The sequence below is a fragment of the Mytilus edulis genome, chromosome 4 (assembly GCF_963676685.1).
Source record: "Mytilus edulis chromosome 4, xbMytEdul2.2, whole genome shotgun sequence".
Classification (NCBI taxonomy): Eukaryota; Metazoa; Mollusca; class Bivalvia; order Mytilida; family Mytilidae; genus Mytilus; species Mytilus edulis.
Window position 1 is genome coordinate 14,052,855 of NC_092347.1, and position 103,151 is coordinate 14,156,005.

Below are 103,151 nucleotides of genomic sequence, written 5' to 3' on the forward strand. Positions count from 1 at the left end.
CATTTTTTAAAAGGGGCAGGCCACAAGCGCTTGCGATTCATTACATAGAAAATTATTAATTGGCGATCCTCGTGTATATTATACGTCATTCAAGATCATGATCAAAAGTTAAAAAAAACAGTATCACTGTTGGATGCTTCATATATTACACATGCTATTTTATGTTTGAAAAAACAATTTTACCCAATACAGGATCTTATGTAAATTTCATTTAAGGCTCGTAGTGAGATTTGAAATAAACCTTTCGCCAAATTTCCATAAAATAGACTCCCAAAGGTTAACACACATGGTCAGAACACTTACATATACTTCATCATTGAAAGTAATGTTAATTTAAGTTTAACTATTTTGAAATTGCTTATAATCGTTCATCATGATATTTATTATTTCAGAGTCGACAGGTAATAGGTGATAATAATACACTTATTATCACTTATTACTGTATCAGTATGATAATTTCATCTCTTTCAATGTTGAAACGGTGCTTTAACATTTATTAATTATTGTTTTACTTCCGCTGTTATGCAAAAACAAAAACTATCAATACCTATGTGAAGATAGGCGAAAGTACGAAATCAACTTTCAAACCCAAAAGTCGAAAATAAACTGACAATGTCATGGCTAAAAAAAGGAAAATAAGACAAACGATAGTGCAAAATACAAAAAAAAACCACACAAAAAAGTAAGACTGAGCGACACGAAAAAGCACATTGAATAATTTGAAGTCCAGTACTGTTGTTGACAAATTAATGGACAAGTCGTAATATAAAAAATACCGACTCCTCAGGAACAGATGATACAAATGTAGTCTTCTTTGTCGGACTTATGCAAATATTTTTAATTTTATTGGAATTTTGTCCATTCATATACATTTTTGTAATTGTATTATAAGTCTCTGGGCTCATGAAAACGTAAACAAACAATAATTGCTATTATGATAGGTTATTTTTAGAAACGGTGGTCGGTAATTCATTGTTTAATTGACACAAAAAAAAACCATATATTTACTTAAGACCAAGCTATAAAATTGAGAAAGGAAATGGTGAATATGTCAAAGCGACAACCACCCGACCATAGAGCAAACAACAGCCGAAGGCAACCAATGGGTCTTCAATGTAGCGAGAATTCCCGCACCCGTAGGTGTCCTTCAGCTGGCCCCTAAAATATGCATAATAGTACAGTGATAATGGACGTCATACTAAACTCCGAATTATACACAAGAAACTAAAATTTAAAATCATACAAGACTAACAAAGGCCAGAGGCTCCTGACTTGGGACAGGCGCAAAATTGCGGCGGGGTTAAACATGTTTATGAGATCTCAACCCTCCCCCTATACCTCTAGCCAATGTAGAAAAGTAAAACAATAACAATACGCACATTAAAATTCAGTTCAAGAGAAGTCCGAGTCTGATGTCAAAAGATGTAACAAAAGAAAATAAATAAAATGACAATAATACATAAATAACAACAGACTACTAGCAGTTAACTGACATGCCAGCTCCAGACCTCAATTAAACTGATTGAAAGATTATGTCTTCATCATATGAATATCAGGTACAATCCCTCCCGTTATGTTTGTAATAAATTTTTCTTATGTTTATGAAAGGTGATAACAAAAACACTGCATTCCACCTAAAATCACTTTTCAATAGACGTTTAAGATTCGTCCGGGTACACTCGCGAGTAATCGAGTATCATGACCGAGTATCCGAGTCCATGATTATTTCAGATCTTTTGACATCCCTAATAAATAGCAAACTTGTATTTCAATGATGCAAATAAAGCATCAAAATTAAAAAGCCTACTAAACGCAGTGACGCTGATTTTGGCTTTTAACAGGCACTTGACCATGTAGCAGGGTGAAACTATTTTTAATATTGAGATCTCATTTATCTATCTTATAATATCGACCCTTGGAATAAAACAAATCATATATAATAGCGTACAACAATAAACAGCTGCGCCATGAGCGCATTATACGCCCGACGTCTTGTGTGGAAGTTTTATGCAATAATCATAAATAGTTTCTGAGAAAGTTTAAAGCAATAACCATAATATTGTTTTTGAGACATGGCGGGACATGTGAAACCCCTACCCTGGTTTTTTTTAACAAAAAACTAAATATCACTAAAATAAAATTTTGAATCAAAACCAAAAAAGTATACAGATCTTTAGATTAATATAACAAAGAATTGTGTAAAGTTTTAGGCAATAATCAAGAATAGTTTTTGAGATACGGTGCGACATGTGAAAAAACACACCCCTTTTTTAGTTACAAAGTGTCGTAACTCAAAAAGTTTAAATCATATTTTCACCAAAAAGTATACAGATCACTTGACCATCATAGGAAACAACTATATTAAGTTTCATGAAATTTGGATAAGTCGTTCTCAAGTAACGGTGCGACATGTTTACGCCGGACAGACAGACGAACAGACAGACGGACGGACGGACACCGGACATTTGTATACCATAATACATCCCGTCAAAATTTTGACGGGCGTATAAAAACCAGCATTTTCAAATGCCGTCTTTGACAGTTGTAGTCTAAGTATTGATTGTTAAAAACCACAGAAATGGGTGTAAAGGAACACTGAGAACATATTACTGCACGTATACTTTTAAAGATTGATTTTCATTTATTGCTTCAACTTTTTTCGTGTTTAGTATTTACAGAATTTTACAGTGTATCAAACGTATACTAAGTAATAAAGGAGTATTTACTGAAGTATCTATTATTGGTATTAATAAGATTATCCAACAAAAACTAGACTCTAATTAATGATAATTTGTATTTTGAAAACTACAATTATACATTTATGAAATTACAATGTTAAGTAATTATAAATGTTTTCTAGAGAATAAAGTTATACTATGTGACTAAATCATACATAACAGCCTGTCCGTCAAATCTGCTGCACACTATTAACTGTTTAGTTTTCTTATGAAAATATAGTCCAGTGGGTCCAAATAATTTGTCTTTTTCTTGGAGAAGGAAGACGCAGTTTTTACCATCTGGTGATATGGCAATTAAATTGTCTGTGTCATATCCAACAGAATAGACATTACCACAAATGTCAGTGCAAATTGATAATGGACCAGTGAAATCTTTATGGCGAAACTTCCAAATACAATTACCGTATAGATCAGAACACGTGACTGTACTGGAATCATATTCAGAATAATAAAGTTTGTCCTGGCTGGTATGAATGTTGCAGATTTTTTCAACATTCATTGGCACTGTTTGTAGAATTTTTCCATAGATATCAAGAGTTTGAATTCCTTGGTCTAAAACTGAAACGACAAATTTGTTGTCACAAAAGCAAAGCCCATAACAAAAGTTTTTTGTAACGATTTTTCCAGCCATTTTGTTCTTGGATAAGTCAAACATGAAAATGGCTTTCTCCCTTGGTACCGTTACTGCTACCTTATTACTTTCGTGGTTGACTAAATCGTATGGTTCCGATCTCATTTCTATATTTCTTTTATGAGAACCATCCGCATTGAACCAAACCAATCTTCTGTTTTCTGAATCGTCCGTGAAAAGTATTTCTTTGTTCTCAAGGATAACGCAGTTTCTAAGAAATTTCAGCTGCGGGTCACGTGGTGTTACAATAGGTGTTCTAGAAAGTAACCGGATGTTTGCCAGAGGACTCCTATTGGCATCAGAACATTCGTCTTGGATGTCTTTTTTCAACTTTGACATGGTAGACTGGTACCTTATAACATCAATATCAGCTAAGCTGGTTATGGCAGTAAGAGTAGAAAATATATTAGAATTGAAAGATACGTGGATATCAATTTCTTCTAAATCGGCATCTGATAAATCAGAGACAAAACTTTCCTGTTCTTTTGCAAAATCTGACTCTAACTTTTGCGTGAGTAAAAATGTTTGTAAGTCGGAGGCATATTCGCGTATGCATGTGATATTTTGAGCAATAGATTCAATATTCCGTTTTCTTGCTTCAATTTTACTTAAAAAGTTTTCAGTATCCATGGAACATTTTGAATAAATTACAGAGATGTCATTCAAAACTTTATCCTGAAGATTGTCAAGATAGCCATTAATTTTTTCTCGAAGATTTGTAATTTCAGTTTCAATGTTTGACTTTTCATCTCCGATAGACTCCAGGTTATCTTCCTTCTTTCTGATAATTTCTTCTATGTTCCCCAACACGTGCGCTATTCCATGCTCAATATCCCAAAGCTTTGTTGAAAACTTCGAATTTCTTGATACATACGAAATAGGTAACATCCGTAAACACTTTTTATGATCTGCAATGCATTTACTGCAAAGAGGAATTTCATGAATATCGCAGTACATGTCAAAGGTGAGTCCGTGATCAGGACAAGTTTGTCTCATAGAAAACAATACAGACGGTACTCGTTGTAAATCTTTCACGACAACTTTGTGTTTTCTGGAAGCAGCAGAAGCCTTGTGGTGGTGTAAACAGCTCTCACATAATCCTTCGCCACATGCAGGGCACCATACGACAGATTTTCGTCTGATATTCTTAAACGCACAAGGACCACATGGGACATGAGTGGCATGATCCATTTGTTAAAATGATATCAAAACAATAACCGAAACATCTGCAGCCAAATATTTTCAAATAAGAATACGTTGGAGTTAATTTTTCATGTGATATTTTGAATACGTGGTCAAGTGATGAGGTTCTATAACACCTAACACAATAGAATATATCCTTCCTCATTTTTGAAAATTCTAAAATTATAATAAATTGGTTTATTTCCTTATTGTCTATTCCTGTAAATGTAGTGACCTTCAGTCTTTTGGGTACTTTAATGTTCATATTTGGGGACAATAACTCACGGTTCTGTCTTATTAAAACATGAATGATAACATTTTGTCCATTCAACAAATTTGCTTGTGTATTAAAATTACCCAATCAATACACGTGACTGTCGTGAGTTTTCTTTAAAAAAAAATGGCTCACATTTTATTCTTTTGAACTAGATATCTGTTTAAAAAAATATTGGGATTTCCATTTATATTCCATGCAATACATGTAATTGGAGTGCCACATTTTATTTAATAAACGAAATATTTTACTTAAGCATATATGCTTAATAACAAAATGCAATCTTAACGGACTCCTATTTCGCTTAAAATTTGGGATTTTTAAAATTTAGATTATCGTTATAATGAACAACAAGCTGACAAAACATGCATAAACAAAAACACACGGAATGGCATATCACAAAATGAATATAATATCGAAACACAATTATGAATGAATGATCTTTATTCTCATAAACCAAATACATAGTTTCAGGGTAGATATTACAATAAGAAGATATTACAATAATATATATTACATATATATATCTTTATAAATTAAAGATTGTATAGTTTCAGATCAAACATAATGATCATTTAATCATCAACGGTAAATAAGGTAACATACATACATGTATGTATATCTTTTTTTCGGACGTTTTTTTTTTTTTTGGGGGGGGGGGGGTTTAATAGAGCCATAGTTATTTTTAAAAGTTGGTGATAGTTCTTGATTGGGCAACCTGCATGTGACCCTAGTACTTGTAATATAAATTTTCAATGCATTTTAACCAAACAAAAATGTTATTATCAACAATATTTTAAAAAAAATTCTGACAAGAGGTCTTCGAGAAATCGCTTAAAGTTCAAACATGCATAATGTTTTAAATACCACGCGTTGTTCTGCATTATAAATATAAAGATTTATTTGGGCCGTTTTCAAATGGCTGTATTCCGGGACCTTTTAAAGATGATCATGTATGCAGTATTAGGTTCGCACTGCTCATCGTGGTTGTTCTTCTCGCCTAAGCCGCTTGACTAAATAGTTAATGATTTTCATGACTTGTCACTTTCTGTGCGAAGTTTGCAGTGTGAATACTTTTACGGAAACTCTCCGGAATTGTTTCTACACTTTACAATTACGGGTTAAAAAAGGGCACGTTGTTTATTTACTTCCTAACGAAACAGCTTGAACAAAAATCGCAAACATGTTGTTTTTGAGTGCTTGTTGGTTAATTGCGATGCTTGCCATCATTTTTGGGTACATTTTGGTGTTATCAAAATCTATCCTTATTCCAACACTTTATCTATTTGGAAAAGGCCGAGGATTAACAGGTTATGGACTACACCAAGACGAACATTCATTTTATCTTGTACCAAAAAGGTAAGTCCAGTTAGTTATTTTCGGCGATTTATACCCGTCCGGCAGATTTTTTTTTAACTTATATATTTCAGCTTGCTCTTGACAGTTGTATATTCATTATTTCACAACATCTACACGAGGGGGGGGGGGGGGGGGGGGGTGCCTACTATTAAACTAAAATCGAAGGGACATCACTTTTAATTAGTGCTGAGACTATAGTAGTCTCAGATTAGTGATGTATATGTACATGTATCTAATATATTTGTACATGTAGATTAAGATTATTTTTAAATTGAATTGATCTGGAAATATAGTTTAAATTTGTTTACAATATGATTTTGTGTAAACTACTTGATGAATATAATGTCATGAATGTAAACCAAGAACAAGTACAAAAACTGTAAATAACATTAAAACTGTACATATTCAACTGTCAAATACACATATCTCGATACTTTTGTATATAAATGAAAAAATAAGGAGATGTGGTAGGATTTCAAATGAGACAACATCCACCAGAGACCAAATGACCTAGAAGATTAGCATTTATAGTTCATCATTCTGCCTTCAACAATTGAAAACCCCTTACGTAGCAAGCTAGAAAAGCCCAAGAATGACAAATGTAAAACAAAGGAGAAAAATTAATGGCTTGATTTATGTGCAAAACAATAAAAGAAAAACAAATATTTTTTTTTCAGGTGGTTCAGTCATTTTTACTTTTGTGGGATAGTATGTAACAGTTTAGTGATGTTGGCAACAATAAACACATATCTGTATAGTGGGACCTGGCCATTAGCTATTAAATATATCATGGACATGTTAGGACATTCTGAATCAGGTAATATATCTCATGTATAAAAGTTACAATAGTGGTACTGCCAGTGGTTCAAATTATCCTGGAAATCTAACAAGTTTGAGAAATGTCATGATTATTTGTTAAACTTTTAGACTAATTTCTTTTTAATTTTCCAATAAAACCAGTCTATCTGGAGAACTATAGGCAAGTAGCCTATGAGCTGATCTGAATATTGGACTGAATCTGACAAATTGTTTTCAATCTTAAGTACACTATATTAGTCCTTATTCCTATTTACCAAAATTCTTTTTTTCCAAGTTAAAAAAAACAAACTTGTGTTAAGTATTTCAATTATAAATTGTTTTCAATAATAGAGAATATTACTTAACATAGATGTTGAAACTTGGATGCATGCGAATGAGACAGGAACACAATGACATATATATCTAAAAGACATCTGAAGGTCAACATACATACAGTCTTCACTATTATACTGTATGTTGATAGTTGGCATCAGGAACCATTTTTGGTTTAAAAATACATCACATCAAAAAATATTTAGGAAAAAAAAACAAAAAAACACACAAATAGTAATATAAATAATACATGTAATGGTTGCTAATATTATTATTTCTCTGAGCTTAACTTTAAAAAGTAGTGTTTTTCTCACTTGCACAATTACCCTGAAAAGTTGATAATGACTAAAGACTAAAATAAAAGAATATGACATTACTTTATTAAATCATGTTGACTTTGCTTAAAATTAAAAAAAAAATACATTCTATTCTGAACCGCCAATGCCACATGTTTGCCTAAACAGCTTGCTGAGAGTATTGATTTACAAAATAATTCAATTGAAAAGTTATTTAAGCTTTTTCAGAAAACTAAAACCACTAAAACAATTGAAGATAGTCATACATTTATATCCTGTTGGACATTCATTTTTCAAAGTTATTTTTGTGCGTAACCAATCCTATGGTTTCCGGTACACTGAGTGTTAAGAGGAAGTTGTTACCTAATTTTTGTTTTATTCAATGGTGTGGGACTTTAATACTTGAAGTAAAGTGTTTTCTTCTTGCATTTGTTATCACTTGAGATATAGTATATTTAGCCCACAATAATCGTAGATTTGCTCATATAGATATAGGAAGATGTGGTGCGAGTGCCAATGAGACAACTCTCCATCCAAATAACAATTTTAAAAAAAGTAAACCATTATAGGTCAATGTACGGCCTTCAACACGGAGCCTTGGCTCACACCGAACAACAAGCTATAAAGGGCCTCAAAATTACTAGTGTAAAACCATTCAAACGGGGGAAAAAACGAGAAACGAGAAACACGTATAAATTACATAAACAAACGACAACTACTGTACATCAGATTCCTGACTTAGGACAGGTGCAAATATTTGCAGCGGGATTAAACGTTTTAATGGATCCAAACCTTCTCCCTTTTCTGAAACAATAGCATAACATCACAACATAGAAAAATACATATGCCAATTATTTTAATTTACGAAATTATGTTTATTAATGAATGATTTTTGCAATTCAACTGTGATTCAGTTTACCAAAAATGCTAACCCAAATTGTTACGAACAACAAGTTAACGTGGATTTCAATATTGATTTGAATACAGTGTTGTGTATATAGGACAAATGATATAACTATCAACTTTTGATGTTACTTCAAAACAAAATTCTCACTTTTTGATGTACAATATGGTCGAATGATTTGGTTGTGTCAATTTTTATGGACTTGTCCTTTTCAAATTAAGCTTGGAATTCGGTAATTTTTTGTGGTCTAAATGCTCTTATTATACTATAATAGGAACAATATAACTCAAAGGTAAAACATAAAGAACAATATAGCTATACAATAATCAAGGACCAACATAAACAACATCAAACCGTCTTGCATTCACTTTGTCTGATGAAATTGGAAGATTTATAAACATCATTCTAATATGCATGATATGACGTGCTTCTTTCGCTTTGTGAACAAACCAATGCTCTTAATCCAATACAATTTGTTTGCACATGCGTATATTGACTACTGCAGAATGATGAATTTTATCAAATTGGCATGCATTTTATATATTTCATTAACATAAAACACTTCCAAACTCTTAAATGATGCACATGTTGTTACTAAATCATTTATTATGATATTAATGTGTTGCATTTCGAAATTGACATATTTGACCTAGATACGATAACCGTTCATGATGGCTGTTCAAACTCCTCCCTCTGAAAAAATACAGTGCCAGTTGTTTGCTTCTTTACAAATAAAAATGGGAGGTTCATGGAAGAGCCTACATGCATTATATTCGTGTTATTTTAGCCCTCACTATCGCTCGGGCAAAAAAAAATCACGAATATAATGCCTACCCATGTAAAAACTACAATAAAGTATAGCTTGCATCAATTATTTCTTAATTTAATACTGCTTGAGCATATGAGTTCAATTGAAATGATTATAGTCGAGTTTTTAAGAAAAGAGCTTATTACATACTTATTTTTACTTAGTCTGTATAAAGTAACCGAACGGATTGTCATAGGTCATCACGAACATGGTCCAAACAGATAGAAAATCAAGCTTTTAAAACTATTGCTTTGTTTTTCGCATTGCCGATAAATATTTCTTTGAATCTTTACAGGTCAGATTTCTCCATTATCAGTGCTATTAGCAGTTACCATGATAGAGATACAAGTAATCAGAAGGTTTATAGAATGTGTCTATGTCAGCAGTTATTCACGCAGTACGATGAGCTTGGTTATATACATTGTTGGTTTAATGTTCTATGCTTTTGTTGGCATTTCTGTATTGTGCCAGGCACCAGAAACTAAGATAAAGCTTGGTAAGTGTCACTGGGATACAAACAATCATATTAAAAGAGGGACGAAAGAAACCAAAGGGACAGTCAAACTCATAAATCTAAAACAAACTGACAACGCCATGGCTAAAAATGAAAAAGACAAACAGAAAAAAACAATAGTAAACATGACACAACATAGAAAACTAAAGAATAAACAACACGAACCCCACCAAAAACTAGGGGTGATCTCAGATGCTCCGGAAGGGTAAGCAGATCCTGCTCCACATGTGGCACCCGTCGTGTTGCTTATGTGATTACAAATCCGGTAAATAGTCTAATTCGGTAGGTCACATTCATGAAAGGGAAGGGGGTTGTAGCTACGAATTATTAAATGTCATGGAACTTTATTAGAACCATATATTAAGAAACAATGAAGAGCATGAGTAAACCTTTAGCACAATTACAGTATTTTTTGTCTCGTCTCTTATGAGAATTAGGCTTGGGGTTTTTCAGATCGTTGGCGTCATCAATTGTTAATAGCTTTCATTTAGACCTCAAAGGAGATTAATGCGAAAAATATATCTTTGTGGGAAGTTTAATATGGTGTTGGGAAAGAAACTGTCATGACGCTGTAGGTTCGCTTAAGTTGTCTTAGCTCAAATTCCATGTTTATGATTTCTTATTTTGACAAACTATTTCTATATTTTAGATACTTTACCTGTACAGTGGTTTGACACCTTAGCTGTTGCCATATTTATTTGGGCAAGTTATAAACAGAATAGAATCAATAAGATATTTGCCAAATTGAGACAGGACAAAAGTGGTATGTATGAATTTTATTAAGTTATATGAGAAAGTAATAAGAATAAAAAAAATATTTCCGGTTGTAAAACGAATGTTTTTTAATTAAAACTGGAGAGAACACAAACTAAAATGGCTTAAGCAAAACAGGTACACTGTGGAAGTTGGAACAGCATGACTGTTAAGGTTGGGAAAATAGTAGAATTACCAAAACTCTGAACTCCGCGGAAATTTCAAAACGGGAGTCCCTAATCAAATGGCAAAATCAAAAGATAAAACACATCAAACGAATGGACAACAACTGTCATATTCCTGACTTGGTACAGGCATTATCTTATATAGAAATTTGTGGACATCAACCCTCTCAAAGATGAGTGGCTACAGCATTAGCTTCAGTCCTTTTACATAATTTATAAACTTGATATTTAGACAAATATATTATTTGAATCATGCCAATGTAGAACCATTGTTTACTTGGAACATGGTGCTATCAAGAAACTAATAGTCCCTCAATGGTGACGCAAATCCAGTGGTACATTTTTGATCTAGGTGCCAGCTGAAGCCCGCCACCGTTTTTTTTAACTGTGCTGAAGATCCTTTAGTTGCCTTCCGCTGTTTTCTGCTCTTTGATCGGGTTTTTGTCTCTTTGACACATTCCCCACTTCCATTCTCAATTTTATGTAGTAAAATGCATCTAGAACTATGTACATGCATTCCGCATCTGTTTTAAGAATAATTTTCATGACGTACGTTCGAGAGCAAATATGAAAAAAAAATAAAATATAAAATATTGGAGAGCACACCATAGAATAGCAGAACAGACAGGTAACTTTAGGTTTACCACAATTACATAAATTGATGACCTAAAAATTTGCAAAAAACGTTTTTCAATACAATTTTAATATGTCATTGTAGAATAGCTTATATCATAACGGAAAAACACAAGTTGAAACATAGGAATTTTAAAAAGATAACAGGAAATTTATTATTGGTATTGTCACTGATACAATATATTTTCAAATGTGAATAACTCTATAACTATGCATTGCGTTTTATTGTTTGAAATGTAGATATGATTTTTGTGTCTGAATCTTTTAATTTAGAAAAAATAAGTTAACAAATCATTTAAACAAAAATATGTAACAAACTATTTGTTAAAATATAGAGCTATGTGGGAACATTAAAAACAAACGTACTTTTATATGTGAACTGGATGTGCTTTGTATATAAAGTTCCAGTAGGTAACGTGCTGAATTTTGCTTCATGTTATGCATCTTGATTAAAAGTTTGTTCACTTAATGCTCATTGAAGTATTTGGTAGACAAACGAAAATAACTTAAGATTTTGTTATGCAGATTTTAAAAATGATGACCATGAAACTCACAAGGATATTTTTCTTATGGCGGGACTATTTTTCAGTTGGTTCGGTATGCATGTGATTTGTAGTGAAATCTAAGATTTGAATTAACTGATTTTTTTTTATAAATAAAACACTTTTATAGCAGAGATAAAGATATCATAAATTGTTCAAACTGACTTTAAATTCAACAGAAATATAGAGCAATAAATTGTGCAAGTATGATGCTAGGTTTCCATCTTAATAAAAGTGGTGTTTTGCATCCATCCTTGATATGGACGGATGAATTGATTAGAGCTTAACGTCTAGTGGTAATTGTTACATACAAATCAGGATTATTACAAGATGTTGTGATATGGATATGAAGCATGATTCCTGGTAGATGAAACCGAGTCGGATTTTGAACGTGTTACATTACAAGGTAAATAGTTCACAAAACACTTGGCTCCGATCCGACCAATCTTTGGTATTACTCCCAAATCCAACATGCGCAGATGAGGAGCTGCAAATGAAAATTGTGAAGTATTTGTTTTGACCTTGCGAGAACAAATCCTAACCCCTTGCACTCGAACTACCACTGAACAATGAAACATGAAAAAGCAATTAGTCTCATAATATAAAGTGTTGTTGATGTAAATTAGAATAGACTGTAAATTTCTTCATTTACAATTGTTTATATTGATGTAATATAAATTTTTCAGGCCATGTGGAAGACCGTGCCCATCACATACCTCATGGAGATTTATTCAGACTGGTTTCATGTCCACATTACCTCTTAGAAATCATCATCTACACCTCCCTGAACATATTGTTCCTTGGTCAACACGAGATATTACTATACGCGTGGGCATTTGTTGTATGCAATCAAGTCATTTCTGCTATCATCACACATTCATGGTACAAGGAACACTTCCCAAGTTATCCACCAGAAAGAAAAGCATTAATTCCGTACATTTTTTAATTTTTCTTTTTCTCACTTAGTGATTTTGTGTTCTTTACAATATTAGTGTTATCAAATTTTGCCTGGATAAAGAACTTTTCCTCATAGTATTACATGCTCCACAATCATGGTATCTATGATGAGTTTATAATGTAAATATTTGTTTTCCTTTTTCCATTTGATATTTGAAGTTTGATTATGCATGTTGTATTATAACTAAATTTTATTGTTTAATGTGTTATGTCGAAAACATAATTAAACTGTTAAAGTTATTGTATTTCTTATTTAGTATGTTTTTTTCTATATATTTAGAAATAGATTCTCATTATGTATGATACAGGGGATATTTTTATTTCTGTTGTTTCGTTTTGATAATTTTGAACAATTATTTGATTAATTTTGCCTGGGGGATTTTCAACCTTACTAGGTTTAGCGCAAATGCAAAATTATGTGAATATCGACAACAGGTATCGTTTCAGACCTACCAAATTCATATAAAAATTTCCATTTACTAGCAATCGATTAAATAATTTTGAAAATACACGTCATTTGAGTTAAGTTGCCAAAATATTTTACAAATTGGATTTGTATAATATGAAGCCATTGGTAAAAATATGCTCGAATATGTTTCACATTATAAATGTTTGAAAGTTGCACAATGAATATTTCGATATATGTAGTGGTTTAATAAATTTGCTTCCCATGGAACATATTTTACAGACATATTTCAATACATTAATAAGGTCAGTATATTTCCTTATAGTACATATAGATTACGTCAATATGATAAGTTTTCTTTTATTCATTCATACACTTTTCCTCTGTAAACATGATACATGTTTCTCCTGAAAAAAGAAAATACAAACAAGTTTACAAAAATCTTTTTTATAATGAGGATTTTACTAATTGAATTGATTCCACATAAAAGTATTATTTGGCTTTTTCAATTAAAACACTCATTTCACCCATTAAAAAATAATCAGTAATAGTATAACAGTTAAATCACAGTAATCAATACACTTGAATCATGGCCTTTTTACAGAACTTTCATTTATTTTCTCAATTGCAGTAAAACAAGAAGTTTTCTTTTTTAATTGTTACATAAGAAGTACGAAACATAAAGTGTTTGGTGTGTAATGTTCATGTTGTTCAATCTACTCTTTTCTGTGAAGAATTAGGTAGACTTTTATTTGACTATGTTATTTTTTTCTCTTGACTTACCTCAGATACCTTTTATTCTGTTTATAAAGCATTTAAATAAAAAAGATCTTGACAATTTGAACCTCTGTATTTTGGTCCTTGCATATACGATCTCTAGATTTAATGGTCTTGGTTTGAAAACTTAACTGATTGAAACGATAATCACAAGAAATACAATTTAGCTAAAATCGAACATGTTGATTTACCAGTAACCACCAGATAAAAAAAAAACAAAAAAAAAACATTGAACGAAAAGTAAACATACAACTGCTGTTCGTGGTATTTTAAAATTCGAACAAAAATGCATGCACCCGTAATATCGCGAATATAAAATCAATATGCGACAAAATTTACACCCTGAAATCTACCTCGAAAACTGGAAGACACATATACATGTATATCTCTTGAATAACCTCATCATAGACTATATATCAGGATTGAAATTTTGTGTTTGCGTCAAACGCGCGTTTCGTCGATATAAGACCGATCAGTGACGCTCGAATCTAAAAAATATCTTATAAAGCCAAATAAAGTACGAAGTTGAAGAGCAATGAGGACCAAAATTTCCTAAAAGTTTCTCGAAAGTTTTTTCCAAATACAGCTAAAGTAATCAATTCATGATGCAGAAATCCCTTAGTATTTCAAAAATTCGAAGTTTTGTAAACAGTTAGTTTATAATTATGACTATATAATATCAATGATAATTCATGTCAACAAAGAAGTTTAGACTACTGGGATGGTTATCAACTCCACAGCTGATCTCCCTGTATATTATTTTCCTATAAACAGATCTTCAATTTCATAGAAATTTCGGATAAATGGAGTTATTTGTTTTAGAGGAAATAACTTATCCAGAAAATTTTCTTCGTGAAACATTGTAAAAATGAAAACAACACTTCATTAATTTATTGTGTCCTTCCGTTTCCTTTCACAAAAAAAAAACAAACTTAAGCGAATAACTAACTTTATTCGTTTTTTTTCAAAAAAAAACGTTTTTGGTGGTCAAACGACATTGTTGGCAATACAATCGTCTGCGAAAAAAAAAACTTACGTAGTCTCAAATAAAAAAAAAATTTAAGCTAGAATTTAATCCTTTAAATGTAACCGATTACACGTATATATCATTGCAGTTACATTAACTATGTTATGAAAACTTACCTGCATTTTGCACAGTCGCTGTAAGACAAAACATTAGTCGTAGCCAAATTTAATTCCAAGCAATCAATTACATTGAAGTATAATAAAACGGTTATTTTTCACCGATATTTTTAACAACAAAGAAATAAATATGCAATCCAATTAAAAGAAAAATAAGTAACCTCCCATCTGATCAAGTCGAAAACAGCTACAAGTAAGGATAGATATAAGAAGATGTGGTTCGAATGTCAAGTCAAAATTTATAAAAGTAAACCATTATAGGTCAAAGTACGGTCTTCAACACGGAGCCTTGGCTCACACTGAACAGCAAGCTATAAAGGGCCCCAAAAATTACTAGTGCAAAACCTTTAAAAACCAACGGTCTAATCTTTATTTAAAACGAAAAACGAGAAACACTTATGAACCACATAAACAGACGACAACCACTGAACATTAGATTAGATTCCTGACTTAGGACAGGTGCAAACAATTGCAGCATATATGTGGTGGTGTTTAACGACCTTGACTGGCCTTTCAGCCCTCGCACGGTCGGCTCGGTGCCCGAAGACGATTGTTGAGCATTAAAATATTTTGTGCCGTGGGTCAGGAACGGGTAGCAAAGGACGCCGAATGGAGGCCGCCATCTTGGTTTTGGTGAGTTGATTTTACTTTTTGACTATTTTTGTTGTTTTCTTTACTTCACAACGGCTGCTTTCAGGGCCAGTTTGGTCAGCTTGGCAGCCCGCTAGCCTCGATGATGGAGTACTGGTAGATGAATCGTGGACGTAGTTCTAAAGATGACAGGAAGCGTTATCAGGACCCAAGCCGTGAGGCAGGAAAATGAAGGTCGTATCACCCAACAGCCTAGGATACAGCCCTCGGACGTTAATCGGCATGACACTCCCCATAATAGACAATGGTTTTGGAGGCATGTTAACGCGGGTACGCCAACTACTACGTCTCTCTGTACGGCATGGATTGGTTTCTGTCATCTTAGTAGTATGTCGTTGACCATCTAGCAATAAACCCTCATCGAAGATAGCGGGTAAAGGAGAGCTGACCCAGCACGTCCGTTCAGCTGTAAGGACTGAGACGTGACTGAGATACAATTTTTTGATGAATGTGAATTGCAGCATAGTTGAGATAGATTCATCGTATACCGCCATCTTGAAATGTTCAAAATTGGTCTAGTTTTTTGCCCAAATCTACAAATTGGGAGACAGATTTGCAATTTAATGGTTAGACTGTTTATTTATATAAAGAAAACTGGGATTCATTGCATTACTCAAAATATTTAAACAAATATCATTTATTTTTGTTTTTTTTAATCATTTTTTCAAATGAGACATTTAAGGGGAGATAACTCCTTTAGTAAAATATTTATACTTGACTCATTGGGAATTTTTTTTATTTAACTTGTAGCAAGAAAACAAGTTCGGTGACAACATTTTTTCTTTTTATTTTCTTAAAACATACAATAAAACCTATCTTCTCACAATTTATTTCAAAATTCTATTTCATAGAATTTTTTGTTTGCACTCAAATGTGTTTTTTCATGAACAATCTAACCAAATTTAGGCAATTTTTAACGACTCATAGCTTTAAAAATAGCACGGTGACCCATACTTTTTATTATATTTTTTGAAAAAGCATAGGAAAATCTTCATTTTGGCAAATTATAAGAAAATTCAGTCTCAAAAAGTCTATACTTATGATCTACCTTAAACGTTTTAATGGTACAAAACCTTCACCCTTATCTGAAACAATAGTGTAATATCACAACATAAAAAGACACACTCTAAAATATCAATTGAAATGGCTCAACTCAATCAAAAGACATATTAAAACGAGTGAACATACACTGAACAAATAAATTTGATCTATGATACAATGTAAATACAAAATCAAAAGAGCATTAATTATGATAAGAAATTTTTGGTGTGTTTATATAAAAACATTAAATGTAACAATTATGTTGCACTAGATGCGCACTCCGACAATTTTGTCTATTCAGTGATTCTCGGGGCCCAGATGATAAATATTTGAAAGTCCTAAACCTAAAACAGTCTTCGAAGAGCTCTTAAAACAAAAAACAAAACAAAAAAGTAAACACAAATCCGAGCCACGACAAAAGGTTCCTCCCCAAAACTTACCAAACCGTAAAGGTTAAAATTATGAAGACAAATAAAATAAACTCTATAACACACAATGATAAACAACATCAGTACTACCTAAAATCTATACTTCAATAACATTATCCCGTTGAGTAAAAGCCAGTATTGGTATCTTCAACGTCATCAGACAGATACAGATACAGATACAGATTTGTTTTTTTTTTGGAAAGTTGATAATGAATTTCTTGGACTCTTCTGATGAACTTTGTAGAAAGAGGACAATACGTTCTTCGATATAATTCTGATTCAATAACCTTCTTTCTGATCAAAAACTGGTTACGTTTTATAAAGTCTGAGTATCAGATTATAAATACCAAATGAGTTGGGAAATGTATATTCCATATGCGTATGTTAATAAATTAGATTACCTTGACAAAATGTGAATTGATTATTTGCTTTTCGTAGATTATTTTAATTGGCAAATATTGTAAAGTCATCTTTTTTTTATCGTTGAAGAAATTGTTTCTGTTTCATGATACCTTTCGATTATTTTTTGTTTTAAAGGGGCACTAGCTACGATATATAAAAAAAAATGAAGTATGATTTTTTTTAGATCAATCATTAATCAAATTGGAATAATGAAATAATAATTTGCTTTTAGCAATCAATTTCCTTTAATTTTGTTGAAATAAGCGATTAAACATAATTTTTGACTGATTCACTTGCAAGTGAAAACGTCATCATCATTCTAACCGGTATTCATGTGAACTTCAAGTTAACCCCTAGCTAGAGATTGACAACGCATGCATTGTACGTGTACTGGTTATTTAAAGAAAAAGAATGTCAACAATGAAAGTGAAACTACGGTTAATCATTTGATTACTAATTCGATGCACATAAAATCATTCTTTTATGGTTAAAAACAATGAGAAACATCTATTTTTAATCTATAAAATAAAATCAAACAGACCTATAAAAATCCAATTGCACGTGTTGGTTTAATCTATTCGTATCTTTATTTTTGTTTACATCGCTTATATGGTCATCTGAGGTCAAATCGATAGTTAATTAGATGGCGTCTGGCCTAAAATACACACGAAACGAACCTATATATTATCTACCCCATGCTCTGTAAACTGTTTATTTTAGACTTTTGATAGTTTGGGTAAATGTTTTACATTGTTATAAACCAAATATGAGAATTTGAGTCAAATCGGTTACAATGAATTTGACAGCTAGTGCCCCTTTAAGGATTTTTTTGTCGTTAGATTCCAGTCGCATTGTTATGTACTGAAAATCATGTATTCATATGTAATAAAACAAGTATACTTACAAGAATAGGCTAAAAAAGAAAACAGTTAATAGAAAATGATATAGCGTATAATATACATTTATTCTCTTCCATAAGCATATGTCGCAAATTAATCAAAATTAGTGTATTCAGGGAGCTCCTAATAAAATTACGGTATTCAAGGAGCTCCTAATAAAATATATCAGGACCTCCATAATTCGTATTTGTGACATCCATAAATCGTTGAGGACCTCCTTGCTAATTTCAGAACAACCATAATTTGATTGCATGATATCCTAAAACAGGTCAGCCATATTGTTTAACGCCATTTATAGTTTTGCATTGTAATGGCATATGTTTTGTTATACACATGTACATGGTTGTTTTTGTTATACACATGTACATGGTTGTTTTTACTCGTTGTTTTATATCAGGTTCGAATGGTTTTTTTTATTACTAAATATTCTTAAGAGAGTTGCATAGACTGTGTGGAAATAAAATGATACTTCACATATTTCTTGCGTAAAAAAAGCGCTGTGTTGGATTTATCTTCATCGTAATCACTAAAACCCCAAAATATGTAAGCAAGAAATGTATAATTACGAAGAAACATAAAGAGCTATTATGTCTCACAGACGACATTAATGAATAACCAAATTCAACCAGGGTAAACTCTCCCTTGGAAAGTTCAAAGATAAGTTTCTATGTAATTTCTTGATTAGTCAACGGGAATTTTAGAAAACTATGTTATAAATCAAATCAGTACCGAAGCACCGACTACTGAACTAATGATATCTCTTAGATGAACAGTCCTAAAGCATTGCATTTGGTATCAACCAGCAGTAAGGTTTTGTGTTTCCTTCAGTAGACAATATTCATAGGTCTTAATTGAAACTGCAGAAGAGAGGCTGAAGATACAAAAGCGATATTCTCATAAATCGAATATATATAAATAAGATGTTACAACTGAATTCCCTTTGAAATGACGATTTTAAAACAGACTAAATTTTCTACACGATTTTGTTGAGTAAGCCTTAGTTTGTAACCCGGATTTGTTTTCTCCCAATCGATTTATGGCTTTTGAATAGCGGTATACTACTGTTGCCTGTATCTTGTACTTTCTTAAGTTACCCATTCCATATACTTACTTATTGTTGTAAATTCTGAAAAATAAAAAGAAAGCGATTTTTTTATAATTGTAAATTTCTTGTTTATAAAATTGAAATATTTCTGTTGCATCATAAAGCTATTTTTCACAAATAATTCAAGCGTCCCAATCTTTTTATCTCTAACGTATTCATCGAAGAATACTCCAGAATCTTATGTTGAGCGCAACTAGTCTTTTACGTTATACTGCACTTTCAAATTATCAATACTTTTTTTATCTCAACATTAAGGAAAAAATCTGCATGAAAAGATTGGCATGAAATAAGCGAGAAAATCATTTTATGATTGAAAATACATTCACAAGACAATGCATTAGCTTCTAACACGATCAATGTAAAAACATATTAAGAAAACAAAAATTACAATTATGCGTTGGTGACAAAGAGAATCATACTACATACAAAAAAAAATATGTTCAAAAAATATAAAGATAATAAAAAAAAAATGCTAGTAAAAGAATTCATTACTGTTTGTTTGTTCACCCATTGCTGTTAATATAAAAGATTTTTATGGGACTTTCTTACAAGTGAGAGATTTATTTTCTATAAAACCAGGTTAAATCCACCATTTTCTGCATAATTTTCTAATCCCTGTACCAAGTCAGGAATATGATAGTTGCTTTCCATTCGTTTGAGTTGCTGATTTTGTCATTTGAAAAGGGACTTTCCAATTTGAATTTTCTTTGGAGTGCAATATTTTTGTAATTTTATTTTTATAGTTTTATTCTTCACTCATCTCATTAAATTGTACTACTGACTACTGTAATATATTCTTTCCAAGTAATCTGACCACAATTATCTAACATATAACATTCGAATTTTTCGACATACTAAGGATTTTCTTATTCCAGGCATAGATTACCTTAGCCTACCTTAGCCGTCGTTGGCACAACTTTTTGGAATTTTGGGTCCTAAATGCTCTTTAACTTGTACTTGTTTTGCTTTATAATAATTTTGATATGAGCGTCACTGATGATTCTTATGTAGACGAAATGCGCGTCTGGCGTACTAAATTATAAGCTTGGTAACTTTGGTAACTATATACACTTAACTCACCTGCTGGTGCTGAAAAGATGAGTAAAAGATGAACTATGATTTTCACAATGTATAAAACATTTGGTAACTGCTTTTAATTTTATTTAATTTCTCGATGAACAAATAGTCTACGTTATCTAAATTTCCATTTCTCAATAACGGAAAAATGACATTTCAATATGTTTTAGATGAGATAATTCATAAATGCTAATGGTTTATAAATCTGGTAATGTATTAAGTGTTAGAATATTGTTACACATGAAAAACGCACGAGTATTCAATACAATGAATAACCTTGTTAAAAGGAACCTCTTACCGAATCCTCTTTTTTTTTGTCAGGTTCATATATTGCTCAATCTTTACTTTTCGGTTTTTCGCTTTCTGTCTTTTTTTATATGCACGTCATTGTTAATTTCTATGACTTGTGATTTTTGTTTGTCCCTTACAATTATTCTTTGAAGAACAGTATCCTGTTGGGTTCTGAATTGTTCATCCTTTTTACTACAAGTAGGTCAAAAATTTATAATCATTGTCACATTTCTTCGATATCACTGTACTTACTCATTTAGTTGGTCTGTACTGCAATAGAAAAATAATTTTATTAATTTATATTAAAATACAGAAATCTCTTTAATTGAATAAAAAGAGTTGTTTCGATGATGTATCGATTCGAGGTGTTTTAATTAACAATAGCAAAGAGAGATGCATGTCTTCCCACTTTTAGCAAAATTTTACAGTTGATTCTAAAACAAGACTTATTATCATTTGTTTTTGTTTTGACTTTGCACAATAAAATGAGGGAAGATGAAATTGTTATGATAGATATACTGGTATGACTTACCCACATCTACAACACTGCCATCTGTGTTTCGGAGTAGAATATCTGAAATACATACTTATATTGATTCTATATGTTTGTTAGAGCTATTTTCCTAATACTTGTAGCTTAAAAGTTAAAGTGGATTGCTTGCATTGTTTGTATAAATTTTTGCATTGTAATTAAGAATTTCATGCAATCAGTAAATAAGTGGGTTTTCAGCTTGTATACAGTATACCCTGCATTATACTTTTAAACATCAAATAATAAGCATGTTATTTAAGTTTGAAGTAAACGGTTAATTTGGCTTGCACTTTTATCATAACGTGCATAGCTTAAAAAAATAAGAAAAACATATAGTATGAATATACTGCTATATATTATTATACGTCTTCTATCATTATTAAAATAAAAGTTGTTTCTCATTAAATGTGATGGTACGCGGACACATTACAGTTGAAACAACTTCAGTACTTGAATCTGTAGAAGTTTCACTTAGTTTTCTAAAATAACATACGTGGATCAGATAGAGTTCTTCAGTATCAAGCTACATTCATGTATACACAAAATCATTTCTTTTCTATATTATATGTGCCATTTTCCTAAACAGTTTGTTGCCATTTGCTATACAGCTATGTATGTACTTACATGTTAGCAGGTGGTATCATTTTTGGTAACCTGTTGGATCTGGGATCCATGTCGCTAAACAAAAAAAATCAAATAACCCATTTAATCTTCAATGAGATCACACAGGTAACATTTCCCTTAAGGTTTCTGACCCATTCTGTAGCCATTTTTGTACGAACTTTTCAAACTTCAATAGTATCAAAACTACAGATATAATGAATAATAGAGATAGTCTATTTTGTACATATACTAAGGGGAAACTTGATGCAAAGCATTATTATTTACTGTTTCATTTAATAGAAAAAGAGGACTTTATGGCAAATAAACCAAGATTTTTATAGAAAATCCACAGCCTTTAATACAGAGATTTTTCTTATAAAATTTGAAACATAGATTACTCACTTGCTTTTCTATGATGTGCTAGTGTTTATTTTTTACACAAACTTCTAAGCAACCTGTAAATTCTAAAACAGCTCGTGCTGAGTCACTAAATTCGAGCGCACCCTACAAGATCTAAAAGGTGTACTTGATTTGGTCTATATTTATGTTTTAACCAATAACTACATTAATAAACTTTTTTTAAAGGAAATCAATGCTAGCACTGCATGTAATAATTATATATCTATCAGTCACCAAATTGACAAATATGAGAGAACAAGGATAAAAGCTGTGGATTTTCTATAAAATTTCTATGTTTAGCATTGAATCAACACAAGGGTACATAATCCTTAGCTTGGAAGCAACTTAAAATTGACTGAATCTTTAAACAAAATATTTGAATATGATCAGATTAAGAAATTGCATATTAAGTTTTTTTTTTCGGTTCTTTAGAACCTGTTTAAAAGGGCTACGACTGACTCTTACAATAATTGATGTCAATAAAGAGCTCGAATGTACCTGTTTAAGTAAAGAGAGATGAAGGTATGAATAAAAAAAAAACGTTTCATTTGAAGAAGTAGACGACAGTGACTGGTTAATGAACATACGCTGTGACTTAGGAAGCAGTTCCGAAATTTAATTAAAAAAAGCCACAAAAACTTATAGTCTAAATTGAAGTATTACTGTTTAAATAAGATCGTAAAAGGCATTTTAGACACAATTGGTATAAAAAAATCTGCCTCGTAATTAAGTAAAATGTGTTTAATCTATTTTAAAATATTTTATATAATACTCACGCGGTAATGATTTATTTCGAGTGTCATGTGGACAGTCACACTTCGATTTTTTAATATGCGTTTTATTGGCTGATTGGCAATTGGCAATCTACATGTATTTTAAACAAATAGTTAATGGGCCAATACTGATTGTCAAAACTTGTTTCCCATTACAACACTGCAGACGTACGAGTTTGTATTTCATGTGATGATGAACATTTTTGACATGATTTGTCCGCACTTGCTAGGCAGATGCATCAACAGGATGAAAATAAAGAGCACGTGCGGTGGACTAATTTAATAGGATTGCATTGCTAGATTAAAAATGTAAAGTATTACCTTTAAGTGCTTTTCTCATGAAATACTTAATCATTGAAACTATTACCTTTCAATATGCACTTAAAAATGATACCCAGTTTTTAAAACAACTTAATTAAATCTGGATATGAAAGTTAATTTGAATAAGTAATTATTAACTGATGTCATTAATATAGTTTTGAATATTTAGAATAATTATTGACAAACAAAAATGAAATAACATTGAAAGAAATAAAGAGCTTTTTTCTACTTACATAAAACTAAAGGCTCCAAACAGTGCTTCAACATCGCCTTCCGTAACTTTTGGTGGGTGGTACTTGATACTGGGAACGTTTGGCACGGACGGATAGTGAAAATTTGTTGCATCTTTGGAAAGTTTTTTTAACTGCAAGATCAAGGCTCCGTCGTTCTTTGATTTGGTTAAATCCTGGTGACGTTGTTGTAATAACTTCCCCTTTACTACTGCATCGTTCAAGGTATCGTTTACATCTGAATATTTATTTTTCCTTCGACCAGCTCTTTCTTTAACATTGTTTACCATCAATGCTACTTGTCTGTCCACCAGTTCCTTAATCAATTGACCGTGTCGTTCAATTGCTCTGTTCACTTCATTTATTTCCGAGTCAAAGGTTGACAGATTAAGACTCATTTCGCTCGAGTTTCTGACAGCGCCAGCAATTCTAGGAGTTAACACATTCGCCAAAGCGTTTTCTCTCATGGTAGCTGTCTCTTCGATGTCTGACAGCTTGTGACCTTTATGTTCCCTTACTACACAAATCTTACAAACTGGTACATCACACCGATCACAGATAAATATAAAATCCTCCTCGCTGTGGTCGTTACACATGCTTGTTACTTCCAAGATAGAATAGGCCGTTTTCTCACTTCGGTACTTTTTGCTTTCTTCATTCGTTTTGTTTGTTGTTACGATTTCGTGACTTTTGTTAGGATCCTTAACTCTTTCTGTTTCAGTGAGTTCAAAGATTCGTTTGTCTTTTTCTGTATCACTTATAACATCTGGTATGCTGTTAGTATTTGCTGTTGGTTTAATCTTTGCTGAAGAAGGTTTATTTGTTTCTTTCTTATCGTCAGGTTTGTCTGGTACATTTTTGCTGGTTTCATTTTCTGAAGGTTGTTCAAATGTTTCGTTCGTCTCCTCTTTCGGTTTCTCAGCCTTGCTGCTTGATTCCGATTTAGTTGACACTGTATCGGTTTTAACGACAGTGTCTGTTTTGTTGTCCGTCGTGGCCGGTGTTGCATCTTTCTTTTTACCATCCCAGTCTGTTTTGTCTGTATTTTTTTCAGGGTCTCCGTAATTATGTGGAAGATTTTCTATATCAAGGTCGGCCATTTGCACTGCTGGTTTGATCAGAGTGTCAGCTTTTCTTTGATTTTGTGAATGGTTTTCTGTCCGTCTTTTTTCCTTTACTGGTTCAACGTTGTGAAATAAATGAGTTGGAAACTTGCCTACAGTTAAGTGAGTTAGTTTACAGTTCAGACAAAAATATCTGTCACAGTCAACACAGTGTTTGTCCCCAATAGAATCTGAACATTCTTCGCAGACAGAAGCCATTGAAGGCTAAACATTTCAATTGAAGTCAAATGATCCACTGTGTTATTACAGAACATACACAGTGCACTTCGCAAGTTGAGATCGTTAAAATCTTAATGGGGTCGTGTCAAAGAGGTTGTTATGCCCCACCTACGATAGTAAAGAGGCATTATGTTTTCTGGTCTGTGGCTCCGTTCGTCCGTCCGTCCGTCCGTCTGTGGTTCCGTTCGTCCGTCCAGGTTAAAGTTTTTGGTCAAGGTAGTTTTTGATGAAGCTGAAGTCCAATCAACTTGAAACTTAGTACACTTGTTGCTTATGAGATGATCTTTCTAATTTTTAAGCCAAATTAGACTTTTGACCCCAATTTCACGGTCCACTGAACATAGAAAATGAAAGTGGGAGTTTCAGGTTAAAGTTTTTGGTCAAGGTAGTTTTTGATGAAGCTGAAGTCCAATCAACTTGAAACTTAGTACACTGTTGCTTATGATATGATCTTTCTAATTTTAATGGCAAATTAGATAATTACCCAATTTCACGGTCCATGGAACATGGAAAAGGATAGTGCGAGTCGGGCATTTGTGTACTTTGGACACATACTTGTTTTAAATCTGTTTTAGTAAATTCTATCTAAAAAAGTTAATGTTTTAATATAACAAGCATTCAAAACATAATCAGACTTTAGGCTAGAGAGTTGATGCGTTGCCATTCAAATTTTAAACTGATAGGGGGAAATAAAAAAAAATCAAACAAATAATTATGCCAGGATATTTTATGGTGTTTTCCCCCCAGAACTCCGTATCAATGGTGCAGTATTTAAAATTATTATACTATTGACCTATGTTCCGTAATTACATTCCTTCATCTTTGCTTACAACAGAACAATTGTACGTTATAACTGGTTTTAACTGTAATAAAATGGACTAGAGCGAAAACCGATATTCAATTTTTAATGCAACAAATGTTTAAAGATCACACATGAAAGCAAATTACATGCTTAATGACAAAACTATAAACCGAATGGTTATTAACAAAGAAATACTTGATTAAAATCAGCAAAAACAATAACGAAATTTTACGTATCAATTTTTGGTGTTGTTAATATTCATAATGTATTGTACTTCTAGTCATTGTTCCTATATATATATATAGTGTTTTGATTATAAAAAGCTATGTTCTAAATTAAGAATCTAGTTAAAGTGGGAAACCGATATTCGAACTACATAAACTGTATAAACTTTGTACTAATAGAGTTCCGTTGATATGATGACTACCGGACAGGTGCTACATGTCGAGCAGGACTGCGTACAACATAGCTTTTTTTTTATAGTTACATGTTGGTCTCTTGTGGAGAGTACTCTCAACATTATTTCCCCATTCAAACCCTTTTATATTGAGCATCAAACCAACTCTCTGTTGGATTTCATCTATAATACTAAAATTACGAGGTCCAATTTGTCAGCCGTCATCACGTAAAAACGACGAATCAAAGAATTCAACTTTATATATAACTAATATAGTACAAAGGTGTAGATTAAAAATTACACCACTCCAGGCCCTTTTGTTTTCCACGTAATTAATATTGCCAATAATTAAGAAGTTCCGGGTCGAGTCCGATACCGACACCAATAGTATATTCACCTGTTACCGATTACCTTATCTGTACGTTCCGCATCTGACAGGCGCACCACCAAACGGTGTATTCAGGATCAATATGCTATACAGTATTACACAGGTCATAATCACAGGGTTGACACTACTTAATTGTCAAATTGTTACCTATTGTAGTATTTTAATCAGTTAGACTTTCTAAGATAACACTACGAATACTAAAAATCTAGACTAAAAGAAGGCGTATAGGTACAGTTTTCAATTTGTTAGCGGGCATGACGTAAAACAGCGAATCAAAGAATTCAATATTTATAACTAATATAGGACAATGCTGTTGATTAAAAAATACTCCATTCCAGGACCTTTTGTTTTCCAAATAATTAATATTATCAATAATTGATAAGTTCCAGTTCGACGGGTTCAAACAGAAAGATTTGAAAGCAGAGAAAACTGTGTATCTTATAATCAGCATGACTTTATCAGATGACAATACTAATACTAAAATAAATCTTGCGCATAGTTATATACTTTAATTCAGTCGCGGACCCGCATTATACGGGTGTGTTCTAGTTTCATAGAAAAACATACAATTAAAGCATATACTATTAGAAGGCATCCTATACAGAATCAACTTAAGATTATGATTTTCATTATTTTTTCTCCTTTGACCTTTGAACACAACCACCACACAGCATTTTTTGTCAATATTCCAATTTGTAATAAATAAATTTTCGTTACTTACTAATATGTAACTACATGTGTACCAGTCAAATATAACATAATCGGAAAGGGTAAAACGACTAATTTATTCAAATAACTAATGCTTCCTGTCCATCGCAACCTTGTTTCGCAGAAGAAAACATGGACAAATTTATAAAATGACAATTTTCGAGAAAAAAAACAGTGAAAAATTACACTTGCAGATATCATGATTTTTATCTGTATCTTCCATGAACTATTGGTGTTTTTTGTTTGTTTGTTATCAGACTGTGTTGAAAGATTTACAGCCTGAGTGTTAATGTTACTATATGTGGGTCCAAAAGGAGGACTGTGTGTGAATTTAAAGGGGAAAGAACTATTTTGCAAATTTGTTTTATTCTGGTCAAAATGGGAATAAACATGGAACCCGCTACAATAATCCTAAGCATTTGTTTATCTACGGCGATATAAAAAATATAAAACATTGCCTTCAGCAAAATAAAGTCTTGCATGTGAAGGTTTTGTGTTATTCATTTTTTTTTTAAATTACTGAAACTAGAATTGATGAGACGTAGAGTGGGGTTCTCATTTTTGCCATAATTTTCCATGGTTTCTGCAGTTTATTGTCCAGTTTATGTTCAGGTCTTTATGTTCTCGAAGTATACTGATATTTCTTTATGGAGATAATATCAAAAGCAAAATCTTCTTAGCTTGAGAACGTGTCTTTTGGAAAAAATATCATCTGAAAAGTTTGATCAATTAAAGGCTATTTGAAATTTCCTGATGTTTTGTCACATCTATTTAAAACCAAATAACTATAGCTTTAAACAATATTTATCAAATCAATTTCATTATAGATGAATAACAGACATTTTAAAGGTGTAAAAACTGAAATTTGGGCAATCAGTCAAAGAATTACTAAGAAATACTTCTTTGAAATCGTGTTTTTCATTCAGGAAATTGGCCGAAAATCGTTGTCCGTTTTTCGGTCCTTTGCGGTAAGAGTCAAAATTTTGTCTAAGTTTAAGAAATAATCATATTTGTTATAAAATTATAATTTACCGGCATATTTCTTCCATTTAAGCCATCCTTTGAAGTTTTTACACCTCAAAATCATAAAACGGCGAAATTGTGTCCCCGACGAATATGGGCGCCCCAATAATAACACAGTTGAAAAGAATCAAAACTGCAACAATATAATGACGCTATATGATTGTAATAGGTTAAACAGTTGAATAGAGACAAACAGTTACAATACATTAGTTGTGACAAAAAAAATCAGATTCAAAATAAAATGTTGTTCATTACTCTTCTGACTCTTCTGTCTTCGAATGTAGGACAGAAAGTCACAGGACAAAAAGTCACAGACAAAAAGTCACGGACAAAAAGTCACAATCTATTTTTTCTGATTATTTTCTTTGAATAAAAAAACGCTTATTTCTACAAAAATATTTTGGCATTTTTCTTGAACTATAGCATATTAACCAACTTTGTAAACAAATGTTTTCAAGAAAATATTAAAGATGACCAATAATTGTTAAAAAAAACAAAAATGTCAAAGTGGCATGGCACTTAAAGGGCTTCATGGTGCGAAGAAATATGATTAAAATTAAATAAATGTTCATATTTCAACTGTAATGACACATTTCCTAGACTTAAATATGAATATATGTATTGAAAAGTAAAGATTTCTAGATATTTCTCTTATGTATTCAAACAATTGTGCAAAAAATATTTGTGACTTTTTGTCCTGTGACTTTTTGTCCTACCAAATTTGTGACTTTATGTCCTGTGACTTTTTGTCCGTTTACCAATTCTTCTACCCTACCTGAAAATAAGGAGAGCAAATCGAATGCACACTGATTTTAAACCAGATGACGATGATATATGGATAACGTCCAGCAGCAAATTAATATGCATATTCCGAGTACAAGAAAATGTTAATGTAATATAGATGTACTTGGTTGACTTCACTGTTTGGCAGTGTTCTTTTCAAGGAGGAAACGGTTATTTTTTTTCTTCAATTATTTTTTTTTAAAAGAGAGAAATTCAACTTGATTAACAAAAAATTATTGAACATCATATGTGCTATTAAATATCACCTGAGTCCTCATTATCTACAACTATCTAATTAAAAAAATGTGTACAGAAAATTTCTTATTTGATTAGTGTCGGGGTCGGGTATAAACTATAATTTTAGCTTCTTCTTTATTCCGAAATATATATTTACCAGGGCGCCATTTTCGGATGAAGAAAATTATGACACTTTGCAAATTTTCATTATTTGTCATGAGTCTCAGGTCCCTTTTTAATCTATTAATTGTGTAACATTCATGAGACGATAGACCATAGTATCGTCTGTTGGTACAAATGTACGGCCATGCACTGATGATGTGACCCTACATGTTTTAGAAATGTAAACAAATTTAATATGAGGCAGGCATTACCTGTAAATGGGGACGAAGTTTGTATGAATTATTTTTTTGTAACTTAAATATTTATTAAAAAAAAAGAAACGGAAATACCGTAACGTTTCCGATTTTGGTTCTGTTGTTAGGGATTTTAGTTGTGACGTTATTTAAATTATGACGTCATATGCAATGTAAACAAAGAAACGCTATCATCAGGTAACGTTTTTTCATATCAAGGAATTATTAAAAATGAAATTGGTATTGCGCGTTCCTTCCTATTTTATACTAGACTGATAAATATATATTTTACTCAAAGTTTCATACAAACGAGACCGGAAAAAGAAAGTACATTGTACATTTCTGCGCATGTCCGGGATTTCAAAACATGACATAAAAAAAATTGAACGATTTTGAGTTCATTAGTACAATGAAAAATTCGGGAAATTTTCCCAAATTTTTTTTTTATTGAATTTTCTACTGTTATTGGGGACTTCGTCCCCATATTAGTCTTCTGTTTCTGTATATTAGTATCCGCGTCGCCAGGTAAACTAAATTTGCGACAGTAAAACTACCGATGGATGTCCTTAAAGCTTCAAATACAATACAGTTATCTCTATTCTAATGCAAAACAAGTTCATAATTAAATTTCAATAATTATTTTAGTGTAAAATCTTCATTAAAGAAAATTCCGTGAAAATATGTTATCTTCTTTGGTCCCTATACCAGATGACGTCATAGGTATGCTTCCGGCGTCAAACATAAACTCTGGGCGTTTGCTGGCTTTTGTGCCGCTTCAGAATGTAATAAAATTTGATATAAAGAAGATTTGTAGCTACAACAAGTGAGTTTTGTGGCTTATTATTGTAGAAATTACATGTCAATACATTCAGCAATTCAAAATGTCGGCTTCCTTAGTTACAGACAAGGAGATAGAGAATTTTACGCTAACTGTCATCCAATCAGAACCATTGATACAAAGTAATTGCATTAGAATAGTATATTCTAATGCAATTATTTTGCAACAATTGTTCTAATTGGATAACAGCAAGCGTAAAATTCCCTATCTCCGTGTATGTAACTAAGGAAGCCGACATTTTGATTTTCGGAATGTATTGACATGTTATTTCTACAATAATAAACAAAAAACTCACTTGGTGCGCCTAAAAATCTTCTTTTTATCAAATTTTATTACATTCTGAAGCGGCACAGAAGCCAGAAAACGCCCGGTGTTTATGTTTGACGCCGGAAGCATACCTATGACGTCACCTAGTGTAGGGACCAAAGAACATAACATCTTTTCGCGTAATTTTCTTTAATGAACATTTTACATCGAAATAATGATTGAAATTTAATTATAAACTTGTTTTGCATTAGAATAGAGATAACTGTATTGTATTTGAAGCTTTGCGGACGTCAATCGGGAGTTTTACTGTCGCAAATACCCGTTTACCTGTCTCTGCTCCGCGTCGCCAGGTAAACTAAATTTGCGACAGTAAAACTACTGATAGCCGTCCTTAAAGCTTCAAATACAATACAGTTATCTCTTAATTACACTTTACTTAGTCCAAATATATGACGTCTTGCAAGGATGATGGTTTTACAGAAAAAAAAATAGAGAATAATACATGGCAAAATCCGTATCATCCCGAGATACCAATATCAGCCAGAGACATGGACCCCCTTTTTGGGAAAAAAATTGGTTGCTTATATAGAGGGGGGATAGGACCTTTATCGGGACTCCGAAATCTGGCGTTTTTAAGCCCGGGATTTCGGGATCCGGGAATTTCTTTATTCGAATTTCGGGACTTCGGGATTTTGTTTTTTTAATGCCCGGGATTTCGGGATCAGGACCCCTCCTATCCCCCCTCATATAGGGATCACGGAAGCGTGACTGGATCGGGCCCCCTCTTCCGCAATCAGTTGGCACCCACTTATATAAATTTCTGGATCCACCACTGGAGACCTTTAGGCCCGAGGTATAATATTGGTCGAGGGTGATACGGCATGTGATACAGATTTTGCCATATTTTATACGCTTTATCATATATTTCAACAGGAGAGTATACATGAACTGTTTTCTGATCCCTAGCACCTGGGTTACCTTCATTTCTTCTTATGTCTTGTTTTAAAAGCTTTGAAAGAACTGCTCAATTACTCATCCGAAGCACATGGGTTACCTTACAAATTGCATGCTGTTGTTTTTTCATTGAGTATTCTGTATTCTGTAGGTGTCACTGTTGACACTGGATTGTCTCCCTTGTAATTATTCAAGTCTCGCGTGTATATATATCTTTCACTCTGGTAAACAACTCACTTGTACTTTAAAATATATACTACATGTCTTAGGTGGCAACTGTTCTTAACATATTTTTACAAAAATTAAAAAATATATATACATTTATTAATTAACATGAAAATTTAAAGGAAAAAAAAATAAAATCTAACATTACATTAATCAAACCGGCGCGACTCGCAAATCAAGTCACCCAACAATCGCATTAGTGTTTCATTAGAGACCGAGACATTTTCGTTTTTTTCTATTGACAATAAAAGTTCCAAATCAATATGCAACGATCCTGTGTTAGTACATTGAGTTCTTGTTTATAGTTGCATTTCTTGTGTCAGAAATATGAAATCTCAACGTTTGTGACGTCACACTCAAAACAATGACGTCATTCAATAAATTGTGTCACGAACGAATGACCGTTCATTTGGGACCAATTTTTAGGGGGGAAAAAAAGATAAAAAATAAAAAGCTTACATAAATTAAAACGGAGTTTATGTAAAAATGAAAAAAAAAATGAGTAGGGGTGTGATAAAGGATATGATAAAGGGTGCGCATCAAAGTTGTGCAGTATGGGTTAAACAGCAGGCTATTTATCAAATATTCAAAACTACTATATTTACAACTAAATATATGATAAATAGCCTTACAAGACGTCATTATTTTTTGGAGTACACGATACCATGTTCACAGTTCTGTAAGCTAGTTCTGCCAACTTTTCGTGACTCAAATGCGTGAGATTTGGTCAAAGTTGAAAAGATCAACGAGAAAAAACAATAGATCTAAGGAAAATGCCACCAAAAAAGCATGAACATGCGTGAGTCTCATTGGAAATGCGCGAGACTTGGCAGTCCTGGTAAGCCCCTTTTATGGCCAACCTAGGGGGAATTATAGTTATCTCGTACCATTGTTAACTCGTACCAATGTCAACTTGTACCAGAACCTCTACCATGACTACTAAAAACAAACTTACCACTACTAACTCGTACCATGACAATATTATATTGACAAGAATAACACCAATGCCAGTTCAAAGATGTTATGTATGATACCGCCTATCTTCTTTAATTAGTTAACAATGTCAAATGGTAATGCCAACATTAAAAATATCTTTGTTTCCCCTCCCCTACTGAGGTTATCAGGGTATGGGTAGGTACATGTAGGTATGCAAATTATTTTATTTTATTTCTTGATATAATTTTTCTATATTGAATTCAACAGGTAAGATAAGTCAAGAAAAGTGGGTTATTCCCTGTATTCAGTGTACACCCCAGTTTTGGTGTTAAAACAGTATATAGGGACCTCCTTTTTCCTATTCATTTTATGGTATGAAATCTACAAAAGCACACATTCTTTATGTGATAACAATGTTTAATGAAAGCAAGTGTTTAATTGGTTAAAAATCAAGCTTATTTTAAGTCTAATTTGATGCATAACTCACAACAAAACAATTCCTGTGTTCACCAATTCATCATACCTTGATCACCAATAGGCTATTTTCCAATTCCGGTAATTGACCCTGAAATTAGAGTCTGAGATCCCTCTGTCTGTTGTCTCCCTTGTGAGGGACATTAATTTCCATTTATAATGGAGAGCTAGCAGAACGAGCAAATTTACCTGTGCGTAATGTGAGTAATATTTAAGGTTTTCAAATCTTTTAATAACATTAATTTGCTGTTAATCTAAATACCTTTGACATCAGAATTTTTTTTTATGAAAAATAAGTTAAACCCCCGATACATCACTTTCAATTCATCATACTTTGCATGGGTAAAAGCCAATTTTGTCCGGTATGGAACCAGTCTACGATTGACAAAAGGAAGTAATTTGTTTAAAAAGTGTGTAATAACATAATCAAATCTGTAATTGGCAAATAGACTATTAAGAGATGACAAAAAGATATGTTAATGACTTGGAAATTAAAATTTAATGAATAAAAATTTTGAATAGAAGTGAACATAATTCAGTAATGTTCAGTTACACCTGGATCATGCAGCATGGTCAATTAATTCCTAAACAAAAGATTTGTATGTTTTTCGAGTTCTAGAGAAAAAAAAAGGCTTCACTTGTATGTTTTGTTGTTCCTAGGATACTTTTAGTATTTACGAAATCAACTGATGGAGTTATGACTTAAAACGTGCCCTTTTGTAAATGTCATGCCATAAATTGAAAAATAAAAACACATTTAAACGTCTTGTTTACACCAGAAATCAGGGAGGTTCCCTGAAAGCAGGGAATTCATGTATCCAACATTTTCTGACTTGTGCTCAACCTGTTCGAAGTCAAAGACAAAGTAGATTGATTTCAAAGCACGATTCAGACCATTTTTACTCAAAGATGTTATCCTTTAAACAGGAACAGAGGTAAAAGACAAAGCCAATCAAGTGGGTTGAAAGATTCTTCAGATTTTTTATTTTCAAATATCCAATCGTGTGGCAAGGCATTATGTTTGTTTTCCTTGATTCCGAATCATATAGACCCTTCAATGCAAAAATGCCTTGATTTAAAACGCTTTTTGAATACAGCATCGGAAAGGTATGACAAAAAACCAACACACGCTTACTACAACATCGGAAAGATATCACCAAAAACCAACATAGCAAAAAAAAAAATTTTGGACAAGAATGGCCAATAAAATTTTTCGAGTCGCAGCGATTTTACCGGGTCGGTCGTGGGAGGGGAAACAAACAATGTTTTATTTTTGGCCTAACTGATTCTCATGTGATCAATCAAATCCCTGAATTTCAGTCATTTTCATGTTCATGGAAAATTATGAACAGACTGGTTGTTGTCGTATATACATACTAATATACAAGGTTACCTGAATAGTTCACTTGTTACATTCTGCTGATGTACCCTGCCAAAAAGAGGCATTTGTTCAATGTTGTTACAAATAACAAAACAAATTTCATTTTTCAGATTTGATAATGTCAGGGAAAATAGTTAATTGGAATGAACTGAGATTAATAATTATTATACCCCCGCTTTAAAAAAGGGGGGGTATACTGTTTTACCTCTGTCTGTCCGTCCGTCAGTCCGTCCGTCAGTCAGTCCGTCCGTCCGTCCCATGAAACTTTCGTCACATTTTTCTCAGGAACTACACATCCACCCTTTCTGTAATTTGGTATCAACATTTATATATGTCAGCCATACCGTGTGATGCGTTTTCAGATTCATCACTTGACAAATTCCTGTTTACCGAACACTTGTCTGATTTTACACATGATAGCCAAGTTGAAAATTTTCGTCACATTTTTCTCAGGAACTACAATACAAGGATTTCTGAAATTTGGTTTCAGGATTTATATAAGTCAGCTATACCGTGTGATGCGTTTTCAGATTCATCACTCGACAACTTCCTGTTTACCGAACACTTGTCTGATTTTACACATGATAGCCAAGTTGAAAATTTTCGTCACATTTTTCTCAGGAACTACAATACAAGGATTTCTGAAATTTGGTTTCAGGATTTATATAAGTCAGCTATACCGTGTGATGTGTTTTCAGATTCATCACTCGACAACTTCCTGTTTACCGAACACATGTCTGATTTTACACATGATAGCCAAGTTGAAAATTTTCGTCACATTTTTCTCAGGAACTACAATACAAGGATTTCTGAAATTTGGTTTCAGGATTTTTATAAGTCAGCTATACCGTGTGATGCGTTTTCAGATTCATCACTCGACAACTTCCTGTTTACCGAACACTGCATATTTTTACACTATTAATATTATCCACTTGCGGCGGGGGTATCATCAGTGAGCAGTAGCTCACAGTTTCACTTGTTTTTACAGCTTTGCAGATGTTTGACTTTCTAGGAAGTACATGTAAAAAAAATGCAGAGACTTCTCTTGCTAATATGCACTATAGTAATTATCATGATTAATTATACTCTGATATGTAGTTTTTTAAATTAAATTATTATTTCAGATAATTACCATGACAACTAAGAAGTCAAAGACTTGCTCTGTACATACAGATATAGGGAAGATACCAGTCATTACACAGACAAACAAAACTTACATAACAGATAAAGTCAAATTAGAGAATGGTAAAAATATAAAAGAACTTTTATTTATCATGATATACAATTTTAGTTAAAGGTTCTGTTTATATTTTAATTGTGTTCTTCCATATTTATCAAACATTTTGAAGTAATTTTCCATATTTAAAAAAAAAAAAAATCCAAATATAGTTTTATCATGAACATAAACATCACACACTTTTTTATATTACAGAATTGGGAAAAGGAAATCCCAATTGGTTTGTTGAAGCATCTCGTAATCCAAAAGAGAAAGATTCATCAGCGACACCTATCTCACTAAAGTATTTGCAAGGTAAATATTTACCTGTTTAGGTTTATCTGCAGTGGCGGATCCAGAAATTTTCATAAGTGGGGGCCCACTGACTGACCTAAGAGGGGGGCCCGCTCCAGTCACGCTTCAATGATTCCCTATATAGGCAACCAAATTTTTTCCCTAAAAGGAGAGGCCCGGGCCCCCTGGCCCCCCCCCTAAATCCGCCTCTGATCTGGTTTCTGAAGTTCTCTACAGCAAGAGATAATCTTCTAACAATATTTTAGTTATTTTTCTCTAATTTTTGTGCTATTTTCACATTTCCTAAGCGGTGTGAGAAAAATATTTCGCCAGTGAAAAATCTGTTCTCAGCAAATGATAGATCGAAATTTGGTTATGACATTTGATTTTCTTGATATCTTCTGAACAACTGAACATTGTTTTGAAAGTATTTCATTGGTTTTAACCTTTTTGCATCTTTGAAAAGTAATTGGATAGGTTATTGAAAACAGATTTAGGCATTTGAAATGTAACCACTTATGCCATGTGATCAAAAAAGAGTTTGGACAAATTGAGTTAAAGACCATACAGTGACTTCTAAGCTCAGTTGTCTTCATAATCATCTTTGTGTTTGAATATGAATTTAAAAGTGATATCTGATCCGTAGAACAAATGTATGCAAATGCTTTCATTTGATTTGGTTTTGATCAACTAAAGTAAAAAAAAAAATATAAAGAAAACTTTGAAGTGAGTTATTTCCACTAAGAACCGTGCTTGAAATATGTTTCTCCTGAAGGATTACCAGTTTCTGCTCCACCTTGACACCTGTTTTGTTATGCCTGGTTTTTTTTTTAATCTGTTGACAGTTGACAAACATGGGTAATTTTAATTTGATACTATTCATTTTTTTCTACTAAGCTATTAATTTCTATGTGCTTTTATTCTTACATTACAATGATACAATTTAATAATAAAAAGACAAGCATATAAAATGAAAATTATCTTTTAATCTATATATGATCAGATGATATATTTTCAAGCATGTTCTACAGAATTTCAACTGTAAATCTTCACAATGTTGATGGAAAAGTCCGTGGTGGATTCAGCTTTGTGCTTTTTTTCAGAAAAACCTAGTCATTTTAGTAATGTTAATATATTCAAAATTGATATAAGGAATAAAGCATGCTCTTACTATTTGCTGTCATCTTTTCTCTACTAGATTCCTATAATGAAGACAGTCCTGTTTATATTTCTTCACATCTATTAGAATCTCAGTTTTCTGCTACCAGTCCATTAACAGGGTGGATGCCTCCTTCACTTGGAATAAGGTTTGTTATACATGTATTATAATCCACATATATGGAAACATGTAAAGAACCCATAGCAATGGTTAAGATTCTTGAAAAATTTGGAAATAAGAATATCTGAATGGACTATTTTTTGTTGATCTGCAACATTTTTGTTGAGGAATTGAGACATAATGATTAATTATTATTTTGTTGTAGGGTTCAGTGTTCTCCCTGATCCGGATTTTTGGATAGCGCTGTGGTAAGCGCGTAATTTTCTACAATTCTCAGTAACTTAATTGCAGCGTGCGGTTTGTTTGTAATTGATTTGTTATGTGTTTTTATTATATTATGCTATTGATGTTTTCTCTTGTAATGATGTCCTCATCATGCTCATGGAAGTTACCCCTTTGTTTGTTAATGTTATTGTCTGGATATCGAAGAAGAAGAGTCTTTTTTTCTCCAAAAATTCATATATTAAATCCTCATATTATCTGTGTATAAAACCGAAGGAGAAGTCTTTTTCCATGATGATGATGGGTCTATACCAGACTGACTATGTGAAGATTTAGTAGCACTAACAGGCAATGTTGCAGAACATGTATGACCAACAATAAAGTCATTGTCAGCTTCTGTGTTTGGTTTTTGTCGAGCCTGCAACTTTTGTTGCAGAAAGCTCGACATAGGGATAGTGATCCAGCGGCGGCGGTGTTAGCTAACTTTTTAAAAGCTTTATATTTTAGAAGGTGGAAGACCTGGATGCTTCATACTTTGTATATAGATGCCTGATGTTACGAAGTTTCCTTCAGTCACATGTCCTATGTCCTTGACCTCATTTTCATGGTTCAGTGACCACTTGAAAAAAAAGTTCAGATTTTTTGTAATGTTGAATTCTCTCTTATTATAAGTAATAGGATAACTATATTTGATATGTGCGTACCTTGCAAGGTCCTCATGTCTGTCAGACAGTTTTCACTTGACCTCAACCTCATTTCATGGATCAGTGAACAAGGTTAAGTTTTGGTGGTCAAGTCCGTATCTCAGATACTATAAGCAATAGGGCTTGTATATTCGGTGTATGGAAGGACTGTAAGGTGTACATGTCCAACTGGCAGGTGTCATCTGACCTTGACCTCATTTTCATGGTTCAGTGGTTATAGTTAAATTTTTGTGTTTTGGTCTGTTTTTTTCATACTATATGCAATAGGTCTACTGTATTTGTTGTATGGAATGATTGTAAGGTGTACATGTCTAGCGGGCAGATGTCATGTGACCTTGACCTCATTTTCATGGTTCAGTGGTTATAGTTAAATTTTTGTGTTTTGGTCTGTTTTTTTCATACTATATGCAATAGGTCTACTATATTTGTTGTATGGAATGATTGTAAGTCATGTGACCTTGACCTCATTTTCATGGTTCAGTGGTCAAAGTTAAGTTTTTGAGTGGTCTATTTATCTAATACTATATGCCATAGGTCAACTATATTTGGTGTATGGAAATATTTTATGATCTTTATGTCAGTAGCGCAGGTTTCTTTTGACCATGACCTCATTTTCACGGTTCATTGCACAGTGTTAATTTTTTGTGTTTTGGTCTATTTTTCTTAAACTATTAGTAATAGGTTGACTATATATGTTGTATAGAAGCATTGTTAGCTGTACATGTCTGCCTGGCATGGTTCATCTGACCTTGACCTCATTTTCATGGTTCATTGGTCTTTGTTTAGTTATCTTGGTTAATGTTAAGTTTATGAGACAGTTGTAATAAAGCTTTATACTTAGGACTATCAACATAATATCAGAGACATATATAGCAAATGATTAGTATAGAAGGCGAGACATTTCAGCGTGTGCACTCTTGTGTAACCCATTGTAGCAGTACATGTAGGACCAACAATAAAGTCATTGTCAGTTTCTGTGTTTGGTTTTGTAACCTATTGTAGCAGTGTACTGTTAACCTTATGATGTTTGACAGGAATTGACATTTCTTAGCATAATGATTTCTCATTTTTCTTACCTTAACGTTTTATAATATTTAAATGGATTCATCCAAGCTGGACATGGACAAAGTGAAATTTCTCAAGTCGTATCAGCTTGGGGTTTGTTTTTCTAATCATTTCTTCTCAATTGTTTTCAAATGGTAGAATTGCTGACTTAACAATTATAAGTTCGAATAGGTGATAATTAGTACTTCAAAGACTTGCTCATTGGTGGGGTTCGTATGGATGTAATCCAAATAATTATGACGTCTGGCAAGGCTATTTTAATTATTTTCTGGGACCCTTTCGTAGACTAGTATGGATAGTAAACACGGCAAATAATTTGTAACAAAACCCCTGTGTTTGATCGTTTTTAAAATCATCGTTTGTTCAAAGTTCGTAAAACAAGTTTGTGAGTGTCGTCAGGAAATGTGGTCAATTCATTTCATCTCATTTCCTTCATATATGCCTCTATATATTCTTTTAATTAAAAAAAATAGATGTCAATGTTGAAATCTTTGTTTATTTTTATCTTTCAAAGTCGCCATTTTGTAAAATTGTCAGTGCAATAGGACAGCGGGAAATTGTGATAGCGCTGAAAAGCAGAGCGCTAAAACGGCCTGGGGAGAACACTGGCCCGGTTTTTCAACATTTACATAGTTCAGTCTGTAGTTAAAGTTTTTTGAGACATCAAAAACTTTGTCAAACATATATATATGGATTTATATGAAATTTGGACAAGATATTTTATGACCAAAAGGTAGCATGGCTAAATATTAAACTTTTGCTAAATTTATTTTAACTTTTTTTTCATGAGAAGATTAAATAATTTATCAGTTTATTTAATTATACAAGTACATCTTACTAAAAGACAGTTATATTTTATATGATTAAGTCCTTAATGTCTTCTTGACTACAAGAAATAGAACAGATATTAAAACCTGTGCTAATCTTGCCATGAGCATTAAGCTCCTTCAATTTGAGAACAGTTCACCTTTGTATGTATTACAAGGAACCTCTTTATATATTTTGAATTGACCTATTTTGACATTGTTCTTTTCAAATTTAGTTTTTTTCCCCTGCTTTTGTAATTTTTTCCCTCAATCAAAATTATGTTTTTATTGTTTTTGTTTTAAGACATTATTTGAATGGTTCATTCTTATTATAACTTATGGAACTTTTTTTTATTTGTGTTCATACTTTAAGCCCTGTGAATGGTACAGCCCAACAATATGTAGGCTCTCAGTTTGATTTAGTAAAGAGTCTTGGTGTAAACGATTCAACTCTCAGCTGGACTAGTTCATTAGCTACACCTAATCATGCTGACTTGGAGGACAGAGGTATCTTGATAGATATGATATTTCTATAATTTTAAAGTCTGATTTTGTTTGTTAATTCATACTATAAATCTATTTTAAATGAAAATTTGTAAAGTTGTGAGTTTTGAATTTGTTGTTCTATACTTGACATCATTCAACTTATACCAATGATAAAAGGAAATGAAGACCAAGAGCCATTGCCAATGTAAGAATATCAAATAACACACTGAAAAGTTAACCAACAATTTACAATATTGTCTTTAACATTTGACGATCATCAAAACCATGAAGAATTTACTTTTAGTCTAGACCTATTTAAAAAATTGCTGATTATAATAATACAATCTTTGTAAAGCTTGGAATAAAACTTTTTGTCAGAGGTTACCACTGAGTTGCATCAATTATTCATTTATTACACATAATGATATCTGCTAAAACTGCCTCAAGAACTATGATTAGCTAAAAAAAGAACATTTTTTTTTAGCAAACTTGACTACAAGTTGAAATACTCATTTATCATGAACATATGAGTATTTCAGTATAACAATCAATTCTAATCAAAATATTTTTATGAAAAGAGAAACTGGTCTTTTGATTATTAGTAAAATATGACATTTTCGTTATCTAAATAAGAACCTTGAAATGGAAAGACTGATTACCCTTTCTTACAGTCAAATATTATCATACTTATTTTCAGAAAGCCAGACTCCAGCTCAAGCCAAACGGAAGGTAGTTAGCTTTTACAACCCTATGAAATTACTAAAAGAAGCATTCAATACTTATAATTACATTTTTTTCGCTATGATCATGAAAATCAATTTTTATTATTTATTTCTTTACGGCATGATCTGTGCACTTTTTTGTGATAGTATGTGTCATCATGAATGTCAAACTTCATTGGGATATGAAGGTGAATTTTAGTCTGACGCACAAGCGCTGTTATCCAATCCAAATAACGAATTCTTCTGAAACATACATGTAATGTAATTATAAACTAGTATCAGTACCCAATCTTTTCCATTGTATCTCAAACAATAAAACAAATAATGATGCAGTTAAAAACCTCGATGAAAAGTTTAATAGTTGTACATTTACTAAAGATTGCATATGGATTTCTGATATTTAATGGTGAGATAAGAAATAAATAAAATTGTTGATCATGCTTTTGTTTTGTCTTAGTCAAGTTAAAATTGAATTTGGAATTTCATTTGTCAGCAACCTTTTATAAGTATTTTATTTTCATGTATTTCTATTTTACCATTGTACAAATACATGCAAACACTTAATCTTTAATTTTTCCATTTCAGTGTTTTTCACGCATGTTATTTTCTCCTGGAAACAATATGACAAGTGAAACCATGGAAGTATGTACTCTAAAGGAATCTCCAGTAACTAAAGTCGCCTCTAAATTATTACAGGATAACAATGAGTCAAATCATTCTACTGACATAATCGTTAATTCCTACATTAGTAGTCAAGAAAAGAACAAAGGAAAGATAGATACACCTGACCTAACTGATGCTCTGTCTGACTTCTTTGATCCTCCATCTAAAGCTGCAGGTAGGAGGAGGAGTGCACCATCATATAGGAGGAATTCTATTAAAACTAAACCTCCAAACTCTTTAAGTTCAATATCCTTTACTCAGGGTGATTCAGACAAGAATAATATCATTGAAGATCTTTTTAGCAGTAAAGATCAACATTTAAATGAATGTAAAATTGAATTTCCATCAAAACCCAATGTAGCAACTGATGAAAAGGGCAATCAAATTATTGAAAAATTTGATCACTGTGAAAGTGTCAAACAAGAATGTGCTGATTCAGTAAAACTTGACTCTTATTCAAAATCATCACATTCTAATGAAATGTCTCTAGAAAATTTAGAGAAGATTGCAATCCAGAATGAACAAGAATGTTTACATGAAAATGCAGAAAATATAATTGAAAATGAAGAATTTAGTCAGGCAGATATGTTTTGTTCTACACCATATGATGTCGATAGGACTTATAAGTCAATTCTATCAACTGTAAAAAAGAAAACACCTGCATCCAAAAAACGTGTCCGGTTTGATAAAGATTTGGATGAAAACTTTATAATCAGTAATGAATTAGACACTAATACAAGTCCTTCAGTTGGAAATTCTGGAAGGAAAATTAGAAAGACTACTGATAAAATTTCGGTTGATGTCACTTTTGAAATGGAAACTGATAATTCTAAAATGGAAAATAATGCTAAGGGATGTGATAAAGAAACTGATGATTTGTTCTCTCAAGTTTCTCCATCAGCTTTACAAGAAATGTGTTCAGTTTCATCAGATAAATTTGAAGAATCCCCTTGTACAGGAAAGCCTTCTGCATTGATTGACAATCTTATCAAATCTGACACAAATAATCAGACAACATCTATACCAGTATCTCCTGTTGCACAAATAAATAAGATTGTTCCTGTCTTAGATATTACAATACAGCCTAGAAACGATGTTTTAGAAACTGAGAATTTGAATTGTACAACAACCTCTCCTGAAAAAACTGTATCTGTTGAAACTAATTCTAATATTAAGACTGATAGCTTATTAAGGAAACCTGGTAAAATGAAAAGATTTTTCTATCCGACTAATTCTCAAATCAATACCTCATGTCCAAAGTCTGTTTACGGTTTCAAACAACAACTAAAGGAGACCGCTGACAATAACACAAAAGATAAAGGTCAGGATACTACAATTAAATCATCAGGAAATACTAAAATTGACAGTGGGACAGAGAGGACACCAACAACCCACATAGAAACGGTGAAGACTAGTCCAGCAACAAACACCCCAACTGTGGCATCTGGTAATACTGATTCAAGAAGCAGATCTTTAGGTTCAGGTATATGTACTGTATGCTTTATAATGCCTCGTTCACACGTGTATTATATTCAAATTGAATTCGAATGCAAATCAAATTGAATTCGCTAATTGCGTTCACACACTCTTCTTTTTTAATTCTAATTGATTCGAATTGGCTAATTCGAATTAACTAATTCGCAATAGAAATACGAATTAAAAGTTAACGTCATTAGGACAGTAGAGCGAATTTGACGCGCATTGCAATTCAAAATTAGAGTTGACGTTAGGACGTTAAACGTTTCGAATGCGAATTAAACTAATTTGAATTAGTTAATGCAAATCTAATTCGAATTACGTTTGAATTCAGCATTATATAATGGTTCGCACACATTTATCATGGTTATGTTGTTTTATTCAGCTTTTCTTAACCATGAAATTAGCAGCAAACAATACAAATGTGATATGTGTACTTTGATAACTTTACTGATTCAGTTTTGAATTTTAATGTTTAAGATTTGATTGGATATACCAAATTTTATAATACATTATATTGACAAAAGATGAGGATATGAATACCTTATATTTAACTTTTTTTATACCCCCGCTTTAAAAATACCCCCGCTTTAAAAAAGGGGGGGTATACTGTTTTACCTCTGTCTGTCAGTCCGTCCGTCCGTCCGTCAGTCAGTCCGTCCCATGAAACTTTCGTCACATTTTTCTCAGGAACTACACATCCACCCTTTCTGTAATTTGGTATCAACATTTATATATGTCAGCCATACCGTGTGATGCGTTTTCAGATTCATCACTTGACAACTTCCTGTTTACCGAACACTTGTCTGATTTTACACATGATAGCCAAGTTGAAAATTTTCGTCACATTTTTCTCAGGAACTACAATACAAGGATTTCTGAAATTTGGTTTCAGGATTTATATAAGTCAGCTATACCGTGTGATGCGTTTTCAGATTCATCACTCGACAACTTCCTGTTTACCCAACACTTGTATGATTTTACACATGATAGCCAAGTTGAAAATTTTCGTCACATTTTTCTCAGGAACTACAATACAAGGATTTCTGAAATTTGGTTTCAGGATTTATATAAGTCAGGTATACCGTGTGATGGGTTTTCAGATTCATCACTCGACAACATCCTGTTTACCGAACACTTGTATGATTTTACACATGATAACCAAGTTAAAAATTTTCGTCACATTTTTCTCAGGAACTACAATACAAGGATTTCTGAAATTTGGTTTCAGGATTTTTATAAGTCAGCTATACCGTGTGATGCGTTTTCAGATTCATCACTCGACAACTTCCTGTTTACCGAACACTTCCATATTTTTACACTATTAATATTATCCACTTGCGGCAGGGGTATCATCAGTGAGCAGTAGCTCGCAGTTTCACTTGTTTAATCTGTTTTTGTACTTTTTTTTAATCTGTTTTTGTAGGTTTTAAAAGATACAGTGATTTGGTTGAAGTTCCAGCAAAATCCAGTGCAGAGGTTTGATATAGTCTATATGTTGTTACTCAAATATACACATTATGTAAAATGATAGATTGATGGGCCATTGTTGTTTAGTTATGTAAAACATGTGAAAGAGAAATGATAAACATGATGAATATACATGGTAGCCTTTTTTCATGACGTCACAATGGGAATTTGAAAGGAAAGCAAGAAAATTGTACGCCATAATTAGATTTTGACCAACGGCAAACCGAGATCAAACAAACCATACAATTTTACATTGATTAAATAAAAATTATCAACAGGTCTTTAAAAGTATAAATCGAGTAAGAATGAAAGATAAAGAGATGTCCTATTTACCAACCTGACTTCTTTTCATATTATGATCACTGTAACGTAACGGTACCCAAATTGCAACGAGTACCCAAATTGCACCTATTTAGCAAAAATAGCAGCGGACATCTTACAAGATTTCCTAGAGACTACACAATTTGTATTTTTATGATTTGATACTATGCTCATCTTTCAACATAGGAAAAAATATTTAGATATGCACAAAACGTTCACAGTATTTATCAATAGATGAAGTGTTTACTGAAAAAGCAAAATGTACTGAAACGTCGCCATGCGACGTCATCAAAACGTCATCTTTTTAAAATGATCAAATACAATATGTTACAAGTACCAATTTAAAAAAAAAATGAAGAGTAAGCATGGATTTATATCCGATTGTTCAAAATATTTGAGGAAATTAAACAAAAGCTCTGTTATTCGACTTTTGACGATGCAAATTTAAGCATAGATGCAATTTGGGTACTCCTCATTTCAGAATCATTGATGGTTTGGAGGTCAGTTTAGACCAATTTTTCTATGATTCCATATGGATTAAAAATCGAATAGGTATACCTTTATAATAAAGAAGGATAGGGCTACAAAATAAACACAGAATGGACATTATTGTCTTTATCATAAAAAAAACGTAGGTGAAAAAACTGTCAAAATAGGTGCAATTTGGGTACCGTCACGTTACACAGATAATTGCAAGCATTTGCACACACAATATTTAAAATGTAGATGAATGTTTCAAATAAATGTTTTGAATAAGAATATGACATGTATTTAATTTACCTTGTTTACAATTTATGAACATAAAAGTCAACAAATACTTTTAAGCAAGATTTAATTGATTAGATTCATTATCTTTTATACAAGTGTAAATAGAGCACTAGTATAAAATTAAATCTTCTACTGGATATATACATGTATAAGAAGATGTGGTATGAGTGCCAATGAGACAACTCTCCATCCAAGTCATAATTTGTAAAAGTTAACCATTATAAGTCAAAGTATGGTCTTCAACAGAGAGCCTTGGCTCACACCGAACAGCAAGCTACAAAGGGCCTTAAAAAATGACTTGCGTAAAACCATTCAAACGGGAAACCAACGGTCTAAATCTATATATAAAACAAGAAATATTTATGAACCACATCAATAAGAGAACCACTGGATCTGACTTAATACAGGTGCAAACAAATGCATTGAGTTTAAACGTTTAAATGGGTACCAACCTTCACCCTTACCTGAAAAAATAGTGTAACATCACAAAATAGAAAGACACATGTATAGAATTCATATTTGTATTAAAGAAGGATCACATTCAATATCTCTCTTGATCTTTTCAGAAAATAAACACATCGACTTCAGACATGTACACAAGAGCTTCAAGGACAACTAAGGACATGTCTAGTACACCAACATCTACCAAGAGAGATTCCACAGAAATCAAACGTAAAAGACTTAGTCTGAATCAGCAGGACTCTAATGAAAATTCTTCATCCAAAAAAACTGCCAAAGAATTATCCTCCCCAAAGTTTCCCTACGAAAAAACTGTCAAAGAATTAACCTCCCAAAAGTTTCCATTTGAAAAAACTGCAAGTCCAATTAGGTCAACTTCAGCAAGTGTAATAACAATAGATATCCCTAATCCTGTCAGTGACATGTTTGAAGATGATCTACCTGATGATTCATTTGCAAAGGAAATAAGTATGGATGGTACATTGGAAAAACTCTCTGGTAACTCAGATTACAAACAAACCGTGTTTGGTACATCTGAAAATGTATCGACTAATATAAGCAAATTAGGAAAGTCTGAAAATTTGGAAAAGGTACTTAAAGAAGGTATGCTAACAATTACACCAAATGCTTTGAAGAATAATTTCAAGGAACAGTACAAACAAAATGAAGAAATAATCAGAAAAGATACAACCAATAACATGAGTGAAAAACAGTCAGTAAATGTCAGGGGTGAAATGTTTCAAGGATTTCATACTGCAGCAGGAGGCAAAATTAACATTACAGAAAGCAAGTTATCTGAAGCTGAGAAACTCATGGTGGTAGATAGCTCTGATTTTATGGCTGAATTTACTGATGATTTCATAGTAGATCGTAAGTTAAAAGTTAAAAACAGAACAGAATTTGAACAAGTGAAACTCCAAGGAGAGACTTCAGTGGCATCTGGTATTGAAACTAAAGTACTTGATGTGAAAATAGAGCATGTATGCAATAATGTCAACCAAAACTCAGATTTCAATAAAAACAGTGAAGTTTTATTCAGGGGTGATAGAAATCTTGTAAAGAAACTTAATTCTTCTCATGCTATAGATGGTAAAAATAGTGTTTTAGGGGAACATTTACAGCCTTTAGATAAGCAATTTACTGCAAGTTCAGAAAAAAATATCAACAAGGGCAAGATACTTTCAGTAAGTTCAAATCTGGAAATAAGAACTGAATTACAAACAAGCCATGGTTTAAGTGGAGGTTTCTCAACAGCTTCTGGAACAGGAATTAAATGTTCAACTGCAAACCTTTCAAAGGCACAGAAATTATTTGATGAAAAAGAAAATGTAGATATAAGTAAAGATTCATCTTCTAAACTTAAATATAATGGATTTGAATCAGCATCGGGAAAACAATTACCTATGTCACTGTCTAGTTTGTCTAAAGCAGAGAAGTTAATGGAAGACATGATCAGTGACAATGAGGATAAGGCAAGTGTTTCTAACATCAGCCCTGTCAATAGAAGTAGAGGGTTCTCAACTGCTGGAGGAAAGACTTTCAAAATCTCTCCATCTAGTTTGTCAAAAGATAAAGCTTTAACCTCAGACCCAGAAAATAATCAATGTGAAATAGAAGGGAATATGCCTGAACAATTAAATCAAACAAAAAATGACGAATTTCAATGCCATGGATTTTCTACAGCCTCTGGAAAACAGTTTAATATTTCAGCGTTAAGTTTGTCCAAAGCACAGAGTTTAATGAAGGAGTCTCAGGACCAAGAACAATCAGATATAAGTGAAAATGATAAAGTTGCTATGCCAGAATTTGCCTCTGCCTCGGGAAAAAGTCTCAATTTATCCAAATCTAGTCTATTAAAAGCACAAAACTTTATGAATGAGAAAGAACTTCAGATTGTTACTCCTGAATCAACATTAAAGGCAAATACCAAAACAGGGCTATGTAATGGCCTTCTGAGTGGATTTTCTTCCGCATCTGGGAAAGGTTTAAATATTTCTTCAGCCAGCATTTCTAAAGCTACATGTCTGATGAAAGAAATAAATGGTGAACAGGAACATTTAGGATCTGATATAAAATCAAAGAAGGAAGACTTTGAAGAATTTTTCAGTAGTATACTCAAACAAAATGGATCAAATGATTTGCTTACTGATGCAGCTGCGAACACAAATTTACTTGTTGAAAGTGATTTGGAAAAAGAACTAGAAAATATGCTGACAAACAAACAAAATAAAAAGGAAAATATTCAAGTTCAACCAACAAAATCGTCAAGGTTTCCACCTGGTTCTAATGTTCCCAAGGGATTCAGACCTTTCAAACCTCCAAAAATTATAAGCAAGCCAAAAGTTGTCCATCGCAGCAAACCTGTGCCAATCCATTGCACATCTGAAGTAGATAGTGCAAAAGATGTAATGATTAAAGCTGACATGGGTGAGCCTTTGAAACTAGAACCTGAGAGTGAAGACAATTACTGTGGTCATACTTCTGATCTGATTAAACAAAACAACAATAATAATATAGACAGTACTTACTTGGACGAGGTGTTCTCAGAAGAAATGTTGGCATCTCAAAAATTCAGTCCAGAATCTGGTCGTCCATTGAAAAAATGTGGACGTAAAAGGTTGACCTCCTCTGTTACTAGTGATGATTTAGAACTGATCGAAGCTGAAAAAAGTATGGAGCTAACAAAATATACAAAGTTAGAACACCTTCAGAAAAATGAATCAAAGAATGTCACATTTACTTTAGGAACAGGTGGAGACAATAAAAGTACTAAAATAGAAAATTCAGAATATGAACTGGATATTGATTTTAAGGGAGATAACTCTCAATTTGCCCTTGAAGAAGTTATGGATCCTGGAAATGAATTCACACAAGTTTTAGTTGATACTGATAACAGAGATGATGAAGTGTTACTGAATTGTGAAGTTTCTAATCAAGCGTTAATTCAAGAAAAGAGAATAAAAGCTGAAAATTTAGTGCAACCTATGAAAAGTAATTCAAATATTGCAACTGATTCTACTTTGGATTGTATTCCACAAGCTTCAGCTTTGGTGAATGAAGAGACTGAAATGAATGTTGACTCTGATATAACATTTAATTTTAAAAATCAAAATCCCTTTCAAAGTGCATCAGGGCCGACTGTGTTTGTGTCAGAGAAAGCATTACAGCATGCTAGACAAACAACAAATGAGGAGGACACAAAGAACATTGAAGGTTTAGGAGAATCTTTTCATCATCCAAGAAAGTCCATGGAATCAACTATTTCTAATCCTTTCCAAAGTGCTTCAGGAAAAACTGTTTTAGTCTCTCAAAAAGCTCTTGTGCATGCAAGGAAAACTTTAGATGACGAAAACATTGATTTGTTTCAAAGTGTTGAAGTTTCAGAAAAAGCTCTCCAGCATGCTAGGAAAACACTGGATAATTCAAGTTCATTTCAAAATGCATCAGGCAAAGGCATCTCTGTTTCACCAAAATCTCTTCAACATGCTAGACAAACACTTATAGATGATGATTCTAATCCTTTACAGAGTGCTTCAGGAAAGATTGTTCAAATTTCAGAGGCACCTCTTAAACATGCTAGAGGAACATTTAATAAAGAAGTTTTTACCCCAAAAGACAATGAATTGAGGAAAGAAACATTGAAAGAGGCAAGTGGCAATCCTTTTCAGAGTGCTTCAGGGAAAAATGTACTCGTTTCAGAAAAAGCTCTACTTCATGCCAGAAAAACACTGCATGAAGAAACAACCAACCCATTTCAAAGTGCTTCAGGAAAGAATGTTGAAATTTCAAAGAAAGCTCTACAGCAAGCAAGAATAACACTGAATGATGAAATGACCAACCCTTTTCAAAGTGTTTCTGGCAAAAATGTTGAAATTTCAAAGAAAGCTCTACATCAAGCAAGGAAAACACTAAATAATGAAATGACCAACCCATTTCAAAGTACTTCAGGAAAGAGTGTTGAAATTTCAGAAAAAGCTCTACAGCAAGCCAGGAAAACACTAAATGAAGAAATGACCAACCCTTTTCAAAGTGCTTCTGGCAAGAATGTTGAAATTTCAGAGAAATCTCTCCAGCAAGCAAGGAAAACACTAAATGAAGAAAACAAAGACCAGTCAATAAAAAATGTTACTAATTCTGAAAAAAATCTTCAGCAAACTAGGAATACATTGAACAATGAAACAAATAACCCTTTTCAGAGTGCCTCAGGAAAAGGGGTTTCCATTTCTGAAAAATCTCTACAGCAAGCAAAGAAAACATTAAATGATCAAACTCTAAATCCATTTCAAAGTGCTTCTGGGAATAGTATGATTATATCAGAACAGTCTCTCAACCATGCCAGGAAAACTCTGTGCGATGAATCAATTAATACGCCTAAATGTGTGTCTGGAAATACTGAAATGAATTCAGAAAAGGCCATACAACAAGATAGGAAATCATCTGGACCAAATCATTCAGTGCAGTGTGTTCCTGTTTCCAAAAGGGTTTTGCCATTTTCTGATGACCATTATAACAAGAACATGTCACCTTCACTACAAGCAAGCAGATCAGCAGTAGAAAATACAAAGAGAAAGAGAAGTGATTTTGATGATGATTTTGATATTCCCTTAGAGATGTTAGAACAGATGGAGAAGTTGGGTAAAAGACAAAGGACAGATGTACAAGATGGTAAGGAATATGTGTGTAACATAACATTGGATTGAAAAATAAACTTTTGATACTAATATACTGTGGACTCATTTACTTTCGATGGTACCAACTTTCGTGGTTGAAGGAAAATTACCTTTTTCGTGTATCACGATATTTAATTTCGTGGTTTTGGCTAAGTCTGCATACAATCCTTTGAAAATTTGTAATTCGTTCAACATTTAAATTCATGGTTATCCTGTACCCACAAAATCCACGAAAATTTGTATCCAACCAAAATTAATGAATTCATAGTATAAGAGTGCTTCAACTAGCTATAGACAATGCTAGACACAAACATAATAAACAAAGATTTCAAAATGCCTACTTTGGTTGCTGTAGTTTAACGGGTTGTGTTACGTTTTGTTAATATTCAATAATAACACTAAATAACATAAATGTACATCACAATAATGTAATGTCATAAAGACAGATGCCTCACAGCAAAAGAGTATGATAAACGTTAGCGTAATATTAACAGTTACTATGTCTGATTAAATACACATTAGTTACTATTTTTAAACAGATATTACAAAACAATTATATGACATTACATAATTCATTTTAAGGTTGTATCATTTACTAGAAGATGTGGATGATGGGACATAGTTTTTATCTGTTCTTATGTAAATGTATATTACAGTTTTTTTTAACATTACCTTTTAGGGAGAAGAAAACAGTCTTTGTCTGCAGGTCCTGAAGGTAAGAGTTTTAACAAATTTTACAAAAATATTGAAAATAACAAAATTTATATTCTCAAAAGATATGCACATTTCATTGTGTTTAATGAATCTAACACTATTATAAATCCATGACAAAAGTATGGTCGTTATTCGGAATAAAAATTTGCATCCAAAGAAATAAACTGAGAAACATATTTTTAATTTCCCAATAATTTCATGGACATGTTAAAAGTAAAAAATAAAAATGTTACTACAGATAAAAAAAGGAAATAAAAAATAATAAGTTAAATATAGCCTCCTAAATACTGCTTTTGAAAAATGATGATTTGATTTGAGATTTATCTTCTATGCACCTTTGTATTGTACCATACCCCATATTGTTACAACTACGTGTCTGAATTACCACAAAAGGTTCAATTGTTTAATTGTTATTTAGAAAACTAATTCTGTAAAGTATGGTCACTGTTGATCTTGTGACATTTGGAGGTATTACTGCCAGAGCGGTTTCTGATTTATCTGCCATGCATTTTGAATTTAAGTTCAGAAATCTGCGATTTTTGGAAGGAATTTTACATCATTTAATTGTAGATTACAGTAAAGACAGACAAGTTCCTGGGTTTTCACCAAAGCCATTAAAGAGTCAGTCTGTACACACAAATCAGAGGTATTTATATGACATTATGTGTCAATACAAGTGTGAATTAAAATGTCCCTCCAGGATTTATCAGAATTCTGCTAATGTACTAGACATACCCATAACATGTAGGTCCTTCCTTATCTTTCAGTATCATATACCATGTATATTAAAATATTACAGAACAATCATATTAGTTAACACTGACATGAGGCAATCTTTTTGTAAAGTTTTACAAAATGTAAAGACTTGTTAAATATATTTTATCTTTTAAATTCACATAACCATACAGAAATACCCCGTATTTATAATGGTTAAAAAAATAATTAAATGATTTGAAAGATCTGTAAGTCTTTTGTGCTTTGATTAATTTTGAATATGTACTTACAATAGACTGTTAATATTTGTCAAAATATGTTCCACAATTTCACTATATCTTTTTCAAAGAGATATAAAAATCTGTCCCTATAGTCATGTTCTAATGGGAATATGAAGCTATTATATTCAATGTGAGTACAATTTGTATTTCAATATGTGCAAAAATCATTTTTTTTCTTCAGGACCAGAATACAGGAATACCTCTCTAGTGATACCAGTATTGACACTAATGTAATCCCCAAGTCTACATTTAAAACACCATACAAGCCATCATCAGCACCCACAGAAGATATAACAACTGTATACAGTAATAAGGTTAAAGTAGCAGCTCCAGTTTTTGTACCCAAGACTACTAATATCCAAGGTTTGTATAGTTTTATTACCCTAAATAATGTGTGGTCCCAAGCTCTGAACAGACTTGTTATGGCAAGGAATATCAAGAATAGTATTTATATTTATCTTTTTCTTCTATGGGAGTGTTTAACAACCTTTATTAGCTATAAAGTGGGTGTTTCTGTTTATATAAATACTGTAGTAGACATTTATTGAAAATATAGTTTCATAGAAATGCAATTTATACATGATTAACAAAGCATTTTCTATTCCATGTGTATTTTGTCAGAATTTTCTGTTGGACAAGTATTTTTGTACTCTTTTAGAAAATAGATTTTTATCTCCCATATATGGGCATTATGTTTTTCGATCTGTGCATCCGTGCATCTGTCCGTCTGTCCTGGTTCAGGTTAAAAAAATTTGGTCAAGGTAGTTTTTGATGAATTTGAAGTCCAATCAACATGAAACTTAGTACACATGTTTCCTATGATTATTCTATCTAACTTTAATGCAAAATTAGAGATTTGATCCTAATTTCACGGTCCACTGAACATAGAAAACGATAAAGTGAGTGGGGCATTTGTGTACTATGAACACATTATTGTTGATACTTATGATTATTCTTTGTTGACAAAGTCTTCAGTTCTTTTTAACATGAAATATTTTTGTTACAGGAAAGAATATAACTGATCAACAGAAAAGAATACCTTTACAACCAAAGATGTCAAATAATATAAAGGTTGAAAACCAATTGGGTATAAGAAAAGACATTTCTGGTCAGGGATTAAAATCAAAGGGTTTAAATCAGACTTCTGCAATGAATGAAATCAGCAAAGACACAGTACAGATGATAGAGAATGCCAGGAAACAACAACAAGATAAGATCAAAGAGAGGTCGAAGACAAAGGTCATCCCAGTAGAAGGAAGGTTGTACCAGATGAAACAGTCACATAAAAGATTTAAACTGAAAGATGTTATCTCACTTAGTAGCAATATTAACCAGGTATGATTTTAGAAAATTTAAATGAGCTGTCAATATAAATTGAAACGAAAACAGCTTTCAAAGTTCAGAATATGTATTTTTTATGCCCCGTCTACGATAGTAGTAGGGGCATTATGTTTTCTGGTCTGTGCGTCCGTTCGTCCGTCTGTTCGTTCGTCTGTTCGTTCGTCCGTTCGTCCGTCTGTCCCATGTCAGGTTAAAGTTTTTGGTCGAGGTAGTTTATGATGAAGTTATAGTTGCATCCATTTGTAACTTTACATACATAGTCATTATAATAGGGAATTTCTAAAAAGTACCTCAAATTTAGGTTTTGGTCCTCATTTCATGGTTCATTGAACATGAAAATGAGATTGTGTGAAACAGCTCTTTGCCAGGTTAAAGTTTTTGGCTTCAGGTTAAAGTTTTTGGTCAAGGTAGTTTTTGATGAAGTTGAAGTCCAATCAACTTGAAACTTAGTATACATGTGCCCTATGATATGATCTTTCTAATTTAAATGCCAAATTAGAGTTTTGACCCCAATTTTACGGTTCACTGAACATAGAAAATGATAGTGCAAATTTCAGGTTAAAGTTTTTGGCTTCAGGTTAAAGTTTTTGGTCAAGGTAGTTTTTGATGAAGTTGAAGTCCAATCAACTTGAAACTTAGTATACATGTGCCCTATGATATGATCTTTCTAATTTAAATGCCAAATTAGAGTTTTGACCCCAATTTTACGGTTCACTGAACATAGAAAATGATAGTGCAAATTTCAGGTTAAAGTTTTTGGCTTCAGGTTAAAGTTTTTGGTCAAGGTAGTTTTTGATGAAGTTGAAGTCCAATCAACTTGAAACTTAGTATACATGTGCCCTATGATATGATCTTTCTAATTTAAATGCCAAATTAGAGTTTTGACCCCAATTTTACGGTTCACTGAACATAGAAAATGATAGTGCAAATTTCAGGTTAAATTTTTTGGCTTCAGGTTAAAGTTTTTGGTCAAGGTAGTTTTTGATGAAGTTGAAGTCCAATCAACTTGAAACTTAGTATACATGTGCCCTATGATATGATCTTTCTAATTTAAATGCCAAATTAGAGTTTTGACCCCAATTTTACGGTTCACTGAACATAGAAAATGATAGTGCAAATTTCAGGTTAAAGTTTTTGGCTTCAGGTTAAAGTTTTTGGTCAAGGTAGTTTTTGATGAAGTTGAAGTCCAATCAACTTGAAACTTAGTATACATGTGCCCTATGATATGATCTTTCTAATTTAAATGCCAAATTAGAGTTTTGACCCCAATTTTACGGTTCACTGAACATAGAAAATGATAGTGCAAATTTCAGGTTAAAGTTTTTGGTCAAGGTAGTTTTTGATAAAGTAGAAGTCCAATCAACTTGAAACTTAGTATACATGTTCCCTTTGATAAGATCATTCTAATTTTAATGCCAAATTAGAGAATTTATTCCAATTTCACAGTCCTTTAAACATAGAAAATGATAGTGCGAGTGGGGCATCCGTGTACTGTGGACACATTCTTGTTTCTCTTTTATTACTAATATATGTGTTTATTTTTGTTGGATAAGGAAAATCAATGTCACAGTGTAGATACTATTCTGTACGCTATCCGGAAGTCGCGATTTTCGAAGCGAGAACTTTTTGGATCACATTTTAAATTTGATGGGTATACTGAATTAAACGGTAAGTTGATCATCTGTACATTGCTTAATGATTAATTCAGCCGACATCAATATTCTCAAATGGTTTAGAATTAAATTCCGCACATTTAATATTCGCGTCTTTGCCTTAATCAAGAGATTTTGAAGTGCATCACTAAGAAAAATCAGTCGGCGAACCTAAAAACAATCTTTTTGCCCTCTTAGTGTACAAATTAACGTAAAAACCAGACTTAATTAACTCAATGAAGTATATTTCAAGTGGTGGTAAAAGTTTCAACCAGATCTTTGAAGCCAGAAATAAGAAAATTACACTTGTTTGAATTTCTCACTGTACGATCAGTCTCGCTTGTTTATTTTAAAACTGTATGATCAGTCTTTATGTCACTGTATTCTAGTGGTGATTTCAATGTTATTTACGATACATTAGAAGGTGGCATTTTTCTAAATAACACAAATAATTTCAATACATTCACATCCTGAAAACTTATGAAACATGTTTTAGCTTGATAGGGTGTACTCGACTTACTACATTAAGTTTAAGAATGTTTAAATGTTGCTAAAATAAGAGGAAGGTTTGATGTATACTAGTAAATAAGTTTCAGAAATGTCCTCCGTTATACTTAAAATTGTACAAACACACAGATTTAGTTGTTATATAAAAATGCATGTATTTACACACATTCGAGGCCGTACTGTAGCCTATAATTGATCACAGTTCCTTCACTTCGTTTAAGATGTAGAGCTATATAAAAAAGATGTGGTATGATTGCCAATGAGACAACTATCCACAAAAGACCAAAATGACACAGACATTAACAACTATAGGTCACCGTACGGCCTTCAACAATGAGCAAAGCCCATACCGCATAGTGAGCTATAAAAGGCCCCGATAAGACAATGTAAAACAATTCAAACGAGAAAACTGTCTTTTTGACACTCAATTGTACACCACTTTGTCAAGCGGGGGGTTATAGTGATAAAGAAGTCCGTCTTTCCGTTCGTCCGTTGGACCGGTACAATATGTTTCGCCGGTTTTGTAAGCGCATCTCCTCATAAACCACTTAATATACATTGGGGGAGAAATCCAGGAGAAAAGGGGATTCCAAATATATGTTCCCATACAAATGAATTGATGGTAAAAAAAGAGTTTCAAACCGCAGGATCCCCTTTTTTTGAATCCGTCACTGATATAACTATTAATTGATCTTATTCGGATTCCCTATCATAAATGACAATGACTGTATTGTGTACCGTCTATTTCGACTTTTAGTAAAAATCTTTTATGGGGTTTCTTTATATAAGATACGGACTTCAACATTACATTATATTGGGGGCACCCATCAGGTATTTCCAACACCTCCTAAACCAATCATTAAAGTTTTCTGAAATGGCTTCATTTTTACTCGATTAATGCATTATGGACCTTCTATTTCTGTAAACTTACCAAAATTATATCACATGAATTATCCCCCTACGCAAAGCTGTCTTTGTCCATTTTTTGTTATTTTAAAAGACAAGCTTGATTTATGTTATCATCAATTAATCAACGGCGGACAGTGTAAATAATCTTTAAAAATGTAATAGCTTAACAGATAACTGTAACGACACACTATTACAAAGTCCACAAGCGAATCATGTATTACGTTTTAGGCATTTGATTTTAAATAAGACTGATGGAACAAAAATACAATTATTTTGCCGTCTAAAAAAATCATCCGAAATATATTTGTATTATCTGATGAAAGTAATTACACGTTATAGTTCCCTGGATAGTTCATAATATCACATATACACGTATATACCTTCAAATTGCTGTTGTTTTTTTCTTCAAAATCACGACTGGTCATACAGTCAAAAAATCTGAAATCGCTTCTAGAATACAGTCAGTTCTAGACTGATCGTACAGTAATTTATTTTGGGATCCTCAAGGAAAACATATTTTTTTATGGGAAATACGAATATTCTACTTAAATACGAAAAGAATATTGAAACAGTATATATTTAACTGTAAACTGATGCAAATATTTGCAATAAAAGATTATTTGCTTTGTACTACGAGAGCAAAATTGTCCATCGATTTCACTTTTTTCTACCAAGTTGATGTGATGCACATGTATATTTTATATTCTAATGCATGTTTTTGTTACAGCTACTCATATTTATGATGCTATATATACCTTGAAGATGTTCAAAGCACTTTGTAGATATAGGAGTAAACAAATGATGAGAAAAGTTACCGTAGGCAAAACCGTCCTGTTAGCCAGTTGGAAATCATCGCTTCGAAAATCGCGACTTCCGGATAGCGTACAGAATAGTATCTACACTGTGAATGTGTATACTTGTTTTTGTGGCTATGAAGAATTTTCTGGTAAAGATTTTGAAAATATTTTTATTTTATTAAACAATGAAATTTGTGATTCACCATACCCTGGAAACATTCTTAAGGTAGTACATTTTTCCTCAACAAATTTTAATACACAGTACCACTAAAGAAAACTTTTATTCTGTATTAATGTATAATCATATAAGAAATGTACACACATTAAATTAAGGATGTCTGCTGCTCTAATTTAAAATAACAAGGATTTCATGTGGTTGCTTAAAATGAAAACAACTTTGATATTTAAACAAAATAAAGTAATAAAATCATTAGTCTCGTGTGTAGTTTTCAAAATACGAGACATTTAGAAAATGGCGGGAAAAGGGTTTTCTTCAGACTTTACTATTTGTTAACATTGGAATTGTTTTTTACCCTTTAAACCAAGAAAAAATAACAAGGATTTCATGCCGCCGGATCACTAAATCTGAAATGATCTATTGAACAGATTTATGAAGACAAAAGTGGGGTGTCGTGTAAAAAAAAATTTAATACATTTGGATGGATAAAACCTGAGAAAATCGAAAATATGACAAGAATTCAAAAACATGACCAGCAGACATCCTTAAGTGGTACATTGTAGTAAAGAAACTACAACATAATGGTTTAGTTCATAATTGGAATCCTTGACAAAAAAATACCAAGGAAGAACTAACTGATATATTTTCACTTCTTTTTATATTTCAGTCTGCTATGAGTCATATACATCCTTCAACAAGAAAAGTAAGATGTAGTAATGCAGCCCTCCATAAATTTTACCTACCTGACTTTTATGGCAAAAATGTCCACCATATTATTGTTGGAGATGGTGCTATGCTGGTTCCTGATGATAAAGGCTATGCAGGGAAGGATGAGTTTTACAACGCATTTCTGACCATAGACAATGTAGACTGTAAACTATTGGATGAGAAATGGTTCTGTAACCATTTTAGATGGGTAGTTTGGAAACTAGCAGCTTATGAAGTTACTTCGCCTGGGATCTTTGCTGGAAGGTAATATATACAAGGGAATTATAGTAAAGCCTGTTAGAATCCACCTATTCCTAGAAACATATAGGAGTCACTTCTGTTTTCTCATTTTATGTTAATTTGCATATCCTTGAATGCAGCTCAACAGAATTCAACAGCAATTAATTGCACAGTTGTGCATCTACTATATTGATTTTTAACCTGAGTATTTTTTGAGGCTTCTCATACAAAAACATAAATATTTTGGCTTATACTATTTGGAGATGACTGGCATCATACATCTTCCTCGGAAGACACACATAAGTTTTATTTAAAAAACAACGGCAAAAATGATATTGATATTGATTGGTTTGTATATTTATTAATGCTACATTGAAATGTTTGAATTTTCTGATAAGTGGAGAACCTCAAATAGATAAACCTAATAATAACCAAACTTAACTGTTCACAAAAAGCAGGATATTTTATCGAAAAAATTGTATAATTTTGTGGCAATCTTGCGGTAATGAAAAAAAGGATCACCTACATAGTTGACAATGACTTATATTATGTATGTAAAAAAAGAAGATGTGGTATGATTGCCAATGAGACAACTCTCCACAAGAGACCAAAATAGCACAGAAATTAACATTTATAGGTCACCATACGGCATAGCAAAGCCCATACCGCATAGTCAGCTATAAAAGGCCCCGAAATGACAATGTAAAACAATTCATACGAGAAAACTAACAGCCTAATTTATGTAAAAATTGAACAATAAACAAATATGTACCACATAAACAAACGACAACCACTGAATTACAGGCTCCTGACTTGGGACAGGCACATGTTGCTTTCCATTAGTATTCAATTAATTTTTCATAAGGTATATGACTGGAATAATTTTCATTTGTACAAACATGTTATGTATATCTTTTCCTCTACATCATAGAATATTGACATTGTATTATTTTATGTATTATAGATGTCTGACACCAGAGGTTGTGATGTTACAGATGAAATATAGATATGATAGAGAAATAGATAAATGTCAAAGGTTGGGTTTGTGATGAGATTCATGGGTTCAAAGTTCACAGAATCAAACATATGATAGAAAAGAAGCATATGGTGTATCAAATCATGACAAAATCACTACACACACACGTAAAACCAAAAACATCAGGAACAGGGCTTTTATTGTTGCTCTTTATAATCTATCAAGCTTTCAACATGGAGCAAAAACTTGCTTCTCTGCAATTTCGAGACAGCCACTAGAACTGGTATGAGTGGAATTCTTCGCTTGATTTCAGTCTAGCTAAGTCGGCATTGAAGAACTCATCTGCTGGGTAGTATCAACTCAATTATATGTGGTAGAAAATCTGGCAAATACTGTCATAAGTTTCCAAATAATTGAATACCGGTAAACACAAACATTTAGACAAATGGAGGGGATATCCTGACACATATTAGATACTTTGGCAGAATATTACATTTGAATAGAGTAATTGAAAATGAAGTAGCCCACATAATCATTTTGTTTATCTACCATTATAGTGATATACATACATGCATCAAACTATTTTTACTAGGTCTGCTATTATGAAGATATGTGAGAGAGACGATACTCCATGTAAAAAAATGGTTCTGTGTGTATCTGATATCACAATGGATGTTAAGGAACCTAAGGTATGTATTTATTTGTAAGTTTGATATTTTAAACAGTTTAAAAAGCTAATATGATTACTAAAAATTAATTGCAGAGAATTTTTAGAAAAACAGCAAGAGATAAAACAATTAAAAATGAATGTTTCTGATCAAAGTGACACATGTATCTGGAATAATCTTCATGGGGAATGTGTGTGGAAAACTTTTGATAATCAAATATAGAGAACACAAAAATGCATAAAAAACAATGGAAAAGAACAAACTACTGGTAAATTAAACCATCAAAGTTTATTTCATCAATTGTAAAATGTCTTGTACAGTTATATGCTATAATATTAAGGTTAAGACCCCGATTTTTCAGTTAACTGACCATAGAAATGTGATAATGAGAATGTTCAATGGTGTCCTTTGTACACTTATTCTTGTTGTCATTAAATCTTACCTTAATTATTCCTGAATAAATAATGTAACCCAGATAAGGAACTTTTGATTTCTCCTTTATTCTTTTGATGTATTTATTTAAACTCATTTAGCGTGTCTTTATTTTCGTTCCAGATATCTCTAACAGATGGCTGGTACAGTATTAAAGCTAAGGTTGATGGTCCCCTGTCTAACCTGATTAACAAAGGGTGTATACAGATTGGACATAAACTATGTGTATCTGGAGCTGAACTAACTGGTTCCCAGGATGCCTGTCCACCATTAGAGGTAGAATGTGTAGAATATGACATGCATTTTCCATATTGGCCCTGGTATAATCCCTGGACTTCTATATTAGCTGAGGACCAATATTGGCCGAGGGATGATACCAGGGCCAATATGGAAATGACATTTTATTATTTATTTTTCACATTCTTAAGTTCTTCAAAAAAGAGAAAAACATTTCAAAACAATTTAATGAAACATAACACATTGTAACAGCAGGTAAAATCTTATTTTTTTCATTAAAAAAGTGTTATCCTCCCCAACTGCGATGTAACAAGCACCATCATTGTTGACCATTGTCGTCATTTTGAATGAGGGCACAATAACCTTTTTTTTTACCTGGGCAATTTTGAGGTTACTACATATGCAAAATTCAATGCATTCGTTACAAATACATGATAAAAGTTGTTTATTTTACATTTTATGCTTTAAAAATGTGCTGGTCAAACATCACCTATGTAATTTGCTCGGTCAAAATTAACCTCTGTAAACAATGAGCCTTCAATAAAATTTAAATAAAAATGGAATAAGTATTATTTTGAACTTTTTATATATGAAAGCCATTTAACAAGTTGAAGTTGGTAAAAAAAAGCCTACTTTCCCATATGAACGAAAAGGTTTTACACACAAGTCTAATGGATTGTATGTAATTTGTTTTCAATAAGCTTGGTCTCCGAGCATTGTTTATTAACATCTCAACTAGATCAGTTATAAAATAAGTATTAATAATTTTAGTTTGTGTTTTTGTACTATAATGATAAATTGATATTTCAGGCACCAGAATCATTAATGTTGAAAATAAGTACCAATTCTACAAGACCTGCCTCCTGGGACTCCATACTGGGCTTCCAAACTGACCACACCCCTCTCTGTGTACCTTTGACATCCATACAAGGAGAAGGTGGATTAATTGGTTGTGTTGATGTTGTGGTTGTGAGGAAATATCCTACCATGGTAAGGTTATAATATAGGACATTAATTGGACCACAACCCTCTCTGTGTACCTTTGACATCTGTACAAGGAGAAGGTGGATTAATTGGTTGTGTTGATGTTACGGTTGTTAGGAAATATCCGTTCATGGTAAGGTTATAATACAGGAATTTTAACTGACTACACCCTTGTCTTTTTACCTTTGGCAACAGAGAGTTCTAAATGATATACAAAACACTCACGTTTTACCTGTTAAATTTTAATCCATTGTGAAGCTTTAATATGTCGAATATTATTGTTTGACACTGGAAAAGGACTTATGGTGATACAGTACTAAAGACGAGTACAATGTTGCTGAAAATTTATCAGTACTCAAACAATTTTTGTCAAAGATATTGTTTGGTTTTTACCAAAAGAGAAAAAGGTTTAACTATACAGTAAATAGGAAATTGTTTGATATCTACTCTCCTTTTAAAAAATCGGTAGTAAAATGATAAAAATAAATTATTATAAAATTGAATAAGCATAATACAGTGAAAATTATTAAATTTTTATAAAAGTAAATTAATCTGTATGAATTAAGAGGTGGATGTCTGTATTTTAATTATTAAGATAGTTTGAAAGGCGAAACATGCAGACCATAGCAAATAAAGTTGCAGACCATTTGAAGTGTTGTTGTCAATTTGGAGTATAACCTAGTATGATAGTTATAGATATATGTTTGTAGTATATGGAGAAGTTAGCAGCTGGTGGCTGTATATTCAGATCGTATGCTGCTGAAGAGAAATATAAACAATCATTCCAACAACTTCAACAGGAGAAAATGGAAAAGTTGTACCAACAATTAGAAAGTCGGTTTGAGAAAGATAATAAGGAAGGTAATTACTATTTGATTATTTTAATGAAAAGTATTCCTTTATAGTCTAAAAGAGAAAATACAGAAATTAATACATTTAAAAATACAATTTTTGGAATATTGAAGAAGCTGATTAGTAGAATTGATATTGTCATAGCTTGATCTTTAGGTCCCTGGCCCAGAAAGATTAATTTTAAGCCAGTTATTTTCAATTGCTTGATTTAGAAAGTTATATATGAATAAACTGTTTTAAAACTTTTTCAAGGAAATTAATAAAAATATTACTGTGTATCTATTAATTAAGGTTTCCTGTTAATTGTAGAAAGATGTATCAAGAGAAAGAAGTTTACATGTAAAGACATAGAGCAACTCAGCTCAGGTGAAGAAATATATGAGGCACTTAATTCTGCTAAACATCCTGATGATATCCAGGTAAAGAGAGCTAGTTAAATTATTGAAAACCCATGTACTTTTTTATGTTTGCCCTTATTTTGTAATTTACCATTACTTGGTTCGTCATTATTAAAACAAATGTGACTGTGTATAATATGAAGCTATTAGGAAGAAGTGTTGTATTCCATACGAATCAGTGTAAAACAAAAAATTGTTCTATTTGCATGAATTTTTTTTATGCCTCTGCAGAAGGAAATTTTTAACAGCACAGATATTTGACATTACAGTTGGATTCAATTATTGGGTGTCCAGGTGTCCAAGAACAAGCAAATAACAAATAATTCATAAATAAATTGAAACACATTAAAGTTAAATTATTTTGTGTCATGTGTCAATGTGATTTAACATTTTTAAAATGAAAAAGCAAGAAGGTATTTTTCAATAAAAATTTTCCCTCATCTTTTAGACATATTTAAGCAGTAATCAGTTAGAACTGTTGATGGAACACCAAAGATGTGTACAAGAAGAAAAAAGACAGAAGATGAACACTGAATTCCAGAAAATTTGGAATGATGGTGATGAGGTATTTTAAAGTAAAATACAGTAAATTTGAAAAGAATAATGTAAATTTAGAAATTGATTTTTGAAGACAAAAATGGACAACGATGTGAAGTTTCAAACTATTCATATTTCCAGAAAACCTGCATACACATATAGATGTATCTTGTATTAGAATGTGATACTCAACAGTCGCATTAATAAAAACTATGCAATAATTTCTGAATTTACAGTTCATAAAGTTTAACTGTGCTCATATTACTGAGATTGCTTTTATTGATTCTTGCAATGTTTAAATTTCAAGGCCAAATAATGAAAATCTTCCAACATCATTATTCCTTTCAGGATTCTACAACAAGCAAAAAACCAAGAATAAAAAAGTACATATTGTTTTCATTGACAATTTTTGGACTTACTGAAATCAACAAACTTGTATTTTTATGCCCCATATATGGGCATTAAGTTTTCTGGTCTGTGCGTCCGTCTGTTCCGCTTCAGGTTAAAGTTTTTGGTCGAGGTAGTTTTTGATGAAGTTGATGTCCAATCAACTTGAAACTTAGTACACATGTTCCTTGTGATATGATCTTTCTAATTTCAATGCCAAATTATAGTATTGACCTTATTTTCACGGTCCACTGATAGTGCGGATGGGGCATCCGTGTACTATGGACACATTCTTGTTTTGCAGCTTTTAATAGTAGACAACATTTTAGTGCAATATTTTTTTTTCACATTTAAGTTTTTTCCCATTTACAGAAGAACCAACAGAGAAATGTAATACCTCTAATGAAAGTCAGACTTGTTGGATGTTGTAGGAAAGACACAGATAGTCAGATGTGTGAGTTTATTACCAAGTATTTATGCAAACATTTTTTGTATGTGGGATATCCACAGTATACATTATGAAGTTTAAAGTTTTCAAAAAGAACATTAGTGTCAAACATGTATTTACTAATTTATTTGTTCAACTATTGAAATATTACAAGAAAATTCTTCAAAATTTGTCCTGTTTTAACTAACGTGTATTTGCAGCATCTTTGTTATCGATATGGAGACCAACTTCAACTCACAATGATCTAAAAGAGGGACACAGATATAAGATTTACAGTTTGTCATCAGCACCTGCACGGTAAGCCTTATTTGTTTATATGTGCAAGATAATAGTAAAATTATTAGTTAAGTATAAAGGCTCTAAAGCTGATTAATCTGTTTTATCATGTATGTTTAACAAAAATTTTGATTTGCTTGCCAAATATTTTCTAAGTTTTATTCATGCATTGAATTTGAAATCAACTTATTAAAAGCAGATAATGTCTATAAAGTGAACTTTCTTTGTCTACATATATTTTTTATTTTTAATGATAATATTTGCGCAAGGCCCTAAACAAACAATTTATTTTAGGTGTCAAAACCGTACTTTTTCAATGTAACATGCATCTTTATTAACTTAAAAGTTTGTTTATTTTAATGTTTTTTGTTTGATTTATTTGTATACTACATGAACCACTGAAATGCACAAAAAAAAATTGTTATAGAACATATTAAAAATATTGTGAATGGAAATTTTGCATATATTTAAGACTATTTAACAAGTGCCCTCGACATATGCTGTTATCCAAAAAAAGGTAGTTACATTTTACTCAAAAGTGATTAAAGCCCTCAAAATAATCCTATCTAAACATCTGAAAATATGTGAAAGATACATCACTAGATTTTCTACATCCTTCTCTCCATCATAAAGGGAAAACAATCTTGTATGTTTGTCATTTCAGGTCTGGGTCAGGTGGAGCACAGCTGACAGCAACCAAACAAACACAGTTCAAACCATTAGCATTAGATGACAATATCTTGGATATGATTTATGAACCAAGAGAGGTAGGAATTAAACAGGGTCTAATATTATATTTGTATCAATTAAATTTGATATAGTAAGACTTACAATTCTATACCAAGAACACAATTGAATTTTGTGTCTGATATTTTTGTCCCTTCTGTGTTAATTATATAGTGTAGAACCAGCTAGGGATAGGCCACTCTATAAAATCTTGTGGAAAGAAACTTAAATCCCTTGGAGATGTCTTAGACATTGCAATACAACTATGTAAAGATGACAAAATGTTAAATAAATAATAAGATTAGGAGAAATTGTATCCTTTATTTTTGTTGTTAATGTATTAATGATTTTCCTGCTGATGTGTTGGTGTGAAATATATGGAAATCTATTATTAGATTTTATTCCATATTTGAACAGGTACTGACAAAACAAGGCATTGTCAGGAAGAGACCCACCTTCAAAGAAGCAGATATAGTGGGCATTGTTATAATGGTCAACAATACAAACTTTGAACACAGGTTAGATTATTTAGTGGCATCATAAATTGATAAGTGTAAAAGTTTTGGGATTATATAAACTCATCATAGATACCAGGATTAAAATTTTATAATTACGCCAGACGTGTGTTTCATCTCAAAAAAGATTCATCAGTGACGCTCGAATCAAAAATGTTTATAGGGCAGGGTTTCCGCTGGCGGTCGCCATTTTCGCAATTTGCGAAAAAATAATAATTGTGGCGATAAAAATTCGTCATTTGCGAAAGAATTTGGCGAAAGAAATATATGATAGAACGATTTATTTTCCTCCATCTTGTTTATTTACTTTTTTCGAGTTTCTCGGACTTTATCCGATCAAACAATACTCGGAATTCACCTTGACCTCATTCAGATTTGGACAGAAAATCAATAATCAGCTGATTGCATTCTATAGCTATCGACGACAAATTTAAAGGACTAATTAATAAAGGTGTTGATTGAATTGTTTGACAAAATGATATGGTTAAATGGCTTCCGCTAAATGTCACATACAGAATTTATTTACCACTTTGCGACGCACGTGTTTGAAGCAAACTTGTGACGTCTCCTCTCCTTTTAAAGATAGTTTAGAACAGAAAGCTGTTTTTGTGACGAAAACATTTTCAAAAGCAAGAAAAATCTCCGATTTAAAACTTTAATTATCCTTTGACTTTAATATAGGTAATTGATTAGCATAGTTTTACGTCTCAACTTCATTTACGATGGTCAAGAAAAGAAAACTGTGTTATGAAGAAATATATCCAAAAGGTTGGGAACAACCCCTCGAATGAGAGTAGCCCTTCAATGTTTTGAATTCACATGAAATGAGGGATCAAAACATCAGGTGATAAAAGCTTTTGTTTTGTTGTAAAAACCACTTCTTAGTACAAAAGGGCACATTAATATTTTTCTTTTAAAGAACCTTCGCTACGAACTATACTGGTATTATATAATCAAAACATGTCCATTAATGTTGTTGTATTCCAGGACTTATATCTTTTTTATTATTAAAAGTATAGTGGCCCCCTCATTTAGAAAAGTTTTTAAAATACAATGAATATTTTCCCCTTTTATGTTAAGGGAAAAAGGGGGGGGGGGGTAAGAAAAAAAGGTAAATTTTAAACGAAAAATATAGTTATGTTACTTGGCGAAAAAAATAATAAAGTGGCGAAAAATATATTGTTTTGGCGAAGAGGTTGCGAAAAAAATAATTGACCCAGGGGAAACCCTGATAGGGCCAAATAAAGTACGAAGTTGAAGAGCATTGAGGACCAAAAATTCCTAAAAGTTTTGCCAAATACACTGTCAAATGTAAAAGCATTGTGATTGTACATTTGGTTGAAATGTGGACATTAAATCCTACAGAAAAAATTGAGGGGTTTATTGTAAAGCAAAATTCCTACCCCTATGAATGTACATATGAATGAAAAACTTGCCATGATCTTAAAACATAACCAGATAAGCCCATATGACTAAAATCAATAGTTGGTTGTTCATCAATGAGACCTAACAACAACAACAAAAACAAAAGGCAACTCAAAATACTGTCTTCAACAATAAATAGGTATCGATGTGTTATATTTCAGCTCTAAACCTAATGTGAAATGTTAATAAAATCTAAAATATTGGTGTAATAGATTACCAAAAAAAACATGAATCCTAAAAAGCATAAAAAACAACTTATCATATTATATCAAGAAATTCTTACATTTATTGAAAGCAGTGTAATGAATATAAACATATAAAAAAAAAGATGTTTAACATTACAAGAATAATTGTCAGTTATAAAAATTCACTATTTATAAAGCAAAAGCATACCATCTTCACAGAATTTTGATTTCCAATGTACAGTAAAATTAAACTAGATTTCAATGTTTAAGTTTAAGTTATTTCTTGTTCACCTTTTCAGTGGAACACAACAGGACATTGTGTATGTAGCAGATATCAATGTTTAAGTTATTTCTTGTTCTCCTTTACAGTGGTAAACAACAGGACATTGTGTATGTAGCAGATATCAATGATGATTTTATTGGTATCAAGTTCTGGGGAGGAGTGAAGGTATTCATGTAAAATAAGATACAAACTTTTGCAAGAAGCTGCACTAAGAGTGCATGATACACCCTTATTGTACAAATTGATATTGTTTCAATATAAAATGGGATATTTAGAAGGCATTTATTTCAGAAGCAAATAAAAATAAGAAATAGCATTTATAGATATATAGATAATGCAGGACTTGAGAAGTCCAATAACTCTTGATAACAAAACATGAACATTTTCAAATTCAAAAGGGAATCTACATTCACCCATCCTAAACAGCAGTGTAAAAATTTGTAGCAATTTGATACATGCATCCTAGAGCTAGTGCATGATATTCTAAAAATTATTTTATTTATCTGACAGTCAAGGTCCCAAAAACACTGGAATGACACATCAGATTGTTCTTTGAATTGAACAATTAGATTAGTTATGTTTACTAATTCCTACTTATTCCAAAAAATATGTAAAGTTTCCAATTTATCTATTTAAGGAAAAAGGAAACTTAAATTATGATATAATTTGTGAAAAATTTACTTAAATCTGACAACTAAAGTTACTTAACTCTTGAACAAAAAAGAAGACAATCAGAAAATTCAAAAAGGAGCTTTCTTTCATCAATCCCAACACAAATTCTTTGATTGAATCATTTCAGGAATACTGGAGTAAGTGTACAATACAGTAAATGAAAAATTGCTTTAAATCTAATGGTTAAAGTCTCAGACAATAATTAACCATAAATTTTAAAGTGGTTGTCGGGTGTACAAAAACTGGTATTTTATTTCTAGATTTTAAATGAAAGAAAAATACTATGACTTAATGTTTTTTGTCCCATCATTTTGTTCAGGCAAAGTTTGTGCTAATGGAATTATAAAAGTATTATTTACAGAAAGTTGTATTATATTTTGCAGCACTGCGGTTTATTGGACACTTTACAGGAAGGTGTGATCTGTTGTTGTAGTAACCTGTGTGACAAATCTAACTACCCATCTATAAGTTTACCAATACTGGATTATTCTACAGAGTTATCTATCTTGTCACAATCTCCACAGTACCCAAGTCAGAGGAAACATATAGAGAAACTAAAAGTGAAACTCAAGGTAAAGCATTGGAACTTTTATTTATTTATTTTCTTCACTTTTAAGCGCCACTTTAAGTGCTACTTCGTGGCAGTAAGTTTTTAGTTTTTATAGGTGGAGGAAGCCAGAGTGCCCGGAGCAAAACCACCAACCTTCGATAGGAAAACTGACAATCCTAGTCAATTAAGATTGGAGTCAAGTGAACCTGCTGGGTTCTTGCCAACTTAAACTTGATCTGTAACTCATTATGGTTAACTCACATCCCCCACATACCAAAAAACAGCCCAATATCTGAAGGCGTTTAGAAAAAACCTCTGTATAATGGTTTGTTACGGAATTACGGTCAAGGGTAAAACTATATGGCACCGACAAATTCGTTGCGGGGCCATAAAAAAATCATTTTCTTTTTTCACACTTTCTGAGTGAAAGGAAGGAAAAAATAACTCTATTTGCATAACCATATATTTTTTTTATTTTTTTATATTGTAGGATAAAACTGAATTTCTACTACAGTCAAAGGAAAGACTTCATGACAAGCTTAATGCAAGAAATTCCCTAGCTTCTGTGAATAAAAGTCCTGAGGTATAACACATACAGAATAAGATTATTTTTTTTCATTGGGTTTCAAGTTCAAACATTCAAAAAAAGTTTTTGAAAAGATTTACTGCTGAAGAAACACAAAGGCTCATATTAAAACCTTTTATCTTTGGTAAGGAACAATCTCTTTTCATATCTGTTGGTCAATAAATTGACGACTTAAGTTGTAAAGTTGGTCAAACTAATTAAAATACATGCTTTGTCCATGATTCCTGTACAATTTTACTACATTGCATTATATTATAATTACATGGTCTGGGTCTAGGCAGACAAAACATGTATACAAACATAGCATAGTTGAATATAAAACTTCATCAAGACAGGAAAAAAATCAGCACCAAGATCTATTGACATTCTGGACAGGATGATATTTACTGATGTGTATGCTATAAAGGTTTTCATGATATAATAATATCTGTTAAATAAATTAACCTGGAAGTAAAATTATTTCAGAGGGAAAAAGTTACAGAACCAAAGCTTTGAAACCAACATGTACAATATGTTTAAATATTATCAATTTTAGAACCTGAATTTGTTTTAGGTCTAAAATTTTAAATCTAAATTGGGCATCAAAATAAAATATGAGTTTTTTTTAGTGATATTTAAGAATTGAAAAATTTGTAGTTTGTATGTGCATAGTCAATCTGCATGAGTTCTCTAATGATTTTGGGTATTATGTGATACTAGTTATTTTCTTGTACAAACATAATCATATTTTGTTCTATATTTGCAGAAAAACAGCAGTGACGTTTTACTAGAAAGCAAAACACCAAACAATCCAAAGACAACTTCCAAGATGGCTGCCTTGCTGAGTTATTCATCTCCTTCACCAATATCACCCATCGTGCTGTCATCAACAAAATCAATTCATAAAGCATTCAAACATCCGAGCGTGACAAGAAAATAAATCATGTTAATCTACAAATCATTGTTATACCGTAGAGTCAGAAATTATTGTGTGCATTTATTATTGCAATTTTGTCATTTTAGACTCAAATGCGATTTTAATTTTTGCAATATTGAGAAAAAACATGTTTAATTCATATATAAAATTATAAAATGTGAGTTTAAATTATTGCAATTATAACCCTGTTGCATTTTTCTCAATAATTAAAACATGGCAATCATTTCTGAATTTAAAGTAACTAAAATCCTCTATTTTTATTGTGAGATTTGTTCATTTTCATTTGTTTAAGAGAGGAATTATTGATTTGCTGTTTCAATAATGTTAAGATATACTCGGTCAATTACTACTTAGTTTCTAATTCCTTGTCAGCTTATTTTTTAGCATCATTTACACTTTTTTGTTTTCATGTAATTTAAATGAAAATTACTGTTTCAAATAATTATTCTATTTGGGAAAAAAAAACAAAAAAAAACAGAGTTGATACAAATAAGTCTATTTTAGTGCTATCTACAATTACTTTTTAAAGTATTTTAGAAATGATTTTTTTTTTCAGATTTAAATAAAATGAATTTAGATTTAGAAGTTCTGCCATTATGCCATCTAATAGTTCATTAGTTTTTATACATTTTTTTATTTAGAAATTAATAATAATTCAAGGACTTTGGAAAACAGATATTTTAGTTTTTTATGTTACAGATTTATAAATAAACTTGTGACACAAACATTTTTGTGAAATAAACTTGAAGTAGTTGTCAGAACTTAAACAAACATGAAAAAAACAGTACTTTTATCATATCACTTGCTTCCAAACATTATCACTACTAACAAAAAGTTGCTTACAGTAAACACTGATAATATCGTGTAAAATTCAATCCGAAAGATGAAAGTTTTATCAATATATTGCCGAAAACAATTGTTTTTGGATTAAATGTATTTACTTTTTTACAGTTGTTCCTCATATAAACTGATTTTTGTATTCTTTGTGTCAGTTTTGTTTTAAAAAATACATTTAACAGATGTGCATTTATCTTAACCTTATGTAAAACCTTATTTTTTTTCTAATTGTTTTACTCTTCCTACATTTGATACCTTGTTTCTTTTTATAATAATCAGTATCTGTAGTTCTATTTAAGTTTGTTTGAGAAATGAGAGGACATTTCATTAGATTTTTTTATTTGGGTTAAATTGGGTAGTACAACCATACTGTTGCATGACAATTGCTTATTTTAGAAATATGAAAATAACAGAAAATATGCACATCACATCATAAATTTCTAAGCTACAGTGCATGACCTAAATTATTAGCCCATACCTTTTTATGCCCCACCTACGATAGTAGAGGGGCATTATGTTTTCTGGTCTGTGCGTCCGTCCGTCCGTCTGTTCGTTCGTTCGTCCGTCTGTCCCGCTTCAGGTTAAAGTTTTTGGCCAAGGTAGTTTTTGATGAAGTTGAAGTCCAATCGACTTCAAACTTGGTACACATGTTCCCTATGATATGATCTTTCTAATTTTAATGCAAAATTAGAGATTTTACCCCAATTTCACGGTCCACTGAACATAGAAAATGATAGTGCGAGTGGGGCATTCGTGTACTGAGGACACATTCTTGTTTGGGATATACATTTAATATAAAAACATTGTTTCAAAACATTCCTTTATTTGGTCATAGTGTTGTCATCAATTGTTTTTGTCGTCTATTGACATGAACAAGAAATAATTTTTAACATTACAGTTTGGTTGAAATTTTGCATTTCATTTTAACAAAAAAAATTGTAACTTTTTTTTTAATCATCAAGAAATGAAAGAAACCTAATAAGCCTATGACAATTCTGCTCCTATAGGTACACAGTTTATTAAAATCTGACTAGAAATTACACCATGATATTTTTTTCAAATAAAACCCATAGTTTTTATATGAAATGTATTTTGAAAAATTGTCAGTGAAAAATACTTTGGGCCATGCACTGTATATAATTTCACTGAATGTGAAAGACAATGCAAGTTTTCAAATGATATAAATATGCACTTACTATACACATATAAAAAGAATATTAGTAAAAATCAAACTATAACAAATAATGTATAAGAGTCTCACCTCAAATCAATAATCATGTTTAATACAGATTTGTTTAGAGATTAAAGATAAAATCTTTTCAGAGAATATGTTATTTTGAAAATTAAATACCCTTTATTTCAGCAGATAACTCGATTCAAACTAAAATAAAAGTTCATATCAAATATAATTTTCAAATAAAGATTTCTATTGTGTGGAAAATATAAGAATAGATATATAAAAATGTTATCATTTATGTCATGGTGCTTATAATACACCTGTTATTGTTATGTGTTGTTATAAATTTATACTTTGTTATTAATAAAATTATAAAAGCTATGACTTCATTCTCTCTGAACAATTTTGACACGAATCAATTGAGCCTGCAAACTCTAGAGATAGTGATGTGTCAGCATTAACTAACTACTTCTAAGCACAATATTTTTTTAATTATTTTTATAATACATGTCAGGCTGATAGTTTTTAAAGCAATTGCTTTTATGCCGTCGCGTATGGCCATCTTTGTGACCCAGATCAGAGACTCCGCCCAGATCAAGCCATAGTATTTTGTTTAACAGGCTCCTGGTCAGTCATTCTTTAACACCTATGTATGTTTTCTAATGCAATACATAGCTTGAAACTTTAAAAAAAGTTAGTGGATTTAAGAAGTTTCAGAATATGTTCTTGTAGATGTATTTTTGTATTTAAAGGGTCAACCGTTTGACTATCAAATAACATAGAAGTCCGAGTGAAAAAAAGTACATTTTTATAAATGCGATTCCGTTTTCCGCCGTTCGTACGATGTTTCAACAAAATATGGATTCATTTCAGTTGTTGATTTAGTATTGAAAATTTAACTGAATTATCTCCTAATAAATACGGTTTTTTATGTTTAATTTGTGTCTCTTTAAGAGGTCAGGTGCTCTTGTTCATTCATAAAATTATCGTTCATTCATACATTTATCGTAAAATCAAAATCACTACACAGGTTAATGCGTAGTGTCAAATTATTACCTGTAATCTAAAAATAGACAAACTTTATTTGCGCAAATAATTTAGCGGAACGAAACCCTTGTTGAAAACACATAACAATAAGTTCGTAAAACGAGGCAGCGAGAAGAGTGGAAGTTGTTATTGCACTGAAAGAAAAAATTAATTTTTTATTGTTCTGACACCAATCAATATTATCACGTTTGTAAACATTGTACAGCACATATATAGCCCATCCCAATTATCCCTTTTTGTAGTATATTGCCCCTGTATTTTTATTATTTCTTGTGTATAAGTTTGTCTTGACATTTTTCAGATTACCCGCCATTTATTGTCACCCATTGTTGATTTTGTTGATCATTTAAAATAAATATATTTTCTTCTTGTAAACTATAAAGTATATAAAGAAAATTAAATAAATAAAACTGCTATCTAAATTAAAAGCTAGTATAATTCTGACCTTCCATTTATATGATTTATACTTAAAATAAAAAAAGAGACTTAATTTAAAATAATACTTAACTCTCAAGGTAAGTGTGGGTTGTCCGCGCTATACCACTGAATAAAAACATAGCACTGATACAGCAGTAAAGAATTAAAAAAAAAATAAGCTCATAGATAGTATCAAAATTTTAACCTTCTGTTTTTTGTTTTTGTTTATGGTAATAAACTTCTAAGCAGCTTTTTTGTCAGTCTTTTTGGTCTTCTCTTTTTTGTCAGACTCTAGTGTTGGTTATATATTACTATTGTTTGATATAGTTCATATCAACATACCGTTTTCAGCATTAAAAAGTATTAAATCACAGACTGAAAATATTTATGTCGTTGGCTAAGTTGAAGAAGATTATTCAAAAACCATTTCATGCACCGACTACCCCGAAAATCTATACCCCAGCAATATTAGGAGACAGCATTATAGGTAGACTAAAACAACAATCAACTCTACCTATACATCAAGAAATATACTGGTGGTGTCAGGGAGGTAGGACAGCAACTAAAGCCTTGGATTGGGTCAAACAAAATCTTGACACAGAAGTACAGCTGATTCCAGAAAAAATCTGGCTATATATTCTTATAGGAACCTGTGATTTTACATCCTTCAACAGAACAACAAAATATATATCACTGAAATTTCAAAACAATGCCGAACTAGTTGAACATCTTATTAACAGGTACAAAGAAATTATCAAAACACTCAAGGATCTCTCACCAGACAGCCAAATTACAATATTAGAAATACCCTTTTTTCAATACAAGCTTGGAACAAATCACACAGCCATAAAGACCCGGAAGTATTTTATGATCAAGACATCCAATTAGAGCAGCAAATAATCGAAATTAACAAAGCCATAAGAACCTTGAACCATCAAAACTTTTCTCCAAATTTCAACATAGACTTGTATAGGACATCAACCAGGCAACAAAGAACATATCAAGCAGGTACTTCACACAGCTGTAGGCAAGGAAATACCAAGAGTAGGAGATTGTATAATTTAAGCCTCTTGGACGACGGAATTCATCCAAACATCCACCTATCCAAAGCTTGGTTGAGGAAACTTACAAACCAAATCTCGAGAGACTGTTGGACAAAAAACAAAGCACCAGAAGAAACTGATGTAAATAACAACATCTAGGGAGTAAAACATCAGATAAACATTTAGAGAGTATAATAACAAAAAGATATCTATAATAAATAGGCTAAATTTAGAAGGTTAGTGTGGGTTGTCCGCGCTATACCAAAAACTATACACTCGGAAAGATAGGTCAGTGTGGGTTATCCGCGCTATACCAAACATCAATCTAGTGTATATTAATATTTTTATTCTATTTTTGAAATTAATAGGTTAGTGTGGGTTGTCCGCGCTATACCGAATACCATACACTCAGAAAGATAGGTCAGTGTGGGTTGTCTGCGCTATACCAAACATCAATCTAGTGTATATTAAAAATTCTATTTTTGAAATTAATAGGTTAGTGTGGGTTGTCCGCGCTATACCAAACACCATACACTCAGAAAGATAGGTCAGCGTGGGTTGTCCGCGCTATATCAAACATCAATCTAGTGTATATTAAAAACTATATATTTAAACCTGAATCTAGTAGGTTAGTGTGGACTGTCGGAGCTATACATTTTAAATCTTAAGAAAAAGGGAAAAAAAAATAAAAAAAAATCAATATTTAATATTTAGAGATTATAAATACTCCCTAGCTGTTACCAAATAAAAACATCAAAATGCAGGTGCAAAGAATGAAGAAAAATTGTTCAACTGGAGACCTGCGAACCAGCACTATAACAACAAGATCATATACATTGGATAGAAATACTGCGCTAGAAAAAAAAATGGAGGCATGCCAGAAAGAACATATAAAATTTGAATTAAAGTCAGGAAAAAATTTTGTAATAGAATTGAGCACTGGAGCATATGAAACCACCAAAAATGAAATACTTAACATCCTTCAAAGTGAAATAATGAAAGATCAATTTGTAACTCTACCCGTCCAAAATGGTGTAGAAAATTCAGGACTTACAGTAGACTCGTGTTACAAAGTATTTAACAAAAAACTTAATGGAGAAACAGGAAATATGCTAAAATTTACTATAAACATGTATCACACAACTTGCAAAATCAATGTGAATGGTAGCAGAGTGGACTTATTTATCAACAACATATTTGATAAGCTATGTGAAAAGCTAACCAAAGACCACGGAGAGATCAACATCCTCAACAAAAATATTCAAACATACTTATCTCAGTTGAGAAACTGTTCCTCAGAAACTATACAAAAATCAATAGCACAGGAAAAGAGTAAGAAAGAACAACTGAATAACCCAAATGAGGAGTTGTTATGTATTGAACAAACCGTCAATACAGAGGATGAAATAAGCAGTTTAGAAACATGCATGAGAGGAAGAAAGGAACATTCCCAAGATGAACAGGCAAATACAGACGGTAATACTAATACTGCAAGTCCAGACAACTGTATTTGTCCGTATTGCAATAAATATGTAGAAGAAGGGATTGGATGTGACAGATGTGATTACTGGTACCATTACCAATGTGAAAATCTGTCTAACAAAGTTGGAGAAAATGAGCTGAAACAGTTAGATTACATCTGCACATTATGTAATGATGACATAATGTATGAAAGAAGAAACATAACAGAGTGCGATCCATCCTCAGAAGATAACAACATAAACATAAATATAAACACAGGAAGCACACAAGATGAGCAAGATGAAACAGGACACAATGATCAGATTAGAACACGGATAGAACCTGATCCCATTACCATTAGTATAGACAAAGATTTACCATCCAGGTCTAATAATATACAAAACCAGATGAGAGAAAAGACAGATATGGAAGAAACTGACTTGAAATTGATTTTTACACCTAACATCAATGAAAGGTCAGAAGGATCAGCAAAATCAAAGCAAAGACCAGTAAGTGGTAATGAAACAGGACCAACAATAACCATTACAGAAAATGTGAAGGAGAAAAAAACAAATGAGAGTCTGGTGAAAAAGAATCAAAAGGGCACCAAAAACAAAAACGACAAAGAGGAAACTATCATTGCCCAAAAAACAAGGATACTTAATCTAGAGAATGAAATCAAACACATGAAGTCAGTCCTAGACACAGTTACTAGAAGAGAAGAAACACAACAAAATGCCCAAGCGCAACAATGTACAACGAACAACATACATGGAGGACCAAATAGTGATACACACAATACATACATGTATCAACAGTTACAAAACCAAATGAAGGAAATGCATCTGGAGAATAGACTGAAAATAATGGAAAACCAAATGATACAGAACATGTGTATACAAACTGCGCTTACCACCCAAATGGCAATACAAAATAAACATAGCATACCACATCATTATGGCTTATACCAAGGACTACCTGGAAATGGTCACTATATACAACCAAATGTGATGCAAACCTATATGCATGCACCACCTTATGCATTCCATAATTCTCATATACCAACCCAGCCAGTCCTAAATCCAATGGGTATGCCACAAATGTCAATGCATATACCACCAATTCCAATGCATATGCCACCAAATCCAATGCATATGCCACCGAATCTTATGCATATGGCAACAAATCTAATGCAAATGACGCCAAATCCAATGCATATACCGCCAAATCCAATGCATATATCGCCAAATCCAATGCATATACCGCCAAATCCAATGCATATACCACCAAATCCAATGCACAACTTTATGCAAATACCAACGAATCGAATGCACAACTTCAGCCAGGCACCACCATACTCTATGCATAATATACAAAGGCCTCCAAATACAATACATAGTTCCAGACAAATGCCTAGGCCTCCAACATATAAGAATGGAACTCAACTACAGCAAAATATGCCTACACATGATACTGAGAACAGAACAACATCACATCACATGCGATGCCCAACCGAAGCAGTGATGTCTAGAATTATAGATGAACAGCAGCCACCTATAGAAATACATACAGTTGATATAGAACCTCACTGTACAAACACGATCATCAAAGAGAATAAGAATGAAACACTACCTCTGAACAACTGTGAACAAAATGCTGGAAATGAAGTTATTCAACATGTCGGTAAAGAAATCAACAGCAAATCCAATGCAAGGGTACAAGAGGAATATCAAACACTAGATGAGTCCAATCTACTGGATCCAAAGCAATCTTCAAACAATGGTCACCATTTTCGGATCACAAGCCAAAAAGGACTACCCCCAGAATTAACAAAAAGAAGAACAAACCATCAGGAAATTTAAGTAAGAATATAAACATCATTACATGTAATATTGAAGGATTAAAAACCAATATTGCATATCTTCACTCTTTAGATCACTCAAATACAATACTATGTCTACAAGAGCATTTCTTATGGGACTTTCAAAAAAAAGAAATAAAAAAACTCCTTCCAACAATGGAGGACCACACAAGATGTTCTGATACAGATGACCCTCTGGATAGCTTCAAGTTACCGAAAGGAAAGGGAGGGGTATCAATACTCTGGCCATCAAAATGGTCCAGCAAAATTAAAAAACTAAAAGATGGAAATGAAAGGGTTATTGCAGTTAATATTACAGCAACCAATGATATATGCCTTATCAATGCTTATATGCCAACTCATACGACGAATTCTCAACATGAATATATGGAGTGTCTAGACATTATTTCTGACATCATACAAAAGTATGAAAATACACACAAAATAGTGCTAGCAGGAGACCTGAACGGTACATTACAAACTTCCAGAGCAAACAAGCATGATAAAATACTAAGACAATTTACTGGAGATGTAAACTTAACTACTGGTGTTGAATTAGAAAATACCCATACCTTTTTTCATCATGCCGGAAATTCATCCTCACAAATAGATTATATACTTGTACAAGACAAAAACTTAGTTGCAGAATATAAAATTGAGGACAAATCAAGTGCAAATACATCCGCACATACAATTGTAAAGATGGAAATAACCTGCCAGATGACAAATACCAGATATTCTAGTAAGAAAAACAATAAAGCAAAATTCAAAATGCTTTGGGAGCAAATAGACAAAGAAAGCTATAACAACGCTATACAGCAGGATATCAATTTAATTGAACAGGAAAAAGATGTCAATATTCAATTAAAAGTATTAATGGAAACACTAAATAAGGCAGGAAAAAGATCAGTTCCAACTAAGCTATTACAAACCAAGGGACCAAAATGGAAAGCCTCGCCAGAAGTACTTATAATTCTGAAATCATGTAGGGAAATATATAAGAAATGGCAAGACATAGGGAAACCAAAAGAACACCACCTAGCAATTGAATTAAGAAATGAGAAAAAGAAATTAAGAAGTAAGCAAAGAGCAGAACATGCAATAGATAGACAAACATTTTACCAACAAATAATGGATAACCCTAATACTCAGCTTTTTTACAGACTGATAAATAGAGGCAGAAGCAACAGCCGAACTACAACCAATTGTCTGAAAATAGATGGAGAGTATATATTTTGTCATGAAGATCAAAGAAAAAGATTTGCACAATATTATGAAGACCTCAGTGTCCCAAAAGAAGAAATATATGACAATTCCTACCTAAATCTATGCAAAATTCGACAAAACTATGTACAAGAGGCCTTAGAAGAGTACGAACACAATCCTGAACTCTTTACAGACACAGACATAGAGAAAGCAATAGATTGTCTCAACACCAAAAAAAGTCCGGATGAATTTGGACTTACAGCTGAGCATCTTAAATATGCCAAGAGCACAATAGCACCAGCGATGAAGACAATTTTTAACAACATCCTGATACACAGAAAGGTACCATTATTTTTCAAATCTGGTATACTCACACCAGTACTTAAGAAAGAAAAAGACCCAACAGAGACCAGTAACTATAGAGGCATAACAGTAACACCAATAACTGGGAAAACCTTTGAATACTCATTTCTAAACAAACTGATGATAGAGCCAAAAACAGACCTCCAATTTGGATTCACCAAAGGTCTATCGCCAATCATGGCAAGCTTAATTATTTCAGAAGCTAGATATGAGAAGAAAAAGGGGAATGACAATTTTTATATAAATATTCTGGATGTAAAATCAGCATTTGATGTAGTCCAACACACTATACTGATGGATAAAATGCTCAATCAAGAAATCCATCCAATATATTGGAAAATATTAACAGAATTATATTCTGATCTAACTACAAAAGTTAAATGGCTTGATGGTATAAGTAAACCCTTCCAAATTAAACAAGGTGTAAGACAGGGAGGAATATTATCAACCCATCTATACAAAATCTTTGTCCAAGATCTCCTAGTAGAATTAGAACAAAATTCAATAGGATACCAATTAGGAAATATATATGTAGGATCACCAACTTGCGCCGACGATATAGCCTTTATATCGAATGACAAGCATGAACTACAACTAATGCTAAATGTGCTTGGAAGATATGCAAATGAACACCACTACAGCATACATCCAACAAAAACCCAAATCATAGATTGTTCAAAAACAAAAAGTGATTACAAATGGACACTTGATGGAAATGATGTAACAATTGCTAAATCAGGAGTACACCTTGGATTAACAAGAGCTGAAAACAACGAAAGTCATATAAATGTACAAGAGAGAATAAAATTAGCAAGAAGAACTAAATATGCTCTTATGGGATCAGGGTGTCATGGTACAAATGGTCTAGACCCCCCAACCTCATTTCAAATCTACAAAACTTATGTCATTCCAAGGTTAATTTATGGATTAGAAGTGTTACCTCTAACCAGATCTGATATTGAACAGTTGGAAAGATTTCATAGAAAAAATCTTCGCCAGTTACAATCTCTTCCAGAAAGAACTGCCAATTCTGCAGTGTTACTACTGTTAGGAGCACTACCAATAGAAGCAGAAATTCATAAAAGAGTATTGTCTCTCCTACTTGCGCTACTAACATGTGAAAATGAAAAAATACATCAGCTTATAGAAAGACAAATAACAACAAATTTTGATAACAAAAATAGCTTCTTTTCTAGAGTTATGGATATCTTAGATCTGTATGAACTTCCAACCATTATACAACTTAAAAGCAATGTTCCAAAGAAAGAACAATGGAAAAGAACTATCAAACTGAAAGTAGACAAATTTTGGAAGGACAAGACCTTAATAGAATCTGAAAGAAAATCTAGCTTAAAATTCATGAATACGGAAAACTTCGAGATCAATAAACATCACCAAGTCTGGAAAATAAAGCATTTGCCTCGTTTTGAACTTAGAAAAGCAATAATCAAGACTAGAATGATAACTGGAACATACATACTTCAGGCAGATCAACATAAATTCACTCCATATACAGTAGATCCAACTTGCCAATTATGTAAAACTGCCAATGAAGACATAACTCATTTCCTGACAACATGTCCCATACTCAGTACTATGAGAGAAAAATATTTCCTTGATATAAGAAAAGAGATCACTGATAAAATCACTCCAGCAAAATGGAACTGCACCTTCATGAGCAAAACTGCAATAGTACAATTGCTAATAGACTGTTCAAAATACAAGGAGGTGTTTGATAGCTGTGAAAAATTCATGGAAAACATTGAAAACAAAACTAGAAACATGCTATTTCAAATGCACATAGAGAGACTGAAAATTTTAGACAACAAATAGAAACACATAATGTGCATATATATATATATAGTTATATAAAGATACATATATCATAAAGTGGAAGAACTGACAACCAAATGAGAACAATGATTATCATAAGTAACATATATATATATAGTACCAACACAGAGTCTGTCATTTAATTTAATAATAATTGTAAGAATCTTAAATATTTAAAGATCACTCCTATCCTCAACAGCCTTATACATCTATTATATGGTGCTTATCATTTATATAAACTTTTAAAATCTATTGATGGTGACAAAACAAGTTTTAATAACTTTTTAAAAATTTTAATATACAATTGATCATGAAGTACATATAACATTCCACTGAGAAAATCTGCCTTTTTAGATTTTACTAAATTCTTACATCTTAAACTATTATTATTTTAATACATAGATCTTATTAAATGAAACCTCCTTTTAATGTACATTTTATGCATATTAAAAAGCAAACTCAAATGAAACATAATTTTAAATATAAATAAAACTAAGTCACATACTTAAGTGAATATACTTGTATGGTTTGTTATAAAAAGGTCCATGTAAATATGCCTTGCATGACATTTCTATTGTTTATTGTTTATTTATATGTGCTGTACATATGTTGGAAATTTTGTTTTATCATTTTAAAAAATTTTAAGTTAAGGGAAAACTCCATATATATTTGGAGGTGCTCCTAATTAAAGGAGGCTTATACCAAGAAGAAGAAGTTCGTTTTCCTTTTCTGTCAAAACTCCGTAATATTTATCGATCACCTTACTAATGAAATGGACCCGTCCAAACGTAGTAGATGCCAAGTCGGTCCAGATGAAGAGATATTTACAATTTGGAATTTTCTAGTTTATTAATACATAGATTGAAAAAAAGTACGTCTTTTTAAATATCATGATCAAAACTGGGTTTGCATAACAAATGTCAGATGAAACCATTATCCTCGTCTTTTCAGTGAACAAGTCGAGTTAAATATGTCGCAAGGTATTTCCAATACCCAACCAGTTAAGGAGGATAAGAAATTTACTCCGAAGGATAATTTGAAGTCGTTGAGAGTTTTGTTTTCAAATGTTGACACCCTGTCAAATAAGCGTTCAGAGTTTGAGGCACATTTATCAATTGAAAAGCCACATATAATAGGTTTATGCGAAATATATCCTAAGAACTCTATGGATAAATCTATATCATCCATGCTAAATCTAGCTGATTATGAAAAGTATTTACCGGACAAAGTGGGGGATAGAGGTGTAGTTATTTATATTCACAAGTCTTTGACTGCTTTTAAAGTTGACATTTTATCGGAATCTGCTTTTAATGAATCGGTGTGGTGTGAAGTTAAATTAGAAGGAACTGATAAACTGTTATTGGGCTGTATTTATAGGAGTCCGTCGTCTGTATCCTGTAATAATAAGAAATTAAATGATTTAATATGTCATGCTCGTAACTTAAAGTACAGCCATTATTTAATTATGGGAGACTTTAACTACCCTGAAATCAAATGGGTTGATAATGAAGTATCAAGTGGTATTAACACAGATCCTTTTAAATTTTATGAGTGTATGCAAAACAATTTCCTATTTCAACATATATGTACACCGACACGTTTTCGTACTGGTCAAAATGCCAATTTACTTGATTTGGTTTTCACGAATGAAGAAAATATGATATCCAAAGACTCTATACAAATGGATTCGCCAGTTGGGAAGAGTGACCATTGCATGATAACTTTTGATTTTTGTTGCTATTTGAATAATGAGAATACTTCTGGCGATCGTTTTTCATATTTTAGAGGTAACTATGAGATTTTTAATGAGACTCTAAACGACATTGACTGGGATGTTCTGCTAAATAATAAAAGCATTAATGAAATGTGGAAATGTTTCTCTACTGTTATGTCCGATAACATTGATAGATTTATTCCGAAGAAGAAAAATGACCGTAAATTTATAAGCCCACCTTTGTGGATGGATAGAGCTACTAAGTCTGCAATTGTCAAGAAACGTAAATCATGGAAAAAATATAAATATTCAAGAAATAATTTGTCATATATCAAATATGTGAAGGATCGCAATGAATGTACAAATACTGTTAAAAATGCCAAACTTAGTTTTGAACAAAAAGTGGCCTTAGAATCAAAGACTAATGTAAAGTCGTTTTGGAATTATGTTAACAGTAAACTCAAGACTAGATCAGGAATAGGTACGCTTGAGAAACCGGATGGTACTTTAGCATCCAGTACTGCTGACAAAGTTGAAGTTTTAAATCAGTTTTTTACTAGTGTTTTTACTCAAACGGAGGACTTGAAAGATTATGATACTAATTCAGTGTCGAACAATTATTTAAATGATATTAATATTTGTCAGGAAGATGTGATAAAGAAACTTAATAAATTAAAGACAGATAAATCTGCAGGACCTGATGGTCTCCATCCGAAAGTTTTATATGAAGTTAGACATGCAATTTGTTATCCATTGTTTCTAATTTTTAATAAGTCTATCAAAGAGGGGAAAGTTCCAGACGATTGGAAAAATGCCATAGTATCACCGATATTTAAGAAAGGGAAAAAACTAAAACCTGGTAATTATAGACCTGTAAGCTTAACGTCAGTGGTATGTAAGATATGTGAATCCATTATTAGAGACAATATTATGAAGTTTATTCTTACAAACAATCTTTTTACTAGTAGTCAATATGGCTTCCGTCCTGGTAGATCATGTGTTACTCAACTCCTAGAGGTTCTGGATGAGTGGTCAGAATTAATTGATAGTGGTTTTCCACTGGACTCGATTTTCCTTGACTTTTCCAAGGCGTTTGATACTGTACCGCATCAGCGTTTATTTTTGAAACTTGAAAAACTTGGAATAAAGGGATGCATTTTAAATTGGATAAAAAGTTTTCTATCTGGGCGTAAGCAATGTGTTCGTATAAATAACACAACATCAACATGGTCAGACGTTGTGAGTGGTGTACCTCAGGGAAGTGTTTTAGGACCAGTTCTTTTCTTAACATTTATAAATGATCTTCCTGATGTAGTAGAGGGCATAGTGAAAATTTTTGCTGATGATTGTAAAGTTTATTCTAAAGTCTCGTCAGATTATGAGCAAAGTAAGTTACAGGAAAATTTGGACAGATTATGTGAATGGTCAGATATGTGGAAATTAAAATTTAATGCTGCTAAATGTAAAGTATTGCATATTAATCCTGACAATGACCTGAAATATCGTTATACCATGTTGGATGAATCTGGAAATTTTATTGCATTATCTACAGTGAATGAAGAAAAGGATCTTGGAGTAACTTTCGAGTCTAATTTGAAATTTGAAAAACATATAAGTGATATTTACAACAAAGCGCAGAGAGTGTTGTCTCTTATTCATCATTCTTTTGATTACATGGATCAAGATATGTTTCTTACTATTTATAAATCAATAGTGCGTCCGCTGCTTGAATATGCGACATGCGTCTGGTCACCGTATCTTAAAAAAGACATCCGTAAACTGGAATCTGTACAAAGGAGGGCCACAAAACTGGTGAAAAATATTTGTCATCTTAATTATGAAGACAGGCTACGTTCATTGGGTTTGCCAACTTTGGAATATCGTAGGGATAGGAATGACATGATACAAGTCTACAAATCGTTGCATGGTATAGATGACATCGACTGGATGAAGCTATTTACTTTAGCACCATCTAATAATACAAGAGGTCACTCATTAAAACTGTTTAAAAAACAGTGTAAGACCACACATAGACTAAATACTTTTTCAATTAGAGTAGTGGATCAGTGGAATAACCTGTCTGATTTAACAGTGACGGCAAAGACTCTAAATAATTTTAAGTCAGCACTAAATGGCGAAAACTGGAACCCTTATAAATTCATATGTTCGTGTTAATTAAGTGTTCAGCTGCGCACACCCAAATAAGTGTTTTTTATTATAAGTTTAATATATATTATATATATATATATATTAATTATGAGAAGAGAAATGCATATACGACAATCCAAGATGAGGGGTCAGTAGAAGCCTTTGGCTTATTTAACGACCCGAAGATAAAGGTATAAAGGTATAAAGTCTACTACGTTTGTTGACACTCGACGGTCCACCGTGTTAGCAATTTTATTTCACATGTTTTCGAAATATTGAAGATCATTTTTCGCAATGTTTCCTGAAAATTGATAAATATCAAAGCAACGTAGAGCTGTTTGTTCTTGTTCGTATAATAAAATTGAGAATGGAAATGGGGAATTTGTCAAAGAGACAACAACCCGACCATAGAAAAACATACAACAGCAGAATTAAGGTCACCAACAGGTCTTCAATGCAGCGAAAAATTCCCGCACCCGGAGGCGTCCTTCAGCTGTCCCCTATACAATATATATACTAGTTCAGTGATAACGATTTAATGTCATGTTTGTCTGTGATGACCCCCCTTTTCGGGATTGCATGAGAATTGTAGTTATCTCGTACCCACATGCACTTGTTTCTATCCATAGGAAGGTCGACTATCCATATAAAACTATTTATATGGATAATCGACCTTCCTATGGATAGAAACAAGTGCCTGTGCTCGTACCGCATCAGAAGGACACATATCAACTGAGCAATAATGTTTGGAACTTAGTTTTAAAAATGATGACAAAGTAACATTATGAAAATATTTTTATTAAGCTGAAATATACATTTATTCTTTACATGTTTATGTCTTGTAAGATATTTTATTTCTTTCCCGTTTTTTAACATTTGCGTCTGGAAAGTTGAAATGTTTTAACTTAATCATTTGTGTTAATGGTTAAATATAAATTAATAATGAAAATTGTTAAAATTAAATCAATAAAGGAAATTATTGCCAAGGAAGTTACAAACACTACCAGGGAATAATCCATGATGATTTGTATGTTTCAGTTATATGTTTCAGCACATGTATATTTGACCCCAACTTTAGCCTGGTAAACGTGTTGTCTCCTTGTGAAATATAAAACATATTAAAAATGACTTTCTGCTAAAGTCTTTTATTTATATAAAGTTAAAACCTTCTTACTTTTAACTAGACAACACTCATGTCAGGTTTAATTCTTGTATATATGTGGATGAAAAATAAAAGTCCCCAAACATTAACATGGCAGCAATTGCTTTTACAGCCTTTAAGGCTTTGATTAACTTTGACCTCACTTTCATGGTTCATTGCTCAGTGTTAAGTTTTTGTGTTTTGGTTTGTTTTACAAAACTATAAGCAATCTATCAACTGTATTTGGTGTATGGAATAATTGTAAGGTGTACATGTCCAACTTGCAGGTGTCATCTGACCTTGACCTTATTTTCATGGTTCATATACTTCATTGGTCAATGTTAAATTGCATGGTTAAGTTTGTTTCTTAAATACTATGAACAATAAGTCACTATATTTGTGTATTGAATGACTGTAAGGTACATTATTTATGGTTTGATTTACCTGACCTTGGCCTTATTTTCTTGGATCGTGGTAAGTTTATGTGAGGACTATAAACATAAAAGCAATGATCAATAAAGCAGGCAAGACATGTCTGCATGTGCCATTTTGTTTTCTGTCAGGATAGTTTTGCCACCAACTGATATCCTTATATTTGTAATTTGCCACAGTAGTCTTTTGATAGTGAGGTTATCTTGTGTAATGTTTGTTATGGGTTTGAAACCCAGCCTGGCCAAACTAAAGATGTGAAATTTCGATTTGATGCTTAACACACAGTTTTTAGGAGTAAATGCTTCGACAGGTTGACTGAAGAGTCCAATAATGTGTCCAGATAGTTTGACAGATCTGCCTGAGCACTGTTGCATTGTGAACTAGCACATTTAAAAATCCAGCTCATTTTTTGGTCTTTACAAAACAGGGTTTATGTTCATGTACTAGTCATGATATTTGTGTACTATTTGCCTCTGAACATAAGACACCTATCCATCCTATCAATTCTTGCTTCTCATTTTGATCTTCTTTGTCAGAATGTTTCTTATAAGCTTCTTTACAAGTTCTGTTTGATGCTGCTTCACCATGAAGAGGAATGTAAAAGGTAGGATATTGTTTTTTTACTTTATTGAACAGCCTGGTCATTTTCAAAGAGATTTTACATCTAACTTAGATTCACAGTACAACAACTTAATGTCTTTATTTTTACGGTCCTTTTATGGGCATTATGTTTTCTGGTCTGTGCATCCATTCCTCCGTCTGTCCTGCTTCAGGTTAAAGTTTTTGATGAAGTTTAAGTCCAATCAACTTGAAACTTAGTAAATATGTTCCCTATGATATGATCTTTTTAATTTTAATGCCAAGATAGAGATTATACCCCATTTTCATGGTCCACTAAACATAGAAAATGATAGTGCGAATGGGGCATCCGTGTACTAGGGACACATTCTTGTTATATTGTTATTTTAAAACAATAGAATGACCTATTTCTGACCAGAAGGCCAAATTAAGAATTATCAGAAAAGCTAATTTTGACATTTTTGCAATATTTGAATATTTAATAAAATTTAGGAATCATATTCTTCACCAAAACCAAATTTCTGTTGGCGGTACTGCTATATATTATCTTTTAGATTCAAATCAATTTTGAATCATTGTGATGTTACTGATAACTTCTCCAGCATTTTGACCTAGCTGATAAGTCTGATCAAGCATCAAAGCCTTGACACAAGAATATTGGAGCAACTTAGCAGGAAGATAAAGGTGGATGGAATGACTATAAGATGACCTATTTCTAAACAGATCACCTAATCTATTGTTAATGCCTAATGAGAGCTGAATTCAACCAGTTTGACAGATGTTTGCAAAGTCTGAGTATTTGTCTTAAAAATTATAATATCAAAAACCAAACTTCTGTTGGAAGTATTTAAAGTAAATATAAAAAAGAAGATGTGGTATGATTGCCAATGAGACAACTATCCACAAAAGACCAAAATGACACAGACATTAACAACTATAGGTCACTGTCGGCCTTCAACAATGAGCAAAGCCTATACCGCACAGTCAGCTATAATAGGCCCCGATAAGACAATGTAAAACGAGAAAACTAACGGCCATATGGTAATGATGATACAAAATAATTCATTTTGGTAGGAAACATTAAGATAAAGAAGAAGAAATAAACCTAATTTTCTGCTGATTACTTTTGATAATATCTTTTGTAATGAGTCTTTTGTAGACGAAACACGTCTGGCGTATGTATAAATTTTAGTCCTGGTATCTATGATGAGTTTATCTACAAAATAATCTTTTTTTTTCTAACTATGAATATGAATTATCATTATCAATTGGTTAATTATTAAGTTTAAGGGTACGGACTTGGTACCCGTGACGTATTTTAGCAAAACCTTATAAAAAACCGGATTTTTCGATTTTGTCCGTGTTCAACTTTGTATATTTCTTTTAACATGTGTCGCTGAGAAATTTCACAACAAAAATATTGACAACTTTTAAAAACTCATAATGGTTAGTTTATAGCATCGACAGTTAAGTCAAAGTGTTATATAAACTATCCCTTATATACATACGTAATTATTTGACGATCTATATGCCTATTTTTCTCTTAAAACACGATATTCACATATAAACATGTTGCGTATGGCAGTCAAAACAAACACTGAAACAGCGATCACTATTCTCAGATCCGGACATCCTGGTATTTAAATTTTTCAAGAGGTGATGCAGACAGGATTCCTCTTGATTTTTCATCTATTTGAAGGTGATAACTGATTATTTATATTGCTGATTATTTTTTAACCAGAGGATATAATATGATAAAAATCAAAATTGAGATATTATATAGTGTCTTTAACAATATTAAGTGGGTAAAATTACTAGATTCAACTGGTTCAATATATATCAATTAAATTAATTTTTATTGAAGTCTATGCAAAATCTAGAGGATTCTTATCCGCATCACCTCTCAACATTGTTTACATAACACAAATTCTTATCATTGATTGGTCAGTTACATGTTGTGATGTCACTGCAGATCTGAGAATTACCGTATCAGTTGAAGATAAACACAATGGGGAGCAGTTTTCATCATGAGTGTTAAAGATTAATGTATGATGAGAAAGTATTAAAATACATTGCTGTTGTATTATGGCAATAACTTGAAAATATCTCGTGTTCAAATGCAGTAATGGATTATAGTCGCTGTCACGTAAAATTGGCACCATGTCTTTTGTCAAATAAAAATTAAATATCAGCCGCGTTTACTCAAGAATGATGTTTTTCATTTGGTGGAAGTAAAGTCCTGTCCAAATACAAACACAATAAAAGGTAGGACAATAGTGGATATTTGGACAGGATTTTTCTTCCGCTAATTGAAAAACATGATCTTTAGTAAACGCGGTCGATATTTAAGAAAATTTTGACCAAAAAAACATTGTGCCAATTTTACGTGACGGCGACTAGTATATTTTACAACAAAGACACCCCTTTGTATTGCTATTTGTTTGTCATTACATCACAGAGGTTCCTGTAAAATATTGCCATCATAAGAGAAATTATACAATGCTTCTAATCTTATATATGGCCAATAGGCTTATCTTGTTCACAGAAAAAAACCCAGGGAAATTGATCTCTAATTATCTTCCCTTCACAAATGGTTCAAGAGTTTTTTGGATCCATTAATTGAAATATCTTCAAAAAATGATTTAACTTTGAACGAATCAAGGTGAGTTATCAACAAAAAGCTGTAGAATTTTCTAAATTTTAACCATATTGCTTAGAAACAATACTTAAGTTTATATCAGCAACGTTGTAAATGCACCTACTATTCAGACATTTGAAAGCCGCCTAGGTAAATTTTGGACAAATAGTGAAATGAAATATATCTATAGAGCAAAAGCTGACAGAGGAACTGGAACCGAAACAAGTCAGCAAATAAATGAAGATCTGAGCACAGTGGAGTGATCCAGCGCTCAGTTACAGACTATGTAAGACTATGTAAGACTAAGACTTAAGTTAGCAAAATTAACAGACTAAACTTCCATTTTCTCTTGTCAATTTATTATTATTTTGAATAGCCTAAAATGTTTATGAAACTTAAATGTGTCAGTGATATGGACATTGGTTTCCATTTATTAATAGTAGTAGCCTTTCAAGTTTGATAGTTCTTAATTTAATTTCTCTATAGCCTCAGAACGAACATATAGAACTCCACAGAAAAAGACATGGCCGCAGACTGGATTACCATGAGAAAAAGTAAGTTCAGCGAACTGAAAAGATTATTATAAATTTTATAACTAAATATATTTTAAGAACTGTTCAGTGTGAAAGATATATAAATATGCCAAATGGGAGAAATGTGTACAATTAAGACTTGTTTTGTTTAATTTCTGCCACTAGACCAGACATGATTAAATTCTTAGTCTTAGTAGTGATTTTAAACTATTTATTCATGTTGAAATTTTGATAAACATTTTCAGGGTATGACATGAATATTGTTCTGAGAAGAATATTATTTTGCATTTTTGTGATTTCAATCACAATTTATATGCTAAGAGAAAACATTTTTCTTGGAACTGCTGTTTACATTCTACAGTGAATACTCCATTGCTATACAATAATGGCACATACTTTTTGTTTACTCAATACTTGCATTGTAACTTTTATTTACAAAACAACATAGTTTGAAATATTCTGATACATAGAATCTAAGAAACCTGATAAAATAAGTTTAGTTATCATGCAGGCATCAGTCTAACTTAAAGATAGACAGAATATTAAGTCATAAATGTGCACTCAAATGATTAATGATTTTTCTTTTGTCAGACGTAAAAAGGAAGGAAGAATGCCACATAAATTGGCAGAAAAAGCAAAGAAACTAAGAGGCATCAAGTGAGTATAAAGGACATACTTATCAAACCTTTCTCTGTTTACAAGAAACCACAGAGTATCTCATTAGTGAGGTTCCTTTTTATTTTAGATGGGAAACTTAAGAAAACAAACTTCATTCAATAAATTAGATGGTACATGTATTGAATTAATTGTTGTTTCTATAATGTTGATTAATATTTTGTGAAGTTGGAAATTTTAGTGAGGGTTTAATTTTGCTGAGTTTGCTTTGAAGATAAAATCTTGAAATATTACCTCACTGCTTTATAAAATTTGATGGAGAAAAATGTAAAAACAAAACCTTGAAAAAGTGGATTTCTAAAAAATCTTGTAATCTAAATCCCACATAAACAAACCACTCTACACTAGATATGAAACTCTCATTAATAAGCACCAATTTATATTCACTATTTTAAAAAGATATCATAAATCAGTTGAAAAATTTAATATTTTATATAGCAGATTGTGTATATTTTCACTGTTTATCTTTATTTGTTTTAGACCCTTGTAACAGATTCATTTTCATTTCTCCAGAATAACTCTTCAATTGTTTGTTTCAGAGCCAAGTTATACAATAAAAAGAGACATTCAGAAAAAGTACAGATGAAGAAAACGTAAGATAGAAATTATTTAAATTAAAATTTTGTACACAGTAATTCTGTGGCAATGAATTTCATTTTGAGGAAAGAGCTCATTTGTTATATGAATATGTTTTCAAGAATAAAGAGGGAGAAACATTGATTGCATCTCAATGATTTAACTGTAGAATACTTTTATAGGGTATATGAGATTGTTAGATCAGTGTACTGCCAAGTCTAAACCTGGGCTATAAAACTATATAAGCATGCACCATTTTGATATGTAAGAGCAAAGATGGGTCAGCTTGAAGCCAAAATATAGAAATGCCTTCCATGGACTGATATTTTGTATGCTTACATTTGAAAAAAATGTCCAAAATAAGGTCAGTTCATATAACATTGACATGAAGACTGATTCAAATGTTCTAAACAAAGTTACTTTTATAAGTACATACTAAACATTTATAAGACAATTTTTGTAATAAGATTGATTTTAAGCCATATTTTGACAAATGGCAATACCAGTTCAATAAACATATTGACGCAAATTATCTTCCTTTACCAATTCATAAATTTCTTTTCTGATTATAAGATATATGCCAGTATAATTTTTATCAGGTTTGGTCAAAATTGCATTTTATATACTGGATCTTTTAAACTTACCTTGATTGGTTTTCCACAAAACGTTTGCACCACATATTTATCAGAACATTTTACTAAGATATACATGTAAATAGGTTTAATATTTAAGTTATTCCAGTATTCTGTGATCAAAAAGATTATGATAAAATGTCTTTATAGAATAAAAATGCATGAAGAAAGAAAAACAAAAAAGAAGAATGATGAAGAGGTACCAGAAGGAGCAGTACCTGCCTATCTATTGGACAGAGAGGGTCAAAGCCGGGCAAAAGTATTATCTAATATGGTCAAACAGAAAAGGAAAGAAAAGGCTGTAAGTTTTACTCATATGTTATTGGTTTAAGCGTCATTCTTATTATAGGATATGCATAAACATAAGAAGATAGTTCATATTCAAATTAATTGTCCTAAATCTATTAACTCTGGGTTCAAGTTGAAAATATAAAAAAGAAGATGCGGTATGATTGCCAATGACACAACTATCCACAAGAGACCAAATAACACAGAAATTAACAAAGATAGGTCACGGTATGGCCTTCAACAATGAGCAAATCTCAAACCACAAAGTCAGCTTTAAACAGGCCCTGAAATGACAAAATTCAAACAATTCAAACCAGAAAACTAACGACCTAATTTATGTACAAAAAATGAACACTTCTAATAAAACACTCGCTGGCTCCATAAACTGTCCTTTTCATCAGAGAAGCATTTAAAAGGTCAAAGTTATGATCTCAAGAAAGGTCCATTAGCTATGAGTTGACAATTCAGAATACATCCGGATAAGTTTGGTATATTTAACAGAACTTTTTCTTTAATAATTTGACACACTATATCATGTATAATAATGATTTCCAGTGTATAAAAAGAATCATACAGAAAATGTTTTCAAAGTGATATTTTAAATCACTGTTGTTACTTCAACTATGTGTGCTGCTTTATTTTTATGTCATTGGGTTGCTGTCCCATTTATGTATTAATGTCATATACAATGTAGAGTCATAAAATATGCTAATTCACACCAAAAACATTCTTGTTGGATTACCTCAGGTAATGTCAAGACGACATAAAATTTGTATAAGTGAAAATCAAATTATTTACATTTGGTAAAACGAAATAAAAAAGTATGTGAAGACTATGTATAGCTTTAATTTCATATATATTATTGTAGGGTAAATGGGAAGTACCATTACCTAAGGTCAGAGGAATGAGTGAAGGAGAGGTGTTTAAAGTAATTAAATCAGGAAAAACAAGACGTAAGTTACTTTAAAATATTACAGTTTCTTAACAAAGTAACTAACATTTTTTTTAGACTTATCAGTTATAAGCAACACAGTGATGCACCATATTGTAAGGTATGGATTGGGTTGAACAGAAAGGGAATCACAGTTTAAAGAACTATTGATACAGAAAAATGAACATCAAAGAAATAATAGAAATAAGAATCATAATAAAAAATGAAAACAGAAAAATAAAACAAAAGTCATTAAGGACATGAAAAGAGATTTCTACCTCTCCCGCAGTTCACTTTTAAATACACAAATACTTTTTATACGACCGCAAAAATTGAAAATGTTGTATATTGGTATGACGTTGTCGTCGTCGTCGTCCAAAGACCTTTGGTTTGCGCACTATAACTTTAGTATAAGTAAATAGAAATCTATGAAATTTTAACACAAGGTTTATGACCATAAAAGGAAGGTTGGGATTGATTTTGGGAGTTTTAGTCCCAACAATTTAGGAATTAGCGGCCAAAAAGGGCCCAAATAAGCATTTTTCTTGGTTTTCGCACAATAACTTTAGTAAAAGTGAACAGAAATCCATGAAATTTTAAAATAAGGTTTGTTACCACAAAAGGAAGGTTGAGGTTGATTTGGGGAGTTTTGGTCCCAACAGTTTAGGAATTATGGGCCAAAAAAGGTTCCTAAATAAGCATTTTTCTTGGTTTTTGCACAAAAACTTTAGTATAAGTAAATAGAAATCTATGAAATTTTAACACAAAGTTTGTGACCACAAAAGGAAGGTTGGGATTGACTGTGGGAGTTTTGGTCCCAACAATTTAGGAATTAGGGGCCATAGTCCAAAATTAAGCTTGGTTTGATTTCATCAAAAATGAATTATTGTGGTTCTTTGATATGCCAAATCTAACCGTGTATTCAGATTCTTAATTTTTGGTCCTGTTTTCAAATTGGTCTACATTAAGGTCGAAAGGGTCCAAAATTAAACTTAGTTTGATTTTAACAAAAATTTAATTCTTGGGGTTCTTTGATATGCTGAATCTAAACATCTACTTAGATTTTTGATTATGAGCCCAGTTATCAAATTGGTCCACATTGAGGTCTAAAGGGTCTAAAATTGAACATTATTTGATTTCATCAAAAATTGAATTCTTAGGGTTCTATGATATGCTGAATCTAACCATGTATTTAGATTTTGGATATTGGTTCATAATAGGTAAATGTCCAATTTAAAATTTTTAAGTTTTTGTCGAGCCTGCAACTTTTGTTACAGAAAGCTCGACATAGGGATAGTGATCCGGCGGCGGCGTTAGCTAACTTCTTAAAAGGTTTATATTTTAGAAGGTGAAAGACCTTGATGCTTCATACTTTGTATATAGATGCCTCATGTTTACGAAGTTTCCGTCAGTCACATGTCCAATGTCCTTGACCTCATTTTCATGGTTCAGTGACCACTTGAAAAAAAGTTCAAAATTTTTGTAATGTTGAATTCTCTCTTATAAGTAATAGGATAACTTTATTTGGTATGTGCGTACCTTGCAAGGTCCTCATGCCCGTCAGACAGTTTTCACTTGACCTCGACCTCATTTCATGGATCAGTGAACAAGGTTAAGTTTTGGTGGTCAAGTCCATATCTCAGATACTATAAGTAATAGGGCTAGTATATTTGGTGTATGGAAGGACTGGAAGGTGTACATGTCCAACTGGCAGGTGTCATCTGACCTTGACCTCATTTTCATGGTTCAGTGGTTATAGTTAAGTTTTTGTGTTTTGGTCTGTTTTTCTCATACTTTATGCAATAGGTCTACTATATTTGTTGTATGGAATGGTTGTAAGGTTTACATGTCTAGCGGGCATATGTCATCTGACCTTGACCTCATTTTCATGGTTCAGTGGTCAAAGTTACGTTTTTAAGTTTTGGTCTTTTTATCTAATATTATATGCCAAAGGTCAACTATATTTGGTGTATGGAAATATATTATGATCTATATGTCAGTCCCGCAGGTTTTATTTGACCATGACCTCAATTGCACGGTTCATTGCATAGTGTTAAGTTTTTGTCTATTTTTCTTAAACTATATAGGTCAACTAAATTTGTTGTATGGAAGCTTTGTTAGCTGTACATGTCTGCCTGGCATGGTTCATCTGACCATGACCTCATTTTCATGGTTCATTGGTCTTTGTTTAGCTATCTTGGTTAATGTTAAGTTTATGTGACAGTTGTAATCAAGCTTTATACTTAGGACTATCAACAAAATATCAATGATTAGTAAAGAAGGCGAGACATTTCAGTGTGTTCACTCTTAAGTTTAAGTTCTTAGACCACATTCATTCTGTGTCATTTAACCTATGTTGTGTCAACTATTTAATCACAATCCAAATTCAGAGCTGTATCAAGCTTAAATGTTGTTTCCATACTTGCCCCAATTGTTCAGGGTTCGACCTCTGCGGTCGTATAAAGCTTTGCCCTGCGCAGCATCTGGTTGATTATTGGCCAAGTTTTCAAGTCTGTCCAAATCGGGGTCAAAAATTAAACTTTGTGTGATATCAACAAAAATTGAATATATGGGGTTCTTCAATATGCTGAATCTAACCGTGTATTAAGATTTTTAATATTTTGGGCCGGTTATCAAATTGGTCCACATTGAGGTCTAAAGGGTCTAAAATTGAACATTATTTGATTTCATCAAAAATTGAATTTTTGGGGTTCTTGGGGTTCTATGATATGCTGAATCTAACCATGTATTTAGATTTTGGATATTGGACCATAATAGGTAAATGTCCAATTTAAAATTTTTAAGTTTTTAAGTTGAAGTTCTTAGACCACATTTATTCTGTGTCAGAAACCTATGTTGTGTCAACTATTTAATCACAATCCAAATTCAGAGCTGTATCAAGCTTAAATGTTGTGTCTGTACTTGCCCCAACTGTTCAGGGTTCGACCTCTGTGGTCGTATAAAGCTGCCCTGCTGAGAATCTGGTTTACTCGTATACAAACTGTATTTTAAATATATTTTGTATTGGGACACATCCAGTGTTAATATGTATGGATTATATGTAATTTACTAAAATCTACCTTTATTTATTTCAGGGAAAGGATGGAAGAGAATGGTAACAAAAGTATGTTATGTTGGAGAAGGTTTTACAAGAAAACCACCTAAATTTGAAAGATTTATCAGACCTATGGTAATATATTCTTAGTACTGAAAACACCAATCATAGATGTTGGATATTTTTGTTGAATTTATATTATTATAACCATTTAGATTGATTTGCCGATCCTAACATATTAATCTGATTCTGATTTCATATTGTATCCCTGAGTAATAGGATGACTTTTTAACTTTAATTCATAAGTTTTGAATTCTTTGTCCTTTTGTTATATTTTGCCACAAAGATGTCAATTTTTAGTTGAATATATTTCTGTCACTGATTGTGATTGCAAACAAAATACGAACTAAAAGAATTAATGCTACATATTTTATGGTATGCATGCAAGTGTCTAATATTTGAAAGAGGATTCAGAAAATAAAGAAATAATTTTTATATTTAAATCATATGATACGAGTGACTGGTGAAAAATAATGTGTATCCAATTCTTGAATCAATGCATGTATATATCATAAACTTAAGTCTTCTGTGCACGATTTCATCATTTTTTATGCAAAGATATCGTATAATCGTCATTTTTTTTCTCTCTGTCTGTTATGATTAAAAATCATTTAACAAATATGGCAGCTCATTAATTGCTGTGTTTTGAAGCCGAAGTTTACCGATTGTCACCTTATAGTAAACATTCAACAAATAGGCATGGATATTGAGCATGTGTATAACATATACAATCAGATAATAGTTTATTTTAATGACAGATCCACGTGTATTGCGATGACCTGAGTCTTACGAGGAGGGTCAAACTAAGGTCACTTGCATATACAGAAAATATGTGGGCAAATGGCTTCCTGGAAGCAAGCAATTGAAATAAAGTAAACTTTTTCTAAATGTGGACAAATTAAAGAATTTTCTTCAAAAAAAAAGTATATTTACAAAAGTTTTATAATAAAAACTATACATTTAGTTATAAAAATCATATGCATCATTTTTATTAATTTGAGGTTTCATATGACTTTAATAATTTGAGACTATTATGTTTTAGGGATTACGATTTAATAAAGCACATGTAACACATCCAGAATTAAAGGCTACGTTCCATTTACCGATCATTGGAGTCAAGAAAAATCCTACATCCCCCATGTATACATCATTGGGTGTAATCACTAAAGGAACAGTCGTAGAGGTAACAAAATATGTTATTTATAATCATTTAGTCAAATTAATTCGTGTAATAGAAAATTATATGTATATTTATAAACCTTGCTTAATCCAAGTTATAGAACTTTCTTCAGTAAGTATGAAAGTTGTTGTGACTATTAAACAAAAGAAAAATACTCATAAACAAATAGTAGATTGCAGGCCTTCAGATTTCTCTTCCAGGGAAATTACCCTCATTAAAATATGCTGATGTCTATCCGTAAAGAATGAAGCAAAACATACCAAAGTTTCGATGGTTTGGTTTACTCATCAGTTTAATACCAACTGTTAAATTATGATGGATAAAATTTTTATATGAAATATTTTATCCAAATAAATTAAACATATAAATTTCTTTCTAGGTTAACATAAGTGAATTGGGTTTAGTAACACAAGGTGGAAAAGTCATTTGGGGTAAGTAGGATATGTTTTCAGGGTTTAGTAACACAAGGTGGAAAAGTCATTTGGGGTAAGTAGGATATGTTTTCAGGGTTTAGTAACACAAGGTGGAAAAGTCATTTGGGGTAAGTAGGATATGTTTTCAGGGTTTAGTAACACAAGGTGGAAAAGTCATTTGGGGTAAGTAGGATATGTTTTCAGGGTTTAGTAACACAAGGTGGAAAAGTCATTTGGGGTAAGTAGGATATGTTTTCAGGGTTTAGTAACACAAGGTGGAAAAGTCATTTGGGGTAAGTAGGATATGTTTTCAAACTGATAACTTTTCAGGTATTGCTATGCACAAAGTAATAAACAAGAATTTAAGGATTTGTCTGTTACAAATATCTGGTTTTGTTGGAGAAGAAGAAAGTTTAAAGTATTTATGAATCATAAGAAACTTTCCAATAAAATTATACTAAGTTTAATTTACAGCATTGATAAACACTACTTTATAAATGTAGCACATGATCAGTGCTTTGTTTCTCTTTTACTTAGACAAACCCCTTGTTTATAAGAACAATATTTTTCCAAGTACTTTACAGAATCACCTATCATCATGTGGTTTTACTTTAAAGGTCCAAGTCTTTGGATATTCAGACCATAAAACTGTTTGTGAACTACTGCAAATACCCTTTAATACATCAGGATTCTACATTTCATTCATAATTTATATCTGCTTTCAAAGACAATATCTATGGAATTTGAAGGACACAGCCATCTCTACAGTTAATACTATGAAACTTTACAGGTTTATCGGTGAACTGGGCCACAATGAATATCGTAGCTGCTACATAGTGCTACATAGATTTTGACTGTTGAACGTGTAGCTATAAACTAGCTGCTACATAAATATTGATAGCAGCTTCGTAGCTGCTACGATATTGAACTCAACCCTAATATAGAAAAAGTTTGGTATTTTTTTGCAGGTAAATATGCTCAGGTGACAAATAATCCAGAAAATGATGGCTGTATTAATGCAGTATTACTAGTGTGAAGAAGACTACAGACATTATATTGGAGAACAATAGTTTATAGGCATCAGCTTCCTGGAAAGGTGTCTATGAATAATATGGATGTTATTTGTATTGTGACTGCATTTTATAACGGTACCAGAAAAAGAAGCTTCCTGTTAAGCCGTGTCAATTATTATTTTAAGTACAGTGAAATTTTTTAGCGACATGTATAATGCACATTAATGAATATGTGATTTCATTATGAATATAAAATAAAACGAAAAAAAGTGAATTTTGTAAAAATATATTTCTGCCACATCAACAATTTCTTATGTAATTACATGGTTGAGATGTTCCTTACCACCTTCCTGGACTAATGAATGGTCTGGTGCAACACTTTAACCCTTTGGATTTTAGAGAGAGAAAAAAATTAAGACAATATATTTTAGAAGGTGGAAGACCTGTTTGCTTCATACTATGTTTGTAGATGCCTTATGTTAAGAAGTTTGCCTCTGTGATATGTCCATTGTCCTTGACCTCATTCTATATGGTTCAGTGACTACTTATTAATTTTGTTTTTGTTATTGAAATATTAATTTCCTTCTTAGTATGAGTAATAGGATAACTATATTTGGTATGTGCGTACCTTGCAAGGTCCCAATGGTCGTCAGTTTTCATTTGACCTTTACCTCATTTCATGGATTTGTGAACATGGTTTAGTTTTGTGGTCAAGTCCATTATCAGATACTATAAGCATTATGGGTACTTTATTTGGTGTGAGGTGTGCATGTCCAACTGACCTTGAACTCGATTTCATGGTTCAGTGGTCAAAGCTGTTTTTGAGGTGTTTTTTTCTAATACTATATGCAATAGGTCAACTATTTGGTGTATAAAAATATTTTATGATGTACATGCAAGTCTCTCCAGTTTTATTTGACCTTGACCTCATTTTCACGTTCACTTTAAGCAGTTCAACTTAAGTTGTTGTATGGAAGGATTGTAAGGTGTATATGACTGTTTGGTAGGTATCATTATATGACCGCAAAAATTCGTCTAACCTGGACGTCATTCTCATGGTTCATTGAATTGGTCAATGTTAAGTTTTACTGGTTAAGTTTATTTCTTAGATATTATAAGTAATATTGATTGTAAGGTGTGCATGCCTGTTTGGCATGGTTCGTTGGTCAATGTTTGGTTTTCTTGATTTTTTTCTGTATCGTAGAAATTATAAGCAATAGGTCGACTATAACTATTGTAAGGTGTACGTACAACTTGTTGACCTCATTTTCATAGTTCTTGTTAAGTTTACGTGATACTCAAAATAAAGCTCTATATTAAGGACTATCAATATAAAATCAATGGTTAGTAAGGAAGTGAGACATTTCAGCGTGTGCACTCTAGTTTCAAGTTGAATTGTTTCACATTTTTGTCATGTCAGAGCGCTTTTATAGCTGACTATAAGGTATGGGTTTTGCCAATCAAAAGAAAGCTGCCAATGACCTACAGCTGTTCATATCCAAAAAGACAATCATTTCACACCTTATTTTATACAGCAACAGCAATTTCAAAGGACAAAATTTACAACAATGATTGTTGACAATAGATCACAAGGTGTAATGATAATACATATAAATGATGGCAGGAATTCCACAACATACTGGATAGTACAACAGACCATATCAACCACAAACAACACCAAAATACATGTATAAGGGTTTCTCGATTCTCGTTTTTTTATATAGATTAGACCGTTGGTTTTCCCGTTTGAATGGTTTTACACTATTATTATTTTGGGGCCCTTTATAGCTTGCTGATCGATGTGAGCCAAGGCTTGGTGTTGACTGTACCTTGACCTATAATGGTTTACTTTTTTTAAATTGTAACTGGGATGTAGAGTTGTCTCATTGGCACTTACACCACATCTTCCTATATCAAAAGACCAACAACCAAACCAATAAAAACTGCAAGCTACTGCTCTATAATGAAGACCCCTGCTTGAAGAACAGACAGAGGTCAGACAGAATACTTCCTCTAGATATCTGACTATTATATCTAGATGAAAGTTGTCTCATTGGCACTCATACCACATATACCTATATCTACA

The 103,151-nt window shown here is 32.1% G+C and overlaps 5 protein-coding genes and 1 long non-coding RNA gene across 7 annotated transcripts; 3 read left to right on the plus strand and 3 right to left on the minus strand.

Annotated features, from left to right (window-relative positions):
- Positions 1-2,874: 2,874 nt before the first annotated feature.
- LOC139521267 (uncharacterized) lies at positions 2,875-4,560 on the minus strand. Its single transcript, XM_071314736.1, has one exon. It carries the CDS (start codon positions 4,558-4,560, stop codon positions 2,875-2,877), a length of 1,686 nt encoding a protein of 561 aa, XP_071170837.1.
- A 1,365-nt stretch (positions 4,561-5,925) lies between these two features.
- Positions 5,926-14,154, plus strand: LOC139519025 (polyprenal reductase-like). Its single transcript, XM_071310741.1, has 5 exons — positions 5,926-6,184; positions 6,862-7,001; positions 9,619-9,819; positions 10,487-10,600; positions 12,637-14,154. Exons 1-5 carry the CDS (start codon positions 6,009-6,011, stop codon positions 12,894-12,896), a joined length of 891 nt encoding a protein of 296 aa, XP_071166842.1. The 5' UTR covers positions 5,926-6,008; the 3' UTR covers positions 12,897-14,154.
- On the minus strand, positions 13,601-15,329 carry LOC139519027 (uncharacterized). Its single transcript, XR_011663503.1, has 2 exons — positions 15,234-15,329; positions 13,601-13,720 (listed from the first exon to the last, which is right to left on the minus strand). It is a non-coding gene; the product is annotated as an uncharacterized lncRNA (long non-coding RNA).
- A 4,933-nt stretch (positions 15,330-20,262) lies between these two features.
- LOC139521268 (uncharacterized) lies at positions 20,263-25,752 on the minus strand. The gene is made up of 6 exons (XM_071314737.1): positions 23,989-25,752; positions 22,284-22,337; positions 21,660-21,701; positions 21,380-21,397; positions 20,840-20,848; positions 20,263-20,272 (listed from the first exon to the last, which is right to left on the minus strand). Exons 1-6 carry the CDS (start codon positions 25,305-25,307, stop codon positions 20,263-20,265), a joined length of 1,452 nt encoding a protein of 483 aa, XP_071170838.1. The 5' UTR covers positions 25,308-25,752.
- A 4,063-nt stretch (positions 25,753-29,815) lies between these two features.
- On the plus strand, positions 29,816-72,287 carry LOC139519028 (breast cancer type 2 susceptibility protein homolog). 2 transcript variants are annotated; one of them, XM_071310742.1, is made up of 29 exons: positions 29,816-30,009; positions 36,222-36,342; positions 36,530-36,628; positions 37,806-37,914; positions 41,057-41,190; positions 41,867-41,898; positions 42,477-44,037; positions 45,457-45,509; positions 47,156-51,713; positions 52,398-52,433; positions 53,003-53,078; positions 53,609-53,790; positions 54,434-54,762; positions 59,479-59,783; positions 60,724-60,795; positions 61,328-61,424; positions 61,959-62,111; positions 62,883-63,062; positions 63,767-63,917; positions 64,218-64,327; positions 64,755-64,871; positions 65,603-65,684; positions 65,879-65,975; positions 66,619-66,721; positions 67,098-67,198; positions 69,175-69,253; positions 70,144-70,332; positions 70,801-70,893; positions 71,642-72,287. In XM_071310742.1, the coding sequence occupies exons 2-29, from the start codon at positions 36,231-36,233 to the stop codon at positions 71,813-71,815; spliced, it is 9,384 nt and encodes a 3,127-aa protein (XP_071166843.1). In that variant the 5' UTR covers positions 29,816-30,009; positions 36,222-36,230; the 3' UTR covers positions 71,816-72,287. The 2 variants fall into 2 exon arrangements, with proteins under 2 accessions (XP_071166843.1, XP_071166844.1); XM_071310743.1 differs by having other exon boundaries at positions 29,824-29,893.
- An 18,130-nt stretch (positions 72,288-90,417) lies between these two features.
- Positions 90,418-101,339, plus strand: LOC139519029 (ribosome biogenesis protein NSA2 homolog). Its single transcript, XM_071310744.1, has 10 exons — positions 90,418-90,517; positions 92,196-92,263; positions 92,834-92,899; positions 93,457-93,510; positions 94,276-94,426; positions 95,282-95,366; positions 98,440-98,534; positions 99,502-99,642; positions 100,019-100,070; positions 101,021-101,339. Exons 1-10 carry the CDS (start codon positions 90,515-90,517, stop codon positions 101,086-101,088), a joined length of 783 nt encoding a protein of 260 aa, XP_071166845.1. The 5' UTR covers positions 90,418-90,514; the 3' UTR covers positions 101,089-101,339.
- The last annotated feature ends 1,812 nt before the right edge of the window (positions 101,340-103,151 follow it).

What these genes read in the sequence shown, in the direction of transcription:
- LOC139521267 (XM_071314736.1), bottom strand. Translation starts at nt 4,560, where the DNA reads ATGGATCATGCCACTCATGTCCCATGTGGTCCTTGTGCGTTTAAGAAT.
- LOC139519029 (XM_071310744.1), top strand. An exon ending in AAAGTACAGATGAAGAAAAC is followed by an intron (nt 93,511 to 94,275) that starts GTAAGATAGAAA and finishes ATGTCTTTATAG; the next exon opens with AATAAAAATGCATGAAGAAA. An exon ending in CTAAAGGAACAGTCGTAGAG is followed by an intron (nt 99,643 to 100,018) that starts GTAACAAAATAT and finishes ATTTCTTTCTAG; the next exon opens with GTTAACATAAGTGAATTGGG.
- LOC139519025 (XM_071310741.1), top strand. Translation starts at nt 6,009, where the DNA reads ATGTTGTTTTTGAGTGCTTGTTGGTTAATTGCGATGCTTGCCATCATT. An exon ending in TTTTATCTTGTACCAAAAAG is followed by an intron (nt 6,185 to 6,861) that starts GTAAGTCCAGTT and finishes TTTTTTTTTCAG; the next exon opens with GTGGTTCAGTCATTTTTACT. An exon ending in AGAAACTAAGATAAAGCTTG is followed by an intron (nt 9,820 to 10,486) that starts GTAAGTGTCACT and finishes TCTATATTTTAG; the next exon opens with ATACTTTACCTGTACAGTGG.
- LOC139521268 (XM_071314737.1), bottom strand. Translation starts at nt 25,307, where the DNA reads ATGGCTTCTGTCTGCGAAGAATGTTCAGATTCTATTGGGGACAAACAC. An exon ending in TTTGGAGCCTTTAGTTTTAT is followed by an intron (nt 22,338 to 23,988) that starts GTAAGTAGAAAA and finishes TTTTTTGTTTAG; the next exon opens with CGACATGGATCCCAGATCCA. An exon ending in ATGATACCACCTGCTAACAT is followed by an intron (nt 21,702 to 22,283) that starts GTAAGTACATAC and finishes TATGTATTTCAG; the next exon opens with ATATTCTACTCCGAAACACA.
- LOC139519028 (XM_071310742.1), top strand. Translation starts at nt 36,231, where the DNA reads ATGACAACTAAGAAGTCAAAGACTTGCTCTGTACATACAGATATAGGG. An exon ending in TGCTGACTTGGAGGACAGAG is followed by an intron (nt 41,191 to 41,866) that starts GTATCTTGATAG and finishes ACTTATTTTCAG; the next exon opens with AAAGCCAGACTCCAGCTCAA. An exon ending in GAAATAGATAAATGTCAAAG is followed by an intron (nt 60,796 to 61,327) that starts GTTGGGTTTGTG and finishes TATTTTTACTAG; the next exon opens with GTCTGCTATTATGAAGATAT.